Here is a 116,955-nt window from a genome sequence, read left to right on the forward strand (position 1 = left end):
GTGATAGTAGTGTAATAAGTGCTTAACAAATACCATAATAAGATAGTGAGTGCTTAACAAATACCACAATAAAAATATCGTAAAATCTTAACAAATGCCATAATGATAATATGGTGTTTAACAAATTCCATATTGATAATATAGTAAGTACTTAACAAATCTCATAATAATAATATGGTGAATGCTTAACAAATGTCATAATAATTACAATATAGTGAGTGCTTAACAAATGCCACAGTAATAATATAGTGAGTGCTTAATATATACCATAATAATAGCAGAGTGCTAAATAAATATCATAATAGTATAGTGAACGCTTAAGAAATGCAATAGAAATGATATTAATATTAATAATTATTGTAAATCTAGGCAGATAAATCTAGGTGGGCCCATCTCGCCCTTGAGTTTTGCAATTTTTATGATCCTAGAGGTTGAACATAATGGCCCACTGGGAATCCTAGCCTCTGTGAGCAGGCAGGATCCCCAGGGGATGGGAGAACCTTAGGCCCAACCCTAACCATAACTTAAATCTTAACTCTAACATAAATCTTGACCCAAGCCCTGACCTTAATCTTACCATAAGCCTAACCATGACCCTAAATCTAACCCTAACCCTAACCATGTCCTCACCCAATCCCTAACTCTGTCCTTAACCCTGACCTTATCACAACCTTACCCTAAACCTAGCCCTACTCTATACCTTCCCCTAACCATAGATCTAATCTTAACCCCAAACCTAAATTTAGGTTATGACTAAGCCTAAGAATAAACATAAACCTAACCCTAACACTAACCTTAAATCTAGCCCTAAAACTGATCCTAACACTAACCCTAGCCCAAGGCCAAGCCTCTGCCCTAGACATAACCACTACCCAAAGACTCAAAGTAGACCATAAATTTACCCTAGCCCTAATCTTAACCACAACCCTAGCCCTAACACTAACACTAAACCTCACGATAACCCTACCCCTAACCCATTCTCAAGATCTAATCCTAATGCTAGCCCTAAGCCTAGCCTTTAACCTAATACTAACCCTAACCCCAACCCTGAAACTGATGCAAACCCTAAACCCTAAATTTGACATGAGCCTCAACCATATCCCTAATGCTACCCCTCACCCTAATCCAAAAGTTAACCCCACACCAACCCTAGCCAAGCCCAATGGCAAACCCTCACCATTACACAAAACCTCAATATAACGTTAACCCTTCTCTAATGCTAAACGTGACCTGAGACATAGGCTTAAGGATAAACTTTAATCTAACCCTAGCCCAAAGCCTACAACTGACCATAACCTTTAGCCAACCTCTAGGCTTAACCCTAACCGCAAGCCTAGATTTAAACCTAAACATAACACTCACCCTAATCCTAAAATTAACCCTAACCATAAACCTAACCCTAACTATAACTCTAAAGGTAAGCCTAACCTTAGGTTTAGGCCTTGCCCTAACCCTGACCCTAATCATAATGTTAATCCTAACTCTAATCTTCATACTAACATTAGCCCTAGTTTAAAATCTAGGCCGAGGCATAACCCTAATCCTAACCCTAACACTAACCCTAAAAATAACCTAAGGCCTTGTGGTAATCGTAATACTAACCCTAATTCTAAGTCTAAAACTAGCCCTAACACTAAATCTCTCTCTAGCCCTAAGGTCTAGCCCTAGCCCTAGCCCTAACCTTAAACCCTAAACCTAAGCCATGGAACAGCACATAGGCTAGCCCTAAATGTAGCCTGAACCCCACCCCAAGCCCTAGCCCTAACCCTAACTCTAAACCTAACCCAGACCCTAACGAGGGCATTCACTCATTGATTCATGCAATCGTATTACTGAGTGCTTACTGGGAGCATTCATTCAATTCAGTAGGATTTCTTGAGCTTCTGCTGTGAACAGAGCACAGGACTAAGCGCTCAGGGGAGTAGAATACAACAACCCTAACCATAACCTTAGGCCTAACCCTAACCATAACTTAAATCTTAACTCTAACATAAATCCTGACCCAAGCCTTAACCCTAGCCTTACAAAAAGCCTAACCCTGACCCTAAATCTAACCCTAACCCTAACCATGTCCTCACTCAACCCCTAACCCTGTCCCTAACCCTGACCTTATGACAGCCTTACCCAAAACCTAGCCCTACCTTATACTTTACCCTAACCATAGACCTAACGTTAACCCCAAACCTAAATTTAGGTAATGCATAAGCCTCAGCATAAACCTACACCTAACCCTAACACTAACCCTAACCTTAAATCTAGCCCTAAAACTAATCGTAACACTATTCCTAGTCCAAGGCCTAGCCTCTGCCCTAGTCCTAAAACTCAAAGTAGCTCTAAACTTTACCTGAGCCCTAGTCTTAACCATAACCCTAACCCTAACCCTAACACTAAACCTCATGATAACCCTAACCCTAACTCATTCTCAAGATCTAATTGTAAATCTAACTCCAGGCCTAGCCTTAAATCTAATAGTAAACCTAATCCCAACCCTAAAACTGATGCTAACCCTAAATAGTAAACTTAACCTGAGCCCCAAACCTATCCCTAATGTTAGACCTCACCCTACTACTAAGACTAACCCAAGGCCAACCTTAGCCCAGCCCAACGGCTAACCCTCACCATAACACTAAACCTCAACATAACCCGAATGCTTTCTCTAACCCTAATCTGAACCCAAGACATAGGCCTAAGGCTAACCTTAACCCTACTCCTAGACCTAAGCCTATAACTAACCTGAACTTTAAACCAACCTCCAATTTTAACCCTAACAACAAACCTAGTTTTAAACCTAAACGTAACCCTAACCTTAATCCAAAACCTAACCCTAACCTTAATCCTAATCCTAACTCTAACTCTAAAGGTTAGCTTAACCCTAGGTTTAGGCTTAGCCCTAACCCTAACCCTAACTTTGACACTAACTATAACATTAATGTTAACTCTAATCCTCAAACTAACACTAGCCCTCGTCCTGGGTCTCGGGCTAGCTCCCACCCTAATCCTACCCCTAAAAGTAACCAAACCCCTAACACTAACACAAACACTAGCCCTAAATCCAGTGGTAATCTTAACCCTAAACCTAATTCTACCTCTAAAACTAATCTTAATCTTAAATGTATCTCTATTGCTAAGGTCTAGCGATCGCCCTAGCCCTAGTCCTACCCCTAGCCCTACCCCTAACCTAACCTATGGAATAGCACATGGCCTAGTCCTAACTCTTTACCCAAACCCCAACCTTAGTCCTAGACCTAACCCTAACAGTAACTCTTACACTTACTCTAAACTTAACCCAACCCCTAAAAATAACATTCCTATATTCATTCATTCATTCACACATTCATACAATTGTATTTATTGAACGCTTACCAGGTGCAGAGAACTGTACTAAGTTCTTGGGAAGTAACATTCAGCAACAAATAGAGACAATCTCTGCCCCCAACAGGCTTACAGTCTAGAAGTGGGGATACCAGCCTATGCCCTAAACCTAAATCTATTACTAACCCTAACCTTAACTCTCCCTCTAAAAGCTCTCCTAAACTCTAATCCTAAACCTGAACCTCACACTAACCGTAACGCTAACCCTTGCCCTAATCCTGGCTCTAGGCCTACCCCTACCCCTATTGTTAGCTCTAACCAGAACCCCCTAGCCTGCCTAGCCCTAACTCTAAGGCTAAATTTTAGCCTAACCTTAACCCTAATCCTACAACTAACACTCACCTTAACCCTAGCCTTCGGCCTATCCCTAGCCCATACCATAGCACAAACTCTACCCCTAACTCCCTGGGATATAGAAGCAATTCTGGGAGCCCTTGTGGGTAGGCCCTGCTAGCCCCAAAGGTTTTGTTCACCTTGTAAATATCTCAAACCAAAAATTGCACTAACACTAATCCTACCCCTAACACTAACCCTCAGACATCATTCGTTCATTCATTCATTCAATCAGATATTTTGAGCACTTACTGTGAGCAGAGCACAGGACTAAGTGCTCAGGAGAGTACAGTGCAACAACCCTAACGGTAACCTTAGGCCTAACCCTAACCATAACTTAAATCATAAGTCTATCAGAAATCCTAACCCAAGACATAGCCCTAGCCCTACCATAATCCTACCCTGACCTTAACTCTAACCCTATCCCTATCCCGAAGGCCTAGCCCTAAACCATATCCTAACCCTACCAGTAACTCTGGCCCTAACCCTGATCTTATAACAGCCCTTACCCTAAACCTGGCCCTACCTTTATCCCAAACCCTAGCCTTAAAACTAACCTTAAACATTGACCTAACCATAAGCCTAAACCTAACCCTAGCCCCATCCCCTAAATATAGCCCTACAATTAATCCCAACCCTATCCATAGCAATCCAATCCTAAAACTAACCCTGACCATAACACAAAACCTCAACATAACCTTAAATTTAACCTCTATTGTTAATCTTGACCTGAGACATAGGCCTAAGGATAACCTTAAACCTAACCCTAACCCAAAGCCTACAACTGACGATAACTTTAAGACAACCTCTAGCCTTAACCCTAAAAGCAAACCTAGTTTTAAACCTAAACCTAACGCTGACCCTAATCCTAAAATTAACCCTAACTGCAAACCTAATCCTAACTATAACTCTAAAGGTAAACCTAACCCTACGTTTAGGCATAGCCCTAGCCCTAAACCTGACCCTAATCACAATGTTAACCCTAACTTTAATCTTCAATCTAACACTAGCCCTGGGTTAAGATCTAGGCCGAGGCCTAGCCCTGATTCTAACCCTAACACTAACCCTAAAATTAACCCAAGGTCTTGTGGTAATCTTAATCCAAACCCTAATTCCAACTCTAAAACTAGCCCTAACCCTAAAACTCTCTCTAGCCCTAAGGTCTAGCCCTAGACCTGGCCCTAACCCTAAACCTAAGCCATGGAATAGCACATAGCCTAGCCCTAGCTGTAACCTCAACCCCAACCCTAGCCCTCGCCCTAACCCTAACTCTAACCCTGACCCTAATCCTAACTCTATACATAACCCAAACCCTAGCAAGAGCATCATTCATTCATTCATTCATGCAATCGTATTGCTTAGCTCTTACCAGGTGCAGAGTACTCTACTAAGTCCTTGGGATACACGATTCAGCCAAAAACAGAGACAATCCCTGCCCGCAATGGGCTGACAGTTTAGAAGGAGGGAGACTAGCATATGCCGTAACCCTAAATCTAGAACTAACCCTAACCATAACTCTCACCCTAAACTTATCCTAAACTCTAATCCTAAAGCTAAAGCTAACCCTAACTGTAATGCTTACCCTTGCCTTAATCCTGGCTCTAGGACTACCCTTACCCCTATTCCTAGCTCTAACCAGAACTCCCAGCCTACTTAGCCTAAACTCTAAGGTTAACCTTTAGCCTAACTTTAACCCTAACCCTACAACTAACACACACCTTAACCCTAGCCTTAGGCCTATCACTAGCCAACACCATAACACAAACTCCATCCCTAACTCCCCAGGGTATGGATGCATTTCTGGGAGCCCTTGTGGGTAGCCTCTCTGTTAACCCCAGGAATTTTGTTCATGCTGCAATTTTCCCAAACCAACAAATTGCCCTAACACTAACCCTACCCCTAGATATAATCCTTAAACTTCATGCATTAATTCATTCATTCATTCAATTCATTGGAATTTCTTGAGTATTTCCTATGGTCAGAGCACAGGACTAAGTGCTTAGGAGAGTACAATACAACAACGCTTACCGGAACCTTAGGCCTAAACCTAGCCATAACATAAATCGTAACTCTAACACAAATCCTGACCCAAGCCCTAACCCTAGCCCACAACAATCCTAACCCTGACTCTAAATCCAAACCTATCCTTATCCCAAAGGCCTAGCCCTAAACTATATCCTATCCCTAACACTACATCTGGCCCTACCCCTGACCTTATCACAGCCATTACCCTAAACCTGGCCCTAATTTATACACAAATCCTAAACTTAGACGTGACTTTATCCTTAAAACTAACACTAACCCTAACACTAACCCTAAACCTAACCCTTAATCTAAACCTAACCCTAACCTTATCCCTAACCCTAAATCTATCCCTAAAACGAACCCTGACCCAATCCCTAGCTGAAGACCTTGCCCTGCCCTAGCCATGACTGCAACCTTAAGACTAAAAGTAGCTCTAAACTTTATCTTAGCCCTGGTCTTAACCCTAACCCTAAACCTAACCCTAACATTAACACTGAACTTCACCATAACCCTACCTCTAAACTATTCTCAATATCTAATCCTAACTCAAGCCCTAGGCCTGGCCTTAAACCTAAAAATAACCCTAACCCCAACCCTAAAACTGACGCTAACCCTAAAGCCTAAACTTAACCCAAGCCCCAAACCTCCCCCAATGCTAACTCTCACTCTAATCCTAAGGCTAACCCCACGCCAACCCTAGCCCTGCCCAATGGCTAACCCTGACAATAACACGAAATCTCAACATAACCCTAACCCTTCTCTAATGCTAATCTAAACCTGAGACATAGCCCTAAGGCTAACCTTAAACCTAGAACTAGCCCTAAGCCTATGCTTAAGCCAACCTCTAACCTCAACCCTAACAGCAAAGCTAGTTTTAAACCTAAACCTAACCTTAACCCTATCCCTAATTCTAACTCTAAATTAAGCAAAAATCTAGGTTCAGGCCTAACCCTAACCTTAACCCTGACCCTAACCATAATGCTAATCCCAACTCTAATCTTCAGCCTAACACGAGCCCTAGTCTTAGGTCTAAGTCTTGCTCTAGCAGTAATCCTAACCCTGAAGCTAACTATACCCCTAACACTAACCCTAGCACTAGCCTTAGGCCTTGTGGTAATCCTAAACCTAACCCTAATTCTAACTCTAAAACTAAGCCTAACCTTAAATCTATCTCTAGCCCTAAGGTCTAGCCCTAGCCCTAGCTCTAGCCCAACCCCTAACCCTAACCCCAAACCCTAAACCTAAGCCTAAGCCATGGAATAGGACATGGCCTAGCCCTACCTCTAACCTGAGCCCCAACCCTAGCCCTAGCCCTAACCCTAACCCTAACTCTAAACGTAACCTGAACCCTAGCAATAGCATTCATTCATTCATTCATATATTAATGCAATCATATTTATCGAGAGCTTACTGGGTGCAGAACATTGTATTAAGTGCTTGGGAAGTACGATTCAGCAACAAATAGAGACTATTCCTGTCCACAACAGGCTCACAGTCTAGAAGCGGGGAGACTAGCAGATGCTCCAACCCTAACTCGATAATAATAATAATAATAATGGTATTTATTAAGCACTTACTATGTGCAAAGCACTGTTCTAAGCTCTGGGGAAGATACAAGGTAACCCATAACTAACCGTAACCTTAACTCTAACCCTAAACCTATCCTAAACTGTAATCCTAAACCTAAAGCTAACCCTAACCCTAACGCTAACCCTCAACCTAATCCTGGCTCTGGGCCTACCTCTACCCCTGTTGCTAGCTAGCTCTAACCAGAACCCCCACCTTACTTAGCCTGAACACTAAGGCTAACCTTTAGCCTAAACTTAACCCTAATCATACAGCTAACATACAATCCAACCCTAGATTTAGGCCTATCCCTAGGCCATACACACACTGTATCCCTACGTTCCCGGGGTATGGAAGCAGTTCTGGGAGCCCTTGTGGGTAGGCTTTGCTAGTCCCAAGAGATTGTTTCACCCTGAAACTCTCTCAAACCAACCAATTGCCCTCACAGTAACCTTACCCGGAGCTCTAACCCTTAAACTTCATTCGTCTATTCATTCATTCACTTCACTCAGATTTATTGAGCACTTACTGTGAACAGAGCACAGGACAAGTGCTTGGGACAGTACAATACAACAACACTAACCCTGACCTAGACCTAACCCTAACCATAACACAAATCCTGACCAAAGCCCTAACCTTAGCCCTACCGTAATTGTAACCCTGACCCTAAATCTAACCATATCCCTATCCCAAAGGCCTAGTCAAAAACATTACCCTAACCCTACTGCTAACTCTGGCCGAAACCCTGACCTTATCACAGCCCTTACCCTAAACCTGGCCCTACCCTATACCCTAGACCTAGCCTTAACCCTAAACATAACCCTAACAATAACCCTACCTCTACCCTTAACCCAAAATATAGCCCTAGCCCTAGTCTTAACCCTAGCCCTAACCCAAAACATAGCTCTAAAACTAATCGTTACCCTATTCTTAGCCCAGGACCTAGCCTCTGCTCTAGCCATAACCACAACACTAAGACTAAAAGAAGCTCTAAACTTTACCCTAGGCCTAGTGTTAACCCCATCCCTAACCCTAAGCCTAACACTAACACTAAACTTCACCACAAACCTACCCTTAACCAATTCTCAAGGTCTAATCCTAAATCTAGCCCTAGGCCTAGCCTTAAACTTAATACTAACCCTAACCCCAGCCCTAAAACTGATGCTAACCCTAAACCCTACACTTAACCCGAGCCTCAAACCTATCCCTAATGCTAACCCTCACCCTAATCCTAAAGCTAACCCCACGCCAACCCTAGTCCAGCCCAATGGCTAACCCTCACCATAACACAAAACCTCAACATAACCATAAACCTTCTCTAATGCTAATCTCAACCTGAGACATAGGTTATGGCTTACCTAACCCTAGCCCCAAGCCTACAACTCACCCTAACCTAGTCAACCCCTCAACTTAACCCTAACAGCAAAGCTACTTTTAAACCTAAACCTAACCCTAACCCTAATCCCTAACTCTAACTCTGGAGGTAACCCTAACCCTGATCCTAATCATAATGTTGATCCTAGCTCTAATCCTCAACCTAACACTAGCCCTAGTCCTAAATCTAAGCCTTGGGCCATCCTTAATCTAGCCCTAGGCCTAACCAAGGGCCCTAAACCTAACCCAGCACTAACACCAACACTAGTACTAAACTGAACCTTAGTTCCAGCCCTAAACCTATCCCTAACCCTAGCCCTAACACTATTCTTTACTCTTACCGGAGTTCCAGCCCAAACTATAACCTTAATCGTAACCCACACTCTAACCCTAACTCTAACACTAGGCCTAATTTTAGCTCTATCACTATTCCTAAATCTCCCAGGCTGTGTCTGGATATATATGCGGGTAGGCCCTTCTAGCCCTGACAATTTCATTCACCTTGAAACTCTTCCAGACCAACAAATTGCCCTAACGCTAACCCTAGCCCTAACCCTAACCCTAGCCCTAACCCTAAAGCTTATTCTAACCCTAAACCTTAACCATAACTCTAATATGAATCCTAACCCTAGCCCTAGCCCTAGCTATAACTGGAACCCTAACCCTCTCACTAGCCTTAACCATAAACCAAGCACTAGCCCAAAACTTAACCATAAGCCTAAAATTAACCTTAACCTTAACCCTAATCAGCCTAACGTTAAACCTAACCTTAACATTAACCCCACTTCTATCCTTAATTCTAACCCCGGCCTAGGCCTAGCCCTAATGCTACCCCTAACTATAACCCTAGTGGGAATCATCCTAACCACAATCCTAACAGTACCCATAACCCTGACCCTGACCTTGATCCTAACCATAATCCTGACCCTGATCCTAAGATGAATGCCAACCCCAATCTCAAACCTAGCCCTAAAGCTAAACCTAGCCATAACCCTAAGACTAGCCCTACCCCTAAATTTAGCCCTAGCTCTAACCCTAATCCTAACCCCAAACCTAAACTTAAATCCTATAACTAACTATAACTCTAACCCTGACACTAGGGCTAGCTTTTACCAGGTGCTGAGCACTGTATTATTCATTCATTAATTCGTTCGTTCATTCATTCAATCGTATTTATTGAGTGCTTACTGTGGGCAGAGCACTGTACTAAGCGCTTGGGAAGTACAATTCAGCAACAAATAGAGACTATCCCTGTTCACAACGGGCTCCCAGTCTAAAAGGGGGATGATTAGCATATGCCCTAACCCTAACTCTATAACTTTGAATCATTAATCATAGGTGTTTTTCAAATTGTACCCAGAGAATTCAAGTGAATTAAGAGAATAAAAAAGGTGTACGTAATACACTCTCATACCACGTGTCTAGAACCACACATGTTACTTTTGAAAAATTGAAGCAGCATGCTAAAAAGCATATGCAAAGGTGGTGGTTTCATTTATTTTTTTTAAGGAAATTTTTACAGGTAAAATGGTCACAGCAAGGCGTCAATGATATGCTGTGTGCCATCAAGGGTGGTTGCCTTGATAGCTTTAGTGACCAAGCTGAAATCATCTGATTTTCTCTATATAATAGAGTAGCTTGTATATGACCAACTTATGTCTCTTCCCTTTCAGTAGTCTTAAGGAGATGAGACCAAAGGTAAATTATTTTCCTTTCCCCGGAGGAGTACAATCCACCAATCAGCAAAGAGAAGCTGAAACTGTACTAAAGAACTAGGCATGAAATTGCACAACAGACTTTAAGCAGGCTCTTTTTTCTTTTATTCAAGGATTTCATGATTGCCTAAATCAGCTGTGTAATGGATGACTAGTTTTATTAATTCCCCTGGGGAGAGAATAGCTCAGCATGTTCCCTCACTCAATCCTTGTCCTCTCTGTTGGAATGGCTAACGAGGTGCCATCTGGTTCCCTACTGCAGTGAATGGTTTTCATGAAGTGAACACCTGTCCAATGAGGACTGGTTTGAGTGCACTAGCAAATGCCCCAGAGGCCTGGGAAAACTGCCTCATGATTATGTAGAGTACAAGGTGCAGCACTGATACTGAAATGAAAAGGAAGGTACCTTCCTATTCTACCCTTCGCTGTGTAAATTGCTCTTTTCCCTTTAAATGGAAATAGAAGAAACTACTTGCACTTCAAAAGTTCCACAAGTATCCTGTTAACGTGTTCTGGATCAATTATAAATACTATTGATTGCAAATATTCACGAATTTCCACGCTGAATACAAGATGTAGAATGTCTGGATGTCTGGTGCAGTGTCCCATCTTAGTATCGATGGAAAGTACATTACCTTTTTTTCATACCCACAAAAAGGCCACCCAAAAGCAGATTTCCCATTATTTGCACTTCTTTCTTATAACTTTTAATGGGACAACTTTTGGTTATTGTTGGTATTCACTCACTCCTGGAACATGTCCCTTGCCGCCACAGATAATAATTATGGTGTTTGTTAAGCGCTTACTGTGTGCCGAGCACTGTTCTAAGCACTGGGGTAGATACAAGGTAATCAGGTTGTCCCACAGGGGGCTCACAGTTTTAATCCCCATTTTACAGGTGAGGTAACCGAGGCACATAGAAGTTAAACGGCTTGCCCAAGGTCACACAGCAGACAAGTGGCGAAGTCAGGATTAGTAATCATGTCCTCCAACGAGCCCGTGCCCTTTCCACTAAGCCATGCTGCTTCCCCAAATATTTCGTTGAGCTCCAAAGACTTTTACCAGGACCAATCAGACAGTAGCATTATTGAACCCCCACTGGCTCTGGAGTATTACTCCAGTCCAGTTCACAGTTAGTCTTTTTAATTTGTTTTAAATTCGTATCATAGAAAGGAGCACATTACAGGAAAGTATCAAAGTACTCATTGGTGATCTAAGAGACGGCTGTTTCTGTGAAGGGAAAGAGATGGAAGCCAATTTTCAGGGGTTTGAGGAGAGAAAGAGGGGGCACCTGTGCATTTTCTCCCAGCACTTAGTGCAGAGCTCTGCGTATATTAAGCACTTAATAAATACTACTACCAACTAAGGGTTATTTATTTTAGAAAGGTCAGTGAACACTAAAAGTATCTAGTACAAATTCTGAATTCTAATTCAAATTTCATTTTTTGTTTGTTAAAGACTATATATTGCTAACAGAGTAACTCCTTCCCTACTTTACTGATATTTTTGTAGAAATTATTTCTTTCTCTGGATGTAGGTTTTCTTTTAGTTTGGTCTTTCTACTTATGAGGGCATTTTGTATTCATAAAATGATTTTTCAAAACAAATGGAAGTTGACATCTATTTTCAAAATAATTTCCCAAAGGAGATAATATGAGAGTTTCTGTCCAGTCAGTCAGCAAATATAGTTCCATCTTAGAGAAGGAAAAACATCTTTACATTCTCTTATATGGGCATTTAAATGTTCAACAAATGCTTCAATGTGAGAACTATTTTTGCTGAAACAAATCTTCTGAGTTTAATGCTGAAATATTGCAGCTGAGATTTGGTTTCCAAGTGACTGTTTAGGAAATCAATTTTGGGGGGAAAAAATTGCAGCTCTACATTTTTCACTGGTAAGGAAGGATCTGAGTTTTTGCTATTCTGCATCATTTACCTATTCTGATGAAAAGAATGGTATGTATTTAGCTTATATCCTAGGCAATATAGACCTGATTAGAGAATAATAGGCCCAAAGCTAAAGCTTCTGGAATAGCTTTCCAAAATGTAACTGAAACTCAATGTGAGATTCTACTACCCAGAAGATGGCTATTGAATTCATCTTTGCAGAAAGAGATACCTCATGCATGCTTGTTCTGAAGTTTAAAAGTGAAAAACAAGCTTTAATCAGTAATGCTAAGCCACGTAATAGTATTTATTGCACACTTATGGTATGCAGAGTGTCATACAGTACTAAGCACTTGGGAAAATATTCCAGAGGCGAAAAACATGGGTCTTAACCACTCAGGGTTTATAACCTGATGGGGATAGCAGAGACATCATTTATCAATAATGGGAGCTGGACAGTAACAACAGCATCAACAGCAACAACAATAATAATAATTGAGGTATTTGTTAAGCATTTATTGCATGACAATAAATTTATTGTTTGAAATACAAATCACTGAGATGGAGGTAAGATAAGATGGGCACTGACCCTGTCCATTCATTCAATCAAATTTATTGAGTGCTTACTGCATGCAAAGTACTGTACTGTTCGGGAGAGTACAGTACAACAACAAGCAGACACATTCCCTGCCTACTACGAGCTCACAGTCTAGAGGGGGAAACAGACATTGATATGTCTAAGTGAATAAGTACATGCATTATAGACTTATTCATTGTGCTGTGGGGCTGGGAGGGAGGATGAATGAAGGGAGCAAGTCAGGGCAATGCAGAAGGGAGTGGGAGAAGAGAAGAGGGTTTAGTCAGGGAAGGCTTCTTGAAGGAGGTGTGCCTCCAGTAAGGCTTTGAAGTGCGGGCATTCAGTTATCTGTCCGATATGAGGAGGAGGGTGTTGAACACGGGGGTCTCAGTCTAAGTGCTTTCAAAGTCTAAGTGCTCTCAAGGGGGCAAAAAAGGCAGTTAATCCAGATTTTACTGATGAGGAATCCAAGGCAATGAGAAGTTAGGTGATTTGCCCAAGGTCATTTAGCAGACAAGTGGCATTTTAGCATTCATTAAGCGCTTACCATGTGCCAAGCACTGTACTAAGCACTGGGGTGGATACAAGCAAATCGGTTTGGACACAGTCCCTGTTTCACTTGGGGCTCACAGTCTCAATCCCTATTTTCCAGATGAGGTAACTGAGGCTCAGAGAAGTGAGGTGACTTGCCCAAGGCCACACAGCAGACAGGTGGCGGAGCCAAGATTAGAACCCATGACCTTCTGACTCCCAGGCCCATGCTCTATCCACTACACCATGCTGAATCCTTACGTAGAGCCAGGATTAGAACCTAGTTCCCCTAACTTCAAGGCCTGTGGCCTTTCCAGTAGGCCCTACTAATTCCCACCATGTAATAGATAGTAACATGAATGTGTCAGGATGTGATAACTGAATAAATAGTCTGAAAAAAAAATAATCAACCTAATGCCTGAGCATGGGTATACGTACATAAGGTCCCTTCCTTTGAAGCCCACATTATTCGCCTCTACCACCCGTTCCAGATTCTTGTAGCCGTCATCAACCGCCCCCCGCGCCCCACTCCCAACTTCTTTAACGATTTTAACCCCTTCCTCCCCTTCCTTCTCTCCTTTTCCATGCCCACTCTGATCCTCGGAGACTTCAACATCCACATGGATATCCCTGGTGACTCCTCTGCCGCCCGCCTTCTATCTCTCCTTGACGCTACCAACCTCTTGCTCCACCCCACCTCGCCCACTCACCAACTTGGTCATACCCTCGACCTCATCATCTCCTACCACTGCACTGTGTCCACCCTTGCCAACTCTGAAATCCCTCTCTCTGATCACAATCTTCTCATCTGCCTCCTCACTCACACTCCCTTCCCTTGTAAATCCATATTACTTCATCAGAGAGATCTCCGCTCTCTTGACCCCATCCATCTATCTGAGCGCCTCACACGCCACCTCGTCTCCCTCTGTCTCTACCCAATCTTGGTGATCAGGTTGCTGCTCTCAAACTCTACCTTTTCTACTCAGCTAGACTCACTCGCTCCCCTTTCGCTTCGCCGCTTTCGTACCACTAACCCACAGCCTTGGATCACTGCCACTGTCCGCCTCCTTCGCTCTTATGCTCGAGCTGCCGAACGCTGCAGGCGGAAGTTTAAACAATATGCCAACCTCGTTCACTTCAGATTTATCCTTTCCTGCCTACACTCACTCCCTTGGTGAACTCATTCGCTCCCACGGCTTCAACTATCATCTTTACACTTATGACACCCAAATCTACATCTCTGCCCCTGCTCCCCCTCCCTCCCTACAGGCTGGTGTCTCCTCCTGCCTTGAAGACATCTCCATCTGGATGTCTGCCCGCCACCTAAAACTCAACATGTCCAAGACTGAACTCCTTGTCTTCCCTCCCAAACCCTGCCCTCTCCCTGACTTTCCCATCACTGTTGATGGCACTACCATCCTTCCAGTCTCACAGGCCTGCAACCTTGGTGTCATCCCCGACTCCGCTCTCTCGTTCAACCCTCACATCCAAGCCGTCACCAAAACTTGCTGGTCTCAGCTCCGCAACATTGCCAGGATCTGCCCTTTCCTCTCCATCCAAACTGCTACCCTGCTTGTTCAAGCTCTCATACTATCCTAAGTTCCAGGGAAGGCAGTTGACATTAACAAGGGTCGGAGGTGGGACTGTTGAATGCTAAATACGTTACAGAGATGTGTTGTGAATTGTTAGTCACAATTGGTAAATAATGTTAACAGTCAGTGGGTCTCCACAGCATCTGACTAGCCCAACTATAAGAAGTCACCTGGGTTTAATGATCCACTTTGGGAAATTCCTGCATCAACCTCCTCTCCGATCTCCCATCCACCTGTCTCTCCCCTCTTCAATCCATACTTCACGCCACTGCCCGGATTGTCTTTGTCCAGAAACGCTCTGGACATGTTACTCCCCTCCTCAAAAATCTCCAGTGGCTACCAATCAACCTATGCATCAGGCAGAAATTCCTCACCCTAGGCTTCAAGGCTCTCCATCACCTCGCCCCCTCTTACCTCACCTGCCTTCTCTCCTTCTACAGCCCAGCCCGCACCCTCCGCTCCTGTGCCACTAATCTCCTCACCGTGCTTCGTTCTCGCCAGTCCCGCCGTCGACCCCCGGCCCACGTCATCCCCCTGGCCTGGAATGCCCTCCCTCCGCACATCCACCAAGCTAGCTCTCTTCCTCCCTTCAAGGCCCTACTTAGAGCTCACCTCCTCCAAGAGGCCTTCCCAGACTGAGCCCCCTCCTTCCTCACCTCCTCCTCCCCCTCTCCATCCCCCTGCCTTACCTCCTTCCCTTCCCCACAGCACCTGTATATATGTTTGTACATATTTATTACTCTATTTATTTATTTTACTTGTTCATATCTATTCTATTTATTTTATTTTGTTAATATGTTTGGTTTTGTTCTCCGTCTCCCCCTTCTAGACTGTGAGCCCACTGTTGGGTAGGGACCGTCTCTATATGTTGCGAACTTGTACTTCCCAAGCGCTTAGTATAGTGCTCCGCACACAGTAAGCGCTCAATAAACGCGATTGAATGAATGAACTAACCCTAACCTTAACTAAAAGCTATCTAAATCAAATCTGTCTAAGCTAACCCTAACTGTAATGCTAACCCTAGGCCTAATCCTGGCTCTAGTACTAAATCTAAGACTAGGCCCATCCCTAATCCTAGCCCTAGGCCTTGTGGAAATCCTAATTCTAACCCGAATTCTAATTCTAAAACTAACCCTCACTCTAAATCTATCTCTAACCCTAGCCCTAGCCCTAACCCTAAACTTAGCTCTACCTCTACCCTTTAAGTTAACCCTAACCCTAACTCCTAGCCCTAGTCTTAACCTTACCCCTCACCCTAAACCTAATTTGACCTGACCCTGACACTAGCCCTAGCCCTAGCACCTGGCCCTGACCCTCTTTCTCCCACTGGTCTTGGCCCTCCTCCTCCGTGTGGTCCTGGCCTTCTCCTCCTCTGCCTATTCCTGGCCCTACTCCTCCACCTGGTCCTGGCCCTACTCCTCGGCTGGGTCCTGACCCTCTTCCTCCACCTGGTCCTGGCTCTCGTTCTCCACTGGGCCCTGGTCCTGGTCCTCCCACTCCACCTGGTCCTGGCCCTCTCCTTCAGCTGTCCTTGGCCCCTCCTCCTCCTCCTGGTCCTGGCCCCCCTCCCCTGCCTGGTCCTGGACGTCCCCCTCTGCCTGGTCCTGCCCCCCTCCACCTCGGCCTGGTCCTCCTCCTCCACCTGGTCATGGCCCTTCTTCCCCTGACTCTGGCCCTCCTTCTTAGCCTGATCCTGGCCCTCCTCCTTGGCCTGATCCTGGCTCTCCTCCTCTGACTGGTCCTGGTCTTCTTCCTCTGTCAAGTCCTGGTCCTCTTCCTCTGCCTGTTGCTCACCCTCTTCCTTGGACTTGTCCTGGCCCTCCTCCTCTACCTGTTCCTGGCTTTACTCCAAGGCTGGTACTGACCCTCCTCCTACATCTGGTCCTGGGCCATTTCCTCCTTGTCCTGGCCCTCCTCCTGTGCCTGGTCCTGACCTACATCCTCCTCCTGGTTCTAGCCTTCCTCCTTGGCCTGGACATGACTTTCTTCCTCAGCCTTGTCATTGTCCACCTACTCTTCCTGTTCCTGGCCTTCCTCTTATGATTTGTCTTGGCACTCCTCCTCAGCCTGGTCCTGGCCCTCCGCCTTGGTCTGGTCTTTGCTCTCTCCTCTGCTGGGTACTAGTCCTCCTCCTCTGCTTGGTCCTGGCCATCGGCCTCCACCTGGTTCTAACTATCTCCCTCCACCTGGCCCGGGACCTCCTCTCCTGCCTGGTCCTCCTCGCCTCCTCCCTTTGGTCCGGAACATTTCTGGATCTTCTTTACAGCCTAATCCTGGCCCTACTCCTTCGCTTGGTCCAGGACCTCCTTCAGCACCTCGCCCTGACCCTCCTCCTCGGCCTGGTCCTGACACTTCTCCTCTAGTGATCCTGCCCATTTTCCTACGCCTGGTCCTGTTCCTCCTCCACTTGACCTCTCTCCTCCTCCTGGTACTTGCCCTCCTCCTCCACTTCGTCCTGACCCTCCTCTGGCTCCTGTTTCTGACCTTTAGATTCCTCGCGGACCTGGCCTTTCTCCTTCGCCTGGTCCCGGTTCTACTCCTCCACCTGGCCTACCTCCTCTGCCTTGCCCTGGCCCTCCTCTTGTGCCTGGTACCGGCCCACCTCCTCCTCTGCCTCTTCCTAGCTATTCTCCCACCAGCTGGTCCTGTCACTCCTCCTCCACCTGGCCCTGGCCCTCTTCCTTCATTTTATCCTGGCACTCCTCTTCTGCCTGGTCCTGGCCCTTCTCCTACACCTGGTCCTGGATCTCCTCCTGCGCCTGGGCCTGGCCCTCCTCCTCTGCTTTGTCCTTGCCCTCCTCCTGTGCCTGGTCCTCACCCTCGTCCTCTGCCTGGTCCTGGCCCTCCTCCTCTGTCCTGTCCTGCCCTCCTCCTAGTTCTGTCCTTCACTCTCATCTTCCTCCTGCTCCTGGCCCTCTTACTTTATTTATTCCTGGCCCTCCTCCTCCAACATATCCTGGCCAACCTCTGCTGCCTGGTCATGACCTTTCTTCTTTGCCTACTCCTGGCTCTTCTCCTCTACCTGGTCCACTCATCCTCTGCCTTTTCCTAGCCATCCTCCCACTAGCTGTTTCTGGCCCTGCTCCTCCACCTAGTCCTGTCATTCCTCCTCCACCTGGTCCTGGCCCTCCTCCTCCACCTTATCCTGGCACGCCTCCTCGGACTCATCCTGATCTTCCTCGTTCATCTGCTCCTAGTCCTCTTCCTCCTCCTGCACCTGGCCCTCCACCTTCTCTTGGTCCTGGACTTCTTCCCCCATCTGGTCCTGGTCTTCGTCCTCAGCCTGAACTTGGGCCTCCTAAACCACGGTGTCTTGGTCCTCCTCCTCTACTGGCCCTGGACCTTCTACTCGGATTGATCCTGGCCCTCTTCCTTCCCTTGGTTCAGGCCCTTCTCATATGCCTGGACCTGGCCTCGTCCTGCACCTGGTTCTGACCCTCATCCTCTTTGTCCTGGTCTTCTTCCTTTGCCTGGTCCTGTCCCTCCTCCTCTACCTGGTGGTAGACCTTCTCCCTCTCCTGGTCCTGGTCCTGGCTTTTCTCCTCTGCCTAGTCCTGGGTCTCCTTCTCCCGCTGGTCCTGGACCTTCTCCTCCACCTGGTGCTGAACCTCCTCTTATGTCTGGTCCTGGTCTTAGCCCTCTACTCATTCCTGGTCCTGGTCCATTTCCTCCACCTGATCCTGGTCCTCCTCTTAACTCTGATCCTGGCCCGCTTCCTCCCCCGGATCCTGTCCCTCTGCCTCTGCCTTGTCCTGGCACTCCTCCTCTGCCGGGGTCTGGCCCTTCTCCTCTGCCTGGTTCTGTCCCTTCTTCTCCTCCTGACTCTGGCCCTCGTCCTCCACCTGGTCCTGGCCTTCCTCCGACCCCTGGTCCTGACCCTCCTCGTCCAACTGGTCCTAGCCTTTCTCTTTCATCTGGTCCTGGATCTCCTCTTGCACCTGGTCCTGACTCTCCTCCTCTGCCTGGTCCTGCCCTTCTCTTATAGTAGGTAGGGGATGAGGTAGGTAGGTAGGGTCCAGCTCTATTGCTTTGAAACACCACTGGCATAAAATGCTCAATAGGCAATTCTTGAAATTTCAAATAGTCAGATCCATATACAACAGCAAGACATCTACACCGATCCTTGCATTACCGTGTACAGCCCAAAGGGAATCTAATCTTCTGTATGTGCTACTTTCCTTATATCTTGTTAGTGAAGAAGGAGCATGAAAGTTTTTTATCTTAATTCTGTAAGGGCCATGCGTTGAAACCGCTATGACATGAAATGTTAAGTGGGAGCGTCATGAAATTTCAACCATTCAGTTCCATGTAAAATAGCCATACTGAACCAGAAGATGACTACACTGTCGGATGCTGGCCATCAGGAGACTATTGTGCTGAATCTACTATTTTTCTTTTACCTTGCTAAACAGGCAAGGTTAATTGAGAAAGTAGACTGAATGAATATGTGTTTCTCTCAATCCTATCGTAGTCACCAGTGGTGAAACCATTCTGACAAGAAATGCTCAAGAAGAGATTCATGAAATATCAAATGTTCAGTTCCATGTAAAATAGAAATACAGAAACAGAAAATGTCATCACTGATCTTTGCACTACAGTATGCAGCACATCAGGAATCTGGGTTCTGCACGTACCAGTTTTCTTTTTTCCTTCTACATAGGCTGGATAAATATGAAAGTTGGCAGAATGTACATTACCTTCATTCTTGTCAAAGCCATTTGCGTTGAAACCCGTTTAGCACGAAATTCCACAGGAACTCTTCTTAAAAATTCAAATGTTAAGTTCCACATAGAATAGCAATATCTTCACAGAAGACAATTACCATGATTCTTACCCCGCAGGTCTCAACACAGAAGGAGTCTAGTTCTCTGCGTGAGTCATTTCCTTTTTAGCCTGCTAAGTAAGAGTAAATGTGTTGAATGACTTTTGTTTTTTCTCCATTTTGTAACACTCATTAGGTTGCAACTCTACTGGCACGAAATGTTCAAGGAGAGCCTGATGAAATTTCAAATGTTCAAGCCCTTGTAAAATGGTAATACCGAAAGAGAAAACTCCTACCCCAATTCTTGCACTGTTCATATACAGTCTATAAGGAGTTTAGAGCTCGGCATAAACCATTTTCTTTTAATCCTGCTAAGTAGTTAACTAAGAGAGTTGATTGAATGTTTGTTTCTTTCAAACTTACCAAAGTCTCTTCTTGAAATTTCAACCGTTCAATTTCATGTACAAAAACAATCCAGTCACAGAAGAGACCTACACTGATCCTAGTCCAAGAAGTGCTCAGGACAAAAACAGTCAAGTCCTCTGCATGAGACATTTTTCTTCTAGCTCACTAAGTAAGAGGGAATGTGTTAAGTGAAGGTGCGTTTACCCATTCTGGGGAAACGTAGGTTGAAATGCCTCCGGCCCAAAATGTTGAACATTTTAACTATTCAGTTTCATGTAAAATAGTAATACAGAAATTGAAGATGCTTCCCTTGAGTTTTACACTGACGTTTACAACCCATCAAGAATCTAAATGTCTTTATGCACCTTTGCCTTCTATCCTTCTAAGTAGAAAAGTTAAATAAGAAAGTTGATGGAAAGTGAGTTTCCCTCAATCCTGTCAAAGACACTTGCATTGAAACCCTTGTCACATGAAATGTTACATGAACTCTTAAAATTTCAAATATTCACTCCCATGCAAAACAGCAATACTGTGTTAGAAGATATCTATACTGATCCTTACCCTGAAGAGTACAACCCATCAGGAGTCTTGTCAATGGCTTAAGAAGTTTTTGGTCTAGCCTGATAAGTAATGTGCATTTACTCCGTTCTGGAAAATTCGTTTGGGGTGAAACTCCTTGAGCCTGAAACATTCAATGGGACCGTCATTAAACTTCAACTCTTCAGGTCATGTAAAATAATGATCCTAGAACTGCAGTATACAGCCTATCAGGAGTCCAGAGTCCTGCATGAACCAATTTTTCTATCCTCCTAGATAAGCCAGTTAAATAAGAAAGTTAATAGAAAGTTTAGTTGCTCTAAGAATCACAGTCGCATCGATGGTGATGTGCTTCTCGGAGCAGGTGATCTTCAGCAGAGGGGGGACGTCACAGAAGAAGTGGGAGACGGTGTTGGACCCGCAGAAGGACGGGGAGAACGTCCTACCTGAACACATTATAGCAAACAGGCCCCCGCTGAGCCAGGAGGCGGCGGCCATCTTCCAACAGGCCCCTCGAGCTATGATGACCTCGTAGCTCAGGGGGAGGCAGAAGGCGGTGTAGCGGTTGTAGGACATCACCGTGAGGACGGACATCTCTGAGCCAGAAAACCAGGACATGGAGAAAACCTGGACGGCACAGCCCACATGGAGAGGGATCTCTTCTGGTCAGGGAGTTGTGAATGGAGCTGGTGACGATGATGGAGATGAGGCCGAAGTCGAGGACGGACAAGTTCCAGGGGAAGAAGTACATGGGGGTATGGAGGCGCCAGGCGAGGACGGTGACAGAGAAGATGAGGAGATTCCCTGTCAGGGCCGCCAGGTAGACCAGGAGGAACAGCGCGGCATGGAACAGCTGCAGCTCCCGGACCTCCGAGAAACCCAGGAGCAGGAATTCTGTCTTCACTGTGACATTGGTCATTTTCTGGGAATTTACGTTGACTGCCTAAGGACATTTAGAAAAGATAGGGATGAGTGTAATATTCCAGAGAAAGGTACACAGGAGAGGAGAAAATCTTTGGTTGGAGAAAATCTCGGGTGTTTTTTATGGTAATTTTTCCTGCTTACAATATGCCAGACACTGTACTAAACACTGGAGTAGATAGAACTCCTCACTCTCGGCTTCAAGGCTCTCCATCAGCTCACCCCCTCCGACCTCACCTCCCTTCTCTACTTCTCCATCCCAGTCAGCACCCTCCACTCCTCTGCCGCTAACCTCCTCACTGGGCCTCGTTCTCGCCTGTCCCGCTGTCGACCCCCGGCCCACGTCCTTCCCCTGGCCTGGAATGCCCTCCATCCGCCCATCAGCAAAGCTAGCTCTCTTCCTCCCTTCAAAGCCCTACTGAGAGCTCACCTCCTCCAGGAGGCCTTCCCAGACTGAGCCCCCTTTTTCCTCTCCTCGTCCCAATCCCCCACCTCTGCACTACCTCGTTCTCCTCCCCACAGCACGTGAAGATAATTGTACAGATTTATTATTCTATTTATTTTACTTGTACATATTTAATATTCTATTTATTTTGTTAATGATGTTCATACAGCCATAATTCTAATTATTCCGGCTATTGTGACACCTGTCTACATGTTTTGTTTTGTTGGCTGTCTTCCCCTTCTAGACTGCGAGCCCATTGTTGGGTAGGGACCGTCTCTAGATGTTGCCGATGTGTACTTCCCAAGCGCTTAGTACAGTGCTCTGCACACAGTAAGCGCTCAATAAATACGATTGAATGAATGAAGAAATGATTAGTAGCTAATCAGGCTGTTCATCTCCGTCTGAGGGGACTGTCATGTGCAGGTGGTTGCTAGGAAACGAGTGGAACAGGAAGGAAATAATCATTCATTCATTCAATCCATCGTATTTATTGAGTGCTTATTGAGTACCTTTCATTTCTCCCATGAAAATCTAACAAGGATCGAGAAAAGATCTCCAAATCATGATCATGAAGAAGGGCCTTCTCAGACACAGCAGCAAGCATCGGAAAACCTTCCCTGTTGGGACTCTGTCCTTAAAGCTGGAGGACGGTTGTAAATCTGGACAGATCCGTGGACATCATCATCATCATCAATCGTATTTATTGAGCGCTTACTATGTGCAGAGCACTGTACTAAGCGCTTGGGAAGTACAAATTGGCAACATATAGAGACAGTCCCTACCCAACAGTGGGCTCACAGTCTAAAAGGGGGAGACAGAGAACAAAACCAAACATACTAACAAAATAAAATAAATAGAATAGATATGTACAAATAAAATAAATAAATAAATAAATAAATAAATAGAGTTAAAAAAATATGTACAAACATATATACATATATACAGGTGCTTTGGGGAAGGGAAGGAGGTAAGATGGGGGGGATGGAGAGGGGGACGAGGGGGAGAGGAAGGAAGGGGCTCAGTCTGGGAAGGCCTCCTGGAGGAGGTGAGCTCTCAGCAGGGCCTTGAAGGGAGGAAGAGAGCTAGCTTGGCGGATGGGCAGAGGGAGGGCATTCCAGGCCCGGGGGATGACGTGGGCCGGGGGTCGATGGCGGGACAGGCGAGAGCGAGGTGAGGAGATCAGCGGTGGAGGAGCGGAGGGTGCGGACTGGGCTGTAGAAGAAGAGAAGGGAGGTGAGGTAGGAGGGGGCGAGGTGATGGAGAGCCTTGAAGCCCAGGGTGAGGAGTCCCTCTGACAACGGCCGGGATCATTGGCACGACAATTTATGCCAGAGAGGGAGCTGGGAGAGTGAACCCTTTAGGACCCTCCCCAGGGCAGACTTCACGTCTTTATTCCTCAGGCTATAGATGATGGGGTTGATGGTGGGGGGCACCACGGTGTAGAACGTGGACGGCAGCAGATCCAGCGTCGAGCGGGAGTCCGAGGGCGGTTTGAGCTAGGTGAAAGACGCGGTAGAGAGAAAAGCAATGACGACGGCGAGATGGGGCAGACAGGTGGAGAAGGCTTTGGCGCGGCCCTCGGCGGCCGGCATCCTCAGCACGGCCCAGAAAATGTGGATGTATGAGAAGGAACGATGAATACGAAGAAGGCGACGGCAACCACTACCCCTATGGTCATGCTCATATCCGTGACGACGTGTTCCTCGGAGCAGGAGATCTTCAGCAGAGCGGGGATGTCACAGAAGAACTGAAGGATGACGTTGTACCCGCAGAAGGACATGGAGAAGGTCAAAGCTGAAAACAAGGCCCCAAGCAGTCCTCCGCCGAGCCAGGAGTCGGCGGCCATCTTTCCACAGGCCCCTCGATCCATGATGACCTCGAAGCGCAGGGGAGGCAGATGGCAGCGTAGCGGTCGTAGGACATCGCCGTGAGAACGAAATACTCAGAACACGCAAAGAAGATCCACAGAAAGAGCTGAGCGATGCAGCCTAGGAAGGCGATGGAGTTATTATTGGTCAGGGAATTGTGGATGGATTTGGGGACGATGACAGAGATGACACCGAGGTCGAGGACGGACAGGTTCCTGAGGAAGACGTACATGGGGGTGTGGAGGCGCCAGTCGAGGGCAGTGATGGTGAAGATGAGGAGATTCCCCGTCAGGGCCGCCAGGTAGACCAGAAAGAACAGCGCATCGTGGACCAGCTGCAGCTCCTGGACCTCCGAGAATCCCAGGAGCAGGAATGTTTTCTTCTCGATGACATTGGTCATTTTCTGGGAATTGACGTTGACTGCCTAAGGACATTTAGAAAAGATAGGGATGAGAATGATATTCCAGAGAAAAGTGCAGAGGAGAGGAGAAAATCTTTGGGTTGGAGAGAACATCGGGTATTTTTTCTGGTAATTTTTCCCGCTCACTATTTCCCAGACACTGTACTAACCACTGGAGGAGATAGAACTCCTCATTCTCGCTCTCACAAGTTGCCAACTTGTACTTCCCAAGCGCTTAGTACAGTGCTCTGCACACAGTAAGTGCTCAATAAATACGATTAAATGAATGAATGAATGAACTCTCGGCTTCAAGGCTTTCCATCACCTCGCCCCCTCCTACTTCACCTCCCTTCTCTCCTTCTCCATCCCAGTCAGCACCCTCTGCTCCTCTGCCGCTAACCTCCTTACTGGGTCTCGTTCTCACCTTTACTACCGTCGACCCCCGGCCCACATCCTTCCCCTGGCCTGGAATGCCCTCCTTCCGCACATCCGTCAAGCTAGCTCTCTTCCTCCGTTCAAAACCCTACTGAGAACTCACCTCCTCCAGGAGGCCTTCCCAGACTAAGTCATTTTTCCTCTCCTCCTCCCCATATCCCCCCTCCCTACCCCCTTCATCTCCCCAGAACACTTGTATATATTTGTAAAGATTTATTACTCTATTCATTTTACTTGTACATATTTAATATTCTATTTATTTTGTTAATGATGTGCGTATAGCTATAATTCTATTTATTCTGACGATTTTGATACCTGTCTACGTGTTTTGTTTTGTTGTCTGTCTCCCCCTTCTAGACTATGAGCCCGTTGTTAGGTGGGGACTGTCTCTAGATGTTGCCGACTTGTACTTCCCAAGCGCTTAGTACAGTGCTCTGCACAGAGTAAGCGCTCAACAAATACGATTGAATGAATGAATGAATGAATGAATAGTAGCTAATCAGGTTGTTCATCTCCTCCAATCAACCTGCCTTGGTTCGGGCCAGCACTGAAAACATTCCTATCTCTCATCCTACCCGATTGGATTACTACATCAGCCTCCTCTCTGTTCTCCCATCCTCCTGTCTCTCCCCACTTCAGTCTATAATTCACTATGCTGCCCGGATCATCTTTGCGCAGAAACGCTCTGGGTATGTTACTCCCCTCCTCAAAAATCTCCAGTGGCGCCCTGTCAACCTACGAATCAAGCAAAAACTCCTCACTATCGGCTTCAAGGCTCTCCATCACCCCGCCCCCTCCTTCCTCCCTACTCTTCTCTCCTTCTAAAGCCCAGCCCGCACCCTCTGCTCCTCTGCAGCTAACCTCCTCACTGTGCCTCGTTCTCGCCTGTCCCGCCGTCGACCCCAGGCCCACGTCCTACCCCTGGCCTGGATTGACCTCCCTCCACACATCCGCCAAACTTACTCTCTTCCTCTCTTCAAAGCCCTACTGAGAACTCACTGTCTCTAAGAGGCCTTCCCAGACTGAGCCCTCTTTTTCCTCTTCTCCTCCCCATCCTCCCGGCCCTACCCCTTTCCCCGCCCCACAGCACTTGTGTATATATTTGTACAGATTTACTATTCTATTCATTTTGTTAATGATGTGCATATAGCTTTAATTCTATTTGTTCTAAAGACTTTGACACCTGTCTACATGTTTTGTTTTGTTTTCTGTCTCCCCCTTCTAGACTGTGAGCCTGTTGTTGGTAGGTACCGTCTCTATATGTTGCCAACTTGTACTTCCCAAGCGCTTAGTGCAGTGCTCTGCACACAGTAAGCGCTCAATAAATACGATTGAATGAATTCCTGACTCCTAGAAGCCTATTCAATTTGCGAACAACTGCAAGGATTGTGGTCACATAATTCTAAACAATTGGAGAAACAGCACAGATAAGTGGAAAGAGGATGGTCCTGGGATGGTCTTAATCCCCGCTCTGCCACTTACCTGCTGGGCAACATCGGGGTAGTCACTTAAACTCTCTGTTCCTCGGTTCCCTCATCTGTAAAATGAGGTTTTAGACGATGAGCCCCATGTAGGACAGGGACACTGTCCAATCCGATTATATCATATCTACTCCAGCACTGAGTATGGTGTTTGGCACATGGTAAGCACTTAACAAACACCACAGTTTTTATTATTAAAAAAGAACATGAAAATTCCTGTTATTTCCGGGGCTGATATTGAAATTACCCTTCCCTGCCCCTCACCTTTCCCCTGCTTGTTTTCGGAGTCACTGGGCCCGTCCTGGGCTGGAGAGGATCTAATTCTGCTGAGACAGAGGCTCACTCCATCTCGTCGGTCCTGGACTCTGGTGGAAGTGACAGGAAGGTATGGGTGAAGGGTAAGAGCTATCATAATCCTCCCTCCCCCTCTCTGCTCTCCGGCTGGCTGCGCCGTCCTCTCAGACGACGGCCGGGTTATTTCCTGGGGGATTCCCCATGGAAGGATGGCCCCGGGGCTCCGCTGAAACGGGCGACCATCCGGGAATCTCGGAAGGCCGGGATCGTGGTCTCCCTGTGGTCCCGGCCCTCACAACTTAAACAACTACCCATTCGCATGTGGTTCCCACTCAGGGACACCTTCCTATTATGACGTCAGCGAACTAATGATCACTCCACAGGTGGACCTGAATGGAAACTCATAATAATAATATTAATAATGCTGGTATTTGTTAAGCACTTACTAAGTGTCAGGCACTGTTCTACGTGCTGGGATAGATGCGAGGTGGTCAGGAGCCCCCCCACGTGGGTCTCGCAGTCTTCACCTCCATTTTACAGATGAGGTAACTGAGGCCCAGAGAAGTTAAGAAGTTAAGTGACTTGCCCAAAATCACACAGCTGACGAGTGCCATTATTATTATTATTATTATTATTATTATTATTATTATTATTATTATAGTAAGTGCTTAATAAATATGATTGAATGAATGAATAAACCTCCCTGAACCTTCCGCTCTCTGTGTTTTGCTGTTTTTTTGCGGGGGAGGGTCAGTTTATCCTTGGTACCTGTCTCCAGCTGGGCGACATCAGGCAAGTCAGAGGTCATGGGTTCAAATCCCGGCTCTGCCAATTGTCAGCTGTGTGACTTTGGGCAAGTCGTTTAACTTCTCTGTGCCTCAGTGACCTCATCTGTAAAATGGGGATGAAGACTGGGAATCCCCCGTGGGACAACCTGATCACCTTGCAACCTCTCCAGCGCTTAGAACAGTGCTTTGCACATAGTAAGCGCTTAACCTTCCCAGCACTTAATAAATGCCAACATTATTAAATAAACCTCCCTGAACCTTCGGCTCTGTGTCTTTTTTTGAGGGTGACTTTACCCTTGTCGCCTTTCTCCAGCTGGGGCCCTGTTGACAAGTAAACCTCCCTGAACCTTCCGCTCTCTGTTGTTTGTTGATTTTCTTTGGCGGGGGGCGGGGGGGAGGAGTGAGCGCTCAATGAATACCAGTGATAGATTGTGGGCAGGGAATATGTCTACCAACTCTGTTCTGTTGTTCTCTCCCAAGCGCTTAGCACAGTGCTCTGCACACAGTAAGCGCTCAATAAATACCAGTGATTGTGAGCAGGGAATGGAGCTATCAAATCTGTTTAGTTGCAGTCTCCCATGCACTTAGTACAGTGTTCTGCATACAATAAGTGCTCAATAGTTACCATTGATTGATTGTGGGCACGGAACAGAGCTACCAACTCTGTTCTGTTGTACTCTACCAAGCGTTTAGTACAGTGCTTTGCACACAGTAAGCGTTCAATAAATACCAGTGATTGATTGTGGGCAGGGAACAGAGCTACCAACTCTGTTCTGTTGCTCTCTGCCAAGCGCTTAGCACAGGGCTCTGCACACAGTAAGCGCTCAAAAAATACCAGTGATTGTGGGCAGGGAATGGAGCTATCAAATCTGTTCAGTTGTAGTCTCCCATGCACTTAGCACAGTGTTCTGCACACCATAAGTGCTCAATAAGTACCACTGATTGACTGTGGGTAGGGAACAGAGCTACCATCTCTGTTCTGTTGTAGTCTCCCAAGCGCTTAGAGCTACCAACTCTGTTCTGTTGTAGTCTCCCAAGCACTTAGTACAGTGGTCTGCACACAGTAAGTGATCAAAAAATACCAGTGAATGTGAGCAGGGAACAGAGCTACCAACTCTGTTCTGATGTGCTCTCCCAAGGGTTTAGTACAGTGCTCTGCACACAGTAAGCGCTCAATAAATATTAGTGCAGTGCTCTGCACAGAATAAGCGCTCAATAAATACCAGTGATTGACTGTAAGCAGGGAACAGAGCTACCAACTCTGTTCTGTTGTAGTCTCCCATGCAGTTAGTACAGTGTTCTACACACAGTAAGTGCTCACTAAGTATCATTGATTGATTGTGGGCAGGGAACAGTGCTACCAACTCTTTTCTGTTGTAATCTCCCATGCAGTTAGTACAGTGTTCTACACAAAATAAGTGCTCACTAAGTACCATTGATTGATTGTGGGCAGGGAACAGAGCTACCAACTCTGTTCTGTTGTAGTCTCCCAAGCGCTTAGCACAGAGGAAGCACTCAGTAAATCGGATTGCCTGCCTGCCTGCCTGAATGTCTGGAGTCCCCGGAGACCCTGGAGTCCCTCCTCCACAGGGCACAAATAAGAGGGCGGAGGGACAGACGGAGGGCGGGAGGCCAACAGACTCCCAAACCCTCCTCCTCCTCTTCCTCCTTCTCCAGCCCCACCCCCACACATCCCCGACCCCCACAACTCTCCTTCCCAGGCCCCGGGGACATTGCTCCAAACCTGCTCCAGTCTACAGGGGGATTGCGACCAGCTCCTGTCTACAGTGGATTCAAACTCACTTCTGTCTACAGGGAGACTGTAACCAGCTCCTGTCGGCAGGGGGATTGAAACTCACATCTGTCCACAGGGGGATTGCAACCAGCTCCTGTCTACAGGGAGATTGCCACCAGCTCCTGTCTACAGGAGGATTGCAACCAGCTCCTGTCTACAGGGGGATTGCCACCACCTCCTGTCTGCAGGGGGATTGAAACTCACTTCTGTCTACAGGGGGATTTCAACCAGCTCCTGTCTACCGGGAGATTGTCTCCGGCTTCCTTTTATAAGGGGATTGAAACTCACTTCTGTCTACAGTGGGATGGCGACCAGCTTCCTTTTGTAAGGGGATTGCAGCCCGCTTCCATCTACAGGAAGATTGCAACCAACTCCTGTGTACAGGGAGATTGCAACCCGCTTCTGTTTACAGGGGGATTACAACAAGCTTGTGTTTACAGGGGGATTGCAATCCGCTCCCTTTTATAAGGGGATTGCAACCCGCTCTCATCTACAGGGATATTGCAACCCTCTTCTGTCTACAGGTGATTGCAACCCGCTTGTATTTACAGTGGGTTGCCACCGGCTCCTGTCTAGAGAGGATTGCAACTCGCTTCTGTCTACAGGACGATTGCAACCAGCTCCTGTCTACAGGGGGACTGCAACTGGCTCCTGTCTACAGGGAGATTGCAATCCGCATCCGTCTATAGGAAGATTGCAACCCGCTCCTGTCAACAGGAAGATTGCCACCAGTTCCTGTCTCCAGGGAGGTTGCAACCAGGTAAATCGCCTCCTCTGGTCTCCTTGCTAGGTTGGATCCGGGTCGGGCCGTGGGAAAAGAGGTAATTTAGTTTATTGATCACTGTGGGATTTGTTAGACGCTCCTCAATAAAGGCCATACACTGCTCTAAGCGCTGGGAGCGATAATAAATAATCAGGTTGGACAGAGAGAGGCCTTGTCCCTGGCCTAAGGAGGAGGGAAAAGGGGTCATACTGTTAAAATAGTACTTGTTAAGCGTTTATTATGTGCCAAGCACTGTACTAACCGCTGGGGTAGATACAAATTAAATAAGTTGGACACAGCCCCTGTTTCACATGGGACTTAGTCTAAGGAGTAGGGAGAACCATTTTTTAAAAGAAATCGTACTTATTCAGCACTTACTACGTGCCAGGCACTGTACTAAGCGCTGGGGTAGATACAAGTTATTTAAGTTGGACTCAGCTCCTGTCTCACATGGGGCTCACAATCTAAGCAGGAGGGAGAACCATTTTTTCAATTGCACTTATTAAGCATTTATTATGTGCAAATATGCCAGGCACTGTACTAAGCGCTGGGGTAGAAACAAATTAAACAAGTTGTACACAGCCCCTGTCTCACATGAGGTTCACAATCTAAGCAGGAGGGAGAACCATTTTAAAAAAAATTGTACTTGTTAAGCACTTATTCTGTACCAGGCACTGTACTAAGCACTGGTGTAGATGCAAGCTCATCAGGTTGCACGTAGTCCTTTGTCCCACATGGGGGTCACAGTCTAAGTAGGAAGGAGAACCATTTTTTTATTTTATAGGTACTTGATGAGCACTTCTATGTGCCTAGAACTGTATTAAGTGCCTATCACTATACTAAGCGCTGGGGTAGGTAAACAATATTCACATTGGATACTGTGAGTCCTATGTAGGGCTCACAGTCAAAGTAAGAGGGAGAACAGGTATTACTATTAATACTATTATTAGTATTATTACAATTTTTTTGATTGGTACTTATTAAGCGCATAGTATGTTCATTCATTCATTCAATCGTATTTATTGAGAGCTTACTGTGTGACGAGCACTGTACTAAGCGCTTGGAGAGTACAATTCAGCAACAAATGGAGACAATCCCTGCCCACAGTGGGCTCACAGTCTAGAAGGGGAGAGAGAGACAACAAAACAAGTCAACAGGCATCAGTAGCATCATTATAAATGAACAGAATTATAGCTATATACACATCATTAATAAAAATAAATAGAAATATAAATATGAAAATGTATAGACACAAGGGCTGTGGGGCAGGGAGGTTCCCTCATCTGTAAGATGGGGATGAAGACTGTGAGCCCCAAGTGGGACAGGGACTGTGTCCGAACTGATGACATAATGACTGATGACCTTATGACTGATGACCCCAGGGCTTAGTACAGTGCCTAGCACATATTAAGCGCTTAAGAAATGCACTAAAAATGAATTCATTCATTCAATCGTATTTATTGAGTGATTACTGTGTGCAGAGCAATGTACTAAGGGCTTGGGAAGTACAAGTTGACAACATATAGAGACGGTCCCTACCAAACAGCGGGCTCACAGTCTAGAAGGGGGAGACAGACAACAAAACAAAACATATTAACAAAATAAAATAAATAGAATAAATATGCACAAAATAAATAAATAAATAAATACGTACAAACATATATACATATATACAGGCGCTGTGGGGAGGGGAAGGAGGTAAGGCGGGGGGATGGGGAGGGGGAGAGGAAGGAAGGGGTTCAGTCTGGGAAGGCTTCCTGGAGGAGGTGAGCTCTCAGTAGGGCTTTGAAAGGAGGAAGAGGGCTAGCTTGGCAGATGTACGGAGGGAGGATATTCCAGGCCAGGGGGTTGACGTGGGCCGGGGGTCAACAGGGGAACAGGCGATAACGAGGCACAGTGAAGAGATTAGCGGCAGAGGAGCGGAGGGTGCGGGCTGGGCTGTAGAAGGAGAGAAGGGAGGTGAGGTAGGAGAGGGCAAGGTGATGGAGAGTCCGCCTTCTGGGCTGCAGGAGGAGGCGCTGCCTTCCTGAGGATGGGCAATGGCTCATCATGTAATTTGTTCCTGCCAAGAAGACACTGTTGGGATTATCAGATAAGTGCCTGGCCATATGGGGAACCGATCAATGATTCATTCTGTGCTCTTTCTCTCCCATGATCAATCCAGTGCTGTTAGGGTATTAGGATGCCAGATGAGGTCACTGAGGCACAGAGAAGTGAATTTCCCGAGAGGCCCGTCCGCCCGCCCGCCATCACACCGCGCGGCCTTGCTGCTCCCGGAAGGATCCTCTCCTCAGAGCGCCGCCATAGACGCCCGGGACTCCGTTCCCGAGAGGCCCGTCCGCCCGCCCGCCATCACACCGCGCGGCCTTGCTGCTCCCGGAAGGCTCCTCTCCTCAGAGCGCCGCCATAGACGCCCGGGACTCCGTTCCCGAGACGCCCGCCCGCCCGCCATCACACCGCGCGGCCTTGCCGCTCCCGGAAGGCTCCTCTCCTCAGAGCGCCGCCATTGACGCCCGGGACTCCGTTCCCGAGAGGCCCGCCCGCCATCGCAGCGCCCCCACGGACGCCCCCCCTGCTTCTACCCCCCCCCAAACTTAGGCGACCTTCCTTAAAGTGCCCCTCATCCCCCCCTTCCCGGTCCGGTCCTGACTGACTCTCCCCTTGCCCCCAGGTAAAAAGCCCTCGTTAGCACCATGTTACATTAACGACAACCTCATTCGCACCTCCTCAGCCCTCCCATGCTAGTTGACTGTCCGCTCCTCTCCCCAGGTATCTCTGCTCCCTGACCCCCCTTAACAGGCCCACCCTACTCCAGCACTTAATATTTTGTATCTGCTCTCTGTGACATCATTATCTGCCAATTTTATTATTGCCATAGCATATTGATTGTTTAACCACACCCTGTGATGCCATCGCCTACTTATATCATTGCTACTGTTTTATTGCTTCTGCATCTCAATTGTTAACCTCCCACCGTACTGTCACTCGCCCTGCTGAACTCACCATGAACTTTCAATTCCCTAGCTCCCAACTGCCATTCCCATTCCTCACCTTCCCCTTCCCCTCTCCCACCCAGCTTTTCCCTCCCTCTCCCCCACCAAGACCACTCCCCCTCACCCCCTACCAAGGATTCCTCTGTACCAGCGCCAGCCCTCCGCTCCTCCCTCCCGGCCCCCTCCCTCCCCTTCTCCCCGCCCCCACCTCATCCCAGTTCTCCTCTCCCATCGCTACCCCCCCTTCCCACTCTCCCCGCCCAGGCCCCCGCAAACTCATCCCAATCCAAACCCTCCCCACCCCTCGCACCCTTTCCCCTCCCTCCCCTCCCTTGACAGCTGCTGCCAAGTGTGGCCTCTGGAACCCCCGCTCCGTTTTAAGTAAGATCCCTTTCATCCTGGACCTATTCCTTTCCAGCTCTCTATTCCTCCTCGCCCTAACTGAAACTTAGCTGTCTCCAGACGACACGGTCTCTTCCGCTGCTCTATGCAGTGCAGGCCTCTTCTTCTGCCATTCCCCCAGACTCACCGGAAAAGGAGGAGGTGTCGGTTTCCTTCTCGCCCCCCAATGTCGCTTTCGCACTATCCCTCCTCCCCCTTCCCTTTCCTTCCCTTCCTTTGAAGCCCACATTATTCGCCTCTACCACCCCCTCCAAATTCTTGTAGCGGTCATCTACCGCCCTCCGGGCCCCACTTCCAACTTCTTTAACGACTTTGACCCATTCCTCACCTTCCTTCTCTCCTTCTCCATGCCCACTCTGATCCTCGGAGACTTCAATATCCACATGGATATCCCTAACGACTCCTCTGCCGCCCGCCTTCTATCTCTCCTTGACGCTGCCAACCTCTTCCTCCACCCCACCTCACCCACTCACCAACTTGGTCATACCCTCGACCTCATCATCTCCTATCGCTGCACTGTGTCCACCCTCACCAACTCTGAAATCCCTCTCTCTGATCATAATCTTCTCACCTGCCTCCTCACTCACACTCCTTTCCCCTGTAAATCCGTATTACTCCCTCACAGAGATCTCCGCTCTCTGGACCCCACCCATCTTTCGGAGCGCCTCACACCCCACCTCGCCGCCCTCTCCTCTCTACCCAGTCTTGATGATCAGATTACTGCTCTCAACTCTACCCTTTCTACTCAGCTAGACTCACTCGCTCCCCTTTCCCTTCGCCGCTCTCGCACCACTAACCCACAGCCCTGGATCACTGCCACTGTCCGCCTCCTTCGCTCTTATGCTCGAGCTGCCGAACGCTGCTGGCGAAAGTCTAAACACCATGCCAACCTCGTTCACTTCAAGTTCATCCTTTCCTGCCTTAACTCAGCCCTCTCCTCTGCCAGACAAAACTATTTCTCCTCCCTTATTGACACCCATGCCCATCACCCCCGCCAGCTCTTCCGTACACTCAACTCCCTTCTCAGGCCCCCGGTTCCTCCCCCTCCTCCTTCCCTCACCCCGCAACGATCTGGCCTCCTACTTCATTAACAAAATTAAATCCATCAGGTCCGACCTCCCCAAAGTCTCTTCCCCCCTTTCTCCATCCCCCCGGCTCTCAACACTCTCTGCTACTCTCCCATCCTTCCCAGCAGTATCCTCAGAGGAGCTCTCCTCCCTCCTCTCAAGTGCTACTCCGGCCACCTGTGCTTCTGACCCCATTCCCTCTCATCTCATGAAATCTCTCGCTCCATCCCTTCTCCCCTCCTTAACTTCCATCTTCAACCGCTCACTCTCCACTGGTTCCTTCCCCTCTGCCTTCAAACATGCCCATGTCTCTCCCATCCTAAAAAAACCCTCTCTTGACCCCACCTCACCTTCTAGTTATCGTCCCATATCCCTCCTACCATTCCTTTCCAAACTCCTTGAACGAGTTGTCTACACTCGCTGCCTAGAATTCCTCAATAACAACTCTCTCCTCGACCCCCTCCATTCTGGCTTCCGTCCCCTACATTCCACGGAAACTGCCCTCTCAAAGGTCACCAATGACCTCCTGCTTGCCAAATCCAACGGCTCCTACTCTGTCCTAATCCTCCTCGACCTCTCAGCTGCCTTTGACACTGTGGACCACCCCCTTCTTCTCAACACGCCATCTGACCTTGGCTTCACAGACTCTGTCCTCTCCTGGTTCTCCTCTTACCTCTCCGGTCGTTCTTTCTCAGTCTCTTTTGCAGGCTCCTCCTCCCCCTCCCATTCTCTCACTGTGGGGGTTCCCCAAGGTTCAGTGCTTGGTCCCCTTCTGTTCTCGATCTACACGCACTCCCTTGGTGACCTCATTCGCTCCCACGGCTTCAACTATCATCTCTACGCTGATGACACCCAGATCTACATCTCTGCCCCTACTCTTTCCCCCTCTCTCCAGGCTCGCATCTCCTCCTTCCTTCAGGACATCTCCATTTGGATGTCTGCCCGCCACCTAAAGCTCAACATGTCGAAGACTGAACTCCTTGTCTTCCCTCCCAAACCTTGCCCTCTCCCTGACTTTCCCATCTCTGTTGACGGCACTACCATCCTTCCCGTCTCACAAGCCCGCAACCTTGGTGTCATCCTCGACTCCGCTCTCTCATTCACCCCTCACATCCAAGCCGTGACCAAAACCAGCCGGTCTCAGCTCCACAACATTGCCAAGATCCGCCCTTTCCTCTCCATCCCAACCGCTACCCTGCTCATTCAAGCTCTCATCCTATCCCGTCTGGACTACTGCATCAGCCTTCTCTCTGATCTCCCATCCTCGTGTCTCTCTCCACTTCAATCCATACTTCATGCTGCTGCCCGGATTATCTTTGTCCAGAAACGCTCTGGGCATATCACTCCCCTCCTCAAAAATCTCCAGTGGCTACCAATCAATCTGCGCATCAGGCAGAAACTCCTCACCCTGGGCTTCAAGGCTTTCCATCACCTCGCCCCCTCCTACCTCACCTCCCTTCTCTTCTTCTACAGCCCAGTCCGCACCCTCCGCTCCTCCACCGCTGATCTCCTCACCGTACCTCGCTCTCGCCTGTCCTGCCATCGACCCCTGGCCCACGTCATCCCCCGGGCCTGGAATGCCCTCCCTCTGCCCCTCCGCCAAGCTAGCTCTCTTCCTCCCTTCAAGGCCCTGCTGAGACCTCACCTCCTCCAGGAGGCCTTCCCAGACTGAGCCCCTTCCTTCCTCTCCCCCTCTTCCCCCTCTCCATCCCCCCATCTTACCTCCCTCCCTTCCCCACAGCACCTGTATATATGTATATATGTTTGTACATATTTTTTTACTCTATTTATTTATTTATTTAATTTATTTATACGTATCTATTCTATTTATTTTATTTTGTTAGTATGTTTGGTTTTGTTCTCTGTCTCCCCCTTTTAGACTGTGAGCCCACTGTTGGGTAGGGACTGTCTCTATATGTTGCCAATTTGTACTTCCCAAGCGCTTAGTACAGTGCTCTGCACATAGTAAGCGCTCAATAAATACGATTGATGATGATGATGGAGAGCCTTGAAGCCGAGAGAGAAAAGTTTCTGCCTGATACGTAGGTTGATTGGTAGCCACTGGAGATTTTTGAGGAGGGGAGTAACATGCCCAGAGCGTTTCTGCACAAAGACGATCCGGGCAGCAGCGTGAAGTATGCATTGAAGTAGGGAGAGACAGGAGGATGAGAGATCAGAGAGGAGGCTGATGCAGTAATCCAGTCGGGATAGGATGAGCGATTGAACGAGCAGGGTAGCGGTTTGAATGGAGAGGAAAAGGCAGATCTTGGCAATGTTGCGGAGGTGAGACCGGCAGGTTTTGGTGACGGATTGGATGTGAGGGGTGAATGAGAGAGCAGAGTCGAGGATGACACCAAGGTTGCGGGCTTGTGAGACGGGAAGGATGGTAGTGCCGTCAACAGTGATGGGAAAGTCAGGGAGAGGGCAGGGTTTGGGAGGGAAGACAAGGAGTTCAGTCTTGGACGTGTTGAGTTATTGATGATAAATTGATTATTTATAATCAATAAATCAATTTATCAATCAATTAATCGATCGATCAATCAATTTATAATCAACAAATATTGATTTATCGATGATAAATATTATCAATAGAGTGATGATGATAAAATATAGTAATATAATAATAATAATGACCTCATTCGCTCCCATGGCTTTAACTATCATCTCTACGCTGATGACACCCAAATCTACATCTCTGCCCCTGCTCTCTCTCCCTCCCTCCAGGCTCGCATCTCCTCCTGCCTTCAGGACACCTCCATCTGGATTTCTGCCCACCACATAAAACTCAACATGTCCAAGACTGAACTCCTTGTCTTCCCTCCCAAACCCTGCCCTCTCCCTGACTTTCCCATCACTGTTGACGGCACTACCATCCTTCTCGTCTCACAAGCCGGCAACATTGGTGTCATCCTCGACTCCTCTCACTCGTTCACCCCTCACATCCAAGCCGCCACCCAAACCTGCCGGTCTCAGGTCCACAACATTGCCTAGATCCACCCTTTCCTCTTCATCCAAACCGCTACCCTCCTGGTTCAAGGTCTCATCCTATCCCGTCTGGACTTCTGTATCAGCCTCCTCTCTGATCTCCCATCTTCTTGTCTCTCCCCACTTCAATCCATACTTCATGCCGCTGCCCGTAATGTCTTTGTCCAGAAACGCTCTGGGCATGTTACTCCGCTCCTCAAAAATCTCCAGTGGCTACCAATAAACCTATGTATCAGGCAGAAACTTCTCACCCTCGGCTTCAAGGTTCTCCAGAACCTCGCCCCCTCCTACCTCACCTCCCTTCTCTCCTTCTACAGCCCAGCCCGCACCCTCTGCTTCTCTGCCGCTAATCTCCTCACCGTCCCTCGTTCTCGCCTGTCCCGCCGTCGACCCCCGGGCCACGTCATCCCCCTGGCCTGGAATGCCCTCTCTCCCGACATCCGCCAAGCTAGCTCTCTTCCTCCCTTCAAGGCCCTACTGAGAACTCACCTCCTCCAGGAGGCCTTCCCAGACTGAGCCCCCTCCTTCCTCTCCCCCTCCTCCCCCTCTCCACCCCGCCTTACCTTCTTCCCTTCCCCAAAGCACCTGTATATATGTTTATATGTTTGTACGTATTTATTACTGTATTTATTTATTTATTTTTCTTGTACATAGCTAGTCTATTTATTTTATTTTGTTAATATGTTTCGTTTTGTTCTCTGTCTCCCCCTTCTAGACTGTGAGTCCACTGTTGGGTAGGGACCGTCTCTATATGTTGCCAACTTATACTTCCCAAGCGCTTAGTTCAGTGCTCTGCACACAGTAAGCGCTCAATAAATGCGATTAATTGATAGATTGATTAATTAAGCACTTAAGTGCACTAAAAATAAATATAATGGATTGATTGATCATAATAAAATATAGCAATATAATAATAATATTGGTATTTGTTAAGCGCTTACTATGTGTTAAGCATGGTATTTATTAAGCACTTACTGTGTCTTATATGCCCGTCTACTTGTTTTGTTTCCTGTCTACTTGTTTTGATTTGTTGTCTGTCTCCCCCTTTCTAGACTGTGAGCCTGTTGTTGGGTAGGGACCGTCTCTATTGGTTGCCGACTTGTACTTTCCAAGCGCTTAGTACAGTGCTCTGCACACAGTAAGCGCTCAATAAATACGATTGAATGAATGAATGAATGAGTGAGAGAAGGAGCATGATGTAGTAGATAAAGCATTTGTCCTTCTGTCCATTTCTAGCTCTGTGGAATAATAATAATAATGATGGCATTTGTTAAGCCTTTACTATGTGGCACGTGGAAGCAACCTGGTAAAAACACAGGCCTGGGAGTCAGAAAACCTGGGTTCTAATCCTGACACTTGTCTGCTGTGTGCCCTTGGGCAAGTGGCTCCCTTAGCCTATCTCTGAAATGGAGATTAAGATTGTGAGCCCCACGTGGGACAGGGATTGTGTCCAACCAAATTACCTCCTATCCACCCCAGCGCTTAGTATAGTGCCTGTCGCGTAGTAAGCCTTTAACAGAGATCATGATTGTTTTTATTGTTATAGAAAATATAGTATAGTCCATCACTCCTCACTCCTCTTTGATGCCCCATCTTGTGGTGCATCAAAGAGAGGGCCTACCAGCCGGATCACGCAGCCTAATGGATAAGGCGTCTGACTTCAGATCAGAAGATTGAGCTTTCGAATCCCTCTGTGGTGAATTTTTCTTTTTATCTTTCGCAGGACGTTGCCTGCTCCAAATCGGACACAACGTAGAGGCCGATTTACGGTCCCGAGGCCTCTGCTCTCAGTGGGAAACAGCCCCACGGGTCAATATCTTAACCTCTGGACGGTAGACGTGATCCACCTCTTCTAGAATTAATTAAATTGTAATGAAGCAGGCCAAAATAACAGGCCAACAGCTGGATCAGGACGAAGGACAAGCGCAAGGAGTATAAACCCCCTGAAGGAAGGGCAGATATTTCACCCTTTTCTTCACCTTTCCTAAGCCCTTCTATTTCCCAGTGTTTGGGGGACCCAAGAACGGGAGGGTGTATAAAGGAATGAAGAGGATGCAAAATGTGTAATCCTCAGGAAAACCATGTTTTCCAATTTAGTGACAAGAGCCCGGGCTTTGGGGGTCAGAGAATGTGGGTTCTAATACCGGCTCCACCACTTGTTCGCTGTGTGACTTTGGGCCTGTCACTTCACTTTTCTGGACCTCAGTTCCCTCATCTGTCAAATGGTGATGAAGACTGTGAGCCCCACCGGGGACATCCTGATCACCTTCTACCTCCCCCCGCGCTTAGAATGGTGCTTGGCACATAGTAAGCTCTTAACAAATATCATCATAATTATATCATCAGGGCAGACACAGTCCCTGCTTCACACGTAGCTCACAGTCTAAATAGGAGGGTGAACAGGTATTGTTTATGGTATTTTTAAGTTCCTACTATGTGCTAGGCACTGGACTGAATTCTAGTCCGGGCTCTGCCCCTTGTCTGCTGTATGATTCCGGGGCAGTCACTTCCCTTCTCTGGGCCTCAGTTACCTCACCTGTGAAATGGGGATTAAGACCATGAGCCCCATGAGGGACAGGGATTCATTCAGTCGTATTTATTCAGCGCTTACTGTGTGCAGAGCACTGTACTAAGCGCTTGGAAAGTACAATTCATCAACAGAGGCAATCCTTACCCACGGGGATTGTGTTCAACCCGATTATCTTGTGTTAACCTCTGTGCTTAGAACAGTGCCTAATACATAATAATAATAATGATAATAATGATAATAGTGGTATTTGTTAAGTGTTCACTCCGTGCCAAGCACTGTTCTAAGCGGTGGGGTAGATGCAAGGTCATCAGGTTGTCCCACGTGGGGCTCACAGTCTTCATCCCCATTTTACAGATGAGGTCACTGAGGCATGGAGACGTTAAGTGATGGAGAAGCAGTGTTGCTCAGTTGAAAGATCCTGGGCTTTGGAGTCAGAGGTCATGGGTCAAATCTCGGCTCCGCCAACTGTCACCTTTGTGACTTTGGGCAAGTCACTTCACTTCTCTGGGCCTCAGTGACCTCGTCTGTAAAATGGGGATTAAAACTGTGACTCCCCCGTGGGACAACCTGATCATCTTGTAACCTCCCCAGCGCTTAGAACAGTGCGTTGCGCATAGTAAGCGCAGAACAACTACCATTATTCCATCTTAAAACAGTGCTTGGCACATAGTAAGCACTTAACAAATACCAAAATTATTATTAAGTGACTTGCCCAAAGTCACACAGCTGACAAGTCGCAGAGCCAGGATTAGAAAGCTTAACAAATGCCACAGTGATTATCATTATTATTATAATTTTATTGTCTGCACCTTGAGATATTCAACCTGCCCACAGCATTGTTGTCCACATCCTTAATTTATTTTGTCTGTCCCCTCCTCTAGACTACCAGCTCCCAATGGGCAGAGAACGTGTCTGCCAACTCTGTTACACTTGACTCTCCCGAGCACCTAGTACAGTGCTCTGCACACGGTAAGTGCTCAATAAGTGCCATCAATTTCTTGATTGACCTTGGGCCAGTCACTGCACTTTTCTTGGCCTCAGTCCCCTCATCTGCAAAATGGAGATGAAGATGACGAGCCCCATGTGGAACAGGGACCGTATCCGTCCCGATTACCTGGCGTCTACCCCAGATCTCAGTTCAGCCCCTGGCACGAAGGAAGCCCTTTAACAAATACCATAAGAAGCTTACTCTGGGCAGAGCGCTGTACTATGCGCCGAGAGAGTATCTAGCTGGGACGTAGACGCAGTCCCCCCTCGAGACTCAAAAGCTCGTTACGGGGAGGGAATTGTTCTGCGGTACTATCCCAAGCGCTTAGTATAGTGCTCTGAGCACAGTAAGCGCTCAATAAATAGGACTGAATGACTGACTCACACTCCTGGTCCCTCGAAGGGTTCCTGGCTTCCTCTTGATTGAGACCGTGAGCGACACGTGGGATGGGGGCTGTGTCCCATCCGATTTATCAGTTTCCACCACAGCGTTTAGGCCCTTAGCAATGAACGGATGCTACAGCTATTAGTGAGCACTCAATAAATCTGATGGATCGAAGGACGGAGTCTCGTGTTTTCTACCCGTAGCTCCAGGGGGCTCGGCCGCCCCCGAACCACCCCGGGACCCTCGGCCAAGCCGGCCCCCCGAAGATTGAGGCCTTCAACCCGTGGAAGGACTACCTGGGCCTGTCCCGAGTGGTCGAAGCCTTTCAGGAGGAGCTGGGCCTCGGTGACGGCCGGCCCGAGGCGGCTTCGGCGTCGGGGGAGAGGCGTCTCCCGCGGCCGGTAGGCCAGGAGGGCAGCCCCTCTTGCCCCTTCTGCAGACACAACGGCGAAGCGCGCCACATTTACCTATCCCACAACCTGAAGGACGCCATGGGCCGGGTGGTCTGCCCCATCCTACGGGGCTATGTCTGCCCGCAGTGAGAAGCCTCCCAGGACACGGCCCACACCCGTCACTTCTGACCCCTGACCAGGAACGGCTTTACGTCCATTTACACCTACGGCCCGGGGAGCCCGCCGTCCAAGGCGGCCCCCGGGCCCAACCCGCCCAAGCCCAAGGGGAACCCGGGAGGGACGGCTCCCCAAGGGCCAACGTCCGCCCCAGGGGGCTGCTGAATTCCTGCGGGGACACGGGCAGGACCGCCGCCCCCGCCATCTTTCCGGCTCTTGCATTGGCCTGGAAGATGCTCGGGTTCCGTCATAGTCGGGAGGCTGTTCTAAGCATTGCGACCGTGTTATTAATGTTATTAATAGTGCTATTGTCTTCCCTCCAAAACCCTGCCCTCTCCCTCACTTTCCTATCTCTGTTGCCGGCACTACCATCCTTCCCGTCGCACAAGCCCGCAACCTTGGTGTCATCCTCGACTCCGCTCTCTCATTCACCCTTCACATCCAAGCTGTTACCAAAACCTGCCGGTCTCAGCTCCGCAACATTGCCAAGATCCGCCCTTTCCTCCCCATCCAAACCGCTACCCTGCTCGTTCAAGGTCTCATCCTATCCCGTCTGGACTACTGCATCAGCCTTCTCTCTCATCTCCCATCCTCGTGTCTCTCCCCACTTCAATCCATACTTCATGCTGCTGCCCGGATTGTCTTTGTACAGAAACGCTCTGGGCATGTTACTCCCCTCCTCAAAATTCTCCAGTGGCTACCAATCAATCTGCGCATCAGGCAGAAACTCCTCACCCTGGGCTTCAAGGCTCTCCATCACCTCGCCCCCTCCTACCTCACCTCCCTTCTCTCCTTCTACAGCCCACCCCGCACCCTCCGCTCCTCTGCTGCTAATCTCCTCACAGTGCCTCGTTCTCTCCTGTCCCGCCATCGACCCCCGGCCCACGTCATCCCCCGGGCCTGGAATGCCCTCCCTCTGCCCGTCCGCCAAGCTAGCTCTCTTCCTCCCTTCAAGGCCCTACTGAAAGCTCACCTCCTTCAGGAGGCCTTCCCAGTTTGAGCCCTTTCCTTCCTCTCCCTCTCGTCCCCCTCTCCATCCCCCCATCTTACCTCCTTCTCTTCTCCACAGCACCTGTATATATGTATATATGTTTGTACATATTTATTACTCTATTTATTTATTTATTTATTTTATTTGTACATATCTATTCTATTTATTTTATTTTGTTAGTATGTTTGGTTTTGTTCTCTGTCTCCCCCTTTTAGACTGTGAGCCCACTGTTAGGTAGGGACTGTCTCTATATGTTGCCAACTTGTACTTCCCAAGCGCTTAGTACAGTGCTCTGCACACAGTAAGCGCTCAATAAATACGACTGATTGATTGAGTGATTGATTGCTGTTAGCAGTGTTATTGTTGAGCGGTATTATTAATGAAGAAAATTTTCTGTAATATCTATATCTGTCTACCTATTTACCTATCTATAGATCTATCCATATATGAAATTCCGATATCTCTATAGATAGCCGATATATCCGTATCTAGATATGTAGATATAGACATATCTGTAGATGTCTGTATCTATAGATATCCATTTATATCTATATCTATCTATATAAAGAGACATATATATCTCTATATCTATACCTACCTGTCTGTCTGTCTGCCTGTCTATCTATCTATCTATCTATCTATCTAGATGTCTTTATCTATAGATGTCTATATCTATCTAGATATATCTAACTATATATAGACATATCCATCTATCTCTATCTATCTGAGTAGACAGATAGATAGAGATAGATGGATATGTCTGTCTATATATATCTGAGTTTCCGATATATCTATAGTTATTCATTCATTCATTCAATCATAGTTATTGAGCGCTTACTGTGTGCAGAGCACAGTACTAAGCGCTTGGGAAGTACAGGTTGGCAACATATAGAGATATTCCCTACCCAACAGCGGGCTCACAGTCTAGAAGGGGGAGACAGACAACAAAACAAAACATATTAACAAAATAAAATAAATGGAATAGTAAATATGTACAAGTAAAATAAATAGAGTAATAAATCTGTACAAACATATATACAAGTGTTGTGGGGAGAGGAAGGAGGTAGGGCGGGGGGGTTGGGGAGGGGGAGAGGAATGGGGGGTTCAGTCTGGGAAGGCCTCCTGGAGGAGGTGAGTTCTCAGTAGGGCTTTGAAGGAAGGAAGAGAGCTAGCTTGGCGGATGTGCAGAGAGAAGGCATTCCAGGCCAGGGGGAAGACGTGGGCTTGGGGTCGACGGCGGGACAGGCGAAAACGTGGCACAGTGAGGAGGTTAGCGGCAGAGGAGTGGAGGTTGCGGCCTGGGCTGTAGAAGGAAAGAAGGGAGGAGAGGTAGGAGGGGACGAGGTGATGGAGAGCCTTGAAGCCGAGAGTGAGGAGTTTCTGCCTGATGCGTAGGTTGACTGGTAACCACTGGAGAGTTTTGAGTAGGGGAGTAATATGCCCAGAGCGTTTCTGCACAAAGATGATCCGGGCAGCAGCGTGAAGTATAGACTGAAGTGAGGAGAGACAGGAGGATGGGAGATCAGAGAGGAGGCTGATGCAGTAATCCAGTCGGGATTGGATGAGAGATTGTACCAGTAGGGTAGCGGTTTGGATGGCGAGGAAAGGGCGGATCTTGGCGATGTTGCAGAGGTGAGAACAGCAGTTTTTGGTGACGGATTGGATGTGAGGGGTGAACGAGAGAGCAGAGTCGAGGATGACACCAAGGTTGTGGGCTTGAGAGACGGGAAGAATGGCAGTGCTGTCAACAGTGATGGGAAAGTCAGGGAGAGGGCAGGGTTTGTGAGGGAAGATAAGGAGTTCAGTCTTGAACATATTGAGTTTTATATGCGAGCAGACATCCAGATGGAGATGTCTTGAAGGCAGGAGGAGACACGAGCCTGTAGGGAGGGAGGGAGAGCAGGGGCAGAGATGTAGATTTGGGTGTCATAAGTGTAAAGATGATAGTTGAAGCCGTGGGAGCGATTGAGTTCACCAAGGGAGTGAGTGTAGATAGAGAACAGAAGGGGACCAAGAACTGACCCTTGAGGAACCCCTACAATAAGGGGATGTGAGGGGGAGGAGGAGCCCGCAAAAGAGACTGAGAATGAACGGCCGGAGAGATAAGAGGAGAACCAGGAAAGGACAGAGTCTGTGAAACCAAGGTTGGATAGCGTGTTGAGGAGAAGGGGGTGGTCCACAGTGTCGAAGGCAGCTGAGAGGTCGAGGAGGATTAGGACAGAGTAGTTACCCAATATACCTACAGCTAGCTATATAGATGTAGGCATATCTCTATATCTCTAGATATAGACATATAGAGATATAGCTATATATCTATAGGTAGATATATCTCCACCTTCCGTTCATCTACCGGGCATTTGGAAGGTGCGGGATTAGATGGGGAGAAAATATTGTGGGTCCCTCAGTTATTAATCCTGATCATTAAGGTCCGTGTGCAGCACTTATTATATGTCCAGCCCTGGGGTAATACAGGAATAATAATAACTGTGGTACTTGTTAAACCTTTCTGTAAGAATGTGAGCTTCAACTGGGACAGAGACTGTGTCCAACCTGATTAACTTGTATCTCCAGCGCTTAGAACAGTGCTATGGCACATAAAAAGCATTTAACAAATACCATCATTATTAATCCCAGCGATTAGAACAGTGCTTGGCACGTAGTAAACGCTTAAGAAGTACCATTGTTATTAGAATTCTGCAGCATCTTATCCCAGGGCTTAGAGCCCAGAGCCTCATGGGTAATGGACAATGCCACTGACCCCTGAAAGGTCACAAGACTTCCCGTCAGTTCCCAAAGCTCCAAGACTCCCAGGGAGGCAGGGAGAAGGACACAGGCTTGGAGGGTAAAGAAGAGAGAGTTAATAACAATTCATGGTATTCGTTGAGAAGCCGTGTGGCCCAGTGGATAGAACCGAGGCCTGGGAGTCAGAACAACCAACGTTCAAATGCCGGCTCTGTCATTTGTCTGCTGCGTGATCTTGGGCAAGTCACTTCACTTCTCTGAGCCTCAGTTCCCTCGTCTGTAAAATGGGGATGAAGACTGTGAGCCCCCTGTGGGACAGGGCTGTGTCCAATCTGATTATTTTGTCTCTACCCCAGTGTTTAGAACGGTGCCCGACACACAGGAAGTGCTTAACAAATGCCGTAAAAATCCTTAGTTTGTGCCTCGTACTGTACTAAGCACTCGGGTTGATGATAATCAATATTATCATTATTATTGTAGTTTTGTTAATAATAATAATAATAATAATTTGTTAAACACTTACTCTGTGCCAGGCACTTTTCTAAGCACTGGGGTAGACACGAGGTAATCAGGTTGTCCCACGTGTGTCTCACAGTTTTCATCCCCGTTTTCCAGATGAGGGAACTGAGGCACAGAGAAGTGAAGTGACTGGCCCAAAGTCACCCAGCTGACAGGTGGCGGAGCTGGGATTAGAACCCACGACCTCTGACTCCCAAGCCCGGACTCTTTCCACTAGGCCACACTGTTTGGTAAGGTAGCGTGGGAAAGGGGAAAGATGGTCAAAGCTTTGAATGGGGGGTGGGGCGGGGGAGGAGCTGTTTCATTAAATGCCCTCTTCTTCTCCAACTGGTTTCGTTGAGCAACTCTGCTGTTTCGGGCTCTCCCAAGCGCTTTGCACAGTGCTCTGCACGCAGTAAGCGCTCGATAAATACCATTGATTGACTGATTAACTGATAGAATGGGCAAGCCATCCCCAAATAACAGTTCCCCTGTTAGGTGGCTGTCAAGTATGATTGCCTTCAGTCAATTCACCGAGAGTCTTCACAGTCATTCATTCAATCGTATTTATTGAGCACTTATTGTGAGTCCCTCGGAGTGCAAAGAAGCATCGTGACCTAGAGGAAATATCCCAGATCTGGAAGTCGGGAGATCTGAGTTTTAATCACAGCTCCACACTTGTCTGCCAGATGACCGTGGACAAGTCGCTTCACTTGTCGGTGCCTCAGTTTGCTCCTCTCTAAAGTGGGGCGTGTGTGAAGGTTATGGGAGTGAGGCAATCAGCTGACAGCAGACCGTACTTGTGAAGGTTTAGCACTGATATTCTGCATCGTTTCTTCTCAACTGCAGGGCGGTAAAATAAATTCTAGGTGCTGATGATGATAATAGTATTTGTTAAGCACTTACTGCGAGCCAGGCACAAAGTTACATACACAAGTGATTTGAGGTTGGAGTGTGTTTAGATACACAGTGGGTACATAGGTGATGCCGTTGGGAGGGAAAGATGGGTAATGAGAGATTAGTCCGGTAAGACTTCCCGGAAGAGGTGATTTTAGGATGACAGATGGGAAGGAGGGGGGAATTCCAGGGAGGAACATTAACAGGTTTTCACCTCAACCTTCTACACCACGCAGTGTGACTTAGTGGGAAGAGCCTAGGTCTGGGTGTCAGAAGACCTGGGTTCTAATCCCGCCTCTGCCACTTGATTGACCTGTGACCTTCGCAAGTTACTTAGAGAACCCGCATGCCCTAGAGGATTCAGTGCTCTGCACACAGTAAGCACTCAGTAAATACTATTGATTGGTTGGCGTGAAGGAGAATGCAAATCAATTAAAACGCCACTACTTTTCTGGCATTGGACTGATTTCTGCAAATGAAACCATATGTAGCTTTAGCCCATTTCACAGCTGGGCCACCTCATTCTTTTGAAGTAATGGAAACGGACACATACACACAGATTCTTTCTTATTTATTATTACAACATTCTCTGCCCAATTATCCCCAAACCTCTACACACATGAACACATTCAAATACACACTCACCCATAAATACAGCCGTCTTTAACATTTTTATATAGAAGGCTGGACACGTTCTGCTGGAGGAGACTGGCCATCCCGAAAGCCATTTCGGTGCCGTTTGTGCTGTGTAGCTTCCGACTGGGATCAGATGGTTCTTTCTGGAGGGCGATCTGGGCAGGGGGAGAGGAGTAGAGACACAAGGAGAGAGAAAGTGGTGCGCTTTCCAAGAGTATGTCTCTGTGCCACTTATAATAATAATAATAATGATGGCCTTTATTAAGCGCTTACTATGTACAAAGCACTGTTGTAAGCGCTGGGGAGGTTACAAGGTGATCAGGTTTTTCCACCGGGAGGGGCTCACAGTCTTAATCCCCATTTTACAGATGAGGTAACTGAGGCCCTGAGAAGTTAAGTGATTGCCCAAAGTCACACAGCTGACAATTGGTGGAGCTGGGAGTTGAACCCATGATCTCTGACATGTAGGATGCATCACAGTGCTCTGCACAGAGTAAGTGCTCAATAAATACCGATGATGGAGAAACAGTGTGGCCTAGTGGATAGAACCCAGGCCTGGAAGTCAGAAAGACCTGGGTTCTAATCTCGGCTCTAATATTCATCTGTCGTGTGACCTTACTAGCACCCAGCCAGCACACTTTGCTCCTCTAACGCCAAACTACTCACCATAACTCGATCTCATGTCTTTCACCGCCCACCTCTCGCCCATGACCCGCCTCTGGCCTGGAACGCCCTACCTCCTCATACCCAACAGACAATGGCTCTGCCCGCCTTCAGAGCCTTATGGAAGGCGCATCTCCCCCAGGAGGCCTTCCCTGACTAAGCCCTCCTTTCCTCTTCTCCTGCTCCCTCAGAGTCACTTTGATTTGCTCCTATTTTTCAAAATACGATTGAATGAATGAATCCTCCCTTCCAGCGCCAACGTAATTGTATCCATATCTTCTAGACTGTGAGCCCTCTGTGGGCAGGAATTTTTTTAATGGCATTTATTAAGCGCTTACTACGTGCAAAGCACTGTTCTAAGCGCTGGGTAGGTTATAAGGTGATCAGGTTGTCCCACGAGGGGCTCACAGTCTTAATCCCCATTTTACAGATGAGGGAACTGAGGCCCAGAGAAGTGAAGTGACTTGCCCAAAGTCACACAGCTGACAATTGGCGGAGCCGGGATTTGAACACATGATCTCTGACTCCAAAGCCCGTGCTCTTTCCACTGAGCCATGCTGAACCGTATTTATTGAGCGCTTACTGTGTGCAGAGCACCATACTAAGTGCTTGGGAAGTACAAATCAGCAACATATAGAGACGGTCCCTACCTAACAATGGGCTCATACTATAGCAGGGGGAGACAAACAATCTATGAATGACAATCATCCCTCTATTTGTTGCTGAATTGTACTTCCCAAGCGCTTAGTACAGTACTCTGCACACAGCGCTCAATAAATACAACTGAATGAATGAATTGGTTATTTATTCATATTAATGCCTATCTCCCTTTCTAGACTGTAAGCTCGTTGTGGGTAGGGAATGTGTCTGTTATATCGTACTCTCCCAAGCTCTTAGTACAGTGCCCTGCACACAGTAAGCGTTCAATAAATACAACTGACTGACCGACTGACTACCCCAGAGACACAGCAGGAGGCGGAGGGAGGGGAGATCCTTGAGACACAAACAAAAGTGTCAAGCACTGTTCTAAGTACTGGAGTAGATACAGAGAAGCAGTGTGGCCTAGTGGAAAGGCCAAGGGCCTGGGAGTCAGAAGACCTGGGTTCTAATCCCGGCTCCACCACTTGTCTGCTCTGTGGCGTTGGCAAGTCACTTAACTTCTCTGTGCCTGTTTTCTCATCTACAAAATTGAGATTCAACACCCGAGACCCTTGTGGGACCTGATGATCCAATATCTACCCCAGCGCTTAGTACAGTGCTTGACCCATAGTAAGTTCGTAACAAATACCAGAGTTATTATTATTCCATTTAATCAGGTCAGACAGTCTCTTTCCTCCGTGGTGCTCTGTGGTGAAAGGATGAGCAGATATGTAATCCCCCTTTTACATATAAAGAAACTGAGGCATGGTGAAGCTAAAGTGACTTGACCAAGCTCCTCTGAAATCATTCAATCAATCCATTGTATTTATTGATAATAATAATAATAACGATGGCATTTATTAAGCGCTTACTATGTGCAAAGCACTGTTCTAAGCGCTGGGGAGGTTACAAGGTGATTGGGGTGTCCCACGGGGGGCTCACAGTCTTAATCCCCATTTTACAGATGATGTAACTGAGACACAGAGAAATTAAGTGACTTGCCCAAAGTCACACAGCTGACAATTGATGGAGCAGGATTTGAACCCATTACCTATGAATCCAAAATCTATGCTCTTTTCCACTGAGTCACGCTGCTCCTTCTGAGCACTTACGATGTACAGAACACTACTAAGCACTTCAGAGAGTCCAATATAACAGAGTTGGTAGACGTGTTCCCTGCTCAGAAGGACCTTACAGACACTAATCAATCAATCAATGGTATTTATTGAGCAATTACTGTGTGCAGAGCACTGTACTGAGTGCTACAGAGAGTCCAGTACAGCAGAGTTGGTTGACACTCTTCCTGCCTACAAGGAGCTTGTGAGGAGGGGACAGACAATAACCAGTCAACAATCAACTGATGGTGTTCATTGACCACTTACTGTGTGCTGAGCACTGTACTAAGCACTTCAGAGAGCCAGTCAATTAGGGAATTGTATTTATTGAGTGCTTACTGTGTGAAGAGCACTGTACTGAGCCCTTGGGGGAGTTCACCATAACAATATAACAATATCAACAGACAGACTATAACAGAGAATCCAATACAACAGAGTTGCTTGCCAATAAGGGGTTTAGAGACTGGATGGGGGGGACAGAGCACTGTACTAAGCGCTGAGAAGCAGTGTAGCCTAGTGGATAGATCACCTGCCTGGAAATCAGAATGACCTAGGCTCTAATCCCGGCTTTTTTGCTGTGGGAATTTGGGCAAGTTACTTCACCTCTCTGGGCCTCAAGTCACTTCACTTCCCTTTGTCTCAGTTCCCTCATCTGTAAAATGGGGATGAAGACTGTGATCCTCCCGTGGGACAGGCTGATCACCTTGTAACCTCCCCAGCGCTTAGAACAATGCTTTGCACATAGTAAGCCCTTAATAAATGCTACCATTATTATTATTATTATTATTATTATTATTATTATTATTATCTATAAAATGGGGATTAAAATTGTGAGCTCCAAGCAGGACATGGACTGTGTCCAACCTGATCAGCTGGTATCTACCCCAGAGCTTAGTACAGTGCCTGGCACATAGTACGTGCTTAACACATATCATTTAAAAGAAAAAATGAATGCCTGGAAATCCCTCTGGCGGCAGGGCAGCTCTAGCCTACTCACCCATCGCTCATGCTGGCTGGGAGGGCGACTCTCAGAGAGTCAGGTTCTGGGGGATGAGGCTCCATTTATCAGCTGTTCTCTTCGTCTCTCCCTCAGCGGGCGACTAGTATGTATCTAAATGAGTCGTGGAGCATTAACACGCTCTGACAGTCAGACAAGCTCATCTCCGGAGGACCCCGGAAGGTCCCGACAACGTAAGACAAGATGGCTCACCCACCCTTCCGCCGTCTATTGCTGATGGACTCATCGGAGGCCGCTCTGAGGAGATAGAGGCCGCTCTGCGGATGTAGACAAGATGGCTCACCCACCCTTCTGCCGTCTATTGCTGATGGACGCATCGGAGGCCGCTCTGAGGAGATAGAGGCCGCTCAGTGGAGACAGAGAGAGCTCTGAGTAGACAGAGACCTCTCAGGGGACAGTGGCCGCTCTGAGGAGACGGAGACCACTCTGAGGAGATGGAGGCTTCTCTGAGGAGATGGAGGCCTCTCTGGGGAGACAGAAGGCACTCTGAAGGGACAGAGGTCACTCTGAGGAGGCAGAGGCCACTCAGTGGAGACGGAGACAGAGACCACTCTGAGGAGATGGAGGCCTCTCTGAGGAGATAGAAGACGCTCTGAAGGGACAGAGGTCACTCTGCGGAGACAGAGGCTGCTCAGTGGAGACAGAGACAGCTCAGAGTAGACAGAGACCACTCTGAGGAGACAGAGACCGCTCTGAAGAGATGGAGGCTGCTCTGCAGAGATGGAGGCCGCTCTGAGGAGATGGAGACCGCTCGGAGGAGACAGAGACCATTCTGAGGGGACAGAGGCCGCTCTGCAGAGACGGAGGCCGCTCAGTGGAGACAGAGACAGCTCTGAGTAGACAGAGACCACTCTGAGGAGACAGAGACCACTCTGAAGAGACGGAGGCCACTCTGAGGGGACGCAGGTCGCTCAGTGGAGAGACAGCTCTGAGTAGACAGAGACGGCTCAGAGGAGACAGAGACTGCTCTGAAGAGATGGAGGCCACTCTGAGGATATGGAGGCTGATCAGAGGAGACGGAGACCACTCGGAGGAGACAGAGACCGCTTTGAGGAGATAGTGGCCACTGGCCTGCCGGGGGACCTTGGGTAAGTCACTGATCCTCGCTCCATCACGTTTCCTCACCTCAAAACGGAGCTACGACATCCGTTCTCCCCCTTTCTTAACTGGGCATCTTGGGTGCTTCAGGGACTGCATCAGCTGTGACTTTTTTTAATGATACTTTTTAGTGCTTTCTATGTGCCAAAGACCTTACTAACTGCTGGGCTAGTTACAAGATAATTGGGTCCTACATGGGGCTCACAGTCTAGCTAGGAGGGAGCCCAAGTATTGAATTTGCATTTTACTCAGTCAGTCAGTCGCATTTATTGAGCACTTACTGCGTGCAGTGTGCCGTATAAAGTACCACACAACAATAAATGGACATACTCCCTTCCCGCAATGAGCAGACATTAACATAAATTACACAGATGAGGGAACTGAGGCACGGAGAAGCGAAGTGACCTGCACGCAGGTAAATTTCCCCAAGAACATCGCCTTCCTTAAGGACTGAGAACTACTACACGGGGGATTTTTCTTCCGTGTGAGTTCTCCGGGGACCGACCACGGCCGAGGTTTGGCCGAAAGCCTTTTGACGCCCGTTCCGTCTATGGACTTTCGCTCCGTTGTGAACCTTCTGGTGGTTAATGAGGGTTGACCCTTGACCAAAAGCCTTCCCGCACTCGGCACATATGTATGGTTTCTCTCCGGTATGAATTCTCCAGTGGTTCACCAGGTCTGAGCCCTGACTGAAGCCTTTTCCGCAGTCGTCACATCTGTAGGGCTTCTCCCCAGTGTCGATTCTCTGGTGTTTAATGAGGGTCGAAGAGTCCCCGAAAGCCTTCCCGCAGCCGCCGCACCTGTAAGGCCTCTCCCCGGTGTGACTCTTCTGATGCGTCGCCAGGACGGTGTGGTCACTGAAGGCCTTCCCACATCGGCCGCAGCGATAGGGTCTCTCTCCCACGTGGATCCTCTGGTGCCTCGTCCGGGCCGAGTTCTGACTGAAGACCTTTCTGCACTCGTTACATCCGTGGGGCTTCTCTCCGGTGTGAATCCTCTGATGGTTGATGAGCATCGAGCGATCGCCGAAGGCCTTCCCACACTGGTCACACCCGTAGGGCCTGGCCCCGGTGTGAATCCTCTGGTGGTTGATGAGGATGGAGCGTTGCCTGAAGGTCTTCCCGCACTCGCTGCACCCATACTGCTTCTCTCCCGTGTGGATCCGCTGGTGCTTGATGAGGGTCGAGGAATCCCGGAAGGCCTTGCTGCAGTGGCCACAGAGGTAGGGCTTCTCGCGGGTGTGGATCCTCCGGTGTTTTGTCAGGGCTGAGTGCTCGCTGAAGACCTTCCCGCACTCGCTGCATCGGTAGGGTTTCTCCCCGGTGTGAATCCGCCAGTGGGTCATGAGCACCGAGTGGTCGCTGAAGGCCTTCTCGCACTGGTGACACCTGTAGGGTTTCTCTCTGGTGTGGATTCTCTGGTGCGTAACAAGGGTGGAGTGTCGACTGAACGCTTTTCCGTATTCCTTACAGCTGTGAGACCCCAGGGAGGACTTCTTATGGGGCTCTCCGGGGACCCCCAAACCGGCATCCCGCCCGGGAACTTTTCTCCGTCTCCCATCTTCCCGGCTCTGTCCCTCCATGGAAGGCCCGGGGGTGGTCTGGGAGAACTTCCCGGAGACCGCCCCGTGGGAAACGGCTTCCCTGTTCCCCTCCGGCTTCTGGGAAATGGCTTCCCTGTCCCCCTCCGGCTTCCGGGCAATGGGCTCGCTGGTTTCAGTTGGGGTTTTACAATTTGGAATGGACAGAAATGGAAAAGTCAGCCATCTCTCGGGTTGCTTATTCGGGTTACGGGAGTGAACGTGGTAACTTGTCTACCAACGGATAGATTTGCGGCGGGGTGGGGGCAGTGTCGACCAGTCGATCGATCGATTGAGCGCTTGATATTTCTTCAGTCGTATTTATTGAGGTTAGTCCAGTGCTCTGCACACAGTAAGCCCTCAAAATATATGACTGAATGAATGAATTGAGCGATTGAGTGCTTGATATTCCTTCAGTCGTATTTATTGAGCTTAGTCCAGTGCTCTGCACACCGTAAGCGCTCAATAAATACGACTGAATGAACAAATTGAGTGATTGAGCGCTTGATATTCCTTCAGTCATATTTATTGAGCTTAGACCAGTGCTTTGCACACAGTAAGCACTCAACAAACACGACTGAATGGACGAATTGAGCGATTGAGCGCTTGATATTCCTTCAGTCATATTTATTGAGCTTAGTCCAGTGCTCTGCACACAGTAAGCGCTCAAAAAATATGATTGAATGAACGAATTGTGCGATTGAGCGCTTGATATTCCTTCAGTCATATTTATTGACCTTAGTCCAGTGCTCTGCACACAGTAAGCACTCAATAAATACGATTGAATGAATGAATTGAGCGATTGAACGCATGATATTCCTTCAGTCGTATTTATTGAGCTTAGTCCAGTGCTCTGCACACAGTAAGCGCTCAATAAATACTAAGCGCTTGGGAAGTACAAGTCGGCAAAATCTACCCCACAACGGGCTCCCAGTCTAGAAGGGGGAGACAGACAACAAAACCAAACACATGGACAGGTGTCAAGTCGTCAGAGCAAACAGAATTAAAGCGGATGCACATCATTAACCAAATAAATAGAATATGTACAAGTAAAGTAGAGTGATAAATCTGTACAAACATCTATACAGGTGCTGTGGCAAGGGGAAGGAGGTAGGGCGGGGGGCATGGAGGGTGGAGAGGAGAAAGGTGGTTTAGTCTGGGAAGGCATCTTGGAGGAGGTGAGCTCCCAAGCGCTCAGTACAGTGCTCTGCCAATAGTAAGCACCCAATTCATTCATTCATTCAATCGTATTTATTGAGCGCTTACTGTGTGCAGAGCACAGGACTCCCGAAGGGATGCATGAGAGGCCAGGCTGCTTCTCCAGTGTGGCTCAGTGGGAAGAGCCTGGGCTTTGGAGTCAGAGGTCATGGGTTTGAACCCGGATCCGCCACTTGTCAGCTGGGTGACTGTGGGCAAGTCACTTCACTTCTCTGGGCCTCAGTTCCCTCATCTGTCAAATGGGGATGAAGACTCTGAGCCCTCCGTGGGACAACCTGATCACCTTGTAACCTCCCCAGCGCTTAGAACAGTGCTTTGCACATAGGAAGCACTTAATAAATGCCATTATTATTATTATTATTATTATGCATGAGAGTCCAGGCTGCTTCTCCAGCGTGGCTCAGTGGGAAAAGCCCGGGCTTTGGAGTCAGAGGTCATTGGTTCGAACCCGGCTCCGCCACTTGTCAGCTGGGTGACTTTGGGCAAGTCACTTCACTTCTCTGAGCCTCAGTTCCCTCATCTGTCAAATCGGGATGAAGACTGTGAGCCCCCCGTGGGACAACCTGATCACCTTGTAACCTCCCCAGTGCTTAGAACAGTGCTTTGCACATAGGAAGCGCTTCATAAATGCCATTATTATTATTATTATTATTACTGTTATCCATCGAAAGAAAACCCCCCGGCTGCTTGCCAGCCGAGGGCAAAGTGCTCACCGAGGGAGAGGAGGTTCTGGTAGTTCTCCAGAGTCACGTCCCAGTAGAGGTGGCGCTCGGCGGGCCCCAGTTTCGTCCACTCCTCGGGGCTGAAGGTCATGGCCACGTCCTCGAACTTCAGCGACCCCTGAAAGGTCACAGCATCTCCTCGCTCGGTTCCTGCCCCGTTCCCCCTCGCCCCCCTCGGGGAGTTGGGGAGATGGGGGGCTGCAACCAGCACTTAGCACAGCGCCTGGCACAGAGTTAAGCGCTTAACAATATCACAAGTATTATTATTATCAGCAGGGTTGGAGGAGCCCACTGTTGGGCAGGGACCGCCTCTATATGTTGCCAACTTGGACTGCGCAAGCGCTTAGTACAGTGCTCTGCACACAGTAAGCGCTCAATAAATACGATTGAATGGATGAATAAATGAAAGGAGAAAAACATTCATAAATATGATTGAATGAATGAATGAAAGGAGAAAAACATTCATTCATTCATTCAATCGTATTTATTGAGCGCTTACTGTGTGCGGAGCACTGTACTAAGCACTTGGGAAGTCTAAGTTGGCAACATCTAGAGACGGACCCTACCCAACAGCGGGCTCACAGTCTAGAAGGGGAAGACAGAGAACTAAACAAAACATATTAACAAAATAAAATAAATAGAATAAATATGTACAAATAAAAGAAATAAATAGAGTAATAAATAAAATAAATAAAACAAAGGAGCCCGTCATCATTGGTATTTATCATTCATTCATTCAATCGTATTTATTGAGCGCTTACTGTGTGCGGCACACTGTACTAAGCACTTGCATTTATCGAGCACTCACTATGAGAAGCAGCGTGGCACAGTGGCTTTGGAGGCAGAGGTCATGGGTTCAAATCCCGGCTCCGCCAATTGTCAGCTGGGTGTCTTTGGGCAAGTCACTTCACTTCTCAGTGCTTAGAACAGTGCTTTGCACATAGTAAGCACTTAATAAATGTCATTATTATTATTATTATTATTATTATTATTCTCTGGGCCTCCGTTCCCTCATCTGTCAAATGGGGATGAAGACTGTGAGCCCCATGTGGGACAACCTGATCACCTGGTAACCTCCCCAGCGCTTAGAACAGTGCTTTGCACATAGTAAGTGCTTAATAAACGCCACCATTATTATTATTATTCTCTGGGCCTCATCTGTAAAATGGGGATTAAGACTGTGAGCCCCCAGTGGGACAACCTGATCACCTTGTAACCTCCCCAGTGCTTAATAAATGCCATCATTATCATTATTATTCTCTGGGCCTCAGTTCCCTCATCTGTCAAATGGGGATGAAGACTGAGCCCCATGTGGGACCTGATCACCCTGTAACCTCCCCAGCGCTTAGAACAGTGCTTTGCACATAGTAAGAGCTTAATAAGTGCCATCATTATTATTATTATTATTCTTATGTGCGGAGCACTGTCCTGGGTACTTGGGAGAGCACGATGCAATAGTTGGTTGACACGCTCCCTGCCCACAACCAGCTTACAATCTAGAGGCCTGGCACATAGTGAGCGCTTAACAAATACTACTATTACTATTCTTAATAATAGTAATGATGATGATAATAATAATAGGAATGGTATTTGTTAAGCGCTTACTATGTGCCAAGCACTGTTCTAAGCGCTAGGGGAGATACTAGGTCATCAGGTTGTCCCCCGGGGGGCTCCCAGTCTTCATCCCCATTTGACAGAGGAGGGAACTGAGGCACAGGGAAGTGAAGCGACTTGCCCAAAGTCACCCAGCTGAGAAGTGATATTAGAGGGGGAGACAGGCATCTGTCAATGGATGAATGGTATTTATTGAGCGCTTACTTTGCGCAGAGCACTGGACTAAGGGTTTGGGAGAATACAGCGCAACAGAGATGGTGGGCACATTCATTCATTCATTCAGTCATTCAATCGTATTTATTGAGCGCTTACTGTGTGCAGAGCACTGTACTGAGCGCTTGGGAAGTACAAGTCGGCAACACATAGAGACGGTCCCTACCCAACAGTGGGCTCACAGTTTAGAAGGGGGAGACAGACAACAAAACAAAACATATTAACAATATAAAATAAATAGAATAAATATGTAGAAATAAAATAAATACATAAATAGAGTAACAAATATGTACAAACATATATACAAGTGCTGTGGGGAGAGGCAGGCAGACATTAATCAAGCTATCGGTGGTATTTATTGAGCGCTTCTTGTAGTAAATGTAGCTTTGTATTGTTGTATTGTCCCCTCCCAAGCGTTTAGCCCGGTGCTCTGCACACAGTATACGCTCAATAAATACGTCGGAATGAATGAATGAATGTAGAGCACTGTACTAAGCTCTTAGGAGAGCACAGTACAACAGAGTTGTAGACACGTTCCCTGCACACAACAAGCTCACGGTCTAGAGGACGAGAAGTTGAGACTGCCACCCTGATTGTTTTGCGTCTACCCCAGCGTTTAGTACAGTGTCTACCCCGCACGGAGATGGGGGGGGTATCCAGCCGGGAGCGTACGTCCAGTCCAGTCTGGGCCCGGGTCCGGAACTCAGGCCACCCTTGGGAAGCTGCGAGGGGGAGCTCGCTGTGGGCAAGGAGGGCATCTGCTTATTGTCCCACTGTCTTCTCCCGAGCGCTTAGTACAGTGCTCTGCACATAGCAAGCACTCAATAAATACGACTGAATGGAGAAGCGGCGTGGCTCAGTGGACAGAGCCCGGGCTTCGGAGTCGGAGGTCATGGGTTCGAATCCCGGCTCCACCGTATGTCTGCTGTGTGACCTTGTGCAAGTCACTTCACTTCTCTGTGCCTCAGTTACCTCATCTGTAAAATGGGGATTGACTGTGAGCCCCACGTGGGACAACCTGATCACGCTGTATCCCCCCAGCGCTTAGAACAGTGCTTTGCACATAGTAAGCGCTTAACAAATGCCTTCCTTATTATTATTATTAGGTCATAGGTTTTAATCCCGGCTTTGCCAATTAATAATAATAATAATAATGGCATTTATTAAGCGCTTACTATGTGCAAAGCACTGTTCTAAGCGCTGGGGGGATACAAGGTGACCAGGTTGTCCCACTGGGGGCTCACAGTCAACCCCCATTTTACAGATGAGGGAACTGAGGCCCAGAGAAGTTAAGTGACTTGCCCAAGGATACACAGCTGACAATTGGCGGAGCCAGGATTTGAACCCAAGACCGCTGACTCCGAAGCCCGGGCTCTTTCCACTGAGCCACGCTGTCAGCTGTGTGACTTGGGCAAGTCACTTGACTTCTCTGGGCCTCAGTTCCCTCATCTGTCAAAGGGGGATTAAGACTGAGCCCCACGTGGGACAACCTGTATCCCCCAGTGCTTAGAACAGTGCTTTGCACATAGTAAGCGCTTAACAAATACCATCATTATTATTATTATTCTCTGGGCCTCAGTTCCCTCATCTGTCAAATGGGGATGAAGACTGTGAACCCCACGTGGGACAACCTGATCATCTTGTCTCCTCCCCAGCGCTTAGAACTGTGCTTTGTACATAGTGAGCGCTTACTGGGTGCTGAGCACTTACTGGGTGTTGAGCACTGTATTAAGCGCTTAGGAGAGGACAATAGAACAACAGAATAGTCATTCATGCATTGTTAAGCTTAACAAATAATGTAATAATTATTCTTATCATTATTATTATTAGACTGTGAATTCAATGTGAGAACTCATGACCTTCCATCCCCTCCAGCGCTTAGTACAGTGCTTGGCACATAGTAAATGCTGAACCAATAACATAATAATAATAATTGTTATTGTTAGACTGTGATAATAAGAATAATTATCATTGTTATTATTAGACTGTGATCTCCGTGTGAGAACTCATGACCTGCCATCACCTCCAGCGCTTAGTACAGTGCTTGGCACATAGTAAACGCTTAACAAATAAGGTAATAATTCTTCTTATCATTATTATTATTAGACTGTGAATTCCATGTGAAAACACATGACCTGCCATCCCCTCCAGCGCTTAGTACAGTACTTAGCACGTAGTAAACTCTTAACCAATATAATAATAATGATAATAATAATAATTGTTATTATTAGACTGTGATCTCCATGTGAAAACTCATGACCTGCCATCCCCTCCGGCGTTTAGTACAGTGCTTGGCATGTAGCAAACTCTTAACCAATAACATAATAATAATAATAATTATTGTTATTATTAGACTGCGATCTCCATGTGAGAACTCATGACCTGCCATCCCCTCCAGTGCTTAGTACAGTGCTTGGCACATAGTAAATGCTTAACAAATAAGGTAATAATTATTCTTATAATTATTATTATTGGACTGTGAATTCCATGTGAGAACTCATGACCTTCCCTCCCCTCCAGCGCTTAGTACAGTGCTTGGCACATAGTAAACGCTTAACAAATAAGGTAATAATTCTTCTTTTTCTTCTTCTTATTATTAGACATGCGAGAACTTATGACCTTCCATCCCCTCCAGCGCTTAGTACAGTGCTTGGAATATAGTAAACGCTTAACAAATAAGTTAATAATTATTCTTATCATTATTATTATTGGACTGTGAATTCCATGAGAGAACTCACGACCTGCCATCCCCTCCAGCGCTTAGTACAGTGCTTGGCACGTAGTAAACGCTTAACAAATAAGGTAATGATTATTCTTATCATTATTATTATTGGACTGTGAATTCCATGTTAGAACTCATGACCTTCCATCCCCTCCAGTACTTAGTAGAGTGCTTGGCACGTAGTAAATTCTTAACCAATATCATAATAATTATTATTATTAATGTTATTAGACTGCAATCTCCATGTGAGAACTCATGACCTGCCATCCCCTCCAGCGCTTAGTACAGTGCTTGGCACATAGTAAACGCTTAACAAATAAGGTAATAATTCTTCTTATTATTATTATTAGACATGTGAGAACTCATGACCTTCCATCCCCTCCAGCGCTTAGTACAGTGCTTGACGTAGTAAACGCTTAACCAATAACATAATAATAATTATTATTATTGTTATTAGACTGTGAGCTCCATGTGAGAACTCATGACCTGCCATCCCCTCCAGCGCTTAGTACAGTGCTTGGCACGTAGTAAACGCTTAACCAATAACATAATAATAATCATTATTATTGTTATTAGATTATAAATTGTCAACGTGTACTTCCCAAGCGCTTAGTACAGTGCTCTGCACACAGTAAGCGCTCAATAAATACGATTGATTGATTGATTGATTGATAAGATCCATGTGAGAACTCATGACCTGCCATTCCCCTCCGGCGCTTAGTACAGTGCTTGGCACGTAGTAAACACTTAACCAATAACATAATAATGATAATAATTATTGTTATTAGACTGTGAGCTCCATGTGAGAACTCATGACCTGCCATCCCCTCCGGCGCTTAGTACAGTGCTTGGCACGTAGTAAACGCTTAACCAATAAGGTAATAATAATTATTCTTATCATTACAGTTATTAGGCTGTGAACCCCATGGAAGACAGCAGATCTCCCCCGGCGCTCAGTACAGTGCTGGGCACATAGTAAGCGCCGAAGGAGCAGGCCGCGTTCGCTGGCGGTGTGTATTGAGCGCTTACCGTGGGCAGGGCACTGTGTACTGAGCAGTTGGGGGCGTCCAAGCGAAGGGCCTGCTGAAGGACAGGCTACGCGCTCCGTTCCGCTCCTCGCTCCGCGCTCCGGGTTTTGGGCTCCGGGTTTGGGGCTCCGGCTCCGGCTCCGGGTTCCGGGCTCCGGGCCTCGCCCTGCTCCCCCAACTCAGACACCGGAAACGCCCACCAACACCGCCCCGAGAAGCACTTCCGGTGCCTCTCTAAGACGCCGGAGGCTGAGTCGTCTCGGTGGTCGGGCCGCCCTCCGGCCCCGCCCCTCTCTTTGCCCAGCCCCTTTTCACCATTCATTCATTCATTCGTTCATGCATTCATTTGCTCGTTCGTTCGTTCATGCATTCATTTTCTCGTTCGTTCGTTCGTTCATGCATTCATTCATTCGTTCGTTCATTCATTCGTTCATTCGTTCATTCATTCATTCACTCGTAAATGCATGCATGCATCCATTCATTCGTCGTTCGTTCGTTCGTTCGTGCATGCATTCCTTAATTCATTCGCTCGTAAATGCCTGCAGGCATGCATTCATTCGTTCGCTCGTTCATTCATTCATTCATTCGTTCGTTCGTTAATTCATTCATTCGTTCAAGCATTCATTCAATCATTCGTGCATTCATTCATTCATTCACTCGTAAATGCAAGCATGCATGCATTCATTCATTCGTTCGTTTGTTTATGCATTCATTCATTCGCTCATTCATTCGTTAGTTCATTCGTTCATGCATTCATTCATTCATTCGTTCATGCATTCATTCATTCATTCGCAAATGCATGCATTCATTCGTTCATTCGTTCAGGCATTCATTCATTCATTTGTTTGTTCATTCGTTCATTCGTTCATTCATTCGTTCGTTCATTCATACATTAATTCATTCATTCGTTCGTGCATTCATTCATTCATTCGTTCGTTCGTTCATTCATTCCTTCATTCATTCGTTCGTTCATTTATTTGTTCATGCATTCATTCCTTCATTTGTTCATGCATTCATTCATTCATTCGTTCGTTCATTCATTCATTCCTTCATTCGTTCGTTCATTCGTTCATGTATCCATTCCTTCCTTCTCTATTTATTTATTTATTTATTTTACTTGTACATATCTATTCTGTTTATTTTATTTTGTTAATATGTTTGGTTTTGTTATCTTTCTCCCCCTTCTAGACTGTTAGCCCACTGTTGGGTAGGGACTGTCTCTATATGTTGCCAACTTGTACTTCCCAAGCGCTTAGTACAGTGCTCTGCACACAGTAAGCGCTCAATAAATACGATTGATTGATGGATTCATTCGTTCGTTCATTCTTTCATGCATTCATTCCTTCCTTCATTCATTCGTTCATTCATTCATTCGTTCCTTCATTCATTCATTCGAGAAGCAGCGTTGCCCAGTAGAAAGAGGCCGGCCTTGGGAATCAGAAGGTCATGGGTTCTAATCCCACCACCGCCAATGGGACAACCTGATCACCTTGTATCCCCCCAGCGCTTAGAACAGTGCTTCACACATAGTAAGCGCTTAACTTAGTACCACCATTATTATTATTATTACCATCAGCTGTGTGACTTTGGGCTAGTCACTTCCCTGGTCCTCGGTTCCCTCACCTGTAAAATGGGGATGAAGACTGGGAGCCCCCCGTGGGACAACCTGATAACCTTGTAACCTCCCCAGCGCTTAGAACAGTGCTTTCCACATAGTAAGTGCTTAATAAATGCCATCATCATCATCTTTCAATCAATCGTATTGATTGAGCTCTTACTGTGTGCAGAGCACTGGATTACACACTTGGAAAGTACAATTCGGCCACAGATCGAGACAATCCCTACCCAGCAGCGGGCTCACAGTCTAGAAGGGGGAGACAGACAACAAAACAAGTAGACAGGCATCAATAGCACCAGAATAGATAAATAATAATAATTACGGGATTTGTTAAGCGCTTACTATGTGCCGAGCATTGTTCTAAGTGCTGGTGTAGACACAAGGTAATCAGGTTGTTCCTTGGTCTGCTCTTTAATTGAACCTCTGGGCTTCTGGGCACCAAGCTCAGATCGACAGCCCCAAACCCGCATCTCCATCCTCCTCGAATCTGGCCCACAGACGGACCGATTCCATTGTTTTGTACAGTGGGACTAATTAAAGTCTGATTTCCCCATCCCATCCCTCGGGACGTCCTCTCGTCCCAGGTTTCCCAGAGCCCTGAACTCTAGAAAAGCAAAGGACCCGCTTCTCATCCCCTCGACAGAATCTTCACACTTGTTACCTATCATCCCCATCTCCCAGTCTCTCAACTCCGATCCAAGCCGATCTCACAGCTCTGCCACCTGTTCCAACATCGCGGGAGACTGGAAGGAAGTCGGTCTTCATTCCCGTGGATTTCCATTCCCCCTCAACTGAATCTCTTTCAGTTTCCATATCCCCGATCCCCATTTCTACAGATAAGGTCGCTGAGCCAACGGGAGAGGAAGAGATCTGTTGTGAATTACGGATCCCGGTGCCCACTGAGGTCACGGGGGAATAAGGGGAGCATTCAGGAAAGCCGGTTTGACGATTCTCCCGTGCTTCCTCGTGAGCCGTGCCGTGAGGTAAGTTCTTTCTGTTCTGCTCTTCTTCTTGGGCCTCGAGTGAGGAGGCAAAAAGACCCTTTCTGCCCGCTCGTCCTGAGCTGCCAGCGAGAGCCTTTCGGTCCAAAGATGAAGGATTAAACGGACGTCGCACTAGAAAACGTACCGTGATCCAATCCCGTCCACCACCTGTCCTTGTTGCTACTTTTTCTCTGACAATGGCAACAGTCTACTTAGAGGGAGCATATTCATTTATTCATTGAATCGTATTTATTGGGGACATACCGCGAGCAAAGCACTGTACTAAGCGCTGGGGAGAGTACAATATAACAATAAGCAGACACATTTCCTGCCCACAATGAGCTTACAATCTAGAGGGTGATAATACATTTCTTGCCCCCCATCTCAATGAATCATTCAGTCAATGGTATTTATTGATTGATTTACCTCCTTCCCCTCCCCACAGCATCTGTATATGTATACATTCATTCATTCAATCGTATTTACTGAGCACTTGCTGTGTGCAGAGCACTGTACTAAGCGCTTGGGAAGTACAAATTGGCAACAGAGATGGTCCCTACCCAACAATGGGCTCACAGTGTAGAAGATAATAATGTTGTTATTTATTAATATATGTATATATATTTGTACGTATTTATTACTCTATTTTATTTGTACATATTTATTCTATTTATTTTATTTTGTTAATATGTTTTGTTTTGTTCTCTGTCTCCCCTTTCTAGACTGTGAGCCCGCCGTTGGGTAGGGACCTTCTCTATATGTTGCCAACTTGGACTTCCCAAGCGCTTAGTCCAGTGCTCTGCACACAGTAAGCGCTCAATAAATACGATTGAATGAATGAATGAATGAATATATTGAACGCTTATTGCAGGCGGAGCACTGTGCTATGAGCTTGGGAGAGTACAGTAGAGCAGAGGAGGTAGACGCATTCCCTGCCCACATGAGCTTACAGTCTAGAGGGGGAGATGGACATTGTTATGAGTAAATGAATTACAGATATGGACAAAAGGGTCATGGGGTTGAGAGAGGGGTGAATAAACGACGCAAATCCAAGTTCATTCATTCAATCTTATTTATTGAGCGCTTACTGTGTTCAGAGCACTGTACTAAGCGCTTGGGAAGTCCAAGTTGGCAACATATAGAGACGGTCCCTACCCAACAGTGGGCTCACAGTCTAGAAGTTCAGAGGTGACGTCGAGAGGGAGGGAAAAGAGGAAAGGAGGGACTAGTCGGGGAATAATCCTTCAATAAGGCTTTGAAGGTGGGGAGGGTGGTCGCCTGTCAGACTTGAAGAAGGAGGGTGTTCCACGCCAGCGGCAGGAAGTGGGCGAGAGGACAGAGACGAGATAGACCAGACGGAGATCTCAATCAATCAATCAATCAATCAATCATATTTATGGAGAGCTTACTGTGCACAGAGCACTGTACTAAGCGTTTGGGAAGTACAAGTTGGCAACAAAGAATAATTCATCCATGCCTCTATCATCCCATCGTTCATTTATTCCTTCAATCGTATTTATTCATTCATTCATTCAATCGTATTTATTGAGCGCTTACTGTGTGCAGAGCACTGTACTAAGCGCTTGGGAAGTACAAGTTGGCAACGTATAGAGATGGTCCCTACCCAACAGCGGGCTCACAGTGTAGAAGGGGGAGACAGACAACAAAACAAAACATATTAACAAAATAAAATAAATAGAATAAATATGTACAAATGAAATAAATAAATAAATAAAGTAATAAATACGTACAAACATATATACATATATACAGGTGGTGTGGGGAGGGGAATTTATTGAGCGCTTACTGTGTGCACAGCACTGTACTAAGCGCTTGGGAAGTACAAGTCGGCAACATAGAGAGACGGTCCCTATCCAACAACGGGCTCACAGTCTAAAAGGGGGAGACAGACAACAAAACAAAACAAGTAGACAGGTGTCACTTGGCACTAGTTTATAGTGCATTTCTTCTTCACGAGAAGCAGCGTTGCTCAGTGGAAAGAGCCCGGGCTTGGGAGTCAGAGGTCATGGGTTCAAATCCTGGCACCGCCAACTGTCAGCTGTGTGACTTTGGGCAAGACACTTAACTTCTCTGGGTTCAGTTACCTCATCTGTAAAATGGGGATTAAAACTGTAATCCCCCCGTGGGACAACTTGATTGCCTTTTAACCTCCCCAGTGCTTAGAACAGTGCTTTGCACATAGTAAGCGCTTAACAAATACCATCATTATTATTACTATTCATTACTAATTTTTAGATGAGTTTTATGTATGCGTTGATTCCTATTCCTTATGTGCAAATTCAGATTCTGTCTGTCTCATTGACTGTTTTACGAACTCTCAAGGATAGGAGTCACTTCTGTTGCTGCCAGATTCCTCTGGTTGTGAAAAATACCTAATAATAATAATAATAATAATAATAATAACAATAATAATAATATTTAAGTGCTTACTATGTGCGGAATAATAATAATAATGGCATTTATTAAGCGCTTACTATGTGCACTTCAATCCATACTTCATGCCGCTGCCCGGATTGTCTTTGTCCAGAAACGCTCTGGGCATGTTACTCCCCTCCTCAAAAATCTCCAGTGGCTACCAATCAATCTGCGCATCAGGCAGAAACTCCTCACCCTGGGCTTCAAGGCTCTCCGTCACCTCGCCCCCTCCTACCTCACCTCCCTTCTCTCCTTCTACAGCCCACTCCGCACCCTCCGCTCCTCTGCCGCTAATCTCCTCACCGTACCTCGTTCTCGCCTGTCCCGCCATCGACCCCCGGCCCATGTCATCTCCCGGGCCTGGAATGCCCTCCCTCTGCCCATCCGCCAAGCTAACTTTCTTCCTCCCTTCAAGGCCCTACTGAGAGCTCACCTCCTCCAGGAGGCCTTCCCAGACTGAGCCCCTTCCTGCCTCTCCCCCTCGTCCCCCTCTCCGTCCCCCCATCTTACCTCCTTCTCTTCCCCACAGCACCTGTATATATGTATATATGTTTGTACCTATTTATTTATTTATTTATTTTACCTGTACATATCTATTCTATTTATTTTATTTTGTTAGTATGTTTGGTTTTGTTCTCTGTCTCCTCCTTTTAGAATGTGAGCCCACTGTTGGGTAGGGACTGTCTCTATATGTTGCCAACTTGTACTTCCCAAGCGCTTAGTACAGTGTTCTGCACACAGTAAGCGCTCAATAAATACGATTGATTGATTGATTGATTGCAAAGCACTGTTCTAAGTGCTGGGGGGATACAAGGTGAACAGGTTGTCCCACGTGGGGCTCACAGTCTTCATCCCCATTTTGCAGATGAGGGAACTGAGGCTCAGAGAAATTAAGTGGCATGCCCAAGATCACACAGCAGACATGTGGTGGAGCCGGGATTAGAACCCATGACCTCTGGCTCCCAAGCCCGGGCTCTTCCCACTGAGCCACGCTGCTTCTGTACTAAGTGATTGGGAGAGTACAATACAACAATAAACAGACATATTCCCTGCCCAAACGAGTTTACAGTGTAGTGGGAGAGGCAGACATTCGTATAAATAAATACAAATAAATAAATTACAGATATGTACATGAATGCTGTGGGAGTATTACTAGTAGTAGTATTAATAGTAGTAGAGGAAATGGTAGTAATAATAATAATGGCATTTATTAAGCACTTACTATGCGCAAAGCACTGTTCTAAGCACTGGGGAGGTTACAAGGTGATCAGGTTGTCCCGCGCGGGGCTCACAGTCTTAATCCTCATTTTAAAGATGAGGTAACTGAGACCCAGAGAAGTGAAGTGACTTGCCTAAAATCACACAGCTGACGATTGGCAGACCGGGGATTTGAACCCATGACCTCTGACTCCAAAGCCTGTGCTCTTTCCACTGAGCCACGTTGCTTCATAACCCATTTCCTCTTGGGAAACCCAGCAACAATTTGTCCAAGTCTCATTGGACATTACCCCAGCGCTTAGAACAGTGCTTGGCACATGGTAAGTGCTTAACAAATGCCATTATTATTATTATTATTATTATTATTATTGCTAATTGTTATTATTATTGTATTTGTTAAGCGCTTACTATGAGTCAAGAACAGTTTTAAACGCTGGGGTAGATACAAGTTAATCAGGTTAGACCCAATCCCTGACCCTCATGGGGGCTCACAGTCTTAATCCCCATTTTACAGATTAAAATCTAGAAAAGTCTAGGAAGCAGCATGGTTTAGCGGAAAGAGCCCGGGCTCGGGAACATGAGGTCTTTGGTTCTCATCCCTGCTCCGCCTCTTATCAACCGTGCGACTTTGGGCAAGTCATTTCGCTTCTCTGGGCCTCAGTTACCTCTTCTGGAAAATGGGGATGAAGTCTGTGAGCCCCAAGTGAGACACCCTGATTAACTTGTATCTATCCTGGCGCTTAGAACAGAGCTCGGCACATAGTAAGCGCTTAATACAAACCATCATTATTATTATTATTACAGATGAGGCAACTGAGGCATAAAGGAAGTGAAGTGACTTGCCCATGGTCACCCAGAAGACAGGTGGCAGAGCAGGACTAGCATCCAGTACCTCTAACTCCTTCCACTGACTGTTTCATGCTCAAATATTATTGATTGACTGACCTGCGTCTCTGGCTTTTTCCACAGTCACTCAAGGAAGACTCTGGTCACAGTTTGGGGAAAACCATGTCCCAGTAGAGGAAAAAATGGATTTGTACAGCCTTGATCTTGTTAAGATACACAAATCATCCGAGTCTGATACTCCCTCTGGAAATGACTAGACGATACTAGACTGCAAGCTCACCGTAGGCAGGGAATGTGCCTATTTTATTGTTACAGTGTACTCTCACAAGCGTTTAGTACAGGGCTCTGCACGTAGTAAGCGCTTCGTAAATACGTTGATTGTTTGAGCCACTAATCAACTGATTTGGCTGCGATCGCGTATGTATTTTGCAAGCCGCTGACGAGACCGTTTAACGGTGCCGATCCGTCCCGTTTTCCTTCCAGGACAATCGTACGGCGCTGAGGGAATTCCTGCTCCTGGGATTCTCGGAGGTCCGGGAGCTGCAGCTGGTCCAGGCCGCGTTGTTCCTCCTGGTCTACCTGACGGCCCTGATGGGGAATCTCCTCATCGTCGCCGTCACCGTCCTCGACCGGCGCCTCCACACCCCCATGTACTTCTTCCTCGGGAACCTGTCCGTCCTCGACATCGGTCTCATCTCTGTCACCGTCCCCAAATCCATCCACAACTCCATGACGGACCAACAGTCCATCTATTATTGGGGCTGTGTGGCTCAAGTCTTTTTGGTGGTCCTGTTTTCTGGGTCCGAGCTGTTACTCCTAACGGCGATGTCCTACGACCGCTATGCGGCCATCTGCCTCCCCCTGCGCTACGAGCTCATCATGGACCGAGGGGCCTGTGGGATGATGGCGGCCGCCTCCTGGCTCGTCGCGGGGCTCTTCGGGGCGATATACACAGCAGGGACGTACTCTTTGGGCTTCTACGGACTCCTAGAGTTCCAGCAGTTCTACTGAGATGTCCACTCCCTCCAGAAGATCTCTTGTTCTGGGTCGCCCGTCGTCATCGATACCAGTGTCGCCTTTGGCGGCATCTTTTCTTACAGCTCTTTTATCTCCATCGCGGTCTCGTACACACGGATCTTCCGGGCCGTGCTGAGGATGCCGGCCGCCGAGGGCCGGGCCAAAGCCTTCTCCACCTGCTTGCCCCATCTCGTCATCGTGATTTTATTCGTAGCCAACGGAACCTTCACCTACCTCAAGCCCGTGTCTGACTCCCCCTTGGCCCTGGACCTGCTGGTGTCCATGTCCTACACCGTGGTTCCCTCCCTTCTAAACCCTCTCATCTACAGCCTGAGGAACAGGGACGTGATGGCCGCCCTGGGGAGGGTTTTCGTGGGATGTCCATTTCTCCAGAATAAAGCCCCCCTCCATCTGCCCTGCCAGCGGCCCCCTGAGACGTTTCCTAGCCCCCTCCCCCTGTGCTGATCTCCCCCGCATCTCTTCTCTCCCTCCTCACCCTTCACCAACTTCCCAGCTTCCTCACCCTTCCCTGACCACAGTGGCCATTCTTTACTTTTTTTATGGTATTGTTAAGCACTTACTAACCACTACCAATGATAATAATGGCATCTGTTAAGCGCTTACAACGTGCCGAGCACTGTTCTAAGCGCTGAGGAGGTTACAAGTTGATCAGGTTTTCCCACGGGGGGCTTAGACAAGTGCTTTGCACATAGTGAGCGCTTAATAAGTGCCATTATTGTTATTAGTATTTTCCCCAGTTTACAGATGAGGTAACTGAGGTGCAGAGAAGTTAAGATACTAGGTGCCAGGCGCTTTTCTAAATTCTAGGGAAGATACGAGCTAATCAGGTCAGACACAGTCCGTGACCCACAAGAGCTCACCGCCTTAATCCCCATTTTCCTGTATATATGTATATATGTTTGTAGAAAGTTATTACACTATTTATTTATTTTGCATGTACATATTTATTCTATTTATTTTATTTTGTTAATATGTTTTGTTTCGTTGTCTGTCTCCCCCTTCTAGACTGTGAGCCCGCTGTCGGGTAGGGACCGTCTCTATATGTTGCCATTTTGTACTTCCCAAGCGCTTAGTCCAGTGCTCTGCACACAGTAAGCGCTCAATAAATACGATTGAATGAATGAATGAGGCCCAGAGAAGTGAAGTGACTTGCCCAAAGTCACCCAGCTGACAATTGGCAGAGCCAGGATTTGAACCCATGACCTCGGACTCCAAAGCCCAGGCTTTTTCCACTGAGCCACGCTGCTTCTCCATAATAATGGCATTTATTAAGTGCTTACTATGCTCCAAGCACTGTTCTGAGAGCTGGTGTAGATACAAGGTGATCAGGTTGTCCCCCGTTGGGCTTACAGTCTTACTCCCCATTTTACCGATGAGGTCACTGAGGTCCAGAGAAGTGAAGTAACTTGCCCAAAGTCACACAGCTGATAAGCGGCGGAGCCGGGATTAGAACCCACGAACTCCGACTCCCAAGCCTGGGCTCTTTCCACTCAGCCACGCTGCTTCTCTGCTTGTAGACCAGAAGCTTGTGTGGGCAGGGAATGTGTCTGTTATATTGTTATACGGTAATAATAATAATACCGTTAGTATTTGTTAAGCACTTACTATGTGCCCAGCACTGTTCTAAGCGCTGGGGAGGTTAAAAGGTGATCAGGTTGTCCCACGGGGGACTCACACAATTTTAATCCCTATTTTATTCATTCATTCAGTCGTATTTATTGAGCGATTACTGCGTGCAGAGCACTGTACTAAGCACTTGGGAAGTACAAGTTGGCAACATATAGAGATGGTCCCTACCCAACAACGGGCTCACAGTCTACTTTACAGATGGGGAAACTAAGGCACAGAGAAGTGAAGTGACTTGCCCCAAGTCACACAACTGACAGTTGGCAGAGTGGGGATTTGAACCCATGACCTCTGACTCCAAAGCCCGGGCTCTTTCCACTGAGCCACGCTGCTTCTCCCAAGGGCTTAGTACACTGTTTTGCACATAGTATGCGCTGAGAAGCAGTGTGGCTCAGTGGAAAGAGCCCAGGCTTTGGAGTCAGAGGTCATGGGTTCAAATCCTGGCTCCGCCCATTGTCAGCTGTGTGACTTTGGGCAAGTCACTAAACTTCTCTGGGCCTCAGTTCCCTCATATGTAAAATGGGGATTAAGACTGTGAGCCCACCGTGGGACAACCTGATCACCTTGTAACCTCCCCAGCGCTTAGAACAGTGCTTTGCACAGAGTAAGCGCTTAATAAATGCCATCATCATTACTATTATTATTTATGTACACATTTATAATTCTATTTATTTATATCAATAGAAGTAGCGTGGCTCAGTGTCAGTAGTCCGGGCTCTGGAGTCAGAGATCATGGGTTCAAATCCCGGCTCCGCCAATTGTCAGCTGGGTGACTTTGGGTAAGTCACTTCACCTCTCTGAGCCTCAGGTCCCTCATCTGGAAAATGGGGATGACGACTATGAGCCCCTCGTGGGACAACCTGATCACCATGGAACCTCCCAGGCGCTTAAAACAATGCTTTGCACATAGTAAGCACTTAATAAATCCCATTATTTTTATTATTATCTATGTACACATTTATAATTCTATTTATTTCTATCAATAGAAGCAGCGTGGCTCAGTGGAAAGAGCCCGGGCTTTGGAGTCAGAGATGATGGGTTCAAATCCTGGCTCTGCCAATTGTTAACTGGGTGACTTTGGGCAAGTCACTTCATTTCTCTGGGCCTCAGTTCCCTCATCTGTAAAATGGTGATGAAGACTATGAGCCCCACGTGGGACAACCTGATCACCTTGTAACTCCCTGGCGCTTAGAACAGTGTCTTGCACATAGTAAGTGCTTAATAAATGCCATCATCATTATTATTATCTATGTACTCATTTATAATTCTATTTATTTAATCAATAGAAGCAGCTACTGATAAACGCTATTATTATTATTATTATTATCATCACTAATTCTATTTATTTCTATTGATGCCTGTTTACTTGTTTTGAAGTCTGTCTCCCCCCTTCTAGACTGTGAGCCCGCTGTGAGCAGAGATTGTCTCTATCTGTTGCTGAATTGTACTTTCCAAGCGCTTAGTACATTGCTCTGCACGCAGTAAGCGCTCAACAAATATGATCGAATGAACACCAGCTCTACTGTGCTCTGCTTACTAAGGCGTTCTGCATAATAATAATGGCATTTGTTAAGTGCTTATTAGGTGCCAAGCACCTTGCTAAATACAGTAAGTGCTCAGTGAATACCAGCGATTGATTGATTTAGTGGATAGGGATTGCCAAGCACTTAACACAAACCTCTGCACACAATAAGTACTCAATAAATACGATTAACGACGTGGATGATTGGACCCACCCCTGTGGACAGCCCTGACCAGGAGTATTTCTACAGTTACACCCTGTTTCAGTTTTACAATGAGAGGATGCTTTATGGATTTAGTCTTCTAGACTGTGAGCCCACTGTTGGGTAGGGACCGTCTCTATATGTTGCCAACTTGTACTTCCCAAGCGCTTAGTACAGTGCTCTGCACACAGTAAGCCCTCAATAAATACGATTGATTGATTGATTGATTGATTGATTGATTTAGCCCCAGGGGTCCTGGAGGGGTGTAGTCCTTGAGGGATGGGAGGGGAAAGGAAGCAGGGAAACAAGGAATAATTTTGAAAGCCAGAGAGTGGGATGAGAGGGTTTAGAGAGGGAGAAAACTTGAAGTTGAGAGGATGAGGAAGTTCAGAAGAGATTTATTGATTTTACTTGTACATATCTATTCTATTTTATCTTGTTAATATGTTTTGTTTTGTTCTCTGTCTCCCCCTTCTGGACTGTGAGCCCACTGTTGGGTAGGGACCGTCTCTATATGTTGCCAACCTGGACTTCCCAAGCGCTTAGTACAGTGCTCTGCACTCAGTAAGTGCTCAATAAATATGATTGATTGATGGATTGATTGATTGATAGGAAGGAGCAGGGTTAAATGCCAGTGATTGATAAATTGATTGGCTACCTCCCCAGGTGGGGTAACAAGGGAAGAATGACAGGTCAATAATAATAATAATAATAATGGCATTTGTTAAGCGCTTACTATGTGCAAATAATAATAATAAAAAAGGTATTTGTTAAGCGCTTACTATGTGCAAAGCACTGTTCTAAGCGCTGGGGAGGTTACAAGGTGATCAGGTTGTCCCACGGGGGGCTCACAGGTTTGTTTTGTTGTCTGCCCCCCCCCAGACTGTGAGCCCACTGTTGGGTAGGGACCGTCTCTATATGTTGCCAACTTGGACTTCCGAAGTGCTTAGTTCAGTGCTTTGCACACAGTAAGCCTCCATAAATACGATTGATTGATTGATTGATTGATTGATGGGAAGGGCCAGGGTTAAATGCCAGTGATTGATAAAATTGATTGGCTACCTCCCTACGTGGGGTCACAGGAGAAAAATGACAGGTCAATAATAATAATAATAATGATGGCATTTATTAAGCACTTACTATGTGCAATCAATAATAATAATAAAGGTATTTGTTAAGCGCTTACTATGTGAAAAGCACTGTTCTAAGTGCTGGGGAGGTTACAAGGTGATCAGGTTGTCCCACGGGGGCTCACAGCCTTCATCCCCATTATACAGCTGAGGGAACTGAGGCCCAGAGAAGTTAAGTGACTTGCCCAAAGTCACACAGCTGACAATTGGAGGAGCCGGGACTTGAATCCATGACCTCTGACTCCAAAGCCTGGGCTCTTTTCCACTGAGCCATGCTGCTTCTCTGTTTGTTCTCTGTCAATCAAAGGTGTTTGATGATAATAATAAGAATAATAATAATGATGGTATTTGTTAAGCGCTCACTATGTGCTGAGCACTGTTCTAAGCACTGGGGTAGATACAGGGTAATCAGGTTGTCCCACGTGGGGCTCACAGTCTTAATTCCCATTTTCCAGATGAGGGAACTGATGCCCAGAGAATAATAATAATAATGATAATGATAATGATAATGATAATAATAATAATAATAATAATAATAATAATAATAATAATGCCATTTGTTAAGCGCTTACTATGTGCAAAGCACTGTTCTAAGCACTGGGGGGGGATACAAGATGATCACGTTGTCCCACGTGGGGCTCACAGTCCATCCCCATTTTCCAGATGAGGTAACCGAGGCTCAGAGAAGTAAGGTGACTTGCCCAAAGTCACACAGCTGATAAGTGGCGATAAGTGCTTTGTAGGGGGTAAAATAAGTTAACCGGTGTAAATTCATTCATTCATTCATTCAATCGTATTTATTGAGCGCTTACTGTGTGCAGAGCACTATACTTAGTGCTTGGGAAGTACAAGTTGACGCAGATAGGAAAAATGATTCAGAGACCTGAGTTCAGAAAGAGCAGTAGAGGTGGGAAAGTTGACTGCTCGCCCACCCGCTCACCTCACGAGAGGTACGAGGGATGAACAGCCCCGATTCCAGCCAATTCTTCCCTTTCCTTTGGTTCCCCATCCGAGCTACACAAAGGATTCCCACGCGCCGGGAAAATTTGGCAACCTGTTGTGAGGAGATGTTAGCAGGAGACACGGCCCACCCAGGATGGGGTCATCTCAGACAGGGCCTAGCCGATTTTATTTGGTTAATATGCTTTGTTTTGTTGCCTTTCACCCCCTTCTAGACTGTGAACCCGCTGTTGGGTAGGGACCGTATCTAGATGTTGCCAACTTGGACTTCCCAAGCGCTTAGTACAGTGCTCTGAACACAGTAAGCGCTCAATAAATACAATTGAATGAATCAGTGTCAGCCCTCCTCGATTTACAGGATCTTCGGCCTATTCCTCACATAGCCTGTTGTTAAACCCTGCATATAATGGAGTCGGTTATGCCAAGCCTTTAGGGAAAATATAGTCAATGCCACTTCTGCTGGAGTACGCGTGGCTAGGGTGGACAACACTTCACACATAGTAAGCGCTTAATAAATGCCGTCATCATTATTATTATGTGCAGAGCACTGTCCTAAGCACTCGGGAGAGCACAAAACAAGACAATAAGCACAAATGTTCGCTACCCAAAATGAGATTGCAATTTAGGGAGGAAGGGCAGGGAGCATATCCACTAATTATGTTGTATTGTACTCTCCCAAGCCCTTAGTACAGTGTCTGACACATAGTAAGCCGTTATTATAGTAAGCACTTATAACAGTATGGCTTAGTGGAAAGAACCGGGGCTTGGGAGTCAGTTCACTTCACTTCTGCGTGCCTCAGTTACCTCATCTGGAAAACGGGTATTAAAACCGGGAGCCCCCCGTGGGACAACCTGATCACCTTGTAACCTCCCCAGCGCTTAGAACAGTGCTTAGGACATAGTAAGCGCTTAACAAATACCACTATTATTATTATTATTCTTAGTAAGCGCTCGATAAATACTATTGATTGATTGATTGCCCGTAACAGGTTTACAGTCTAGACGGTGGGAAATGCAGTGTTCTGCACACAGTAAGTGCTCAATAAAAACCTTTGATTGATTTATATTTATATTTACATAAATGTCATTCTCCCCTCTATTCATTCAATTCATTCATTCAATAGTATTTATTGAGCGCTTACTGTGTGCAGAGCACTGTACTAAGCACCCTCTAAACTATAAGCTCATTGTGGGCAGGAAACGAGTCTACTTACTCTGTTGTATTGGACTCTCCCAAGCGATTAGTACAGCGCTCTGCACACAGTAAGTCCTCACTATATTCCATTGATTGATTGATTGACTGATAATTGACTGAATACACAATCCTGGGTAATGTGGGTGAAAATATAATAATAATGATAATAATAATGGCATTTAGTAAGCGCTTACTATGTGCAAAGCACTGTTCTAAGCGCTGGGGTAGATACAAGGTAATCAAGTTGTCCCACGTGGGGCTCACAGACTTAATCCCCATTTTCCAGATGAGGGAACCGAGGCTCAGAGAAGTTGAGTGACTTGCCCAAAGTCACACAGCTGACAAGTGGCAGAGCCGGGATTTGAATATCATTGATAGAATTGTTCCTGAGGCATAATCGATCCCCGCTCAAACTGTTCCGATTTCAGATGTTACTTCCTGGGTCACTCGTGGGGCATAAGTTGCCTACTTGTACTTCCCAAGCGCTTAGTACAGTGCTTTGCACACAGTAAGCGCTCAGTAAATATGACTGAATGAATGAGTGAATAAGACTGAGAAGCAGCGTGGCTCAGTGGAAAGAGGCCGGGCTTTGGAATCAGAGGTGATGGGTTCAAATCCCGACTCTGCCAATTTTCAACTGTGTGACTTTGGTCAAGTCACTTGACTTCTCTGTGCCTCAGTTCCCTTATCTGTAAAATGGAGATTAAAATTTTGAGCCCCACATGGTACAACCTGATCACCTTGTATCCCCCCAGAGCTTAGAACAGCGCTTTGAACATAGTAAGCGCCTAATAAATGCCATCATTCATTCATTCATTCATTCATTCAATCGTATTTATTGAGCACTTACTGGGTGCAGAGCACTGTACCAATAAATGAATGACAGCTATGGGAATAAGTGATGTGGAAGAGAGGGTGGAATGAATGAAGGCTGGAAATCCAACTGCAAGGATGATGCAGAAGTGAGTGGGAGAAGAAGGTTTAATCAGCGAAGGCTTCTTGGAGGGGAGGTGTCTTCGGAATGGCTTGGAAGGTGGGGAGGATCATTGTCGGACACGAAGAGGGATGGAATTCCAGGCCGGAGGCAGGACCTGGGCGAGGGGACGTGGAGAGGTCGAGGTCCAGTGAGTAATCGGGCATTAGAGGAGCAGAGCGCGTTGGCAATGTTTTAATAGGAAAACAGGCAAGGTGATTTAGAAAGGATTTGCTTGTAACCACCCTAGCACTTAGTAAAGTGCCTGGCACATAGTAAGCGCTTAATAATAATAATAATGATGGCATTTATTAAGCGCTTACTAAGTGCAAAGCACTGGGGAGGTTACTAGGTGATCAGGTTGTCCCACGTCGGGCTCACGGTCTTCATCCCCATTTGACAGATGAGGTCACTGAGGCCCAGAGAAGTGAATGACTTGCCCAAAGTCACACAGCTGACAATTGGCAGAGCCGGGATTTGAACTCGTGAGCGGGCCCGTCTCTATATGTTCCCAAGTTGTACTCCCCAAGCGCTTTGTCCAGTGCTCTGCACACAGTAAGTGCTCAATAAATACGATTGAATGAATGAATGAATGACCTCCGACTCCAAAGCCCGGGCTATTTTCGCTGAGCCCGCTGCTTCTCGGAAGCAGCAAATAACAAATACAATTATTATATTTATCATCCCAAACTAAGCTCCCCTTTTCCTCAGCTCCCCCGCACTCCCCGTCACCCCAACTCACTCCCTTTCCCCTATCCCCTCCCAGCCCAACACCATTTGTGTGTATATGTACATATCTCCAATTCTATGTATTTATATTAATCAATCAATCAATCGTATTTATTGAGCGCTTACTGTGTGCAGAGCACTGTACTAAGCGTTTGGGAAGTACAAGTTGGCAACCTACAGAGACGGTCCCTACACAACAGTGGTCTCACAGTCTAGAAGTGGGCTCACAGTCTAGTGCCTGTTTACTTGTTTTGATGTCTGTCTCCCCCTTCTATTCATTCACTCATTCATTCAATCGTATTTATTGAGCGCTTACTGTGTGCAGAGCACTGTACTAAGCGCTTGGGAAGTACAAGTTAGCAACATAACTTCTAGACTGTAAGCCCAGTGTGGGCAGGGATTGTCTCTCTTTAGTGCTGATTTGTACTTTCCAAGTGCTTAGTACAGTGCTCTGCACACAGTAAGTGCTCAATGAATACGACTGAATCAAAGAATGAATGAATATCATTATTATTATTAATCCCAGCTCCACCACCTCTCTGTTCAGTGACTCGAAATCTATCATTAATTATCTTTTTAATGGTGTCTGTTTAACATTTACTATGTGCCAGGCACTGTATTAAACTCTGAGTTAGGGACAAGTTAATCAGGAGACACAGTTCCTTTCCCCTACGGGGCTCCCAGTCTTAATCCCCATCAAGTGCTTAGTACAGTGCTCTGCACACAGTAAGCGCTCAATAAATATGATTGATTGATTTTACAGACGAGGCAACCGAGGCACAGAGAGGAGAAGCGACTTGCCCAAGATCGCACAGCGGAAAAGTGGCAGATCAGCTCCTTTCGATGCCCAGACCCGGGCTCTACCCACTAGGCCGTGCTTCCTCTCTTTTCCCATCACTTTGTACTGTACTTGAAACCTAGTAAGCACTTTGGTAGCATTAAAAAAATTGAGGTTATAGTCTTTCCCTCTAGTTCCTGCTTTCTCCCTGGGCAATTGTGACCCAAAGCTGTTCTCTCTGGTGCTCTAATGGCCTCTGATTGTGGCCCACTTCCTGTAGCAATGATTTCTGGGTAATATTCCTCCTCTAGACCCCTTCCCCCTGGCTGCCCTGTCTTTGTGGGACCACCACTAGCCCCACAGCCGCCTCTCACCATCCTCTGACCACTCCACCCTTGGTCTCCGGGATCTGCCCATCGCCCTCCTCCATCTTCTCTGTCTCTCCCGTCGTCCCCTCTGAGGCCCGTAGCTTCCGGTCCCCGTGCATTGTTGGGGATTGGGACGGCAATCAATCAATCGATCAGTCGATGGGCTTTTATTGAACACTTACCGTTTGCAGAGCACTGTACTAAGCACTTGAGAGGGTATAACGCAAAGGAGTTGGTAGACATGATACCCGCCCTCAAGAAGCTTACTGTCTACAGGGGGAGACGTACATTAAAGTCAATCAGGGTGAGGGGAAATAGCAGTTCACAAGACTATTTCTACGACTATCGTAGGGCTGGGGGAGTAACGGACTGCTTAAGGGGTACACAGCCAATTTCAGAGTAGACGCAGAGGGGAGACCGGACGAGAGAGATGGGTTTCAGCCACAGATTTTCCTCAAGGCGGCCTTTATGTCCCGCTCCTTAGGCTGTAGATGAGAGGCGTTCAGAGCGGGGGGTGCCCACGGTGTAAAACACGGACACCAGCAGGTCCAGGGCCTGGGGGGAGTCTGACACGGACTTGACGTGGGCGAAAATTCCGGTCGAGAGAAAAAGGGTGACGACGGCGAGGTGGGGCAAGCAGGTGGAGAAGGCTTTGGCCCGACTCTCGGTGGACGGGAACTTCAGCATGGCCGAGAAGATGTGCACGTAGGAGACGACGATGGAGACGAAGGAGACGAAACCAAAGCCGATATCCGTGACCACGGTGACGTCAACGACAACGTGCGTTTCCGTACAGGAGATCTTCAGTAAGGAGGGCGCATCGCAGAAGAACTGCTGGAACACGCTGGACTCGCAGAAGCTTAAGGTGAACGTCCCGGCCGAGTACATCGTCCCAAAGAGCCCCCCGCTGAGCCAGGAGGCGGCCACCATCTTCCCACAGGCCCCTCGGTCCATGATGAGGCTGTAGCGCAGGGGGAGGCAGATGGCCGCGTAGCGGTCGTAGGACATCACCGTGAGGAAGGACATCTCCAAAGCGACAAACAGATCCACTAAAAAGACCTGGGTAACACAGTTTCTGAAATAGATGGATCGCTTGTTGACCAGGGCATCGAGGATGGATTTGGGGACGGTGACGGAGATGTAGCAGAGGTTGATGATGGACAGGTTCCTGAGGAAGAAGTACATGGGGGTGTGGAGGCGCCGTTCAAGAAGGGTGATGGCGACGATGAGGAGGTTCCCCGTCAGGGCCGCCAGGTAGACCAGGAGGAACAGCGCGGCCTGGGCCAGCTGCAGCTCCCGGACCTCTGAGAATCCCAGGAGCAGGAATTCCGTCACAACAGTGTGATTGACCATGTGGTCTGAGGACTGCCTGAGGGTACCAAGAAAGCAATTGAGTATTCACTCTTCCCCTGTTCCTCCCCCTCCACCTTCCCTCACCCCCAACGATCTGGCCTCCTACTTCATCAGTAAAATTAACTCCATCAGGTCTGAGCTCCCCAAAGTCACTCCTCCCCCTTCTCCAACCCCCCGGCTCTCAACCCTCTCCGCTACACTCCCATCCTTCCCAGCGGTATCCTCAGATGAGATCTCCTCCCTCCTCTCAAGTGCTACTCCGGCCACCTGTGCTCCTGACCCCATTCCCTCTCATCTTATGAAATCTCTCACCCCGTCCCTCCTCCCCTCCTTAACTTCCATCTTCAACCGCTCACTCTCCACTGGTTCCTTCCCCTCTGCCTTCAAACATGTCCACGTCTCCCCCATCCTGAAAAATGGTCTCTTGTCCCCACCTCCCCTTCTAGTTATCGCTCTATCTCCCTCCTACCATTCCTTTCCAAACTCCTCGAACGAGTCGTCTACACCCGCTTCCTCTAATTCGTCAATGCCAAATCTCTCTTCGACCCCCTCCAATCTGGCTTCTGTCCCCCACATTCCACCGAAACCGCCCTCTCAGAGGTCACTAATGACCTCCTGCTTGCCAAAACCAACGGCTCCTACTCTATCCTAATCCTCCTCGACCTCTCAGCTGCCTTCGACACTGTAGCCCACCCCCTTCTCCTCAACACGCTATCCGACCTTGGCTTCACAGACTCCGTCCTCTCCCGGTTCTCCTCATCTCTCCGGCCGTTCATTCTCAGTCTCCTTCGCGGGCTCCTCCTCCCCCTCCCATCCCCTTACTGTAGTGGTTCCTCAAAGGTCAGTTCTCCGTCCCCTTCTGTTCTCTGTCTACACTCACTCCCTCGGTCACCTCATTCACTCCGACGGCTTCAACTATCATCTCTACGCTGATGACACCTAAATCTCCATCTCTGCCCCTGCTCTCTCTCCCTCCCTTCAGGCTCGTGTCTTCTCCTGCCTTCAAGACATCTCCATCTGGATGTCCGCCCGCCATCTAAAACTCAATTATGTCCAAGACTGAACTCCTTATCTTCCCTCCCAAACACTGCCCTCTCCCTGACTTTCTCATCACTGTGGACGGCACTACCATCCTTCCCGTCTCACGAGCCCGCAAACCCGGTGTCATCCTCGACTCGGCTCTCTCGTTCACCCCTTACATCCGATCGGTCACCAAAAACTGCCTCTCTCACCTCCCCAACATCGCCAAGATCCGCCCTTTCCTCTCCGTCCAAACTGCTGCCCTGCTGGTTGAATCTCTCATCCTATCCCGACTGGATGACTGCATCGGCCTCCTCTCCGATCTCCCATCCTCCTGTCTCTCCCCACTTCAGTCTATATTTCACGCCGCTGCCCGGATCATCTCTGTGCAGAAACGCTGTGGGCATGTTATTCCCTCCTCAAAAATCTCCAGTGGCTACCAATCAACATAGGCATCAGGCAAAAACTCCTCACTCTTAGATCAAGGCTGTCCATCACCTCACCCCCTCTCACCTCACCTCCCTTCTCTCCTTCTCCAGCCCAGCCCACACCCTCCGCTCCTCTGCCGTTCACCTCCTCACTGTGCCTCGTTCTCTCCCGTCCCGCCGTCGACCCCCGGCCCACGTCTTCCCCCGGCCCGGAATGCCCTCCCTCCGCACATCTGCCAAACTAGCTTTCTTCCTCCCTTCAAAGACCTATTGAGAGCTCACCTCCTCCAGGAGGCCTTCCCAGACTGAGCCCCCTTTTTCCTCTCCTCCTCCCCATCCCCCCGCCCTAATTACTTCCCCTCCCCACAGCAACTGTATATATGTCTGTACAGATTTATCACTCTAACTTGCACATATTTACTATTCTATTTATTTTATTTTGTTAATATGTTTTATTTTGTTGTCTGTCTCCCCCCGTCTAGACTGTGAACCCGCTGTTGGGTAGGGACTGTCTCTGTATGTTGCCAACTTGTACTTCCCAAGCGCTTAGTCCGGTGCTCTGCACACAGTAAGCGCTCAATAAATACGATTGATTGATTGAATGAATGAATCACTCTGAGAAAAACATAGGACAAGTGAAATTGTTAGGTTGCTTCGGACCTCTCGGGTTCCTCTTTCTTCTGCCTCTGGACTGGAATGAAGACAAGCACTCAAACCGATTTATTCTCCCGGGGACATTTCCTGTTCTTAAAAGTTTTTGAGGATTGAAATACTGCAACTCCTCTTATTTATCTAGCCACACTAGCTTATCTGCCCTGGAAGCTCTCTCGCTTCATGTCTGGCAGATGCCCACTCTCCTCTCTCCAATAAACACGAAGGGGCAGGGTGATTAAAAGACAGGCAGATGCAGAGAAACAGAGGCAGGGGGACCGAAGCACAGAGACCAAACAAAATTCAAGGAGATATCTAGCCCAGGAGACGGAGTTTTAATTCTAGCTCTGCCACCAGCTTGTAGTGTGACCTGCTGTGAGACCTTGGGCCACTCACATAACTCCTCTGGCCCCAGTTCCTTAATTCGTAAATAGCGGTAAATTCCCTGCTACATAAACTGCGAGCCCCATGTGGGAAAGGGTTTACATACAATCTGATTATTCTAGAAACAGCGTGGCTTGGGAGTCAGAGGTCGCGGATTCTAATCCCGCCTCTGTCACTTGTCTGCTGTGTGACCTTGGGCGAGCCACTTCTCTGTGCCTCAGTTCCCTCATCTATAAAATGGGGATTAAGACTGCGAGCCCCACGTGGGACAACCTGATTACCCTGTAATAATAATGATAATAATTATAATATTGATGGCATTTGTTTAGCACTTACTAGGAGAAGCAGCGTGGCTTAGTGGAAAGAGCACGGGTTTTGGAGTCAGAGGTCATGGGTTCTAATCTCGGCTCCAGCGCCTGTCAGCCGTGTGACCTTGGGCAAGTCACTTAGCGTCTCTGGGCCTCAGTTACTTCATCTGTAAAATGGGGTTGAAGACCGACAACCTGATCACCTTGTATTCTCCCCAGCGCTTAGAACAGTGCTTCGCACAGAGTAAGCGCTTAACAAGTGCCACCGTTATCATTATGACTGTTACTACTACTGCTGTTGCTACTTCGACTAATGACCTGCAGAGAGAGAGAAACAGAAGGCCCAAGACAAGAAACTCAAAGAAATAGAAATCGAAAGCTCTAGAAACCCAGAAAAATTGAGAAGGGTAGAGGCATTAAGACAGAGCAATGGAGGAGAAGAGTGAAGGTTGAGACAGAACCAAAGGCAGAAACAACAAGATCATCAGAAAGGCGATGATGCTCACTAACTACATCAGTTAGTTGGACGGTGAACAACAGTGATCCTGAAATGGTCTCAGAATTCGACTTTGTGATAACTAATGCTTATCCAGCGCTTAGAACAGTGCTTTGCACATAGTAAGCGCTTAACAAATACCAACATTATTATTATTATTATTATTATCTAAACTGCCCAATCTTGATAAATGGCAGTCCGGTCGCTAACACTGCCAGTTCCCCGGTGACTTTCAAGTTCCAAACCAAATTTTCCTTTAAATAATAACCTTCAAAAAATGAGCATTTTCCATCAACACCTGTCCACATGTTCTGTTTTGTTGTCTGTCTCCCCCTTCTAGACTGTGAGCCTGCTGTTGGGTAGGGACCGTCTCGCTATGTTGCCGATTTGGACTTCCCAAGCGCATAGTACAGTGAGCGCTCACTAAATACGATTAAATGAATGAATGAAATCAGGCCTCTCAGATTCCTCTTCCTCTGCCTCTGGCCTGGAATGAAGACAAGCACTCAAGCCGACTTATTGTCCGGGGAACGTTCCCTGTTCTTAAATGTTTTTGAGGATTGAGATACTGCAACTCCTCTTATTTATCTGGTCACACTAGCCTATCTGCCCTGGAAGCCCTCTCGATTAATGTCTGGCAGACCCCCACTCTCCTCTCCCCAATAAACACGAAGTGGCAAGGTGACTAAAAAACAGGCAGATGCAGAGAAACAGAGGCAGGGAGACCGAAGCACAGAGACCAAACAAAATTCAAGGAGATATCTAGCCCAGGAGACAGAGTTTTAATTATAGCTCCACCAGCTTGCAGTGTGACCTGCAGTGAGACCTTGGGCCACTCACATAACTCCTCTGGCCTCAGTTCCTTCATTTGCAAGTAGTGATGAATGACTTTTTCTCCCTGCTACGTAAACCGCGAGCCCCACGTGGGAGAGGGTCTATTAGAGAAGCAACGTGGCTTAATGGAAAGAGCCCGGGGTTGGGAGTCAGAGGTAGTGGGTTCTAATCCCGCCTCCGCCATTTGCCTACTGTGTGAACTTGGGCAAGTCATTTCGCTTCTCTGTGCCTCAGTTACCTCATCTGTAAAGTGGGGACTAAGACTGTGAGCCCCACATGGGACAACCTGATTACCTTGTATCTCCCCCAGTGCTTAGAACAGTGGTTGACATATAGTAAGCGCTTAACAAATACCATTATTATTTTTATCTTGTATCTCCCCCAGCGCTTAGAACAGTGCTAGGCACGTACTAAGTGCTTCACAAGTATCAATAAAAAAATACTGGTCTCCATTTTACTTAGAGTGTGAGCTCCATGTGGGACACGGGCTATTTCCAATCTTCTATCAACTCCAGCACTTAGAACAATTCCAGCGTTCAGTAAAGTGCCTGGCACATAGTAAGCACATAACCAATGCCATAATTATTATTATTGCTATTATTATTACAAAGCACTCACTAAGTGCATAACAGTACCTATAAAAAATACCTGTTGTCCCTCCAATTTAGATTGGGAGCCCCCCCAGTGCTTAGAACAGTGCTTGACACATAGTAAGCGCTTAACAAATACCATTATTATTGTTATCTTGTATCTCCCCCAGCGCTTAGAACAGTACTAGGCACGTACTAAGTGCTTCACAAGTATCAGTAAAAAAAAATCGGGTCTCCATTTTACTTGGAGTGTGAGCTCCGTGTGGGACACGGACTATTTCCAATCTTCTATCAACTCCAGCACTTAGAACAATTCTAGCGTTCAGTAAAGTGCCTGGCACATAGTAAGCGCATAACCAATGCCATAATTATTATTATTGTTATTATTATTACAAAGCACTCACTAAGTGCTTAACAGTACCTATAAAATACCTCCTCTCCCTCCAATTTAGACTGGGAGTCCCTTGTGGGACGTGGAGTCTGTCCTATCGTGTATCTAGCCCGGATTCTAGCCCTGTGCTTGGAATATAGTAAGCACTTACCAAGCTAGAGGATGACAAGGAGCAGACATGAACTCACACGAACAATGAAGCAGCTGAAGGTCACTGAAATGGATTTCCTGCCGCATGTTAGCACTTACCAATGGATGGAAACAGGCGATTTCTCGTCACATTTCTCCCAGACTTAAAAAAGCTTCCATTTTTTGTTGTTCAGCCCCTCCATCTCTGACGTTGTGGTCAGGGATCTTGTTTCCCAACTCTCTTATATTGCTCTATATAGTACAGAGCTCTGCCTACGGGAAGCGTTCGGTAAATACGACTGATGGATTAATTAAAGTCCATCTCCCCCTCTAGACCGTATGCTCACTGTGGCCAGGGAACGTATCTCCCAACTCCGTTATATGGTACTCTCCCGAACATTTAGTTCAATGCCCTGCACACAGTAAGCACTCAGTAAATCCCACTGACTGATTGCCGGTTGCACCCGGGAGGAGACATCACTCTCTTTTTGAGGAGTTCCCGAAAGATGGTGTCTTTCACATTCTGCGCTCCTCTCGAGCGGCAATTTATAATCCTTCCCACTTGGCCTCTCTTTTCCCTCGGGAGAAAGCAGGATTCCTCTTTTGTTTTGAGGGGCTTCGTGACTGAAAGCCCCCAGAATCTACTGTGACTGAAAGAATGAATGAATGAAACATCCTGGCTTTTCCACGAGGATAACCAAGCTATTCTCCACCCCCCAGCGCTTCATATTTGTAAATTATGACGTATATCGTAAATTATTTATTTAGATTAATGCCTGTCTTCCTCTCTCGACTTTTCGGTTCTTGTGGGTAGGGAAGGTGTCTACCAACTTTGTTATACTGCAGTGAAAACGAGAATAATAATAATGGTATTGGTTAAGCACTTACTATGTGTCAAGTACTGTACTAAGCGCTGGAGTGGATACAGGCAAATTGGGTTGGACGCAGTCCCTGCCCCGCGTGGGACTCACAGTCTTCATCCCCGTTTTACAGAGGAAGGAACCGAGGCACAGAGAAGTGAAGTGACTTGCCCAAGCTTACACAGCAGACAGGTGGCAGAGCCAGGATTAAAACCCATGACCCCAGGCCCAGGCTCTATCCACTATGCTTAGAGAAGCAGCATGGTTCAGTGGAAAGAGCCCGGGCTTTGGAGTCAGAGGTCATGGGTTCAAATCGCAACTCCGCCAATTGTCAGCTGTGTGACTTTGGGCAAGTCACTTAACTTCTCTGTGCCTCAGTTGCCTCATCTGTAAAGTGGGGATTAAGACTGTGAGCCCCCCATGGGACAACCTGATCTCTTTGTAACCTGCCTAGCGCTTAGAACAGTGCTTTGCACATAGTAAACACTTAATAAATGCCAACATTATTATTATTATTATTATGCCATGCTGCTTCTCTGGCATTCCGTACTCTCTCAAGGGCTCAGTGCAGTGCTCTGCACACAGTAAGCGCTCAATAAACACCACTGATGGTGGCGAGTGGTGATTGAAGGCCTTAAATGGAGGAGGCTCGGATTATTTCTTTTTCCCAGTACCGTCTCCTCGTAGATTCTAAGATGCATTCTCAGGGGCTACTTTTCTGTCATCTGGAATCATTTTTGTGATCAAGGGTCTCTTTTTGATTCCCTCCTTATGATCTAGAATCCTCCCTTAACCGACTCTTTCCTCTGTCTGTGTTTCTATCCTCCTATTCACTGAAGAGAACAGTAATAATAATAACTGTGGCATTTGTTAAGCGCTCACTATGTGCCAAGCACTCTATAAGATTCAAGCTAATCAAGTCAGACAACAGCCTCGGCCTCTCGTGGGGCTCGCAGTCTTCACCCCATTTTCCAGGTGGGGAAACTGAACCGCAGAGAAGTGACTCGGCCAAGGTCTCAGAGCAGACAAGTGGTGGAAAGGGGATTAGAACCCAGGACCTCTGACTCTCAGGCCTGGGGTCTTTCCGCTGGCTATTCTGCTTCTCCGTTTGGTGAGTACTACCAGAGCTCTGTTCCAAACCCTTGGATAAAACACTAGGCTATTTCAAGGGGCTTGCAATCTTACGGGGGAGGCAGACACTCAAGGGAATTACAGACGGGAAGCAACAGAGTGTAAGGGTTTGGACATAATCCCTATGGGACTGGGGTCGGATAATAATAATGATAATAATAATGACATTTATTAAGCCCTTACTATGTGCAAAGCACTGTTCTAAGCGCTGGGATAGATACAAGGTAATCACGGTGTCCCACGTGGGGTTCACAGACTTAATCCCCATTTTCCAGATGAGGGAACTGAGGCCCACAGAAGTGAAGTGACTTGCCCCAAGTCACACAGCTGACCAGTGGTGGAGCCGGGATTCAAACCCATAACCTCTGCCTCCAAAGCCCGGGTTCTTTCCACTGAGCCATGCTGCAAGCACTCCATCTCAATATTCCCAAGCACTGGGAATCAATTCTGGGAGAGCAGCTGGATCCTAGAGAGAAGAAGGCTGTCCACTTAATGTTAAAATATTGCGCAGAAAGTGGTCCGGGACCATATTAGCCAATCGATCAAGCAGTGGTATCTATTGAGCGCTTACCGTGTGCAGAACGCTGTACTAAGCGCTTGGGACAGTACAATAGAACAGAGTCGGTAGACACGTTCCCTGTCCACAGGGAGCTTACGGACTAGGGAGAGAGACAGAGACGAATATAAATAAATGAATTGTGGATATGGACATCAGTGCTGTGGGGCTGAGGGAGGGGTGATCAAAGGGAGCAAATCCAAGTGCGAGGGGGACACGGAAGGGAATGGGAGAGGAGGGATTGGTCAGGGAAGGCCTCTTGGAAGAGAGCTGCCTTCAATAAGGCTGTGAAGGTGGGGAGAGTGATCTGTAGTGGACCAGCTGAAAACGGAATGTCTTCTGATTCTGGATAAATAGCAGTTTAGTCAGGGTAGGGTTTGGAATCTGGTAAGTCAAGGGAAGGGAGATAGGGATAGCGAGGAGTAGTCAAGACTGTAAGTTTCTTGTGGGAGGGGAACGTCTCTGCCAATTCTGTTGTGTTGGCCTCTCCCAAATGCTTAGTAATAATAATAATAATAATGATGGTATTTGCTAAGCGCTTTCTATGTGCAAAGCACTGTTCTAAGCGCTGGAGAGGTTACAAGGTGATCAGATTTTCCCTCAGGGGGCTCAGAGTTTTAATCCCCATTTTACAGATGAGGGAACTGAGGCCCAGAGAAGTGAAGTGACTTGCCCAAAGTCACACAGCTGATAGTCGGCAGAGCCAGGATTTGAACTCCTGACCTCTGACTCCAAAGCCCGGGCTCTCTACACTGAGCCACGCTGGGCACCGTACAGAGTAAGTGCTCAGTAAGTACCGCCGATTGACTGATTGACTGATCACCAGGGAAGGGGAAACGACAACACTTAGTTGGCGGGATTCGGAAACATTCTGGGAGCAAACGTCAGGTCAAAAAGAGGGGATCTTTATTCTGGAGGAACGTAAGCCCCCTCAGGACCCTCCCCAGGGAGGATTTCGTGTCCCGGTTCCTCAGGCTGTAGATGTAGGGGTTCAGTGCGGGGGGCACCGTGGTGTAGAAAACGGACACCAGCAGGTCTAGGGTCGAGGGGGAGTCAGACGTGGGCTTGAGGTAGGCCACGGCGCCGGTCGAGAGGAAGCTGGTGACGACGACGAGGTGGGGCAGACAGGTGGAGAAGGCTTTGGCCCGGCCCTAGCAGGCCGGCATCCTCAGCACAGCCCGGAAGATGCGCACGTACGAAACGACAATGAGGACGAAGGAGATGAAAGCCAAGCCGAATGCCGTGGCTATGCTGACGTCGATGACGACATGCGTTTCGGAACAGGAGATCTTCAGTAGGGAAGGGATGTCGCAGAAGAACTGCTGGACCAGGTTAAAACCACAGAAGCTCGGTTGTAACGTCCCGGCTGTGTACACTACCCCGAACAGGCCCCCGCCGAGCCAGGAGTCGGCCGCCATCTTCCCGCAGGCCCCTGGGTCCATGATGACCCCGTAGCGCAGGGGGAGGCAGATGGCCGCGTAGTGGTCGTAGGACATTGCCGTGAGGAGGGACAGCTCCGAGAAAGCAAACGAAATCACTAAAACCACCTGAACCATGCAGCCCCATAGAGAGATGGCTCTGCCATTGATCAGGGAGGTGTGGCTGGATTTGGGGACGGTGACGGAGATGAGGCAGAGGTCGAGGACGGACAGGTTCCTGAGGAAGAAGTACAAGGGGGTGCGGAGGCGCCGGTCGAGCGCGGTGACGGCGACGATGAGGAGGTTTCCCGTCAGGGCCGCCAGGTAGACCAGGAGGAACAGCGCGGCCTGGACCAGCTGCAGCTCCCGGACCTCCGAGAATCTCAGCAGGAGGAATTCCCTCACCTTGGTAGTGTTTCCCATCTCCACGGATTATCTATGGATTTCCCATGGAGGCACAGAGAGGGAGCACGTTTACAGGAAGGAATCGGAAAAATCCCCATTTTGATTTTCAACTATCAGCGTCCCTCCGTTTTGGTTTCTGAAAGTCTGCATTTTCACTTTCACAGAGACCCAGGATGGGAAGGCAATGGCTTTGGAGCAATCAATCAATCAATCAATCGTATTTATTGAGCGCTTACTATGTGCAGAGCACTGTACTAAGCGCTTGGGAAGTACAAATTGGCAACACATAGAGACAGTCCCTACCCAACAGTGGGCTCACAGTCTAAAAGGGGGAGACAGAGAACAGAACCAAACATACCAACAAAATAAAATAAATAGGAAAGAAATGTACAAGTAAAATAAATAAATAAATAAATAAATAAATAGAGTAATAAATATGTACAACCATATATACGTTTATATACAGGTGCTGTGGGGAAGGGAAGGAGGTAAGATGGGGGGATGGAGAGGGGGACGAGGGGGAGAGGAAGGAAGGGGCTCAGTCTGGGAAGGCCTCCTGGAGAAGGTGAGCTCTCAGCAGGGCCTTGAAGGGAGGAAGAGAGCTAGCTTGGCGGAGGGGCAGAGGGAGGGCATTCCAGGCCCGGGGGATGACGTGGGCCGGGGGTCGACGGCGGGACAGGCGAGAACGAGGTACAGTGAGGAGATTAGCGGTGGAGGAGCGGAGGTTGCGGGCTGGGCAGTAGAAGGAGAGAAGGGAGGTGAGGTAGGAGGGGGCGAGGTGATGGAGAGCCTTGAAGCCCAGGGTGAGGAGTTTCTGCCTGATGCGCAGATTGATTGGTAGCCACTGGAGATTTTTGAGGAGGGGAGTAATATGCCCAGAGCGTTTCTGGACAAAGATAATCCGGGAAGCAGCATGAAGTATGGATTGAAGTGGAGAGAGACACGAGGATGGGAGATCAGAGAGAAGGCTGGTGCAGTAGTCCAGACGGGATAGGATGAGAGCTTGAATGAGCAGGGTAGCAGTTTGGATGGAGAGGAAAGGGCGGATCTTGGCAATGTTGCGGAGCTGAGACCGGCAGGTTTTGGTGACGGCTTGGATGTGAGGGGTGAATGAGAGAGCGGAGTCCAGGATGACACCAAGGTTGCGGGCTTGTGAGACGGGAAGGATGGTAGTGCCGTCAACAGAGATGGGAAAGTCAGGGAGAGGACAAGGTTTGGGAGGGAAGACAAAGAGCTCAGTCGTCGACATGTTGAGCTTTAGGTGGCGGGCGGACATCCAGATGGAGATGTCCTGAAGGCAGGAGGAGATGCGAGCCCGGAGGGAGGGGGAGAGAGCTGGGGCAGAGATGTAGATCTGGGTGTCATCAGCGTAGAGATGATAGTTGAAGCCGTGGGAGCGAATGAGGTCACCAAGGGAGTGAGTGTAGATGGAGAACAGAAGGGGACCAAGCACTGAGCCTTGGGGAACTCCCACAGTAAGAGGATGGGAGGGGGAGGAGGAGCCTGCAAAAGAGACTGAGAAAGAACGACCGGAGAGATAAGAGGAGAACCAGGAGAGGACGGAGTCTGTGAAGCCAAGGTCAGATAGCGTGTTGAGGAGAAGGGGGTGGTCCACAGTGTCAAAGGCAGCTGAGAGGTCGAGGAGGATTAGGACAGAGTATGAGCCGTTGGATTTGGCAAGCAGGAGGTCATTGGTGACCTTTGAGAGGGCAGTTTCCGTGGAATGAAGGGACGGAAGCCAGACTGGAGGGGGTCGAGGAGAGAGTTGGTGTTGAGGAATTCGAGGCAGCGCGTGTAGACAACTCGTTCAAGGAGTTTGGAAAGGAATGGTAGAAGGGATATGGGACGATAACTAGAAGGTGAGGTGGGGTCAAGAGAGGGTTTTTTTTAGGATGGGAGAGACATGGGCATGTTTGAAGGCAGAGGGGAAGGAACCAGTGGAGAATGAGCGGTTGAAGATGGAAGTTAAGGAGGGGAGAAGGGATGGAGCGAGAGATTTCATAAGATGAGAGGGAATGGGGTCAGAAGCACAGGTGGCCGGAGTAGCACTTGAGAGGAGGGAGGAGAGTTCCTCTGAGGATACCGCTGGGAAGGATGGGAGAGTAGCAGAGAGTGTTGAGAGCCGGGGGGATGGAGAAAGGGAGGAAGAGACTTTGGGGAGGTCGGACCTGATGGATTTAATTTTGTTAATGAAGTAGGAGGCCAGATCGTTGGGGGTGAGGGAAGGAGGAGGGGGAGGAACCGGGGGCCTGAGAAGGGAGTTGAATGTTCGGAAGAGCTGGCGGGGGTGATGGGCATGGGTGTCAATAAGGGAGGAGAAATAGTTTTGTCTGGCAGAAGAGAGGGCTGAGTTAAGGCAGGAAAGGATAAACTTGAAGTGAATGAGGTTGGCATGGTGTTTAGACTTTCGCCAGCAGCGTTCGGCAGCTCGAGCATAAGAGCGAAGGAGGCGGACAGTGGCAGTGATCCAGGGCTGTGGGTTAGTGGTGCGAGAGCGGCGAAGGGAAAGGGGAGCGAGTGAGTCTAGCTGAGTAGAGAGGGTAGAGTTGAGAGCAGTAATCTGATCATCAAGACTGGGTAGAGAGGAGAGGGCGGCGAGGTGGGGTGTGAGGCGCTCCGAAAGATGGGTGGGGTCCAGAGAGCGGAGATCTCTGTGAGGGAGTAATACGGATTTACAGGGGAAAGGAGTGTGAGTGAGGAGGCAGGTGAGAAGATTATGATCAGAGAGAGGGATTACAGAGTGGGTGAGGGTGGACACAGTGCAGCGGTAGGAGATGATGAGGTCGAGGGTATGACCAAGTTGGTGAGTGGGCGAGGTGGGGTGGAGGAAGAGGTTGGCAGCGTCAAGGAGAGATAGAAGGCGGGCGGCAGAGGAGTCGTTAGGGATATCCATGTGGATATTGAAGTCTCCGAGGATCAGAGTGGGCATGGAGAAGGAGAGAAGGAAGGTGAGGAAGGGGTCAAAGTCGTTAAAGAAGTTGGAAGTGGGGCCGGGAGGGTGGTAGATGACGGCTACAAGAATCTGGAGGGGGTGGTAGAGGCGAATGATGTGGGCTTCAAAGGAAGGGAAGGAAAGGGAAGGGGGAGGAGGGATAGTGCGAAAGCGACATTGAGGGGCGAGAAGGAAACCGACACCTTCTCCTTTTCCGGTGAGTCTGGGGGAGTGGGAGAAGAAGAGGCCTGCACTGCAGAGAGCAGCAGAAGAGACTGTGTCGTCCGGCGACAGCCATGTTTCAGTTACGGCGAGGAGGAGTAGAGAACTGGAAAGGAAAAGGTCCAGGATGAAAGGGATCTTACTTAAAACGGAGCGGGGGTTCCAGAGGTCACACTTGGCAGCAGCTGTCGAGGGTGGGGAGGGAGGGGGAAGGGTGCGAGGGGTGGGGAGGGTATGGATTGGGATGAGTTGGCGGGGGCCTGGGCCGGGAGAGTAGGAAGGGGGGTGGCGATGGGAAAGGAGAACTGGGATGGGGTGGGGGCGGGGAGGAGAGGAGGGAGGGGGCCGGGAGGGAGAAGCGGAGGACCTGCGCTGGTACAGAGGAATCCTTGGTAGGGGGTGAGGGGGAGTGGTCTTGGTGGGTGAGAGGGAGGGAAACAGCTGGGTGGGAGAGGGGAAGGGGAAGGTGAGGAATGGGAATGGCAGTTGGGAGCAAGGGAACTGAAAGTTCATGGTGAGGTCAGCAGGGCGAGTGACAGTACAGCGGGGGGTTAACAATTGAGATGCAGCAGCAATAAAACAGTAGCAATGATAAAAGTAGGTGATGGCATCACAGGGTGTAGTTAAGCAATCAATATGCTATGGCAATAATAGAATTGGCAGATAATGATGCCACAGAGAGCAGATACAAACTATTAAGAGCTGGAGTAGAGTGGGCCAGTTAAGGGGGGTCAGGGAGCAGAGATACCTGGGGAGGGGAGCGAACAGTCAACTAGCATGGGAGGGCTGAGTAGGTGTGAATGAGGTTGTCGTTAATGTAACATGTAACGTGGTGCTAACATGGTGCTAACAAGGGCTTTTTACCTGGGGGCGGGGGGAGAGTCAGTCAGGACCGGACCGGGAAGGGGGGGGGGATGAGGGGCACTTTACGGAAGGCCTCCTAAGTGGGGGGGTGGAAGCAGGGGGGGGGCGTCCGTGGGGGCGCTGAGATGGCGGGTGGGTGGGCGGCCGGGCCTCTCGGGAACGGAGTCCCGGGCGTCAATGGCGGCGCTCTGAGGAGAGGATCCTTCCGGGAGCGGCAAGGCCGCGCGGGGTGATGGCGGGCGGGCCTCTCGGGAACGGAGTCCCGGGCGTCTATGGCGGCGCGCTCTGAGGAGAGGAACCTTCCGGGAGCAGCAAGGCCGGGCGGTGTGATGGCGGGCGGACGGGCGGGCCTCTCGGGAACGGAGTCCCGGGCGTCAATGGGGGCGCTCTGAGGAGAGGATCCTTCCGGGAGCAGCAAGGCCTCGCGGTGTGATGGCGGGCGGGCCTCTCGGGAACGGAGTCCCGGGCGTCTATGGCGGCGCTCTGAGGAGAGGATCCTTCCGGGAGCAGCAAGGCCTCGCGGTGTGATGGCGGGCGGGCCTCTCGGGAACGGAGTCCCGGGCGTCTATGGCGGCGCGCTCTGAGGAGAGGATCCTTCCGGGAGCAGCAAGGCCTCGCGGTGTGATGGCGGGCGGGCCTCTCGGGAACGGAGTCCCGGGCGTCTATGGTGGCGCGCTCTGAGGAGAGGAACCTTCCGGGAGCAGCAAGGCCGGGCGGTGTGATGGCGGGCGGGCGGGCCTCTCGGGAACGGAGTCCCGGGCGTCTATGGCGGAGGGGCAATGGCGGAGCAATGGAAAAGGGGCTGGGGTCCTAATATTCCACCCACCCCTTTCTCTCGCTCACATACACACACACTTTACAAAGATATTTTATCATTTTCTACCAACTCTGTTCCACTATACCCTGCCAACCCTGTTCTATTTCACTCTCCCAAGCACTTAACAATAATAACAATAATGATGATGGCATTTAGTAAGCGCTTACTTTGTGCAAAGCACTGTTCTAAGTGCTGGGGAGGATACCAGATGATCAGCTTGTCCCACATGAGGCTCACAGTCTCCATCCCCATTTTCCAGATGAGGGAACTGAGGCCCAGAGAAGTGAAGTGATTGCCCTAAGTCACACAGCTGACAATTGGCGGATCCGGGATTTGAACCCATGACCTCTGACTCCTAAGCCCGGGCTCTTTCCACTGAGCTACGCTGCTTGGATCAATGGTATTTAGTGAGCACGTACTGTGCAGTGCACTGTACTAAGCACTCGGGACACTATAACCCTGTTGGTAGGAACTTTCCCTGCCCACATTGAGTGGTTAATAATAATAATAATAATAATAATAATGATAATAATGGCATTTATTAAGCACTCACTATGTGCCAAGCACTGTTCTAAGCGCTGGGGAGGATACCAGGTGATCAGCTTGTCCCACATGGGGCTCACAGTCTTCATCCCCATTTTCCAGATGAGGGAACTGAGGCCCAGAGAAGTGAAGTGACTTGCCCAAAGTCACACAGCTGACAATTGGCGAAGCCGGGATTTGAACCGACGACCTCTGACTCCAAAGCCCGGGCTCTTTCCACTGAGCCACGCTGCTTCACTTGGTTCAGTGCTCTGCATACAGTAAGTGCGCAATAAATACTGTCGATGAATCGATCATTTCTGCAAACACCTTTTGGGTGTGTGTCATAACGGCACCCTGATATTAGCATTCAATCGTACTTACTGAACGCTCACTGTGTGCAGATTGCTGTACTAAGCGCTTGGAAAGTACAATTCAGCAACAGAGAGAGACAATCCCTGCCAACACTGGGCTCACAGTCTAGAAATGAATGAATTACCCACGTTGCCTAATGTTTCTTCAACATTAATGGTGTTTCCTGAGCGCTTTCTGCGTGCAGGGCACTACTGAGTGCTTGGGAGAGTACAACAGAACAGAGTTAGTGGAAACGTTCCCTGCCCACAGCGAATTTACAGTCTAGCAGAGGGGATGGACACTAATAGAAATATATCAATCAATCAATCAATCGTATTTGTTGAGTGCTTACTGCGTGCAAAACACTGTACTAAGCGCTTGGGAAGTACAAGCTGGCAACATATAGAGATGGTCCCTACCCAACAGTGGGCTCACAATCTAGAAGGGCTCACAGTCTAGAAGTTAAGCGCTTACTATGTGCCAAGCACTGTTCTAAGCGCTGGGGGGGATACAAGGCGATCAGGTTGTCCCACGTGGGGCTCACAGTCTTAATCCCCATTTTACAGATGAGGTCACTGAGGCTCAGAGAAGTGAAGTGACTTGCCCAAGGTCACAAAACAGACATGGTGGAGCTGGGATTAGAACCCACCACCTCCGATTCCCAAACCCGAGCTCTTTCCACGGAGCCACGCTGCTTCTCTGATAGATTCTGTTATTTTTAGCCTCAGAGGCAATCCAGTAGGCGATCGCTCGATCGATGGTATTTACTGAGCACTTACTGGGTGCGGAGCACTGTACTAAGCCTTGGTGGGAGTACAGGAGAACAGAATTGGAAGAAACATTCCCGGCATTCCCGGCCCTCAGAGAGCTTCGTGGCTAGTCTAGTCTCGACACCGTGGTCCTTTGTCCTTCTCTTGGGATCCTGGCAACTTAGTTCTGACTGGTTTCAACTAGACGTTTGGAGTCCGCGCCTCCTAAAACTCCCAACTCTCTCCTTCGAGAGGTCAGTGTCTTTTCCACAGCGGCGGATTTTCCACCCACATCCCACGCCCGGCCTCTCATCTCACACCCATCCTTGCGGTTCCATCTTCTCTGCATTCCTGGCTTTTTATCTGGCCCCTCTTTACAACCCGGCCTCGCATTCTATATCTTCCAACCTGGTCGGAGATTGGAAAGCAACGTGGACTACTGGAAAGCCTGGGAGTCAGGGATCTGGGTTCTAATCCCACTCCAAAACCTACCCTTTTGTGGGAGGTATTTGTTAAGCGGTTACTAGGTGCCAGTCACTACACTAAGCGCTGGGGTAGATACAAGCTAATTAGGTTGGCCACAGTCCCTGTTCCACAAGAGGGTCACGGTCCTAATCCCCATTTTACAGATGAGGTAACTGAGGCACAGAGGAGTGAAGTGCATGGAGTTTGAATTAGGACCCTCATGCTCTGAGGCCCGTGATCTTTCCGCTAGGGCACGTTGCTTCTCACACACGAACATATCCTTATATTATCTGTCATTCATTTTAATGTCTCCTTTTCACACTAGATTCTAAGCTTCTTAATAATAATAATAACAATGATGATGGCATTTATTGAGCGCTTACTATGTGCCAAGCACAGTTCTAAGCGCTGGGAAGGTTACAAGGCGATCAGGTTGTCCCACAGGGGGCTCACAGGCTTCACCCCCATTGTACAGATGAGGGAACTGAGGCCCAGAGAAGTGAAGTGACTTGCCCAAAGCCACACAGCTGACAATTGGCAGAGCCGGGATTCGAAACCATGACCTCTGACTCCAGAGCCCGGGCTCTTTCCACTGAGCCATGCTGCCCTTCTTCAGGGCAGGCATTGTGTCTATCCACTAGAGGAACAGCGTGGCTAAAAGGAAAGAGCCCGGGGTTGTGGATTCTAATCCCGGCTCCATCACTGCTGCCACGCAGCAGTCTGAATCAGGATGAAGCCAGCATCCCTCCTTTCACGGGCCGCATAAGAACATATTCTCATCCCTCCCTCCACGCCCAGGCCGTGAAGACCCAAACGGGGAATCTAATTTGGGGCTAATGGTATGAATTGTAGCAGTCCAGTTCTCTGTACCGTCTGTACTTCCCAAGCGCTTAGTACAGTGCTCTGCACACATTACGCGCTCAATAAATAAGATTGAATGAATGAAAGAATGAATGAGAAACATTCCCTGTTCATAATCAATCAATAGTACTTATTGAGCTCTTACTGGGTGCAGAGCATTGTACTAAGCTCTTTAGAGAGTACACTACAACAGAGTTGGCAGACCTGGTATATATGTTTGTACAGATTTATTACTGTATTTATTTATTTTACTTGTACATATTTATTCTATTTATTTTATTTTGTTAATATGTTTTGTTTTGTTGTCTGTCTCCCCCTTCTAGACTGTGAACCTTGGGTAGGGACCGTCTCTATATGTTGCCAACTTGTACTTCCCAAGCGCTTAGTACAGTGCTCTGCACACAGTAAGTGCTCAATAAATACGATTGAATGAATGAATGAATGAATGAATGAATGAATGAATAGAGGAGCAGCGTGGCTAAATGGAAAGAGCCCGGGGTTGTGGGTTCTAATCCCGGCTCCGTCACTGCTGCCACGCAGCAGTCTGAAGCAGGATGAAGCCAGCATCCCTCCTTTCACGGGCCGCATAAGAACATATTCTCATCACTCCCTTCGCGCATAGGCCGTGAAGACCCAAACGGGGAATCTAATTTGGGGCTCGGCATGAATTGTAGCATTCCAGTTCTCTGTACCCAGTAACAGCTCAATAACTACGATGGATGGATTGAGCGATTGACTTTGGCTCACCGGGGCGGTCCAGGGTTGGAGATGCTGAGTTCCTCCTCCTCGTCTCTATATGCGGGTCTGTGGCCGGGACGGGAAAGAGCCCGACATTAAACCAGCGCTCCGGGCTCCTCGGAGACAACAGCCCCCGTTCCGGCGGGACGCGGGGAGGGGGTTCCCCAGGAGGACCCGCCCCGGGATCGCCCCGAGAGACTCGTTATCTGGAAGACTTTGGAGTCCCAGAGGAGACGTTATCTCCGACGTTCAGCAGGGCTCAGACTGTCCCAGTAATTTCATGTCCCTCACTCACGAGAATGGCCATGGTCACCAATTCATTCAAATGTCGCCGTTTAGTGCTTGCTGAGAGTAAAGCACTGTAGTAAGCGCTTGGGAGCGCACAATACAACAATAAACGGACATAGTCACCGCTCCCACTGAATGTATAACGTAGAGAAATTCAGATAACCAGCAAAACTCTGGCAAACTGCCTAGTTATGCGATCTTCCTCTGAGCTCTCACTCTCCCCACCTTCATAGCCTTATGTGGATCCTCTCCAAGAGGCCTTTCCTAACTGAGCCCTAATTTAATGATAATAACAATAATAATAATAATAATAATAATAGTAATAATTATAATAATAATGGTATTTGTTAAGCGCTTATTGTGTGCTAAGCACCGTTCTAAGCGTTGGAGATTTCCTCTTCTCCGACTCCCTTCCGCATCACCCTGGTACTTGGATTTGCCCCCTTTATTCACCCCACCCTCTGCCCCACAGCACTTATATCCAAATCCGCAATTAATTTATTTATATTAACATCCGTCTCCCCCCACTAGATCATAAACTTACTGTGGGCCTTGCTCCGCGCGGCCTTGCTGCTCCCGGAAGGATTCTCTCCTCAGAGCGCCGCCATAGACGCCTGGGACTCCGTCCCCTAGAGGCCCGCCCGCCCGCCCGCCATCACACCGCGCGGCCTTGCTGCTCCCGGAAGGATCCTCTCCTCAGAGCGCCGCTGTTAATGCCCGGGACTCCGTTCCCGAGAGGCCCGCCGGCCCGCCATCACACCGGGCGGCCTTGCTGCTCCCGGAAGGATCCTCTCCTCAGAGCGCCGCCATAGACGCCCTGGACTCCGTTCCCGAGAGGCCCGCCCGCCCGCCATCACACTGGGCGGTCTTGCTGCTCCCGGAAGGATCCTCTCCTCAGAGCGCCGCCATAGACGCCCGGGACTCCGTTCCCGAGAGGCCCGCCCGCCCGCCATCACACCGCGCGGCTTTGCTGCTCCCGGAAGGATCCTCTCCTCAGAGTGCCGCTATAGACGCCCGGGACTCCGTTCCCGAGAGGCCCGCCCACCATCACAGCGCCCCCACGGACGCCCCCCTGCTTCCACTCCCCCCCACTTAGGAGGCCTTCCTTAAAGTGCCCCCATCCCCCCCCTTCCTGGTCCGGTCCTGACTGACACTCCCCCCGCCCCCAGGTAAAAAGCCCTTGTTAGCAACATGTTACATTAACGACAACCTCATTGGCACCTCCTCCGCCCTCCCATGCTAGTTGACTGTTCGCTCCTCTCCCCAGGTATCTCTGCTCCCTGACCCCCCTTAACTGGCCCACCCTACTCCAGCACTTAATAGTTTGTATCTGCTCTCTGTGACATCATTATCTGCCAATTCTATTATTACCATAGCATATTGATTGTTTAACTACACCCTGTGATGCCATCGCCTACTTTTATCATTGCTACTGTTTTATTGCTTCTGCATCTCAACTGTTAACCTCCCGCTGTACTGTCACTCGCCCTGCTGACCTCACCATGAACTTTCAGTTCCCTTGCTCCCAACTGTCATTCCCATTCCTCACCTTCCCCTTCCCCTCTCCCACTCAGCTTTTTCCCTCCCTCTCACCCACCAAGACCACTCCCCTTCACCCCCTACCAAGGATTCCTCTGAAGCAGCGCCAGTCCTCCGCTCCTCCCTCCCGGCCCCCTCCCTCCCCTTCTCCCCGCCCCCACCCCATCCCAGTTCTCCTTTCCCATCGCCACCCCCCTTCCCACTCCACCCGCCCTGGCCTCCGCCAACTGATCCCAATCCAAACCCTCCCCACCCCTCGCACCCTTCCCCCTCTCTACCCACCCTTGACAGCTGCTCCCAGGTTTGGCCTCTGGAACCCCCGCTACGTTTTAAGTAAGATCCCTTTCATCCTGGACCTTTTCCTTTCCAGTTCTCTACTCCTCCTCGCCCTAACTGAAACATGGCTGTCTCCGGACGACACGGTCTCTTCTGCTGCTCTCTGCGGTGCAGGCCTCTTCTTCTCCCACTCCCCCAGACTCACCGGAAAAGGAGGAGGTGTCGGTTTCCTTCTCGCCCCTCAATGTCGCTTTCGCACTATCCCTCCTCCCCCTTCCCTTTCCTTCCCTTCCTTTGAAGCCCTCATTATTCACCTCTACCACCCCCTCCAGATTCTTGTAGCCGTCATCTACCGCCTTCCCGGCCCCACTTCCAACTTCCTTAACGACTTTGACCCCTTCCTCACCTTCCTTCTCTCCTTCTCCATGCCCACTCTGATCCTCGGAGACTTCAATATCCACATGGATATCCCTAACGACTCCTCTGCCGCCCGCTTCTATCTCTCCTTGACGCTGCCAACCTCTTCCTCCACCCCACCTCACCCACTCACTAACTTCGTCATACCCTCGACCTCATCATCTCCTACCGCTGCTCTGTGTCCACCCTCACCAACTCTGAAATCCCTCTCTCTGATCATAACCTTTTCACCTGCCTCCTCACTCACACCCCTTTCCCCTGTAAATCCGTATTACTCCCTCACAGAGATCTCCGCTCTCCATCTTCAACCGCTCACTCTCCACTGGTTCCTTCCCCTCTGCCTTCAAACATGCCCATGTCTCTCCCATCCTAAAAAAACCCTCTCTTGACCCCACCTCACTTTCTAGTTATCGTCCCATATCCCTCCTACCACTCCTTTCCAAACTCCTTGAACGAGTTGTCTACTCGCGCTGCCTAGAATTCCTCAACAACAACTCTCTCCTCGACCCCCTCCAGTCTGGCTTCCGTCCCCTTCATTCCACGGAAACTGCCCTCTCAAAGGTCACCAATCACCTCCTGTTGCCAAATCCAACGGCTCATATTCTGTCCTAATCCTCCTCGACCTCTCAGCTGCCTTTGACACTGTGGACCACCCCCTTCTCCTCAACACGCTATCTGACCTTGGCTTCACAGACTCCGTCCTCTCCTGGTTCTCCTCTTATCTCTCCGGTCGTTCTTTCTCAGTCTCTTTTGCAGGCTCCTCCTCCCCCTCCCATCCTCTTACTGTGGGGGTTCCCCAAGGTTCAGTGCTTGGTCCCCTTCTGTTCTCAATCTACACCCACTCCCTTGGTGACCTCATTAGCTCCCACGGCTTCAGCTATCATCTCTACGCTGATGACACCCAGATCTACATCTCTGCCCCTGCTCTCTCCCCCTCCCTCCGGGCTCGTATCTCCTCCTGCCTTCAGGACATCTCCACCTGGATGTCCGCCCGCCACCTAAAGCTCAACATGTCGAAGACTGAGCTCCTTGTCTTCCCTCCCAAACCTTGTCCTCTCCCTGACTTTCCCATCTCTGTTGACGGCATTACCATCCTTCCCGTCTCACAAGCCCGCAACCTTGGTGTCATCCTGGACTCCGCTCTCTCATTCACCCCTCACATCCAAGCCGTCACCAAAACCTGCCGGTCGTTGCTCTGCAACATTGCAAAGATCTGCCCTTTCCTCTCCATCCATACCGCTACCCTGCTCATTCAAGCTCTCATCCTATCCCGTCTGGACTACTGCACCAGCCTTCTCTCTGATCTCCCATCCTCGTGTCTCTCTCCACTTCAATCCATACTTCATGCTGCTGCCCGGATTATCTTTGTCCAGAGACGCTCTGGGCATATTACTCCCCACCTCAAAAATGTCCAGTGGCTACCAATCAATCTGCGCATCAGGCAGAAACTCCTCACCCTGGGCTTCAAGGCTCTCCATCACCTCGCCCCCTCCTACCTCACCTCCCTTCTCTCCTTCTACTGCCCAGCACGCAACCTCCGCTCCTCCACCGCTAATCTCCTCACTGTACCTCGTTCTCGCCTGTCCCGCCGTCGATCCCCGGCCCACGTCATCCCCCGGGCCTGGAATGCCCTCCCTCTGCCAATCCGCCTAGCTAGCTCTCTTCCTCCCTTCAAGGCCCTGCTGAGAGCTCACCTCCTCCAGGAGGCCTTCCCAGACTGAGCCCCTTCCTTCCTCTCCCCCTCGCCCCCCTCTCCATCCCCCCATCTTACCTCCTTCCCTTCCTCACAGCACCTGTATATATGTATATATGGTTGTACATATTTATTACTCTATTTATTTATTTATTTATTTATTTTAATTGTACATTTCTATCCTATTTATTTTATTTTGTTGGTATGTTTGGTTCTGTTCTCTGTCTCCCCCTTTTAGACTGTGAGCCCACTGTTGGGTAGGGACTGTCTCTATGTGTTGCCAATTTGTACTTCCCAAGCGCTTAGTACAGTGCTCTGCACATAGTAAGCGCTCAATAAATACGATTGATTGATTGATTGATTGATTGGACCCCACTCATCTTTCGGAGCGCCTCACACCCCACCTCGCCGCCCTCTCCTCTCTACCCAGTCTTGATGATCAGATTACTGTCCTGAACTCTACCCTTTCTACTCAGCTAGACTCACTCGCTCCCCTTTCCCTTCGCCGCTCTCGCACCACTAGCCCACAGCCCTGGATCACTCCCACTGTCTGCCTCCTTCGCTCTTATGCTCGAGCTGCCAAACGCTGCTGGCGAAAGTCTAAACACCATGCCAACCTCGTTCACTTCAAGTTTATCCTTTCCTGCCTTAACTCAGCCTTCTCTTCTGCCAGACAAAACCATTTCTCCTCCCTTATTGACACCCATGTCCATCACCCCCTCCAGCTCTTCCGTACATTCAACTCCCTTCTCAGGCCCCCGGTTCCTCCCCCTCCTCCTTCCCTCACCCCCAACGATCTGGCCTCCTACTTTATTAACAAAACTAAATCCATCAGGTCCAACCTCCCCAAAGTCTCTTCCCCCCTTTCTCCAATCCCCCGGCTCTCAACACTCTCTGCTACTTTCCCATCCTTCCCAGCGGTATCCTCAGAGGAACTCTCCTCCCCCCTCTCAAGTGCTACTCCGGCCACCTGTGCTTCTGACCCCATTCCCTCTCATCCCATGAAAACTCTTGCTCCATCCCTTCTCCCCTCCTTAGCTCCCATCTTCAACCGCTCACTCTCCACTCGTTCCTTCCCCTCTGCCTTCAAACATGCCCATGTCTCTCCCATCCTAAAAACACCCTCTCTTGACCCCACCTCACCGTCTAGTTATCGCCCCATATCCCTCCTATCATTCCTTTCCAAACTCCTTGAACGAGTTGTCTACACGCGCTGCCTAGAATTCCTCAAAAACAACTCTCTCCTCTACCCCCTCCAGTCTGGCTTCCGTCACCTTCATTCCATGGAAACTGCCCTCTCAAAGGTCACCAATAGCCTCCTGCTTGCCAAATCCAACGGCCCATACTCTGTCCTAATCCTCCTCGACCTCTCAACTGCCTTCGACACTGTGGACCACCCCCTTCTCCTCAACACGCTATCTGACCTTGGCTTCACAGACTCCGTCCTCTCCTGGTTCTCCTCTTATCTCTCCGGTCGTTCTTTCTCAGTCTCTTTTGCAGGCTCCTCCTCCCCCTCCCATCCTCTTACTGTGGGGGTTCCCCAAGGTTCAGTGCTTGGCCCCCTTCTGATCTCAATCTACACGCACTCCCTTGGTGACCTCATTCGCTCCCACGGCTTCAACTATCATCTCTACGCTGATGTCACCCGGATCTCCATCTCTGCCCCTGCTCTCTCCCCCTCTCTCCAGGCTCGCATCTCCTCCTGCTTTCAGGACATCTCCATCTGGATGTCTGCCCGCCACCTAAAGCTCAACATGTCGAAGACTGAACTCCTTTTTTTCCCTCCGAATCCTTGTCCTCTCCCTGACTTTCCCATCTCTGTTGACGGCACTACCATCCTTCCCGTCTCACAAGCCCGCAACCTTGGTGTCATCCTGGACTCCGCTCTCTCATTCACCCCTCACATCCAAGCCGTCACCAAAACCTGCCGGTCTTTGCTCTGCAGCATTGCAAAGATCCGCCCTTTCCTCTCCATCCATACCGCTACCCTGCTCATTCAAGCTCTCATCCTATCCCGTCTGGACTACTGCACCAGCCTTCTCTCTGATCTCCCATCCTCGTGTCTCTCTCCACTTCAATCCATACTTCATGCTGCTGCCCGGATTGTCTTTGTCCAGAAACGCTCTGGGCATATTACTCCCCTCCTCAAAAATCTCCAGTGGCTACCAATCAATCTGTGCATCAGGCAGAAACTCCTCACCCTAGGCTTCAAGGCTCTCCATCACCTTGCCCCCTCCTACCTCACCTCCCTTCTCTCCTTCTACAGCCCACCCCGCACCCTCCGCTCCTCCGCCGCTGATCTCCTCACCGTACCTCATTCTCGCCTGTCCCGCCATCGACCCCCGGCCCACGTCAATCCCCGGGCCTGCAATGCCCTCCCTCTGCCCATCCGCCAAGCTAGCTGTCTTCCTCCTTTCAAGGCCCTGCTGAGAGCTTACCTCCTCCAGGAGGCCTTCCCAGACTGAGCCCCTTCCTTCCTCTCCCCCTCGTCCCACTCACCATCCCCCATCTTACCTCCTTCCCTTCCCCACATCACCTTTATATATGTCTATATGTTTGTACATATTTATTACTCTATTTATTTATTTATTTTACTTTTACATATCTATTCTATTTATTTTATTTTGTTAGTATGTTTGGTTTTGTTCTCTGTCTCCCCCTTTTAGACTGTGAGCCCATTGTTGGGTAGGTACTGTCCCTATATGTTGCCAATTTGTACTTCCCAAGCGCTTAGTACAGTGCTCTGCACTTAGTAAGCGCTCAATAAATACGATTGATGATGATGATTGTGATGTGGGCAGGGAACAGGTCGACCGGCTCTGCTGTATTACACTCTCCCAAGGGCTCAGTGCAGTACTCGCCACACAGTAAGTGTTCGGTAAATATAACTGATTGACTGACTCATTCATTCAATTTTATTTATTCGTTCAATCGTATTTATTGAGCGCTTCCTGTGGGCAGAGAACTGGACTAAGCGCTTGGGAAGTCCAAGTCGGCAACATAGAGAGACGGTCGCTACCCCACAGCGAGATCACAGTCTAGAAGGGGAAGCAGGGGAAGCAGCATGGCTCAGTGGAAAGAGCGAGGTCTTGGGAGTCAGAGGTCCTGGGTTTGAATCCTGACTCCGCCACTTGTCAGCTGTGTGACCTGGGGGAAACCACTTAACACCTCTGGGCCTCAGTTACCTCATCTGGAAAATGGGGATTAAGACTGTGAGCCCCAAGTGGGACAACCTGAACTCTTTGTATCCCCCCTGCGCGCTTAGAACAGTGCTTTGCACATAGTAAGTGCTTAACACATACCACCATTATTATTAGAACGGGGAGACAGACAACAAAACAAAACACGAAGACAGGTGTCAAAGTCGTCAGAACAAATCGAATTAAAGCCAGATGCACATAAGTATGGAGTATGTGTGTAGAGCAAACGTGCATCTGGTTTTGTACTGGACGGTCTGGTTTCTGGCTGTTCTGTCTTCTGATCTTCGTCTTTGTCCAAAAACGCTCTGGGCATGTTACTCCCCTCCTCAAAAATCTCCAGTGGCTACCAATCAACCTACGCATCAGGCAGAAACTCCTCACCCTCGGCTTCAAGGCTGTCCATCACCTCGCCCCCTCCTACCTCACCTCCTTTCTCTCCTTCTCCAGCCCAGCCCGCACCCTCCGCTCCTCTGCTGCTAATCTCCTCACCATGCCTCGTTCTCGCCCGTCCCGCCGTCGAACCCCGGTCCACGTCATCCCCTTGGCCTGGAATACCCTTCCTCTGCACATCCGCCAAGCTAGCTCTCTTCCTACCTTCAAGGCTCTACTGAGAGCTCACCTCCTCCAGGAGGCCTTCCTACACTGAGCCCCCTCCTTCCTCTCCTCCTCCATCCCCCTCTCCATCTCCCCCGCCTTACCTCCTTCCCTTCCCCACAGCACCTGGATATATGCATATATGTTTGTACAGATTTATTACTCTATTTATTGATTGATTTTACTTGTACACATCTATTCTATTTATTTTATTTTGTTAATATTTTTGGTTTTGTTCTCTGTCTCCCTCTTCTAGACTGTGAGCCCGCTGTTGGGTAGGGACCGTCTCTATATGTTGCCAACTTGTACTTCCCAAGCGCTTAGTACAGTGCTCTGCACACAGTAAGCGCTCAATAAATACGATTGATTGATTGATTGATCTGGGCCCAGGAGTGACCCCAACGACCACCCTCGCAATTTCCCTGCCCCCTTGTCTAACAGCACCAAAACCCCAGCGTCCATTTGGGTGACACGGCTATTTGCTCTCCTAGTCTTCTCTTACAGTTCCATCTCCCCTTACAGCCCTCCTTTCCTCTTCTCCCACTCCCTTCTGCATCACCTTGACTCGCTCCCTTTATTCATCACCCCCGTCCCAGTCCCACGGCGCGTACGTCCGTATCTGTCGTTTATTTATGTCTATTAATGAAATAATAATAACGACATTCATTAATATTAATAATAATAATAATAATTGCATTTATTAAGAGCTTACTATGTGCAAAGCACTGTTCTAAGCGCTGGGGAGGTTACAAGTGATCAGGTTGTCCCACGGGGGCTCACAGTCTTAATCCCCATTTTACAGATGAGGGAACTGAGACACCGAGAAGTTAAGTGACTTGCCTTAAGTCACCCAGCTGACAAGTGGCAGAGTCGGGATTCGAACCCATGGCCTTCGACTCCAAATCCCGGGCTCTTTCCACTGAGCCACACTGCTTGAGCCGAGCGCTGTTCTAAGCGCTGGGGAGCTTACAAGGTGATCCGGTTGTCCCACGGGGGGCTCCCAGTCTCCAGCCCCATTTTCCAGAAGAGGTCACTGAGGCCCAGAGAAGTGCCCAAAATCACCCCGCTGACAAGTGGCAGAGTAGGGATTTGAACCCATGACCTCCGACTCCAAAGCCCGGGCTCTTTCCACTGAGCCACGTCCGTCTACCCTAAGCTTGCTGTGGTCAGGGAATGTGTCCTTTATATTGTTATATTGTACTCTCCCAGGCACCTGGTATAGTGCTCTGCACACAGGAAGCACTCAATTAATACGATTAATTGACTGACTGACTGATTACTAAAGGCCACCTAATTTTCACGCCATCTCAGTCCTGATCAAGGACTGCTCTTTTTCTAGTCCCAATCAACCCTGATGTATTGGAGGTGCCTAGTGAAAACAGCACAGGGTTGAGAATCAGAGGAGGACCTGGGTTCTAATCCCTGCTCCACCATGTACCTGCTGGGTGACCTTGAGCAAGTTATTTCACTTCTCTGGTCCTCAGTTACCTCATCTATGTAATGGAGAGTAAGACTGTGAGCCCCGTGTGGGACAGGGATTGGGTACTATTCATTCATTCGTTCAGTCGTATTTATTGAGCGCTTACTGCGTGAAGAGCACTGGACTAAGCGCTTGGGAAGTACTACAAACTGATCATCTCATATCTACCCTAGCGCTTAGTACAGTGCCCGGCACATAACGGGAACATATCTACCGATTCTGCTACACTGTACTCTCCCAAGAGTTTAGTACAGGGCGCCGCACACAGTTAGCACTCGATTGATTGATTGATAATAACCGCTTTACAAATGCTACAAACAAATAGCCAATCTCCACGGCCACCATTCCTTGTAGACGGTTGGCATTATACGATCCATTCGGGCATGGTGGTCCTGGATAATAATAATGATGGCATTTATTAAGCACTTACTATGTGCAAAGCACTGTTCTAAACGCTAGGGAGGTCACCAGGTGATCAGGTTGTCTCGCGGGGGGCCTCCCAGTCTTCATCCCCATTTTACAGATGAGGTAACTGAGGCCTATAGAAGTGAAGTGACTTGCCCAAAGTCACACAGCCGACAATTGGTGGAGCCGGGATTCATTCATTCATTCAATCGTATTTATTGAGCACTTACTGTGTGCAGAGCACTGTACTAAGCGCTTGGGAAGTATAAGTTGGCAACATATTTGAGGAACCCATGTGATATGAACCCATGACCTCTGACTACAAAGCCCGGACTCTTTCCACTAAGCCACGAGGTCTCAGCAACTGGACGACAATTTTTCTCCCGGGGAGACTCCAGGGTCACCAGCAGTTCCCACGTGAACGACCCCAAAGGGTGGGGACCCAGAATCTCCCAGGCTAGAAGGGCCTCTGACCTCGGGGAGAAGAAGGTTTGTAACCTTTGTAACCCCCCCTCAGAGCTTAGAACAGTGCTTTGCCCATAGTAAGTGCTTAATAAATGCCATCGTTATAAGGTTCGACCGCCATTTTAGAGGCATTTCCCCGTTATCATTCTCCTCAGGGTGGTCTTCATGTCCCGGTTCCTCAGGCTGTAGATGAGAGGGTTGAGGGCTGGGGGCACCACGTTGTAAAACACGGACAACAGCAGGTCCAGGGCCAAGGGGGAGTCAGACGTGGGCTTGAAGCAGGTGAAGACCCCGTTCACTATGAATAAAGACAAGATGGCGAGGTGGGGCAGACAGGTGGAGAAAGCCTTGGCCCGGCCCTTGGAGGCCGGCATCCTCAGCACGGCCCGGAAGATGCGTACGTACGAGACGATGATGCCAACGAAACAGCAGAGGCCCGGGAACATGCTGAAGCCCAGAATGGCGAGCTCGTCGATGGAGCGTCTGGAACAGGAGATCCGCACGAGGGAAGGGATGTCGCAGAAGAACTGCCGGGTGGCGTGGGTGTCACAGAAGAGGAGGGAGAAAGTCACGGCGGTGTGGATGACTCCGTTCAGCCCCCCGCCGAACCAGGAGCCGGCCACCATCTTCCCGCAGGCCCCTCGGTCCATGATGACCTCGTAGCAAGGGGGAGGCAGATGGCGGCGTAGCGGTCGTGGGACATCGCCGTGAGGAGGAACAGCTCCGAGGTGGCAAACAAGACCACCAAGAAGACCTGGGTGGCACAGCCCAGGAAGGAGATGGATCTACGGTCGATCAGGGAGTTGTGGATGAATTTGGGGACGGTGACGGAGATGTAGCAGAGGTCGAGGACGGACAGGTTCCTGAGGAAGAAGTTTCTGCGCATCAGGCAGAAACTCCTCACCCTGGGCTTCAAGGCTCTCCATCACCTCGCCCCCTCCTACCTCACCTCCCTTCTCTGCTACTACAGCCCAGCCCGCACCCTCCGCTCCTCCACCGCTAATCTCCTCACTGTACCTCGTTCTCGCCTGTCCCGCCATCGACCCCCGGCCCACGTCATCCCCCGGGCCTGGAATGCCCTCCCTCTGCCCCTCCGCCAAGCTAGCTCTCTTCCTCCCTTCAAGGCCCTGCTGAGAGCTCACCTCCTCCAGGAGGCCTTCCCAGACTGAGCCCCTTCCTTCCTCTCCCCCTCGTCCCCCTCTCCATCCCCCCATCTTACCTCCTTCCCTTCCCCACAGCACCTGTATATATGTATATATGGTTGTACATATTTATTACTCTATTTATTTATTTATTTATTTTACTTGTACATTTCTATCCTATTTATTTAATTTTGTTGGTATGTTTGGTTCTGTTCTCTGTCTCCCCCTTTTAGACTGTGAGCCCACTGTTGGGTAGGGACTGTCTCTATCTGTTGCCAATTTTGTACTTCCCAAGCTCTTAGTACAGTGCTTTGCACATAGTAAGTGCTCAATAAATACGATTGATTGATTGATTGATTACATGGGGGTTTGGAGGCGCCGGTCGAGGACTGTGATGGCAACGATGAAGAGATTCCCCACCAGAGCCACCAGGTAGACCAGGAGGAACAGCACGGCGTGGACCAGCTGCAGCTCCCGGATCTCTGAGAATCCCAGGAGCAGGAATTCCCTCAATCAATCAATCGTATTTATTGAGAGGTTACTGTGTGCAGAGCACTGTACTAAGCGCTTGGGAAGTACAAGCTGGAAACATATAGAAACAGTCCCTACCCAACAGTGGGCTCACAGTCTAGAAGGCACTGTCAGCGCCGTGTCGTTGACGATTTCTTCCTTGTGGGGAAATAGGAAATAGGGTGCTGTGGGATTGATGGAGGTGAAAATATTAAGTTATCCAAGCAGTGTGGGAAACAGTGCTTGGCACATAGTAAGGGCTTAACAAATGCCATTATCATTATTATCATTATTATTATTCTCTGGACCCCAGTTACGTCAACTGCAAAATGAGGATTAAATCCTACTCTAGTAATAATACTATTATTATTATTAGTGACTAGAGCACAGGCTTGGGAATCAGAAGACCTAGGCTTTAATCCCGGTTCTGCCGTTCGTCTGCTCTGTGACATGGGGCAAGTCACTTCCCTTCTCAGAGAAGCAGCGTGGCTCAGATAAGAGCCCGGGCTTTGGAGTCAGAGGTCATGGGTTCAAATTCCTGCTCTGCCAACTGTCAGCTGTGTGACTTTGGACAAGTCTGTTCACTTCTCTGTGCCTCAGTGACCTCATCTGTCAAATGGGGATGAAGACTGTGAACCCCACGAGGGACAACCTGACCACCTTGCAACCTCCCCAGCACTTAGAACTGTGCTGTGCACATAGTAAGCGCTTAATAAATGCTATTATTATTATTATTATTATTATTATTATTATTATTATTATTATTATTATTATTATTATTATTCTCTGGACCCCAGTTACCTCAACTGTAAAATGAGGATTAAATCCTACTCTTTCCTCCTTTGCATTTTCTCCTGTGCTCCCCTTACTGCACATAGTAAGCGCTTAGTAAATGCCATTATTATTATTATTATTATTCTCTGGACCCCAGTTACCTCAACTGTAAAATGAGGATTAAATCCTACTCTTTCCTCCTTTGTATTTTCTCCTGTGCTCCCCTCTACCCAGGGCGCGACATCTACAGGTGAAAGACATTCGATCAATACTATTGATTGATCGATGGATTGACTATTGGGAAATGCTGCCCAGGAAGGAAAATATTTGAGAAAAATCCCAGCAGCTTTAATTTTTCTCCAAAACGAGGAAAGCTGCAATTACAGCTGAACCCAAGCTCCTCCAGTTTTCATGATAAAAATAATACCAATGATGATGGTATTTGTTAAGCGCTTACTATGTGCCGAGTACTGTTCTAAGCGCTGGGGGACATCCAAAGTCATCAGGTTCTCCCACGTGGGGCTCCCGGTCTTAATCCCCATTTTACAGATGAAGGAAATGAGGCCCAGAGACGTGAAGTGACTTGCCCAAAGTCACACGGCTGATAAGTGGCAGAGGCGGGATTAGAACCCATAACCTCTGACTCCCAAGCCCACGTTCTTTCCACTAAACCATGCTGCTTCTCCCACTCAATCAGTCAAATCGATCAATGGTATTTAGTGGCTATTTGCAGAGCACTGTACTTAATGATGATGATGATGATGATGATGATGGCATTTAGTAAGCGCTTACTATGTGCAAAGCACTGTTGTAAGCGCTCGGGAGGTTACAGGGTGATCAGGTTTTCCCACGGGGGGCTCAAAATCTTAATCCCCATTTTACAGATGAGGTAACTGAGGCACAGAGAAGTTAAGTGACTTGCCCAGAGTCACACATCTGACAATTGGCGGAGCTGGGATTCGAACCCATGACCTCTGACTCCAAAGCCCGGGCTTTTTCCACTGATCCACGCTGTTTAAATGCTGGGGAGACTACAATTCAACAGAATTAGCAGACGTTCCCGGCCCGCAATGAGCTTGCAGTCTAAAGGGGGAGACAGACATTAATATAAATAAAGAAATATCGTACAAGGAACCATATCACAGGCCATGGCAGGATGGAGGGCAGGTTAAGACTTCATTCATTCGATCGTATTTATTGAGGAAGGGGGTAGAGCAGAGAAAGGGAGTTGGGTCGATGGGGAGGAGAGGAGGAGCAGAGGAAAAGTGGGGCTCAGTGTGGGAATAATAATAACAACAATAATAATAATAATAGCATTTATTAAGCGCTTACTATGTGCAAAGCACTGTTCTAGGTGCTGGGGAGGTTACAAGGTGATCAGGTTGTCCCACATGGGGCTCAGTCTCCATCCCCATTTGACAGATGACGGCACTGAGGCCCAGAGAATAATAATGATAATGACGGCATTTATTAAGCACTGGGGAGGTTACAACGTGATCAGTTTGTCCCACTGGGGGCTCACAGTCTTAATCTCCATTTTACAGATGAGGCCCAGAGAACAATAATAATAATGATGGCGTTTATTTAGCACTTACTATGTGCAAAGCAGTCTTAATCCCCATTTTCCAGCCTCGGAGAAGTTAATAGACTTGCCCAAAGTCACAGAGCTGACAATTGGCGGAGTTGGGATTCAAACCCAGGACCTCTGACTCCAAAGCCCGAGCTCTTTCTACTGAGCCACTCTGCTTCTCTAATCGTATTTAGGAAGGCCTCTCAGTGTGGGAAGTGTGGGAAGGGAGAAAGAGAGATAGGTTGGCGGATGTGTGGAAGGAAGGCATTCCGGGCCGGTGGAAGGACGCGGGCCGGGGGTCGACGGCCGGATGGGCGAGAAGGAGGCCCGGTGAGGAGGCGAGCGGCGGCAGAGGAGCGGAGGGTGCGGGCTGCGGTGGAGAAGGAGAGAAGGGAGGGGAGGGAGGAGGGGGCGAGGTGATGGACAGCCTTGAAGCCAAGCTGATGGACGCCTTCTCGGGGCAGGGTCTCTGCAGCCTCCAAGGGACCCTCAAACTAACAACCCTGGAAGTGTTGAGGAGCTGAGTTCTAATCCTCGCTCCGCCAACCGCTTTCTGTGTGATCTTGTACGCATCACTTGACTTCTCTGTGCCTCAGGTCCCCTATTCTCTCCCTTCCTTAGGCTGTGAGACCCATGCAGGACAAAGACCGTAGCCAACCTAATGGACTTGTAATCTATTCCAGGTCTTAGAAGAGTAATAATAATAACGATGGCATATATTAAGCGCTTACTATACGCAAAGCACTGTTCTAAGCGCCGGGGAGGTTACAAGGTGCTCAGGTTGTCCCACAGGGGGGCTCACAGTCTTAATTCCCATTTCACAGATGAGGTAGCTGAGGTATGGAGAAGATAAGTGACTTGTCCCTCCCCTTTCTAGACTGTGAGCCCACTGTTGGGTAAGGACCGTCTCTATATTTACCAACTTGTACTTCCCAAGCGCTTAGTACAGTGCTCTGCACAAAGTAAGCGCTCAATAAATACGATTGAATGAATTAATGAATGAATGAATGTATATGTTGCCAACTTGTACTTCCCAGCGCTTAGTACAGTGCTCTGCACACAGTAAGCACTCAATAAATACGATTGAAAGAATGAATGAATATGTTGCCAACTTGTACTTCCCAAGCGCTTAGTACAGTGCTCTGCACACAGTAAGCGCTCAATAAATACGATTGAATGAATGAGTGAACTTGCCCAAAGTCACACAGCTGACAAGTGGTGCAGCCGGGATTTGAACCCATGACCTCTGACTCCAAAGCCCGGGCTCTTTCCACTGAGCCAAGCTGCTTCTCTATAGAACAGTGGAACAGCCCAGAATGTAGATTAGTAGAATAGAACAGTAATTAGAACAATAATAGTAATATTATGCCATAATGATGATGATGATGGTATTTAAGTGCTTACTATAATAATAATAATAATAATAATGATGGTATTTGTTAAGCACTCACTATGTTCCAAGCACCGTTCTAAGCACTGAGGTAGATATAAGGTAATCAGGTTGTCCCACATGGGGCTCACAGTCTTAATCCCCATTTTACAGATGAAGGAACTGAGGCACAGAGAAGTTAAGTGACTTGCCCAAAGTCACAGAGCTGACAAGTGCCGGAGCCGGGATTTGAACCCATGACCTCTGACTTCAAAGCCCGGGCTCTTTCCACTGAGCCACGCTGCTTCTCTACAGAACAGCCCAGAATGTAGATTCATTCATTCATTCATTCGTATTTATTGAGCACTTACTGTGTGCAGAGCACTGTACTAAGCGCTTGGGAAGTACAAATTGGCAACATATAGAGACAGTCCCTACCCAACAGTGGGCTCACAGTCTAGAAAGTGGGCTCACAGTCTAGAAGGTGGGCTCATAGAATAGAACATTAATTAGAATAATAATAGTAATATTATACCATAATAATGATGATGATGATGGTATTTAAGTGTTTACTATAATAATAATAATAATAATATTTGTTAAGCTCTCACTATGTGCCAAGCACCGTTCTAAGCACTGAGGTAGATACAAGGTAATCAGATTGTCCCACATGGGGCTCACAGTCTTAATCCCCATTTTACAGATGAGGGAACTGAGGCACATAGAAGTAAAGTGATTTGCCCAAAGTCACACAGCTGACAAGTGGCGGAGCCAGGATTTGAACCCATGACCTCTGACTCCAAAGCCCGGGCTCTTTCCACTGAGCCACGCTGCTTCTATATAGAACAGTGGAACAGCCCAGAATGTAGATTCATTCATTCATTCAATCGTATTCATTGAGCGCTTACTGTGTGCAGAGCACTGTACTAAGCACTTGGGAAGTACAAGTTGGCAACACGTAGAGATGGTCCCTACCCAACAGTGGGCTCACAGTCTAGAAGGTGGGCTCATAGTCTAGAAGGTGGGCTCATAGAATAGAACAGTAATTAGAATAATAATAGTAATATTATACCATAATAATGATGATGATGATGGTATTTAAGTGCTTATTATAATAAGAATAATAATGATGATATTTGTTAAGCGCTCACTATGTGCCAATCACCGTTATAAGCATTGCGATAGATACAAGGTAATCAGATTGTCCCATATGGGGCTCACAGTCTTAATCCCCATTTTACAGATGAGGGAACTGAGGCCCAGAGAAGTAAAGTGACTTGACCAAAGTCACACAGGTGGCAATTGGCAGAGCCAGGATTTGAACCCATGACCTCGTACTCCAAAGCCCGGGTTCTTTCCACTGAGCCATGCTTACTATGTGCCAAGCACTGTTCTAAGCACTCAATAATGATATAGTAACGATGTTAAAGATATCGTAACAAATAGAAGCAGTGTGGCTCAGTGGCTCAGTGGCTGAAGCGCTTAGTACAGTGCTCTGCACACAGTAAGCGCTCAATAAATACGATTGATTGATTTATTGAAAGAGCCCGGGCTTGGGGGCCAGAGGTCGTGGGTTCTAATCTCGGTTCCGCCGCCTGTCAGCTGGGTGCCTTTGGGCGAGTCACTTCACTTCTCTGGGCCTCAGTTCCCTCCCTGTCAAATGGGGATGAAGACTGGGAGCCCCACTTGGGACAACCTGATGACCTTGTGTCTACCCCAGCGCTTAGGACAGTGCTGGGCACATAGTAAGCGCTTAACAAATGCCATCATCATTATATAAAAAACGTCGCCGTTCTCAGCCTCTGCTTCAGACCAGAACATCTCTTCCAACTTGTACTTCCCCAGCGTTTAGTACAGTGCTCTCCACACAGTAAGCGCTCAATAAATACGATTGATTGAATGAATGAATCTGTCCCCAGTTTAGTCATCCCGTGTCCTGTAAATAGTACCCTGAGCGGGGTTTAATAAAAAAGAGCATAATCCCGGATCCGCTACTTGCCTGCTGTGTGATCCTGGGCATGCCACTTTGCTTCTCTCGATTTCGTCAGCCTATTTTTAAAATCAGGAAAATCAAGTTCACCTTCCTCACGGGTCTTCTTCGAATCAGGCCTGGAATGAAATGGGAGAGCTTCCCTCGCTCCCTCTAGACGGTCAGTTCGTTGCGGACAGGGAATGTTGCCAACTTGTACTCCCCAAGCGCTTAGTACAGCGCTCTGCACCCAGCAAGCGCTCAATAAATACGATTGAATGGATGAATTAATTAATTAATACGACTGAATGAAGACTTGTACTTCCCAAGCGCTTAGTACAGCGCTCTGCACCCAACAAGCGTTCAATAAATACGATTGAATGAATGAATTAATTAATTAATACTACTGAATGAAGACATGTACTTCCCAAGCGCTTAGTACAGGGCTCTGCACCCAGCAAGCGTTCAATGAATACGATTGAATGAATGAATGAATTAATAAGACTGAATGAAGACTTGTACTTCCCAAGCCCTTGGTACAGCGCTCTGCACCCAGTAAGCGCTCAATAAATACGATTGAATGAACGAAAGAATAGAGAAGTAGCGTGGCTCAGTGGAAAGAGCCCGGGCTTGGAAGCCAGAGGTTGTGGGTTCTAATCCCGCCTCCACCTCTTGTCAGCAGTGTGACTGTGGGCAAGTCAATTCACTTCTCTGGGCCTCAGTTCCCTCATCTGTAAAATGGGAATTAAGACTGTGAGCCCCATGAGGGACAACCTGATCACCTTGTATCCCTCCCAGTGCCTAGAACAGTGCTTGGCACATAGTAAGCGCTTAACAAATGCCATCATCACCATCATCGACAGTGCTTGGCACATAGTAAGCGCTTAACAAATGCCATCATCACCATCATCAACAGTGCTTGGCACATAGTAAGCGCTTAACAAATACCGTCCTCATTATTATTATTATTACCAACTCTGTTATATA

At 48.3% G+C, this 116,955-nt stretch overlaps 1 protein-coding gene and 1 pseudogene across 1 annotated transcript; both read right to left on the reverse strand.

The window, feature by feature from the left end:
* Positions 1–52,423: 52,423 nt before the first annotated feature.
* LOC119922650 (zinc finger protein 154-like) lies at positions 52,424–78,918 on the reverse strand. The gene is made up of 4 exons (XM_038742357.1): positions 78,817–78,918; positions 69,287–69,427; positions 55,570–55,718; positions 52,424–53,790 (listed from the first exon to the last, which is right to left on the reverse strand). Exons 1-4 carry the CDS (start codon positions 78,916–78,918, stop codon positions 52,542–52,544), a joined length of 1,641 nt encoding a protein of 546 aa, XP_038598285.1. The 3' UTR covers positions 52,424–52,541.
* A 9,896-nt stretch (positions 78,919–88,814) lies between these two features.
* LOC119922651 lies at positions 88,815–109,284 on the reverse strand (annotated as a pseudogene).
* Positions 109,285–116,955: the final 7,671 nt, after the last annotated feature.

The sequence above is a fragment of the Tachyglossus aculeatus genome, unplaced genomic scaffold (assembly GCF_015852505.1).
Source record: "Tachyglossus aculeatus isolate mTacAcu1 unplaced genomic scaffold, mTacAcu1.pri scaffold_116_arrow_ctg1, whole genome shotgun sequence".
In the NCBI taxonomy this organism is placed as follows: Eukaryota; Metazoa; Chordata; class Mammalia; order Monotremata; family Tachyglossidae; genus Tachyglossus; species Tachyglossus aculeatus.

What these genes read in the sequence shown, in the direction of transcription:
- LOC119922650 (XM_038742357.1), bottom strand. Translation starts at nt 78,918, where the DNA reads ATGCACGGGGACCGGAAGCTACGGGCCTCAGAGGGGACGACGGGAGAG. An exon ending in CGGAGACCAAGGGTGGAGTG is followed by an intron (nt 69,428 to 78,816) that starts GTCAGAGGATGG and finishes CGGCATCCTCAG; the next exon opens with CACGGCCCGGAAGATCCGTG. An exon ending in GAGCACTTTGCCCTCGGCTG is followed by an intron (nt 53,791 to 55,569) that starts GCAAGCAGCCGG and finishes AACTGAAACCAG; the next exon opens with CGAGCCCATTGCCCGGAAGC.